At 42.4% G+C, this 144,179-nt stretch overlaps 2 protein-coding genes and 1 pseudogene across 2 annotated transcripts; all 3 read left to right on the top strand.

Moving 5' to 3' along the window:
• The first annotated feature begins 22,547 nt into the window (after positions 1–22,547).
• Positions 22,548–23,785, top strand: LOC102280083 (tubulin alpha-1B chain pseudogene; annotated as a pseudogene).
• Positions 23,786–76,596: 52,811 nt separating this feature from the next.
• TTL (tubulin tyrosine ligase) lies at positions 76,597–113,081 on the top strand. The gene is made up of 7 exons (XM_005889979.3): positions 76,597–76,964; positions 80,959–81,037; positions 88,154–88,386; positions 95,036–95,171; positions 96,811–97,080; positions 102,225–102,368; positions 109,410–113,081. The coding sequence occupies exons 1-7, from the start codon at positions 76,808–76,810 to the stop codon at positions 109,522–109,524; spliced, it is 1,134 nt and encodes a 377-aa protein (XP_005890041.3). The 5' UTR covers positions 76,597–76,807; the 3' UTR covers positions 109,525–113,081.
• A 6,775-nt stretch (positions 113,082–119,856) lies between these two features.
• Positions 119,857–141,901, top strand: POLR1B (RNA polymerase I subunit B). Its single transcript, XM_005889980.2, has 15 exons — positions 119,857–120,098; positions 121,746–121,913; positions 122,358–122,504; positions 124,140–124,272; positions 125,104–125,240; positions 126,409–126,632; positions 127,319–127,490; positions 129,389–129,560; positions 130,675–130,956; positions 131,989–132,122; positions 134,627–134,797; positions 135,351–135,507; positions 138,528–138,724; positions 139,325–139,578; positions 140,479–141,901. Exons 1-15 carry the CDS (start codon positions 119,922–119,924, stop codon positions 141,359–141,361), a joined length of 3,408 nt encoding a protein of 1,135 aa, XP_005890042.2. The 5' UTR covers positions 119,857–119,921; the 3' UTR covers positions 141,362–141,901.
• Positions 141,902–144,179: the final 2,278 nt, after the last annotated feature.

Raw genomic sequence — 144,179 nt, 5'->3', positions numbered from 1 at the left:
GGTCCAGGCCCCAGCACAAGGCCGGCCCCACCTACAGGGGTGGCAGGAGGAGGGCTGAATTCCACATCGCACCTATGGGCTGTCAGGCTGTCATCTCCTGGGGGCAGCGCTGAAGGAGTCCTGCCACGTTCTTGTATGATGTGAGTGGCTGGGATTATCTGAATTTAAGTGGGAAAATGGGCTTCAGCTTTTATAGTGTGATGGCTTCATGGGGCTCATTAGTTGGGCAAATGTACTCTAAAGAAGCCCCACTGAAGAGGGAAGCCAAGATGGTGGACATAGAGTACATCTCTCTCCACAGATACATCAGGAACACACTTTCAGACACAGAAGTGCTTGCAGATCACCAACTGAGACTGGGCAGGAGTACCTGACCACAGGAAAAGAATATGTAGAACCATGCAAAATTGGATAGGGCAAAGGAACTAGGGGGGAAAACAGGAGTGTTAGTAGGACTGGATCTGCCCTCGGCAGGTGGGGGAACTGAAGCAGGGGTTCAATCCCTGCATCGGGGCAATTGTCTGAGTCAGAGGAGAAACATTTGAGCCTGAGAGTGAAGCAGTTGTTCTGTGGCAGCCTAAATGGAATGAGAATCAGACAATCCTTGCCACAGCTTTCATATGCCAGACAGGAATGCAGGTCCCCAAGAAGGTGCAGCATCTGAGGGGTGGAGTGTAAGGATTGTGGAGCAATCCCACTGTTCACTGTGAAGAGATGGACTGAGGGGCCATGAGGGAGGAGATTGTGGTGGGAAATGCCAGTGGAAGAAAGCCAGGCAGCCATGGAAGAAAGGCAATACTGCTAAGTCATGCGTAAGGGTGGAGCCATCACCGTAGGCTCTCTCTCTCCCCACATCAGCAGCTGAACAATAAAAATGCTGGCTCATCAAGCACCTGACGCCCAGAACAACAGAGTAGGACCCCACCCAGGGTGATGCTTCAAACGCCAGAGGCACCAAACAACAGAGGAGAACCCCAGGGAAGGGAGCCCTCTAAGTGCCTGAACGAGTGGAGCTAATGGAGAAAGACTAGCCAAAGAGGCCTTCTGATCGCCAGCTGCTAGAGGCTTGAAAACAGACTGATAGAGCCATAACTCCTGCAGCTGAGGCAGTGGATGTCCCCGTACACTTGGCACCACCAGGGTCCCCGAGACCCAAGGGGCTTCACTCTCAATGCTCACTGAAGCAGAGATGCCACAGGCAAAAGAAAGTCTTGCATCTATGCACGCGGGGTCACTTCAATTGTTTCCAACTCTTTGTGACCCTGTGGGCTGTGGCCTGCCAGGTTTCTCTGTAAGGGGGGCTTTTCCAGGCAAGAATACTGGAGTGGGTTGCCATACCCTTCTAGAGCACTATATTTCATTTCCTGCTGCCCTAGGTGCCAGTTCCACTGAATACCTGGTACTGCCAGGGGCCCTGTGACCCAAGAAGCCGCACCACCTCCACACCTGGCACTCACTGAGGCAGACCCAAGTCCTCTAGGGCCAGCCTCAGGAGCAAATCCCAGTGGATGACCCACATGCAGAGGTGGAGATAAAACCACAACTGAAACTCAGGGGCAGTGTAGCTGAGGAAGAGGACCCAAAACCTTCCCACCAGCTGTACAAAGAGCAGGACCAGCAGTGTTGGAGGGCTTTCTAGGCAGCTGAGGTGGACTGTGACTCCCAGCAAAGGAAAGGATGCTGACAGCCGAGACTCAAGAAAAACATTTATTATTCTTATATTTTGACTTGTTCTGTAGTTTCTTTGGGATTTTTTTTTTTTTTCTTTTTCTTCACCGCCCCCCGACCACCTGTGTAGTTGCCAATTTTATTAGCACTATGAAATCTATTTAAGCTTTTGAGATTTTTTTTCAGTCAGACTTTTTATTTCTGTTATAAACTTCTGCCTCTTTGTTAGCTTTGTGCAGTTCTATAGAGTTTTCTTTTTTCTTTTTAATTTTAATTTTTAATTATTTAAACATTATTTTCTACATTTACTCCTTTGTTTGCTTTTCCTAATGTTATTTTCCCCTGGCAGTTAATTTTAATATATATAAATCTTCTTATCTACCTTTATTTAACTTTGCATTTCTAGTCTTTCTTTCTTTTTCTCACCATATTTGTTATTTTTGTTTTCATTGCTTTATTCCCCAGTTGATACCTTTGTTTAGTTTTGCTTTCCAGTTTGTGCTTTAGTTAGTTTTATTCTTAATTGGTGAATACCATTTTTGGCTTCCTTTGTTCACTGGGTCAATCTACTGTACTTTATTGTCATTGGACTGTTTTGATTTTGCTTATGGCTATACATACGCATGTATATTCCATTATTTTAATTATTATTTACCTGATTTTGTAATTGCCATTTGTGTGGGGTCATCTTTGGTTTCTCATTTTTGGGTATTTGTCTTAATCCCATTTAATGCCATAACAAACCACCTGTGGAATCTCTGTTCCTGGTCAGAGATCAAGCCCTGAACCTTTGGAATGGGAGCACTGTCTCCAAGACCCTAGACTACCAGAAAACTCCTAACCCTAGGGAGTATCAAATAGTGAGAACTCCCATAAAGGCAACCACTTGTCTACAAGATCCAGCATCACCCAACTACCAGTAGCACCCTGTGCAGGACGCCTCATCCAAACAACAAACAAGACAAAAATACAAACCAAATCATCAGTAGACAGGATTACCATTTCACTCAGTCCTGCCCATCAGAGGAAAATAAAAACTCACCTCCTCCCACCAGAACCCAAGCACAAGTTACAGTCTACATGAAGCTTACACAAACCACTGGACCAAACTTATGAGGGTAGAAACCAAAAGAAAGAAAGAATTAAACCTTGAAGCCTGGAAAAAGGAGACCTCAAACACAATAAGTTTTTTAAAAGATAATGAAAAGACAGAGAAATACAGCACAAATGAAGGAAAAAACTAGAAACACACAAGTCCAAATAAATGAAGAGGAAATAGGAAAACTACCTGAAAAAGAATTCAGAATAATGATAGTAAAGATGATCCAAAACCTTGAAAATAAAATGCAGAAAATGCAAGAATCAATTAACAAAGACCTAGAAGAATTAAAGAATACAAAGACAAACAACACAATTACTGAAATTAAAAATACTCTAGAAGAAATCAATAGCAGAATATCTGAAGCAGAAGAATGGATCAGTGAGCTGGAAAATAAAATGGTGAGAATAACTGCTGAAAAGCAAAATAAAGTAAAAAGAATGAAAAGAACTGAGGATAGTCTCAGAGCTCTCTGGGACAATATTAAACACACCAACATTTGAATTATAAGGTTCCCAGAAGAAGAAGAGAAAAAGAAAGGTTAAGAGAAAATTTTTGAGGAGATTATAATTGAAGATTTCCCCAACATGGGAGAGGAAATAGTCAAGTCCAAGAGGCACCAAGAGTCCCATACAGGATAAACCCAAGGAGAAACACACCAAGACACATACTAATCAAACTAACAAAGATTAAACACAAAGAAAGAATATTAAAAGGAGCAAAGGAAAAGCAACATGTAACATCCAAGGGAAATCCTTAACAGCTGATCTTTCAGCAGAAACTCTGCAGGCCAGAAGGGAATGGCAGGATATATTTAAAGTACTGAAAGGGAAAAATCTACAACCAAGATTACTACCCAGGAAGGCTCTCATTCAAAATTGATAGAGAAATCAAAAGCTTTACAACAAGCAGTTAAGAGAATTCAGTACGAGCAAACCAGCTTTATAACGACAGTTAAAGGGATGTATATAGTCAGGAAGTACAAGAGAAGTTAAAGTTCTACAAAAACAAATCCCAAACAATTAAGAAAATAGCAACAGGAACATATATGCCAAAATTACTTTAAATGTAATTTTTTTGGACTGATGCTAAAGCTGAAACTCCAATACTTTGGCCACCTCATACGAAGAGTTGACTCATTGGAAAAGACTCAACTGGGAGGGGTTGGGGGCAGGAGGAGAAGGGACGACAGAGGATGAGATGGCTGGATGGCATCACTGACTCAATGGACATGAGTTTGGGTGAACTCCGGGAGTTGGTGATGGACAGGGAGGCCTGACGTGCTATGGTTCATGGGATCGCAAAGAGTCGGACACGACTGAGTGACTGAACTGAACTGAACTGAACTGAATGTAGCTAAGTTGGTAAAGAATCTGCCTGCAGTGCAAGAGACCTGGGTTTGATCCCTGGAGTGAGAAGATCCTCTGGAGAAGAAAATGGCAACCCACTCCAGTATTCTTGCCTGGAGAATCCCATGGACAGAGGAGCCTGGCAGGCTACAGTCCATGGGGTCACAAGAGTAGGACATGGCTTAGTGACTAAACCAACACCAACCAGCCACCAATGGAGAAACAGACATGGAGAACAGACTTATGGAGATGGGGAGAGGGGAGGAGAGGGTTAAATGTATGGAGAGAGTAACATGAAAACTTACGTTACCATAAGTAAAATAGATAGCCAATGAGAATTTGCTGTATGTCTCAGGGAACTGAAACAGGAGCTCGGTATCAACCTAGAGGGATGGAATGGGGAGGGAGATGGGAAGAAGATTTGAGAGGGAGGGGACATATGTACACCTATGGGTGATTCATGTTGACATTCCTAAGTCTGACAGAAAGCAATGAAATTCTATAAAGCAATTATCCTTCAATTAAATATAAATAAGCAAAAAAGAAACCCCGCTGCCAACCTTCCCTACATCTCAGCACAGTGGGAAGTGAGCAGAGCATTGAAGTCCTTGATATTTAGAGTTTGGACTCTATAAAATGACCATTCCAATTGGGTCTGCTTTGCAAAAGGTCCAAAGGAAGAGATGTTTATCTTTATCTGACTATTCCTCACAGAGACTACTTGACATAAGAAGTACCTTAAAGATTCACATTAGATAATGCGAGATGTGGTAAGGAAATGGGGGGAAAGTTGCAGAGGTTTTCATTTAGTTCAGGCACCATCCTTCCAGACCCACGTGCTCTAGTGTTTAGGTCAAATTTTACTTGTCTTACTCATGTGTCACAGCAGTTCAACAGACGATGACTGAATGGGACCAGCTGTGCGGTGATCATGTCACTGAATTGCTGAAATATGTCAAGGAAACCACAGCCTTGTTTGCCCAACAGCAAAAATCTCTTGAGACAAGGCACAGTGTATGTGTTTGAATCCCAGAAAGTATGCCTCAGGACTCCTCTGGTGGCGCAGTGGATAAGACTCTGCCTCCCAATGCAGGAGACAAGAGTTCAATCCCTGGTCTGGGAAGATTTCACATGTGGTATGCAGAGCAACTAAGTCCATGTGCTGTGACTACTGAACCCACCTGCTACAGCTACTGAAGCCCACACTCCCATGCCCATGTGCCACAACAGGAAAAGCCACGGCAATGAGAAGCCGGAGCACCACAACTAGAGAGTAGCCCTTGCTTGCCACAGCTAGAGAAAGCCTGCACAGCAGCAAAGACCCAGCACAGCCAAAAATAAATAAATAAAAATTTTAAAAATAGATTAAAACAAAGAAAGTATATCTCCTGGAAAGTGTTCCATGACCAGGGTCCCATGTACCACAGGATGAAGATAAAGATGTATGTGTGTCAGGAAGCAAGCATTTAAAGATGCACAAAGCAGTAGATAATCTTGGAGGCCTGCAACTGGAGGAGAGGAGAGGAGGGGTCCTTTGGCTTGACAGGTGAGATCCTGGAGAAAGGTGGATCTCCATGACCTCTTGCTTCTTCCTCTCATTTCTCTCCTCTCTTCCTTATCATTGTTTTGTCATGATGCTCTCCTTCTCAGCATGTGAGGTATGTACTCCACTAACTAGAGTCATCACTGAATTAGCATCATGATTCTAGATGCTAACATAAGTACTGGGACTATTATCAGATCAGATCAGTCGCTCAGTCGTGTCCGACTCTTTATGACCCCATGAATCGCAGCACGCCAGGCCTCCCTGTCCATCACCAACTCCCGGAGTTCACTCAGACTCACGTCCATCGAGTCAGTGATGCCATCCAGCCATCTCATCTTCTGTCGTCCCCTTCTCCTCCTGCCCCCAATCCCTCCCAGCATCAGAGTCTTTTCCAATGAGTCAACTCTTCGCATGAGGTGGCAAAAGTTACTGGAGTTTCAGCTTTAGCATCATTCCTTCCAAAGAAATCCCAGGGCTGATCTCCTTCAGAATGGACTGGTTGGATCTCCTTGCAGTCCAAGGGACTCTCAAGAGTCTTCTCCAACACCACACTTCAAAAGCATTAATTCTTCGGTGCTCAGCCTTCTTCACAGTCCAACTCTCACATCCATACATGACCACTGGAAAAACCATAGCCTTGACTAGATGGACCTATGTTGGCAAAGTAATGTCTCTGCTTTTGAATATGCTATCTAAGTTGGTCATAACTTTCCTTCCAAGGAGTAAGCGTCTTTTAATTTCATGGCTGCAGTCACCAACTGCAGTGATTTTGGAGCCCATGAAAATAAAGTCTGTCACTGTTTCCACTGTTTCCCCATCTATTTCCCATGGAGTGATGGGACCAGATGCCATGATCTTCATTTTCTGAATGTTGAGCTTTAAGCCAACTTTTTCACTCTCCACTTTCACTTTCATCAAGAGGCTTTTTAGTTCCTCTTCACTTTCTGCCATAAGGGAGGTGTCATCTGCATATCTGAGGTTATTGATATTTCTCCCGACAATCTTGATTCCAGCTTGTGTTTCTTCTATTACAGGAACATTCATATACAACTTGTAAAAGAAACAAAGCCTTCCTTTCTCTATGGATATGGTCTTTCTTTTCTCAACCTTATGAAAAAACAAAAATATTATAAACATTCTACTGCTTTTACACAATAAAGTGAAAATCGTTCAGTTGTGTCTGGCTCTTTGTGACCCAATGGACTATACAGTCCAGTGGAATTCTCCAGGCAATTCTACTGGAGTGGATAACCATTCCCTTTTCCAGGGGATCTTCCCAACCCAGGAGTTGAACCAGATTGCAGGCACATTCTTTACCAGCTGAGCTACCAGGGAAGCCCAATAAGAAATAAAGTTTTTGTTGCTGTTGTTTGTTTTTCTAAACACCTGTATCACAATTATTTCAAGGAGATTCATTAAAGATTAATGGAGAAACAGACTCATCAAGAAAAGAGGCTCTCACAGAAGTGGGGAATCTGACCTCAGTGTACCAGCAAGAGACTGGTTCAGACTGTTTTATTTTGTTAGAATGCATGTCAGGTTGTCATCATCTGAAAGTGCTAATTGGTTCAGTTTCAATGCTCTTACATGGCGCTTTCATCCAACACCCAGACAAGGACAATTATTTAGAATTTTGTTAGTGCATTTTCCTTACAAAGAATCCACGTGGTTGTGCTTTTTTGCTCTCCACCTTTAAGCACAAATGCTTTGTCAGGAGCCTCACCAACTTGATCACATAAAATTCAAATCAGAATTTGAGCAGGAAGAAGAACATGCCTAAAGGAAGTCTTAACGTGTTGCTTTCTGGAGAATAGAGGCTGTGAGAGATCCCACATCACAAGAAGGGGTAGACCTCCCTAAGGAGCATACACTGGGGCAAGAAGTGGATGTAATTCTTAGAGCTTTGCATGTGCATACACATGTGATTGATAAATATGCCCTGAGATTCCATACTCGAAATAGATACAGCTCCACAGACACACCAAAACTACACCGAAAATTATCACAGGAAGGTCAATTAAGAGAAAGATGGAATTATTAACGGAACCAATCTGACAGCACAAGAAAATCTCTGCATAGATTGTTTTTAAAATATAAATAAAGTAAGTAGGGACCAACAGAAAATTAGCATGAATCTTTTCAAGTAGGCAGACTGAAGTCCAGTATGAAATGACTTGGAAAAATGTTGAGAGCAGTGAAAATATTGCTTGATGTTGTTATAACATCTGTGCTCCTTTCACTTACTTAACTTCTCAGAGCTTTGGTTTTCCTTCCAAAAAAAATAATGCTAATAATAATAACAACCTACCCCATATAATTTCCCAGAGGGTTAAATAAATAGTACAGATACAACACTAAGAACTAAGCTTGACATATATTGGGTTGGTCAAAATGTTCTCCTGTGGTTTAACACAACATCTTATGAAAAAAAAATTGCCAACACATTATAAGGATTCTGCCACTGGCAGATATTACTGGCATTCTAAGGCAAAAGGAGAAGGGGTGGCAGAGGATGAGATGGTTAGCTAGTTTGAGCAAACTACGTGAGATGGTGGAGAGTTCTGACAAAAGGAGGTCCCCTTGAGAAGGGAATGGCAAACCACTCCAGTATTCTTGCTTTGAGAACCCCATGAACAGTATGAAAAAGCAAAAAGATAGGACACTGAAAGATGAACTCTCCAGGCTGGTAGGTGCCCAATATGCTACCTGAGAAGAGTGGAGAAATTACTCCAGAAAGAATGAGATGAAGCCAAAGCGAAAACAACACCCAGTTGTGTATGTGACTAGTGATGAAAATAAAGTCCAATGCTGTAAAGAGCAATATTGCATAGGAACCTGGAGTGTTAGGTCCATGAATCAAGGTAAATTAGAAGTGGTCAAACAGGAGATTGCAAGAGTGAACATCGACATTTTAGGATTCAGTGAACTAAAATGGACTGGAATGGGCAAAATTAACTCAGGAGACCATTGTATATACTATGGTGGGCAAGAATCCCTTAGAAGAAATGGAGTAGCCATCATAGTCAACAAAAGAGTCCTAAATGCAGTATTTGGATACAATCTCAGAAACGACAGAATGATCTCTGTTCCTTTCCAAGGCAAACCATTCAATATCACAGTAATCCAAGTCTATGCCCCAACCACTAAAGCCAAAGAAGCTGAAGTTGAGTGGTTCTATGAAGACCTACAGCACCTTCCAGAACTAACACCCAAAAAAGATGGCCTTTTCATCTTAGGGGACTGGAATGCAAAAGAAGGAGTCAAGAGATACCTAGAGTAACAGGCAAATTTGACCTTGGAGTACAAAATGAAGCAGGGCAAAGGGTAACAGTTTTGCCAAGATAATGCACTGGTCATAGCAAACAACCTCTTCCAACAACACAAGAGAAGACTCTACACATGGACATCACCAGATGGTCAACACCGAAATCAAATTAATCATATTCTTTGCAACCGAATGGAGAAGTTCTGTATAGTCAGCAAAAACAAGACTGGGAGTTGACTATGGCTCAGATCATAAATTCCTTATTGCCAAATTCAGACTTAAATTGAAGAAAGTAGGGAAAACCACTAGACCATTCAGTTATGACCTAAATCAAATCTCTTACGATTATATAGTGGAAATGACAAATAGATTCAAGGCATTCGATCTGATAGAGTGCTTGAAGAACTATGGACAGAGGTTTGTGACATTGTACAGGAGGCGGGGATCAAGACCATCCCCAAGAGAAAGAAATGCAAAAAGGCAAAATGTCTGAGAAAGACTTACAAATAGCTGAGAAAAGAAGACAAACTAAAGGCAAAGGAGAAAAGGAAAGATATACACATCTGAATGCAGAGTTCCAAAGAATAGCAAGGAGAGATAAGAAAGCCTTCCTCAGTGATCAGTGCAAAGAAATAGAGGAATACAATAGAATGAGAAAGACTAGGAATCTCTTCAAGAAAATTAGAGATACCAAGGGAACATTTCTTGCACAAATGGGCACAATAAAGGACAGAAATGGTATGGACCTAACAAAAGCAGAAGATATTAAGAAGAGATGGCAAGAATACACCCAGAAACTATATAAAAAAAATCTTCATGACCCAGATAACTATGATGGTGTGATCACTCACCTAGAGCATGACAGCCTGGAATGCAAAGTCAAACGGGCCTTAGGAAGCATCACTACGAACAAAGCTAGTGGAGGTGATGGAATTCCAGTTGAGCTATTTCAAATCCTAAAAGATAATGCTGTGAAAGTCCTACACTCAGAATGCCAGCAAATTTGGAAAACTCAGCAGTGGCCACAGGACTGAAAAATGTCAGTTTTCATTCTAGTCCCAAAGAATGGCAATGCTAAAAAATGTTCAAACTACCACACAAGTGTACTCATCTCACACACTAGCAAAGTAGTGGTCAAAATTCTCCAAGCAAGGCTTCAACAGCACATGAACTGTGAACTTCCAGATGTTCAATCTGGATTTAGAAAAGGCAGAGGAGCCAGAGATCAAATTGCCAGCAACAGCTGGATCATCAAAAAAGCAAGAGAATTCCAGAAAAACATCTACTTCTGCATTATTGACTATGCCAAAGCCTTTGACTGTGTGGATCACAAGAAACTGTGGAAAATTCTTCAAGAGATGGGAATACAGACCACTTAACCTGCCTCTTGAGAAATCTGTATGCAGGTCAAGAAGGAATAGTTAGAACCAGGCATAGAACAACAGACTGGTTCCAAATTGGGAAAGGAGTATGCCAAGGCTGTATATTGTCACCCTGCTTATTTAACATCTAGCAGAGTACACCATGTGAAATGCCAGGCTAGATGAACCACAAGCTGGAATCAAGATTTCCAGGAGGAATATCAATAACCTTAGATATGCAGATGACACCACCCTTATGGCAGAAAGTGAAGAAGAACTACAGAGCCTCTTGATGAAAGTGAAAGAGGAGAGTGAAAAAGCTGGTTTAAAACTCAACATTCAGAAAACTGAGATGATGGCATCCGGTTCCATCACTTCGTGGCAAATAGATGGGGGAACAATGGAAGCAGTGACAGACTATTTTTCGGCTCCAAAATCACTGCAGATGGTGAGTGCAGCCATGAAATTAAAAGATACTTGCTCCTTGGAAGAAAAGTTATCAACCTAGACAGCATATTAAAAAGCAGGGACATTATTTTGCCAACAAAGTTCTGTCTAGTCAAAGCTATGGTTTTTCCAGTAGTCATGTATGGATGTGAGAGCTGGACTATAAAGAAAGCTGAGTGCCAAAGAATTGATGTTTTGAACTGTGGTGTTGGAGAAAACTCTTGAGAGTCCCTCAGAGAGAAAGGATTTCAAATCAGTCAATCCCAAAGGAAATCAGTCCTGAATATTCATCGGAAGAACTGATGCTGAAGCTCCAATACTTTGGCCACCTGATGTGAAGAACTGACTCATTTGAAAAGACTGTGATGCTGGGAAAGATTGAAGACAGGAGGAGAAGGGGACGACAGAGGATGAGATAGTTGGATGGCATCACCGACTCAATGGACATGAGTTTGAGTAAATTCCAGGAACTGGCAATGAAAAGGGAAGCCTGGCATGCTGTAGTCCATGGGGTCACAAAGATTCAGACACAACTGAACTGAACTGTACTGAACAAGGCCCCAGTTCCCAGGTTCACAGACACATGTTTCCTGGCTGTTTCAGAGTTATGTAAAGACACTGCTAGGACACATTGTACCATTCCATGAAAAAAAGATGTCATTGTAGAGTGTTCTGTGAGTGTTGGCTGCCATACTGGCTTTTACTCTGATTAGATGAAACTACTGTCAAATGACTTCCCAGCAAGAAGAGGCAAGCAGCCTGTTGCTTACAGAAACATGAAAAACTTGACCAAATCTGTTGTTATAATGAAGAGAAACATGAACGAGTATGCTTTCCTGGCAGGTTTGTGGCTGTGATTATACAGGTTTCACAGGGGAAAAATCCTCCTTTTGCCATCAGGCCCCAATTCCCAAGTTCACAAAAACATGTTTCCCAGCAGCTTCAGAGCTGTGTGAAGACACCACTAGGACACAGTGTGACATTCCATCAGAAAAGAGGTTAGGGGAGAGTGTTCTGTGAGTGCTGACCGCCATACCTGCTGTTACACTGATGAGGTGAAAATGTACCACACATGACTTCCAAGGAAGAAGTGTCAAGCAGCTTGTTTCTTTCAGAAAACTCAAAATCCTGACCAAAGCTGTTGTTGTAATGAAAAGCAAAGTGAACCAGTGTGTTTTTCTGGCATGTTTAGGCTGCAATTACCCAGCTTTCATAGGTGGAAAATACAGATTTTTTAGCATAATGGCCCAATGCCCAGGTTCACAAAAGTGTTTCCTGGCTGTTTCAGAGTTTTGTAAAGACAAACCTAGGACACAGTGTACCAATCCACGAGAAAAGATGTTCAGGGAGAGTGTTCTGTGAGTTTTCATTGCCATACCTATTGTTACCCTGATTAGTGGAAACAGTTTTGTCAGATGAGTTCCCAGCAGGATTGGCAAGTAGCCAATTTTCAGTTCAGTTGCTCAGTCATGTCTGACTCTCTGAGACCCCATGGACTGTAGCACATCAGGCTTCTCTGTCCATCACCAACTCCTGGAGCCTGCTCAAACTCATGGTGATGTCATACGATCATCTCATCCTCTGTCGACCCCTTCTCCTGCCTTCAATCTTTCCCAGCATCAGGGTCTTTTCAAATGAGTCAGCTCTTAGTATCAGGTGGCCAAAGTATTGGAGTTTCAGCTTCAACATCAGTCCTTCCAATGAACACCCAGGACCGATCTTCTTTAGGATGGACTGGTTGGGTCTCCTTGCAGTCCAAAAGACTCTCAAGAGTCTTCTCCAACACCACAGTTCAAAAGCATCAATTCTTCTGCGCTCAGCTTTCTTCCCAGTCCAACTCTCACATCCATACATGACTACTGGAAAAACCATAGCCTTGATGAGATGGACCTTTGTTGGTAAAGTAATGTCTCTGCTTTTTAATACACCATCTAGGTTGGTCATAACTTTCCTTCCAAGGAGTGTCTTTTAATTTCATGGCTGCAGTCACCATCTGCAATGATTTTTGAGCCCCCAAAAATAAAGTCTGCCACTGTTTCCCTATCCATTTGCCATGAAGTGATGGGACAGGATGCCATGATCTTAGTTTTTTTTAAGACACTCCTAGGACACAATATACTAATCCATGAGAAAGGAGGGTAGGGATGAGTGTTCTTGAATGTTGACTGCCATACATGTTGCTACCCTGATTAGGTGAAATGGTATGTCATATGACTTTCAGCAAGATATGACAAGCAGTCTTTCAGAAAATCCAAAAACTAGACCACAACTATTGTAATAAAGAGAAAAGTGATCTAGTGTGCTTTTCTGGCAGATTTGAGGCTGTAATTATCCAGCTTCCCTGGGTGAAAATACAGCTTTTATCATAAGGGCCTATTCCCATCTTCAAAAAGCAAGTTTCCTGGCTATTTCAGAGTTGTCTAAAGACACACCTAGAACACACTCTGCCATTCCCTGAGAACAGATGTCATTGGAGACTGTTCTGTGAGTGTTGACTGCCATACATGTTGTTACTCTGATGACAAGAAACTGTTTTGTCGGATAACTTCCCTGCAAGAAGTTGGAAGCATCCTTTCTATTTTAGAAAACTCAAAATCATGAAAACTGTTGTAATTACAGATGCAGCTTTCACTGGGTGAAACACTTCTTTGCCATTAGTCCCATTCCCAGGTTCAGAAAATCATATTTCCTGCAGTTTCAGAGCTGTATAAAGACATTCCTATGACGCATTGAATCATTCCATGAAAACAGATGTCAGGGGAGAGTGTTTTGTGAATCTTGTTTACCACACCAGTTGTTTCTCTGATTATGTGAAACTGTATGTCAGATGACTTCCCAGTAAAACATGCCAAGCAGATTGTTGAGCTTGTTGCTTTAAGAAAACTTAAGACTTGACCAGAGCTGTTCTTGCAATGAAGAGAAAAATTAACCAGTGTGTTTTTCAGGCAAGTTTGAGGCTCCAATATTCCAGCTTCCACAGGTGCAAAATAAAGCTTTCACCATAAGGGCCAATACCCATAACAGCTACTTCTTTTAATTCGTTTTTCTTTTATCCTCTCTGATTCATCTATTTCTACCATTCTATCTTCTAATTCACTAATCCTATCTTCTGCCTCTGTTATTCTACTATTTGTTGCCTCCAGAGTGTTTTTAATTTCATTTATTGCATTATTCATTATATATTGACTCTTTTTTATTTCTTCTAGGTCCTTGTTAAACCTTTCTTGCATCTTCTCAATCCTTGTCTCCAGGCTATTTATCTGTGATTCCATTTTAATTTCAAGATTTTGGATCAATTTCACTATCATTATTCGGAATTCTTTATCAGGTAGATTCCCAATCTCTTCCTCTTTTGTTTGGTTTGGTGGGCATTTATCCTGTTCCTTTATCTGCTGGGTATTCCTCTGTCTCTTCATCTTGTTTAAATTGCTGAGTTTGGGAGTCCTTTCTGTATTCTGGCAGTTTGTGGAGTTCTCTTTATTGTGGCGTTTCCTCGCTGTGTGTGGGTATGTAGAGGTGGCTTGTCAAGGTTTCCTGGTTAGGGAAGCTTGTGTCGGTGTTCTGGTGGGTGGAGCTGTATTTCTTCTCTTTGTTCAGTCGCGCTGTGGGGAGGGAGGGAGGGATGCTGCAAACAAATGACACTGGCGTGCGCTCGCAGTGCCTCAGCCACACTGGGTCTGCCCCCGCTCACGGCGCATGTAGCCTCCCTGCCCACACTGCTCAGGCTCTAGGTTGTTCCGCCGGGAACAATCCGAGGCTGACCCTGGGTTGCATGCACCTCCCAGGTCAAAGCCTCTCAGGTTCAGGCACTCAGGTAGTCCTCAGAGGCGGAGACTCAGTTGGGCCTGCGTTTTGTGCTCTTCCCAGGTCCGAGCAGCTCAGGTGATGAGGTGTTTGGCGAGCGCCAATGCTGCGACTTATCGCCTCCCCGCCACTCGGTTATCTGGGTGTAAAACCGGCGCACCTTCTCAGGCAGATGTTGACCGTCCAGACCCCCAATAAGTTTTAGTTAGCAAAGAAGCCAGTTTTATAGATAATGTCTCTCTGGGGCTGCGATTGCCCCCTTCCGGCTCTGGCTGCCTGTCACCGGAGGGGGAAGGTCTGCAGCCGGCTATCTCTGTTTAGTCCTTTGTTCCGTGCGCGGGCTGGCGGTGTCTTAGGTTAGGGCTGGCTTTTCGCATGGTAGATATCCCACAGTCTGGTTTAAGGCGCGGCGCGGGCTGCATCGCTGAGAGTAAGAATCTGGCCTGAATACCCTGAGCACTATCTGAGCGAACAGCTACTTCTTTAGGACAAAATACAGCAGTCAAAAGTCTCTCACTCTCTGTGTTGCTGTAATGAAGAAATAAAAGAACCAGACTGTTTTTCAAGGTAGGCCTCAACTATCCAGCTTTCACAGGTAAAATACTGCTTTTGCTATCTGACCCCACGATCTAGGCTCACTGAAGCAACTTTCTCTGCAGTTTCTTAGCAGTGTGAAAAGACACACCTAGAACACAGTGCACCCTTTCATGAGTGAAAATGTCTAGGGAGAGTGTTTTGTGAGTGTTGACTGCCATATCTGTTATTATCCTTATTAGGCAAAGCTGTACTACCTGATAACTTCCCAAGAAAATAGTGGAAAGCAGCCTGTTTCAGAAAACTCACTTAATTGACTAAATTTTTAGCTTTAATGAAGAGATAAATGAAACAGAGTGTTCTTCGGGGAGTCTGAGGTTGCAAATTTCTTGCTTTCCCAGGGGGAAAAAAAAACTGCTTTTGCCATCAAGCACAGTACCCAGGATCACAAAAGCAGCTTTACTGAAGTTTCCAAGCAGTGTCAAAGACACGCTTAGGACACACTGCACGCTTCCATGAGAAGAGATGTTTCAGGAGAGTGTTCTTTGAGTGTTGACTGCCATATCTGTTGTTACCCTGATTAGGCCAAAAAACTGTGAAGTCTGATAAATTCTCAGCAAAGGGTAGCAAGCAGCCTGTTTCTTTCAAAAAACTCAGAAGCTCAACCAAAGTTTTTGCTATAATGAAAATGATCCAGAGTGTTTTTCTGGCAGTTTTGAGGTTGGAACGCTTTAGTTTTCACAGGGAGGAAAACACTGCTTTTGTCATCTGGCCCAAATATACAGGCTCAGCAATGCAACTTTGCCTGCAGATTCTGAGCAGTGTAAAAGACACACCAAGACACACTGCCCCTCTCATGAGTAAAGATGTCTGAGTAGAGTTTTCTGTGAGTGGGGAGTGTCATATCTGTTATTACCCTAATTAGGCAAATTATACTGTCTGATGACGTCCTAGCAAGTAGTGGCTCGCATCCTGTTTCTTTCAGAATACTCATATGCTTGACTAAATTTTTTGCTTCAGTGAAGAGATAAATGATCCAGAGTGTATTTCTGACAGGTTTGAGGCTGACCTTTCTAGCTCTCATAGGGTAAAGTATGGCTTTTGCCATCAGGCCCCAATATTCAGGCTCAAAAAAAGCATCTTTCCCTGAAGTTTCTGAGCCGTGTACAAAACACACTTAGGACATATTGCACCCTTCCATGAGAAAAGATGTCTGGGGAGAATGTTTAGTATATGTTGATGCCAAACACGTCATTACCCTAATTAAGCCAAACTGTACTGTGTGACGACTTCTCAGCAAGGAGTGGCAAGAAGCTTGTTTCTTTCATAAAACAAATTTGCTTGACCAAAGGTTTTGCTGTAATGAAGAGAAATGATCCAGAGTGTTGTTCTGGCAGGTTTGAGACTGAAACTCTCTTGTTTTCAAAGGGGGAAAATACTGCATTTGCCATCAGGCCCCAATGTCCAGGCTAACAAAAGCAGCTTTCCCTGCAGTTTCCGAGCAGTGGAAAAGACACAGCTAGGGCACACTGCACTCTTTCATGAGTTAAGATGTCTTAGGAGAGTGTTCTGTGTGTGTTGACTTCCATACCTGTTGTTACCCTGATTAGGTGAAACTGCATTGCCTGATGACTTACGAGCATATAGTAGCAAGTAGCCTGTTTCTTTCAGAATAGTCAGATGCTTGACCAAATTTTTTGCTCCAATGAAGAGACAAATGATCCAGAGTGTATTTCTGGCGGTCTTGTGGCCTGCCCTCTCTAGCTCTCACAGGGGTAAAATAATGCTTTTGCTGTAAAGAAGAGATAAATGATCTTGAGTGTTTTCCTGTCAGGTTTCAGGCTGCAACTCTAGCTTTTACAGGAGAAAAGTACTGCTTTTGCCATCAGGTCCCACTATCCAGGCTTACAAAATCAGCTTTCCCTGCAGCTTCTGAGCAATGTAAAAGACACAATGAGGACACACTGCACCCTTTCATGAGTAAAGATGTCTGGAAAGAATGTTCTGTAAGTGTTGACTGTCATACAATTTATTACCATATTATGCAAAATTGAACTTTCTGAAGACTTCCCAGCAACTACTGGCAAGCAGCCTGTTTCTTTCAGAAAACTCAAATGACTGACCAGAGTTTTTGTTGAAATAAAGGGATAAGTGAAGCAGAGTGCTTTTCTTCTGGGTTTGAGGCTGGAACTCTCAGACTTTCACAGGGAAATATACTGCTTTTGCCATCAGACTCCCATAACCAAGCTCACAAAGGCAGCTTTCCCTGCAGTTTCTGAGCAGCATAAAAGACACAACGAGGACACACTGCACCCTTCCATGAGAACAGGTGTCTGAGCCAAGAGTTCTGTGAGTTTTGACTGCCATACTCTCTGTTAACCTGATTAAGTCAACTGTACTGTGTGAAGACTTCACAGCAAGGAATGGCAAGCAGTCTGTTTCACTCAAAAAATTCAAATGCTGACCAAAGTTGTCACTGCAATGAAGAAATAAAGGAACCAGAGGTTTTTTCCAAGGCAGATTTGAGGCCGCAACTATCTAGCTCTCACAAGTGGAAAATACTGAATTTACCATCAGTCCCTAAGATCCAGGCTCACAAAAACAGCTTTCCCTGCAGTTTCTGAGCAGTGTATAAGATACACCCAGGACACACCGCACCATTTTATGAGTAAAGATATCTGGGGGGAGTGTTCTTTCAATGTTGACTGCCATACCTATTGTTACCCTGATTAGGCAAAACTGTACTATCTATGTCTTCCCAGCAAGCAGTGACAAGCAGCTTGTTACTTTCATAAAACTCAAATGCTTGACCAAAGATTTTGCTGTAATTAAGATATAAATGATCAAGACTGCTTTTCTGGCAGGTTTGAAACTGCAACTCTCTAGCTCTCACAGGGAGAAAATACTGTTTTTACCATCAGGGCCCCGTACCCAGGCTCTCAAAAACAACTTACCTTACTTACCTCACAGTTTCCAAGCAGTGTAAATCACACACCTAGGACACACTACACACTTTCATGAATAAAGGTGTATGGAGAGAGTATTCTGTGAGTGTTGACTGTCACACCTGTTGTTACCCTGATTAGGCCAAACTCTACTATGTGAAGACCCAAGCAAGGAGTGGCAAGCAGCCTGTTTCATTCAGAAAACTCAGGTGCAGACAAAAGTTGTTGCTGACATCAAGAGATAAAAGAACCAGAGTATTTTTCAAACAGGTTTGAGTCTGCAACCTTCTAGCCTCAAGGTGGGAAAACACCGCTTTTGCCATCTGGCCCTGCAGTTTCTGAGCAGTGTAAAAGACACGCATAGAACACGCTGCACCTGTTCACGAGGAAACATGTCTTGGGAAAGAGTTCTGCGAGTGTTGACCTCCACATCAGTTGTTTCCCTGATTAGCTGGAACTGTACTGTCAGTTGACTTCCCAACAAGTAGGGACAAGCAGACTGTTTCTTTCAGAAAACTCAAATGCTTGACCAAACTTTTTGTTGTAATGAAAAGATAAATGAATCAGAGGCAGGTTTGAGGCTGCAACTCTCTAGCTGTCACAAGGGGAAAATAATGTTTTTGCCACCAGGGCCCAATACCCAAGCTCCAAAAGCAGCTTTACTGCGTGTTCAGCTGAATATTAAAACCACAAACAACTCAGTCAAAAATGGGCAGATGGCCTGAAAAGACATTTATCTAAAGAAGACATACAAATGGCCAAAGAACACATGAAGACATGTATGACATCACTAATTAGTTTTAAATAAATGCAAATGAAACCCACAATGAGGTGTCATATCACATGGGTCAGAATGGCCATCATCAAAAAATTTACAAACATTAAAAGGATGTAGAGGAAAGGGAATCCTCCTACTTTGTTGGTGGGAATGTAAATTGGTAGAGCCATTATAGAGAACAGTATGGAGGCTCCTTAAAAAACTAAAAATAGACCTACCATATAATATAGCAATCCCATTCCTGGGTATATACCCAGATAAAAACCAAAATTTGAAAAGATATATGCACTGTTTACAATAGCCAGACATGGAAGCAACCTAAATGTCCATCAGGGAGTGATGAATAAAAAAAGATGTAGTATATATCCTAAAGGCAATCAGTCCTGAGTGTTCATTGGAAGGGCTGATGTTGAAGCTGAAACTCCAATACTTTGGCCACCTGATGCAAATAGTTGACTCATTTGAAAAGACTCTGATCCTGGGAAAGATTGAAGGCAGGAGAAGGGGACGACAGAGGATAAGATGGTTGGATGGCATCACCGACTCAATGGACATGAGTCTGTGTAAACTCCTGGAGTTGGTGATGAACAGGGAGGCCTGGTGTTTTGCGGTCCATGGGGTCACAAAGAGTCAGACACAACTGAGTAACTGAACTGATATATATATATATATATATATATATAAATATATAATATATATTTATATTTTATATATATATATAAATGGAATATTACTCAGCCATAAAAAATTAGATAATGCCATTTTCAGCAATATGGGTGGACCTAGAGATTATCATACTGGGTGAAATAAGTGAGACAAAGACAAATATGATATTGCCTATATGTGAAATCTAAAAATAAAGTCACAACTGAACTTACAAACAGAAATAGAGTCACAGGTGTAGAAAAAAATGTATGGTTACCAAAGAGGAAATGGAGGGAGAAATAAATTGGATGACTGGTATTGAAATATATACACTACTATATATAAAATACATAACTAATCTGGACCTACTGTATAATACAGGTAACTCCAGTCAATACTCTGTAATAACTTACATGGGAAAATAAAAAAAGAGTGCAACATGTATAACTGATTTACTTTGCTGTATAACAGATAATAAAACATTATAAATCAACTATACTCCAATAAAAATTAATTTAAAAACCTCAAGTGAAATTGAAAGAAGAATAGGAGGAAAGCAGACATTAATCCAGGTATATCAAAGCTTTACAAGCATTTTAGCAACAGAATTGTGTGCTGGGTTCTCAAATTTGACTTTAGTTCTGAGATAACTTCTGGAGGACCTCTCAAAAAGTCAATATTTTCATATGCACACTTGTCTTTTTTGTTAAACTTCTATTAATAGCCTTTTCTGGACAAACTGTGAGTTTTACTGGTTGATAATGTCAATATAAGAACTTAGAGGCCTAGGGTAGCTTAGGGTGGACTATGATTCACGTTCTTAGTTCGGGGATTTCTGTAAATGATCACTCATTCATAAATACAAAGGCACACATGCCTTGTGTTTATTTGCTTGCTTGTTTTCCATCCTTGTTCTTACTGATTTAATCCTTGTTCAAAGAAATAACAATATGGGTTTAACTAACATCAGTTGTCAACGGCTTATTAATATTATCAGTTCTCAAATGGGATTTCCAGTTGAAATTAGTCAATTGAAAAAATCTTTTAAATTATCCAGATTTAAAATTGCTATTTCAGTTCAGTTCATTCACTCAGTCGTGTCCATCTCTTTGCAGCCCTATGGACTGCAGCATGCCAGGCTTCCCTGTCCATCACCAACTCCCAGAGCTTGCTCAACCTCAAGTGCATCAAATCAGTGATGCCATCCAACCATCTCACCCTCTGTCACCCCCTTCTTCTCCTGCCTTCAGTCTTGTCCTGGATCAGTGTCTTTTCCAATGAGTCGGTTCTTTGCATCAGGTGGCCAAAGTATTGGAGCTTCAGCTTCAGTATCAGTCCTTCCAATGAATATTCAGGACTGATTTTCTTTAGGATGGACTGGTTTCATTTCCTTGCAGTCCAAGGGACTCTCAAAAGTCTTCTCTAACACCACACTTCAAAAGCATCACTTCTTCAGGGCTCAGCTTTCTTTATGGTCCAATTCTCACTTTCATACATGACTACTGGGAAAGCCATAGCTTTGAATAGACAGATAGCAAATAATGCCTCTGCTTTTTAATATGCTGTCTAGGTTGGTCATAGCTTTTCTTCCAATGAGGAAGTGTCTTTTAATTTCATGGCTGCAGTCACCATCTGCAGTGATTTTGGAGCCCAAAAAATAAAGTCACTGTTTCCATTGTTTCCCCATCTATTTGCCATGAAGTGATGGGACCAAATGCCATGATCTTTGTTTTTTGAATGTTGAGTTTTAAGCCAGCTTTTCACCACTTCAGTATTCTTGCCTTGGGAACCTGATGAACAGTATGAAAAGGCAAAATTGTTATTTGGATATATGTAGAGATGTGGATGCATTTAATCATAAGCTGATTATTATTTTTATGGACAACCAGGCATCTTTTACAGGTAGAAACCAGAAGAAAGGACTGTTGTTTGCATGTTACTTGATGAACTCTTAATGACTGAATCCCCACCATCTTCCAGTCTGAGCCTATATGAGGATGGAGTACTGGCCAATGTGAGTAAGTTAATAAAGAAAGTAACATCAAATGATTTGTTCTTCTGTAGATATCAATGCTGTTAGCAGAGTTATGTTTCTGTATTTTTTTAAGCATTTCTGCTTTCCTGTGTGCAGAACAGAAGGATCACAGTGACAGGTATACTTTCCATTCTAATGTTAGAACTACTGAGTCTCAGATTGTCTATCAAATCCAGAATGATATCCATCCCAGAAACAACAGCCTTCCCTTGTTTCTGAAAGTTTAAAAATACTTGAGTTAGTAGTAATATTAGAATTTATTTCCCTTTTATTATTTTATCAAAAAAATGTCATTTCTCTTGAGGTCTTTTTCATTTTACTCCTTCTTTTTTCCTATTTTGTACCCTCTCCAGCATGTACTCTAATATTTTCCACAAAACAAACTCCTATCCATCTTTCAATAAACTTGTCCTTCCCAGATGGCTCACAGATAAAGAATCTGCCTGCAATGCAGGAGACATGGGTTCTATCCCTGGATTGGGAAGATCCTCTGGAGAAGGAAATGGCAATCCACTTGAGTATTCTGGCCTAGAAAGTCCCATGGACAAAAGAGCCTGGCAGTCCACGGGGCTGCAAAAGAATCAGACGTGACTTTGTGACTAAACAACAAGGATCTTAAGCGGTATCTGGGAGCCTGTCAACTCCTCTGGCTTTTACTTACTTACAAAAGAATTTTTTCAAAAGTTGAGCATCTGTATACCTTTATTAACATTCATAAGAGATTGTCTTGATTCTTATTTTGTCCTGATAATGTGCCTGACTAGCCTATTCTTTTATACATCAAAAGGTGGAAAAAATCAAGTTCAGAATTTCCATCAGACTTCTGGAGAATTAGCTAAATAGTGAATACATAGCTAAAGAGTGAAGACAGGGTGCATTACTTACCTTGACTCTTAGCTTGTCGGGGGTGGTAACCGGGACCTGGTGTCTACTCGTATTGCCTGCACCTGCTGACCTATAGCCACCATATGTTAGAGCATCTCCTTCCACGTTGGCCAGGCTGGTGTCCAGATAGGCAGTGCCTGCTGGGAGCTCTACTGCCTAGAACACAGCATCCAGCCTGATGGCCAGATGCCAAGTGACAAGACTGTTGGGGGAGAAGATGACACCTTCAACACCTTCTTCAGTGAGACAGGTGCTGGCAAGCGTGTGCCCAGGGCAGTGTCTGCAGACCTGGAACCCACAGTTATTGATGAGGTTCGCACTGGCACCTACTTCCAGCTCCTCCACCCTGAGCAGCTTATCACAGATAAAGAAGATGCTGCCAGTAACTGTGCCTGAGGTCACTATACCATTGGAAAGGAGATCATTGATCTTGTCTTGGACCGAATTTGGAAATCGGCTGACCAGTGCACAGGTCTCCAGGGCTTCTTGGTTTTCACAGCTTTGGTGGGGGAACTGGTTCTGAGTTTGCCTCCCTGCTGATGGAACATCTCTCTGTTGATTATAGCAAAAAGTCCAAGCTGGAATTATTTATTTACCCAGCCCTCCAGGTTTCCACAACTGTAGTTTAGCCCTACAACACCATCCTCACCACCACACCATCCTGGAGCATCTGATTTTGCCTTCATGATAGACAATGAGGCCATCTATGACACCTGCTGTAGAAACCTTGATATTGAGCACCCAACCTACATGAATCTTAACTGCCTATTAGCCAGATAGTGTCCCCAATCACTGCTTCCCTGAGGTCTGATGGAGCCCTGACTGTGGATCTGACAGAGTTCCAGACCAACCTGGTGCTCTATCCCCACATTCACTTCCCTCTGGCCACATACACCCCTGTCATCTCTGCAGAGAAAGCCTACCATGAACAGCTTTCTGTAGCAGAGATCACCAATGCTTGCTTTGAGCCATCCAACCAGATGGAGAAATGTGACCCTCGTGATGGTAAATACATGGCCTGCTGCCTGTTGTACTATGGTGACATGGTTCCCAAAGATGTTGTACCACCATTATCACCATCAAGACCAAGTGCATCATCCAGTTCGTGGCCTGGTGCCCCACTTCAAGGTTGGCATTAATTACTAGCTTCCCACTGTGGTACCTGCTGGAGATTTGACCAAAGTCCAGTGAACTGTGTGCATGCTGAACAACACCACAGCCATCACCGAGGTCTGGGCTTGCCTAGACCACAAGTTGACCTGATGTATACCAAGCATGCCCTTGTTCACTGGTATGTGGGTGAGGGCATGGAGGAAGGAGATTTTTCTGAGACCTGTGAGGACATGGTTGCCCTTGAGAAGGATTATGAGGAGGTTGGTGTGGATTCTGTTGAAGGAAAGGGAGAGAAAGGAGAGGAATACTAATTACCATTTCTTTGAGCCCTGCAGCATATCGTAATCAGAGCTTCAGCGTTAGCTGACAGGTGTAAAAACTTTCTGACTAGATTGTCTTCACTTTCAACTGTGATCATGTATTGCTTTCCCATGTGTACCTATAACACTTCTGTCTCAAACGTAAAGATTTTAAAGAAAAAAAAAAAGGAATGAAGACAATCTGATGATTAGAATGATGATAATGACAATGAAGCTGATCATAAGTAGAATTTAGAAGGTAAAAAAATTCTGGCATCAATTTAAAATAAATCTATTCTGTACTTTCTGCTCAGTTTTTGTAAACCCAAAATGTTTCTAAAAATAAAAATGTTTTAATTTCAAAAATTACAGTAGTATTAGACTTGCCATTAGAGATTGTCACTTAATGATTCAATAAATATTATGATTAATTTAAGAAAATTTAATCCAAAGGATTTAATGCTTTAAGCTTAATGCTTAAAGTTGCTAATGTACAAAACTGCAAAATGAATTGTAGACTTACAGGAAAATTTTAAGAAAATCTTTTTAAAATGACACATGTAAGCAGATTGATATATATTTATCATAGTTCAATAAGGGATGTTAACAAACTAATATATTACATTGGCAACTTGCACTAGTGAAGATTTTTCTTCCTAAGAATGTTTTTAAGCTTATGAACTATATCTGCCTAGAGCAATCCTAGCAAGCTTTTTAGAAAACTGAAGCAACTGCCAATCAAGGAGACACATGAGAATGTTCTGGTATAAGTTTTCAAAATATTCTTGTCTAAGAAATCAAAGATGACATTAAAAGATGGAGAGTATACCACGTTTCAGGACTGGAAGAATGAATATTGTGAAAATGACTATACCACACAAAGTAATCTACAGATTAAATGCTGCTGCTGCTGCTGCTAAGTCGCTTCAGTTGTGTCCAACTCTGTGAGACCCCATAGACAGCAGCCCACGAGGCTCCCCCGTCCCTGGGATTCCCCAGGCAAGAACACTGGAGTGGGTTGCCATTTCCTTCTCCAATGCATGAAAGTGAAAAGTGAAAGTGAAGTCACTCAGTCATGTCTGACTCTGTGCAACCCCATGGACTACAGCCTACCAGGCTCCTCCATCCATGGAATTTTCCAGGGCAAGAGTACTGGAGTGGGTTGCCATTGCCTTCTCCTGATTAAATGCAATCCCTATCAAACTACCAATTGCATTTTTCACAGAACTAGAACAAAAACTTTCACAATTCATATGGAAACACAAAAGATCCCAAATAGCCAAAGCAATCATGAGAAAGAAGAATGGAGCAGGAGGAATCAAGCTTCTTGACTCAAGACTATATTACAAAGTTATAGTCATCAAAACAGTATGGTGCTGGCACAAAAGAGAAATATAGATCAATGGAACAAGAGAGAGATGCCAGAGATAAACCCGTGCATTATATCTGGACACTTTACTTTCAACAAAGAAGGCATGAATATACCATGGGGAAAAGACAACCTCTTCAATACATGGTTCTGGGAAAACTGGACAGCTATGTGCAAAAGGATGAAATTAGAATACCATACATGAAAACAAACGTGATAACCAAACATGAAACCACCATACATGAAAATAAACTCAAAATGGATTAAAGACCTAAATGTTAGACCAGAAACTATGAAACTCTTAGAGGAAAACATAGGCAGAACACTGTATGACATAAATCACAAGATACTCAATGATCCATCTTCTAGAGTAGTGGCAATAAAAACAAAAATAAATACACAGGATCTAATAAAACTTAAAGCTTTTGCAGAGCAAAGGAAAACATAAACAAGGTGAAAAGACAAGATCAGAATGGGAGAAATAATAGCAACTGAAACAACTGACAAAGGCTTGATCTCCAAAATATACAAGCAGCTCCACACCAGAAAAATAAACAATCCAATCAAAAAGTGAGCATAAGACCTAAACAGACGTTTCTCCAAGGAAGACATACAGATGGTTAATAAATACATGAAAAGATGCTCAACATTGCTCATTATTAGAGAAATGCAAATCAAAACTGCAATGATGTATCACCTCACACTGGTCAGAAAGGCCATCCTCAAAAAATCTAAAAGCTATAAATGCTGGAGACAGTGGGGAGAAAAGGGAACCCTCTTGCACTGCTGGTGGGAATGTAAATAGATACAGCCACCATGGAGAACAGTACTGTTTGTTGTTCAGTCACTAAATTGTGTCTTATTCTTTGCAAACCCAAGGACTTCAGCATGCCAGGTTTCCCTGTCCTTCACTATTTCCCAGAGTTTGCTCAAACTCATATCCATTGAGTCAGTGATGCCATCCAGCCTTCCCATTCTCTGACATCCCCTTCTCATCTTGCCTTCAATCTTTCCCAGCATCAGGGTCTTTTCCAGTGAGTCAGCTCTTTATATCAAGTGGTCAAAGTATTAGAGGACAGTATGAAGATTCTTTTAAAAACCTAGGAATAAAATGACCAAATGACCCAACAGTCCTACTAGTGGGCATATTCCCTGAGAAAACCATGATTGAAAAAAACACATGTACTCCAATGTTAATTGCAGCACTGTTAACAAAAGCTAGGACATAGAAGCAACCCAGATGTCCTTTGACAGATGAATGCATAACCAAGCTGTGGTATATATATACAATGGAATATTTCTCAGCCATGAAAAGGAATACACTTGAGTCAATTCTAATGAGGTGGCTAAACCTAGAGCCTATTATACAGAATGAAGTAAATCAGAAAAAGAAAAGCAAATATATTAATGCACATATATGGAATCTAGAAAGATGGTACTGATGAACCTTTTAAAGGGCAGCAGTGGAGATGCAGGCACAGAAAACAGACTTGTGGACATGATGGGGGAAGGAGAGGGTGGGATGACTTGAGAGAGTAACGTGGAAACATGCACATCACCATATGTAAAACAGACAGTGGGAATTTGCTGTATGATGCAGGAAACTCAAACCGTGCTTTGTGACAAACTAGAGAGTTGGGATGGGGTGGGAGATGGGAAGAAGTTTCAAGAGGGAGGGGACATATATATACATATGGCTAATTAATGTTGATGAATGGCAGAAATCAACACAATATTGTAAGACAATTATCCTTCAATTAAAAATAAATAAAAATTTTAAATGCGTTTGTTTACCCTTTAGCTTCTTTCTTATCTGCTTTTGTCAAATTTTTCTACACAGTTGATAAAGCTTTTGTACAAGACAATGTAAATAAGAGGCAACAGAAAAGGCTCTTATAATAATTTACTCCATTTGCTGAAGTTGCGTCCTTTGGATCCTTCACCTTGGGGAGGGAGTTCTGAAGGAGGAAAAGTTTCTGCACACTTAGAAACCTTCTCACAGGCAAGGACCAGGGGAAATTTCAGAACTTCAGGGGGGAAGTGCAGCTACAAGTGTGTGGAAGACAAAGAGGAGAGACTTTGACAGACAGATCAGTGCTGACTAGCAACTCACAACCAAGAAGCTGTGTGTAGGTCCATTGCTGTAAAACTGGCCCTGGGTGCTGAGGCTCAGGCTTTGGGGGTTGGACCCCAGGGAGAAGCCTGAGGTTGACTGCTGTGAAGAAACTCCGAGGGACTAATATGACAAAGCTGAGGGGTTCCAGGGAAAATTCTGGGCCTGCAGAGAGGCAAGAGATTATTGTTATGGGGACTAACTCCTTGGATCCTGTAACTCTAAGTGTTCCCAGATTGTAGGATCCTGCCTTCACAAGTGCCATAGGTGGGATGAGCTGGCTGTGGTCTCCAAACCCAGAGGCTGGCACACCTGTCGACCTGCTATTGCCAAGGCTGTCATGAGTGCCAGAAGTGTGGATGAGACAAGGCTGGGGTCTGTGACCCCAGAGGTGGGTGTGACGGTGGCTTCAGTGACTGCCAACCTGTGAGCAGGTACATATCACTAAACACAACTTCCTGTGAGCCTATGCAGCTTGCCTCTTTCTAGGGATCGTGACCTAGGGCTAATTCCTCTGGGAGAGCTCATGACCTGCCTCAGACCTTAGCAACATGTGGCAGGTCTCTACTCCTCCAGGCACTCCTTGCACATTCCAATTGTGGCTGCCATACCCCTCCCTCTCCCGAGTCTGACTGAACAGATAAGCCTTAATAAGCCTGGACCTTCACTCCCTCTTGGGCGCCCAAGGTAAGAGAAACCCAAGTAAGACGGTAGGTGTTGCAAGAGGGGATCAGAGGGCAAACACACTGAAACCATACTCACAGAAAACTAGTCAATCTAATCACACTAGGACCACAGCCTTGTCTAACTCAATGAAACTAAGCCATGCCCGTGGGGCAACCCAAGACGGGTGGGTCATGGTGGAGAGATCTGACAGAATGTGGTCCACTGGAGAAGGGAATGGCAAACCACTTCAGTATTCTTGCTTTGAGAACCCCATGAACAGTATGAAAAGGCAAAATGATAGGATACTGAAAGAGAAACTCCCGAGGTCAGTAGGTACCCAATATGCTACTGGAGATCAGTGGAGAAATAACTCCAGAAAGAATGAAGGGATGGAGCCAAAGCAAAAAGAATACCCAGCTGTGGGTGTGACTGGAGATAGAAGCAAGGTCCGATGCTGTAAAGAGCAATATTGCATAGGAACCTGGAATGTCAGGTCCATGAATCAAGGCAAATTGGAAGCGGTCAAACAAGAGATGGCAAGAGTGGATGTTGACATTCTAGGAATCAGCGAACTGAAATGGACTGGAATGGGTGAATTTAACTCAGATGACCATTATATCTACTACTGTGGGCACGAATCCCTCAGAAGAAATGGAGTGGCCATCATGGTCAACAAAAGAGTCTGAAATGCAGTACTTGGATGCAATCTCAAAAACGACAGAATGATCTCTGTTCGTTTCCAAGGCAAACCATTCAATATCACAGTAATCCAAGTCTATGCCCCAACCAGTAATGCTGAAGAAGCTGAAGTTGAACGGTTCTATGAAGACCTACAAGACCTTTTAGAGCTAACACCCAAAAAAGATGTCCTTTTCATTACAGGGGACTGGAATGCAAAAGTAGGAAGTCAAGAAACACCTGGAGTAACAGGCAAATTTGGCCTTGGAGTACAGAATGAAGCAGGGCAAAGGCTAATAGAGTTTTGCCAAGAAAATGCACTGGTCATAACTAACACCCTTCTCCAACAACACAAGAGAAGACTCTACACATGGACATCACCAGATGGTCAACACCGAAATCAGATTGATTATATTCTTTGCAGCCAAAGATGGAGAAGCTCTATACAGTCAGCAAAAACAAGACCAGGAGCTGACTGTGGCTCAGACCATGAACCCCTTATTGCCAAATTCAGACTTAAATTGAAGAAAGTAGGGAAAACCACTAGACCATTCAGGTATGACCTAAATCAAATCCCTTATGATTATACAGTGGAAGTGAGAAATAGATTTAAGGGCCTAGATCTGATAGATAGAGCGCCTGATGAACTATGGAATGAGGTTCGTGACATTGTACAGGAGACAGGGATCAAGACCATCCCCATGGAAAAGAAATGCAAAAAAGCAAAATGGCTGTCTGGGGAGGCCTTACAAGTAGCTGTGAAAAGAAGAGAAGCGAAAAGCAAAGGAGAAAAGGAAAGATATAAACATCTGAATGCAGAGTTCCAAAGAATAGCAAGAAGAGATAAGAAAACCTTCTTTAGCGATCAATGCAAAGAAATAGAGGAAAACAACAGAATGGGAAAGACTAGAGATCTCTTCAAGAAAATCAGAGATACCAAAGGAACATTTCATGCAAAGATGGGCTCAATAAAGGACAGAAATGGTATGGACCTAACAGAAGCAGAAGATATTAAGAAGAGATGGCAAGAATACACAGAAGAACTATACAAAAAAGATCTTCACGACCCAGATAATCACGATGGTGTGATCACTGACCTAGAGCCAGACATCCTGGAATGTGAAGTCAAGAGGGCTTTAGAAAGCATCACTACGAACAAAGCTAGTGGAGGTGTGATGGAATTCCAGTTGAGCTATTTCAAATCCTGAAAGATGATGCTGTGAAAGTGCTGCACTCAATATGCCAGCAAATTTGGAAAACTCAGCAGTGGCCACAGGACTGGAAACGGTCAGTTTTCATTCCAATCCCAAAGAAAGGCAGTGCCAAAGAATGCTCAAACTACCGCACAATTGCACTCATCTCACACGCTAGTAAAGTAATACTCAAAATTCTCCAAGCCAGGCTTCAGCAATACGTGAACCGTGAACTTCGTGATATTCAAGCTGGTTTTAGAAAAGGCAGAGGAACCAGAGATCAAATTGTTAACATCTGCTGGATCATGGAAAAAGCAAGAGAGTTCCAGAAAAACATCTATTTCTGCTTTATTGACTATGCCAAAGCGTTTGACTGTGTGGATCACAATAAACTGTGGAAAATTCTGAAAGAGATGGGAATACTAGACCACCTGACCTGCCTCTTGAGAAATTTGTATGCGGGTCAGGAAGCAACAGTTAGAACTGGACATGGAACAACAGACTGGTTCCAAATAGGAAAAGGAGTTCGCCAAGGCTGTATATTGTCACCCTGTTTATTTAACTTCTATGCAGAGTACGTCATGAGAAACGCTGGACTGGAAGAAACACAAGCTGGAATCAAGATTGCCAGGAGAAATATCAATAACCTCAGATATGCAGATGACACCACCCTTATGGCAGAAAGTGAAGAGGAACTCAAAAGCCCCTTGATGAAAGTGAAAATGGAGAGTGAAAAAGTTGGCTTAAAGCTCAACATTCAGAAAATGAAGATCATGGCATCCAGTCCCATCACTTCATGGCAAATAGATGGGGAAACAGTGGAAACAGTGTCAGACTTTATTTGTTTGGGCTCCAAAATCACTGCAGATGGTGACTGCAGCCATGAAATTAAAAGACGCTTAGTCCTTGGAAGGAAAGTTATGACCAACCTAGATAACATATTCAACAGCAGAGACATTACTTTGCCAACAAAGGTTCATCTAGTCAAGGCTATGGTTTTTCCTGTGGCCATGTATGGATGTGAGAGTTGGACTGTGAAGAAGGCTGAGCACCGAAGAACTGATGCTTTTGAACTGTGGTGTTGGAGAAGACTCTTGAGAGTCCCTTGGACTGCAAGGAGATCCAACCAGTCCATTCTGAAGGAGATCAGCCCTGGGATTTCTTTGGAAGGAATGACACTAAAGCTGAAACTCCAGTACTTTGGCCACCTCATGCGAAGAGCTGACTCATTGGAAAAGACTCTGATGCTGGGAGGGATTGGGGGCAGGAGGAGAAGGGGACAACAGAGGATGAGATGGCTGGATGGCATCACTGACTCGATGGACGTGAGTCTGAGTGAACTCCGGGAGTTGGTGATGGACAGGGAGGCCTGGCGTGCTGCGATTCATGGGGTCACAAAGAGTTGGACATGACTGAGCGACTGATCTGATCACTCCCTCTTTTCTGGGCAGAGAACAGATGCTGGAGAGCAGCCTGCAAGCAGAGGCAGGACCAGTACCAAAGAAGAACACGGGAGCCGTGTGAATAAAGGAAACGAAAGAATTCACTCCTGCAGAAGCAGGTGCTTTGGATTTAAACCTTACAATTAGCTTGAGATTGTGGACCCTGGGGGCAATTGTGGACTTTGGAAGCAAGAACAAGCTTCAGTTAGGGCATATCTGAGTAGGAGCTGACTCCACAGTGCCCAGAGCAGGCCCAGAGACCTTCTGAGAAATATTGGAGGACTTTCTGAGTAGGCGCTTTGACTGGAGCAAAATGTGTGGTAAGGACAACTAATGTCACAGGATAATATTCTTCTTAGTACCTCTCTGTTTATCTATATATAGTTTTTTCTGTTTTTGTTTTGTTCTATTTTTATTCCTTTTTAATAATCATTTAATTTTTATCTTTTTGCTTGCCTTTTCTTCTTTTTATGTTTTATTTTTAAATACATTTATTTTATTTCCTTCCTATTTTTACAAAACATTTTCATTATAATGTATTTTCCCATGTTTTGGCTTTGTATTTTTGCTACTCAAGTTTTTAGTGCTTGTTTTCATTTATGAATTTGTTTATTGATTTGATTGTTCTCTTCTTTTTTTGGTTCTTCTCTTTATTCTTTCTTTCTTTCTTTCTTTTCTGAGTGTGAGTTTGAGTTTCTTTGTGTGTTCCTGTCTAATTAATATTGTTTTATGGTTTAACTTGGGGGTTTGTCTGCCTGTTAATTTTTTTCAAGGTTGGTTTTCATTTTTTTCTCTCTCTCTCTCTCTTTTACAATTCTGTACCATGTGACTTGTGGAGGTTTGGTGCTCAGCAAGGGGTTGGGCCTGAACCTCCAAAGTGAGAGACCTGAATCCAATATGTTGGATCATCAGTGAACCCCTAAACCAAAGGAATATTAACCAGTGAGAGCTCTCCCAAAGGCCTCCATCTTAACACTAAGACCTGGCAGCATATAAAGGCCGGCAAGCTTCAATGCTGGACATCACACAACAAACAACTAGCAGAAACAGGAACACAATCCTACCCATTAACAGTCAGGCTGCCCAAAGTCATACCAAGCTCACAGACACCCCATAACACACCACTGGGCATGGTACTGCCCCTTAGAGAGACAAGATCCAGTTCCATCCACCAGAACACAGGAACCAGTCCCCTCATGAAGAAACTTTCACAAAGCATTGGTCCAACTGCACACACTAGGGGGAGACTCCACACGTAAGATGAACTGGGACCTTGCAGTCTGCAGAAAGGAGACTCCAAACATAGTAATTAAACAAAATGAAAAGACAAAGAAACATGCAGCACATGAAGAAGCATGGTAAAAATTCACTAGACACTGAAAGCAACTAGAAAAAGAGGAATAAAAAACCCAAATTTAGTAGAAGGAAAGAAATCATAACAATCAGAGCAGAAATACATATAAAAGAGATGAAGGAAAAAATAGCAAAGATCAATGAAACTCAAAGCTTGTTCTTTGAGGAGATAAAATAGACAAACCATTAGCCAGACTCATTAAAAGAAAAAGGGAGAAAACTGAAAGCAATAAAATTAGAAATGAAAAAGAAACTACAACAGACAATGCAGAAATACAAATGATCATAAGAGAGTACTATGAGCTATATGCCAATAAAATGGACAACCTTGAAGAAACAGACAAATTCTTAGAAAAGCACAACCTTCCAAAACTGAACCAGGAAGAAATAGAAAATATGAACAGATCAATCACAAGCACTGAAATAGAAGCTGATCAAAATCTCCCAACAAAAAAAAGCCCAGGGCCAGATGGCTTCACAGTCGAATTTTATCAAAACCCAGAGAAGAGCTCACGCCTATCCTGCTTAAATTGTTTCAAAAATTTGCAGAGGAAGGAAAACTCCCAAACCTGTTCTACGAGGCCACCATCATCACCCTGATACCAAAACCAGACAAAGATATCACCAAAAAAAGAAAACTATAGGCCATATCACTGATGAATATGGGTGCAAAAATCCTCAACAAAATTCTAATGAACAGAATCCACCAACACATTAGAAGAATCATATACCATGGTCAAGTGGGGTTCAGCCCAGGATCCAAGATTCTTCAATATAAGCAAATCAATCAACATGATAGACCAAATTAAAAAATTGAAAGATAACACAGTGGAATATTACCAGTCATAAAAAGGAACACATTTGGGTCAGTTCTAATGAGGTGGATGAACCAAGAACCTAGAATTATACAGAGTGAAGTAAGTCAGAAAGCGAAAGACAAATATCATATTCTAACACGTATATACAGAATCTAGAAAAATGGTACTGAAGAATTTATTTACAGGGCAGCATTGGAGAAACAGACACAGAGAATGGACTTACGGACATGGGGAGAGGGGAGGAGAGGGTGAGATGTATGTTGTGAGTAACATGGAAATTTACATTACTGTATGTAAAATAGATAGCCTAGGGAATTTGCTGTATGGCTCAGGAAACTCAAACAGGGGCTCTGTATCAACCTGGAGGGGTGGGATGGGGAGGGAGATGGGAGGGAGGTTCAAAAGGAAGGGGGTGTATGTATACCTATGGCTGATTCATGTTGGGGTTTGACAGAAAACAACAAAATTCTGTAAAGCAATTATTCTTCAATAAAATTGAAATAATTTTATTCAATTAATAAATAAATAATTTAATTTAAAAAATTTTTAATTGAAAGTTAAAAACCATATGATCAAGAGGACCTTCAAGATTGCAGAAGAATAGGATGGGGAGAATATCTTCTCCCTCACAAATATATCGAAAAATAACCTGCATGTAGAGCAACTCCCACAGAACATCTGAACACTGGCAGAGGACCCCAGACTTCCAGAAAGGCAAACCAATCTCATTGGAATGAAGTAGGGCAAAAGATAGAGACTAAAAGGGATACAAAGGATTTCAGAATATGGACCTGTGCCCTGGGAAAGGGAGTCCTGAAGGAGAGGAGGTTTCTGCACACTAGGAAACCCCTCACAGGCGGGATCAGGGGGAGCTTTGGAACCTCAGAGGGGAGTGCAGTGCAGCAAGCCAGGTGCTCCAAAGGCAAAATGGAGAAAATTCACCACAGAGATTGAGCCAAACAGCACTTCCCAATTGAGGAGTGGCTCAAGTGCTCTCATCAGCCCACATTGAGCAGAGGCTAGCTGCCAAAACCCAGGCTTCAGGAATCAGACCTTAGAGAGGGGGCCAGTGCCGACTGCCACAAAGATACTTTAAGGGGCCTGGCACAGCACAGCAGAGGCAAACCAGGAAAACTCTCAATCTGCCAGAGAAACAAAGGATCATTCCTCCCAGAAGGCTCTAACGCTACACTTTGATTCTGCACACTCACAGAACAAAGGACCCCTCCCAAGCAGATGCTGAAAGACGGTGAGCTGCTTGAGGTCTGCAGCCCCAGAGACAAAGAGACGGGCATGGTGCCAGAGGTGGAAGGCAGGAGACCACTATGAACTCAGCCCCAGAGATCACAACTACTGCCAAGCTGTGAGTGTCACCACCCACAGCTTCCTGAGAACCTTAGTGGCTTGGCTCTGCAAAGGGTCCCACAACCTGGGACCAACTCCCCTGGGGAAGCACACGACCTTCTTCAGGCTGGGGTGACCCCTGCACAGCCAAGCTGCAGTGATCACTCCCTACACACCTCTTTCCTCAGCACAGCTGAGCAAGTAAACCCGAATAAACTGCTGCTTACATGCCCTCGTGTCTGGGCAGTGAACAGACATGGGAGAGAGACTTAAAAGCAAAGGCGGCCCCAAACCAAAGCAGAACACCAGGGGCTGTGTGAGCAAAGGAAAGATGGGGAAACTGTCCTAAAAGTTACAGCTGCAGTGACTTAAATTAAATTCTAGGATTTAGCCTGAGACTGTATGTTAGGGACAACTGTAGATTTTGAGAGCAAATACAAACTGGAGAAAGACCTGAGTCTGAGCAGAGCCCACACTGCCCACAATATGTCTAGAGACCTTCTCAGATATATTGAAAGACTTTCTGAGTAGGCAAGTCAACTGGAACAGAAAATGGAGAAATTTACTTGGACATTCTTCTCGCTTCTACTCTCTACATATTTACCTGCTTCCCCCCTTTATATTTTTTTTTCTCATACTGCCCTAATGTGGCTCTTTATCACTTCTTTAATTTTTATTTTTTATAACCCAATTTTTCCTCTTTTAAAAAACCTTATTTTTAAGTAAATTCCATGTTTTTGGTTTTTGTTTTAGATTTTTTACTTTGTATTTTTGAGGTTTAATTATTTCTGTGCTTTTGATTTTTGTTTTATCTTTTGATTTTGTGTCTTTGAGAATCTATTTAAAAATTTTAGTATCTATATTCATTAGGGGTTTGAGTATTGGCTTGATTGCTCTCTTCTCTTTTGACTCTTTTTTTCTTTTTCGTCTTTTCCACTCTTTCTTCCTCTGTACAAGTGTGTGAATCTTTTGGGATGATCTTGGCTGTAGAGATTGATTTCACCATTAGTCTAGGGATTTTGTCTTCTGTGCTGTGTGGCCTGTGAAATCTTGATGCTATGGTAAGAAGTCAGGCCTGAACCCCTGAGGGAGGAGGCTCAACTCTAAGACTTCAGACCACTAGAGAGCTCCTGATCCCACAGATCATTAACAGGCGAGAAGTGACACAGATTGGCTGAATGCATACAAAAGAAAAAAAAGATCTCTGTATACACTGTCTGTAAGAAACCCATCTCTGACCTAGGGATGAATATATATATATATATCTCCATTGTTTCCCCATCTATTTGCCATGAAGTGATGGGACCAGATGCCATGATCTAGTTTTTTGAGTTGAGTTTTAAGCCAGCTTTTTCACTCTCTTCTTTCATTTTCATTAAGAGGCTCTGCAGTTTCTCTTTGCTTTCTGCCGTAAGAGTGGTGTCATCTGCATGTCTGAGGTTATTGATAATTCTCCCAGCAATCTTGATTCCAGTTTGTGCTTCATCCAGCCCACATTTTGCATGATGTACTCTGCATAGAAGTTAAATAAACAGGGTGACAATATACAGCCTGGACATACAGACAATTTGGAAACAGTCTGTTGTTCCATGTCTGGTTCTAACTGTTACTTCTTGATCTGCATACAGATTTCTCTGGAGGCAGGTAAGGTGGTCTGGTGTTCCCATCTCTTTCAGAATTTTCCACAGTTTGTGGTGATCCACACAGTCAAAGTAGTCAATAAAGTAGTAAATGTTTTTCTGGAACTCTCTTGCTTTTTTGATGATCTAACGGATGTTGGCAATTTGATCTCTGGTCCTCTGCCTTTTCTAAATCTAGTTTGAACATCTGGAAGTTCTCAGTTCATGCACTGTTGAAGTATTGCTTGGAGAATTTTGAGCAATACTTTGAAAGCATGTGAGATGAGTGCAATTGTGTGATAGTTTTAATATTCTTTGGCATTGCCCTTCTTTGAGATTAGAATGAAAACTGACCTTTTCCAGTCCTGTAACCACTGCTGAGTTTTCCAAATTTGCTGGCATATTGAGTACAGCATTTTAATAGCATCATCTTTAGGACTTGAAATAGCTCAGCTGGAATTCCATTACCTCTACTAGCTTTGTTCGTAGTGATGCTTCCTAAGGCCCACTTGACTTCAGACTCCAGAATGTCTGGCTCTAGGTGAGCGATCACACCATTGTTGTTATTTTGGTCATTAGGATCTTTTTGTTCTTCTGTGTATTCTTGCCACGTCTTCTTAATATCTTCTGTTTCTGTTAGGTACATACCATTTCTGTCCTTTATTGTGCCCATCTTTGCATGAAATGTTCCCTTACTATCTCTAATTTTCTTAAGAAATATCCAGTCTTTCCCATTCTATTGTTTTCCTCTATTTCTTTGCACTGATCACTGAGGAAAGCTTTCTTATCTCTCCTTGCTATTCTTTGGAACTCTGCATTCAGATGTTTATATCTTTCCTTTTCTCCTTTGCCTTTAGCTTCTCTTTTTTCCTCAGGTATTTGTAAGGCCTCCTCAGACAACTATTTTGCCTTTTTGCATTTCTTTTTCTTGGGCATGGTCTTGATCCCTGCTTCCTGTACAATGTCACAAACCTCCATCCATAGTTCTTCAGGTACTCTGTCTATAAGATCTAATCCCTTGAATCTATTTCTCACTTCCACTGTATAAACATAAGGTATTTGATTTTGGTCATATCTGAATGGTCTAGTGGTTTTCCCTACTTTCTTCAATTTAAGTCTGAATTTTGCAATAAGGTATTCATGATCTGAGCCACAGTCAGCTCCCGGTCTTGTTTTTGCTGACTGTATAGAGCTTCTCCATCTTCAGTTGCAAAGAATATAATCAATCTGGTTTTGGTATTAACATCTGGTCATGTCCACATGTAGAGTTATCTCTTGTGTTGTTGGAAGTGGTGTTTTCTATAACCAGTGCATTTTGGCAAAATTCTGTTAGCCTTTGCCCTGCTCCATTTTGCTCTCCAGGGCCAAATTTGCCTGTTACTCCAGGTATCTTGACTTCCTACTTTTGCATTCTAGTCCCCTATGATGAAAAGAGCATCATTTTTTGGTATTAGTTCTAGAAGGTCTTAGAGGTCATTATAGAACTGTTCAACTTCAGCTTCTTCAGCATTAGTGGTTGGGGCATAGATTTGGATTACTGTGATATTGAATGGTTTGCCTTGGAAACAAACAGAGATCATTCTGTCATTTTTGAAATTGTACAATATACCACATTTTGACTCTTGTTGATTATGAGGGCTACTCCATATCTTCTAAGGGATTCTTGCCCACAGTAGTAGATATAATGGTCTTCAGAATTAATTTCACCCATTCCAGTCCATTTTAGTTCACTGATTCCTAAAATGTCAGTGTTCACTCTTGCCATCTCCTATTTACCACTCCCAATTTACCTTGATTCAGAGACCTAACATTCCAGGTTCCTTTGTGATATTGTTCTTTACAGCATCGGACTTTACTTCCACCACCAGGCACGTTCACAACTGGGCCTTGTTTTCACCATGATCTTAGTTTTTTTAATAATTAGTTTTAGGCTGGCTCTTTCACTCTCCTCCTTCACGCTCATCAAGAGCCTCTTTAGTTCCTCTTCAGTTTCTACCATTAGGGTCGTGTCATCCACATATCTGAAGCTGTTGAAGTTTCTCCCACCTATCTTGATTCCAGCTTGTAACTCATCCAGCCCAGCATTTCTCACGATGTGCTCAGTGTATAGATTGAACAAACAGGGTGACAGCAGACAGCCCTGTTGTACTCCTTTCTCAATCCTGAACTAATCAGTTGTTCCATCACAGTTCTAACTGTGGCTTCTTGACCCCCATAGAGGTTTCTCAAGAGACGTTAAGATGGTCTGGTACTCCCATCTCTTCAAGAGCTTTCCATAGTTTATTATGGTCCACATAGTCAAAGGCTTTGGTGTAGTCAATGAAACAGAGGTAAATGTTCTTCTGGAATTTCCTAGCTTTCTCTATAATCCAGTGAATGTTGGCAATTTGATCTCTGGTCCCTCTCCCTTTTCTAAATCCAGCTTGGACATCTGGAAGTTCTTGGTTTGCATAATGCTGAAGCCTAGCATGCAAGATTTTAAGCATGACCATACTAGCATGAGCTATTTCAAATCCTGAAAGATGATGCTGTGAAAGTGCTGCACTCAATATGCCAGCAAATTTGGAAAACTCAGCAGTGGCCACAGGACTGGAAAAGGTCAGTTTTCATTCCAATCCCAAAGAAAGGCAGTGCCAAAGAATGCTCAAACTACCACACAATTTCACTCATCTCACATGCTAGTAAAGTAATGCTCAAAATTCTCCAAGCCAGGCTTCAGCAATATGTGAACCGTGAACTTCGTGATGTTCAAGCTGGTTTCAGAAAAGGCAGAGAAACCAGAGATCAAATTGCCAACATCTGCTGGATCATGGAAAAAGCAAGAGAGTTCCAGAAAAACATCTATTTCTGCTTTATTGACTATGCCAAAGCGTTTGACTATGTGGATCACAATAAACTGTGGAAAATTCTGAAAGAGATGGGAATACTAGACCACCTGAACTGCCTCTTGAGAAATTTGTATGCAGGTCAGGAAGCAACAGTTAGAACTGGACATGGAACAACAGACTGGTTCCAAATAGGAAAAGGAGTATGTCAAGGTTGTATATTGTCACCCTGCTTATTTAACTTCTATGCAGAGTACATCATGAGAAACGCTGGACTGGAAGAAACACAAGCTGGAATCAAGATTGCCGGGAGAAATATCAATAACCTCAGATATGCAGATGACACCACCCTTATGGCAGAAAGTGAAGAGGAACTAAAAAGCCTCTTGATGAAAGTGAAAATGGAGAGTAAAAAAGTTGGCTTAAAGCTCAACATTCAGAAAATGAAGATCCTAGCATCCGGTCCCACCACTTCATGGCAAATAGATGGGGAAACAGTGGAAACAGTGTCAGACTTGATTTTTCTGGGCTCCAAAATCACTGCAGATGGTGACTGCAGCCATGAAATTAAAAGATGCTTACTCCTTGGAAGGAAAGTTATTACCAACCTAGATAACATATTCAACAGCAGAGACATTACTTTGCCAACAGAGGTCCATCTAGTCAAGGCTATGGTTTTTCCTGTGGTCATGTATGGATGTGAGAGTTGGACTGTGAAGAAGGCTGAGCGCCGAAGAATTGATGCTTTTGAAGTGTGGTGTTGGAGAAGACTCTTGCAAGTCCCTTGGACTGCAAGGAGATCCAACCAGTGCATTCTAAAGGAGATCAGCCCTGGGATTTCTTTGGAAGGAATGACGCTAAAGCTCAAACGCCAGTACTTTGGCCACCTCATGTGAAGAGCTGACTCATTGGAAAAGACTCTGATGCTGGGAGGGATTGGGGGCAGGAGGAGAAGGGGACGACAGAGGATGAGATGGCTGGATGGCATCACTGACTCGATCCGGGAGTTGGTGATGGACAGGGAGGCCTGGCGTGCTGCAATTCATGGGGTTGCAAAGAGTCGGACATGACTGAGTGACTGAACTGAACTGAACTGATACTAGCATGGGAGATGAGTGCAATTGTCAGATGGTTAGCACATTCTTTAGTACTACCCTTCTTGGCAACTGGGCTGAGGATTCACCTTTTCTAGTTCATTGCTGGGTCTTCCAGATTTGCTGACATATTGAATGCGACACCTTGATAGCATCATTCTTTAGGGCTTTGAACAGTTCTACTGGAATTTCATCACATCCACTAGCTTTATTAGCAGCAGTGCTTCCTAAGGCCCACATGACTTCACTCTCCAGAATGTCTGGCTCTGTGTGGCTTAGCACATCATGTGGTTCATTTGGATCTTTTTTATACAGTTTTTCTGTGTATTCTTTTCATTTATTCTTGGTATATAATCTTTTATTATTTTATTATCTTTATATTTTATATTATATATATTATATTATATACATAATATATATATTATATTATATTTTATCTTTTATTAAATGTGTATTAGAAGACACATTTATTCTTCTGTGTCTACTAGGTCTCCACCATTTATGTCCTTTATTGTGCCCATCTTTGGGCAAAATGTTCCCTTGATATCTCCAATTTTCCTGAAGAGATCTCTGGTCTTTCCACTTCTGTTATTTTCTGCTAGTTTTATACGCTGTTCATTGAAGAAGGCCTTCCTGCCTCTCCGTGCTGATCTTTGGAAATCTGCGTTTAGTTGGATACACTTTTCCCCTTCTCCCTTGCTTTTCACTTCTCTTCCATCTTTAGCTATTTGTAAGTCCTCCTCAAATAACTACTTTGCCTTCTTGCTTTTCTTTTTCTTTGGGATGGTTTTGTTTGCTGCCTCCATAATATTGGAGGTACAATATTACGGACCTCCATTCATAGTTCTTCAGGCACACTGTTAATTAGATCTAATCCCTTGAACCTCTACCACATAGTCCTAGGGGATTTGATTTCAGTCATACCTGGCTGGTCTAGTGGTTTTGCCCACTCTCTTTAGTTCAAGCCTGAATTTTGGTATGAGAAGCTGATGATCTGAGTTACAGTCCGCTCCAGGTCTTGTTTTTCCCAACTGTGTACAGCTTCTCCATCTCCAGCTATAAAGAATGTAATCAGTTTGATTTTGGTATTGGCCATTTGGTGATGTTCCCTGTGTCTGGTGGTAGAAGTAAAGTATGGTTCTGTAAGGAACAATATTGCATAGGAACCTGGAATGTAAGTTCCATGAATCAAGGTAAACTGTGTCAACTACAAACTGGCACTTACCAAGAGCATTGCCAACCAGTGAACAACAAAGGCATTTGCCATCTGCCTCTAGGGAGATTAGACACCATGCTGCTATAGCATTTGACCTTCAACAGCCCTGGAGAAAGTTCAGGTGGACGGAGGCACTCTGTGCTCCAGGGAATCTGGTGGGACAGGTCTTTAGATAGTTAGATGTTTCAGGGGCAGATTTTATGGTCTCCATCCTTGCATTTCCTCATATCTAGAGAACCACTAAATCCTTTCATGGTGACATCAGATCCTCATGACTAACACAAACCTTCTGGAAAATGAATACTTCATGGTATTGAACTCCCCCTTCACCAAAACCTTGGATGTTGACCTTCCCCCACTGCCACTTTAGAGCAGTCTCTCAGAGCTATCTGAGACGCTGCCTGCTGCACTGTAGTCTTCATTTTACCCCCAAATAAAACTTAACTCACAATTCTCAAGTTGTACATCTTTTTTAGTCAGCAACTGGAAGTGGTCAAACAGGAGATGGCAAGAGTGAACATTGACATTTTAGGAATCAGTGAACTAAAATGGGCCAGAATAGGTGAATTTAATTCAGAAGATGATTAAATCTACTACTATGGGCAAGAATCCTTAGAAGAAATGGAGTAGCCCTCATAGTTAACAAGAGTCTGAAATGCCACATTACCTGCCTCCTGAGAAACCTGTATGCAGGTCGAGAAGCAACAGTTATAACTGGACATGGAACAACAGACTGGTTCCAAATTGGGAAAGGAGTACATCAAGGCTGTATATATTGTCACCCTGATTATCTAACTTCTACACAGAGTACATCATACAAAATGCCGGGCTGGATGAAGCACAAGCTGGAATCAAGATTGCCAGGAGAAATATCTGTAAGCTCAGATATGCAGATGACACCACCCTTGAGGCAGAAAATGAAGAGGAACTAAAGAGCTTCTTGATAAAGGTGAAACAGAGGAGTGAAAAAGCTGGCTTAAAACTCAACATTAAAAAAACTAAGATCATGGCATCTGGTCCCATTACTTCATTGCAAATAGATGGAGAAATAATAGAAATAGTGAGAGACTTTATTTTCTTAGGTTCTGAAATCACTGCAGATGATGACAGCAGCCATAAAATTAAAAGATGCTTCTTGGAAGAAAAGTTATGACCAACCTAGACAGCATATTAATAAGCAGAGACATTACTTTGCCAACAAAGGTCTGTCTAGTCAAAGCTATGGTTTTTCCAGTAGTCGTGTATGGATGTAAGAGTTGGATGATAAAGAGAGCTGAGCGCCAAAGAATTGATGCTTTTGAACTGTGGTGTTGAAGAATACTCTTGAGAGTCCCTTGGACTGCAAGGAGATCCAACCAGTCAATCCCAAAGGAAATCAGTCCTGAATATTCATTGGAAGAACTGGCTGAAGCTGAAGCTCCAGTACTTTGACCACCTAATGTGAAGAACGGACTCATTGGAAAAAGACCCTGATCCTGGGAAAGATTGAAGGCAGGAAGAGAAGGGGATGACAGAGGATGAGATGGTTATATGTCATCACTGACTGGATGGATGTGAATTTGAGCAAGCTCTGGGAGTTGGTGAGGGACAGGGAAGCCTGGTGTGCTGCAGTCCATGGGGTCGCAAAGAGTACGACATTACTGAGTGACTGAACTGAGGGTGGGCTTGCTCCATGAGAACTCATTCCCAATGAACCACTTCAGGATAGAGTCCAACAATAACCCACCTCTGCAAATGGGTACCCCAACCAAATTGGCTTGTCCTGTAAAGGAAAAGCCCAGATTTAGGGGGGAAAAATGTTCCTGGTGTGCACACCTGAGTGACTTACCCTCCAGAATCAAGCCCATAGGCTCTTAACACAGAAGGACACACAAAACAAACGAACTGGCTGAACACGCTGTAGAATTGGATAGACTTCTCTTACAAACCGAGTTTGACTCTAGAAGTTTGTCCGTTCCTTGTCTCAGCTGCCAAGCCCTGGGGGCAGCTGGCGCTGCTTCAGGGAATCTTGAAGGAAAGAACCTCGGACAACAAATTGTCCCAGCAGCTTCTAGGGTCTTGCCCTTATATTCCCTGATTGGGGCCAGCTAGCCACGAGTAGGAAGGCTTCTGGCAGGCTAAGCCAAATTTTTACCGATTGCCGCACAACAGGCCAATGAATTCATTGAGAGCTGAGGTGTTGAGGCAAGGAAGAGACTTTAATCGGGGAGCCAGCTGACTGAGAAGAAAGCAGGCTAGCACCCCAAAATAATCATCTTGTCAGGGCCTGGTTGCCAGGTCCTTTTGTGGAGGGAGGTGAGATAATAAAGAAAAAAAGACTATTCAATCCTTGCAAATGTCCCCTAGAATGGCAAGCCTCAGGCAGGGGAATGTGTTAGTTTCACTTCCTGCAGTCCTTCACAGGTGGGCGGCTCAGGTGGCAGGCCGTTTTGTTTGCTTACTGTCACAAAAAGGGCTAAAGTCACAGAAGCAGACCCAGTGTACATTTAAAATTAACCCTTCCGGGTTACACTTCCAATAACAAAGACGCACAACCAGAAAAATCTCCAACAAGGGGGTTAAAGCTGGAACAAGATGTGGTACATATATACAGTAGACTATTTCTCACTCATTAAAAACACTTACATTAAGGAATAAGGACACTGTTAGCCACAGATGGACCCTGAAGGATCATAGGCACAGGGAAGTCAGTCAGGCAGAGGAAGACTATGGTATAGGATATACCTTCCCAGCAGAAGAAAAATAGGCATACAAGGCAAAAAATTTACAATCCACAAAGAGACTCAGAGAATTCAAAGACAAACAAAGGCTTCCAGGAAAAAAAGAATGTGTGATGAAGGGCCTTGAATGAGTTAGGAAGTCCTTATCCTCATAGACAAGAAATGTGAATCTTTAATAGAAAATCCACAAGGTATATTCTTTTCTCTCCTTCGATCTCTACCTTCCTTGCACAGATATGCAGAAATCTGTAACTCTGAGAGATGATCCACAATAATTATCTCCTAAGTTTTTTCTATGTATACACAGAAAAGTATAACTGAGATAGATAATTCAGAAGGACCTGATGTTCGGGACTCTTCTCATCCTTATATGGCAAAAAAAAAAAAAGAAAAGAGAGATATCCCACTGCATAAATACGTATGCCTGAGTCAGGAGGCTGTACGCGGGCAAAAACCAGGAGATTGCAAATCGAGTGTACTGCACGGCAGCATCGACAAGATGGTAAAAAGGAGAGGAAAGCTGTGCGCACTCTCTTATCTCCGACCTCCCTGACGTGGGATGCTATCACGTTCCCTGGAGCCTGGACAGGCTTCTGTCCCACTGGTGAACAGGGGGTGGTTGACACAGCCTGGCAAGGTGCCCTTGGTTGACCCTTTAAAAGGTCTACTGTCTCCTATGTTCTGGCTGGGACCAGAGTCCAGTGTGGTATCAAGGCCTCAAGGGATTTGAAGGCAAGGTTCAGCTAGCCTCGACCTCTCCTGGTGCTGGGGATCCCAGCTCAAGCCTCATTCCTGAGAGTGCAGCCTCCTAGCACTAGCACCTAAGCACCTCGGCAGTGTACTGCGGTCCTGGGAAGATTAGCCCGGACAGGCTGTTTGTGTGATGCTTTAGGGAGAAAGATTACTGAGACTCAAGCCCTTTCAGGTTAGCTCAGGCACATTTCACTGCCCAAGAAGCGAACTTTCCCTAAGGTTTTGGTTACCCCAGGGATCAAATGTAGGCCTGAATAATGCTGCCGCCTTGTGGACATTTTCTGTAACTACAACATTTTCTCCAGTGTTCACTGGCAACTCACATCACGAGGGCTGGATTTCTGTTAATGACAGAAATCAACATTACCTGCCTCGGGAAATGTCATGGGGCAGGTAATGGAGAAATAAATTCCAACCACAGACGACTTTCAGTAACCCAATTGTCAAAGGCAAATTCTCCTGACAACCTTTTAGGGGGAAAAAAAAAAAGCCTGACAAAATCAAACCTCCCCAACAGGACAAGATACTAAGGAACCCTAGTTTCTGGAGGACTGCCATTCAAAACGACAATGGGAATCAAACCCCATCAGTCACAGTGGTCATCATCGCCAATCTACAACTGATAAATGCTGGAGAGCGCCTGGAGGAGAAAGAATCCCCCTAAACTGTCTCTGGGACAGTTTCTGAATGCCTGAAAATATGCTGTCAGAGAGATTAAAACAAGGATCTGACATTCCCACACCTTGGTCTGTATCCTGAGAAAGCCATTGATCAAAAGGCACGGACACCCCAACAAAGCTTCAGCACGGCTTCCGAGAGCCAAGACATACTACCAGCAAATCTCCAACGAGGGATTAAAGCTGAAACAAGGTGTGGTACATATATACAGTAGACTATTTCTCACTCATAAAAACCATCACTGAAATTAGGTAATTATGACAGTAGTAGCCACAGGGATGGTCCTTGAAGGATCATACTAAGGGAAGTCTGTCAGGCAGAGGAAGACCCAGTATATGAGGTGCCTTCCAGGCAAAATAAATGTAGACATACAAGGTGACAAGCTTACAACCCAAAACAAGACTGAAAATTCAAAGTCAAACGAAGGGTTCCAGAGAAACGTAAGTGATGGCCCAGGAATGAATTAGGATGTCCGTGCCTACGTACACAAGAAATCTGTCTTGTAATAGATAATGTACAGTGATTATCCCCTTCCTTCCTTTCTATTTTCCTTCCATATATAGACAGCAATCTGTATCTCTAAAGACAGAAATCTGTATCTCTAAGAGATAATCCACAAAAACTATCTCCTAACTTCCTTCTTTATGTACACAGAAAAGTGTATCTGAGATACAGAATTCACAAGGACCTGATACTTGGCACTCTTTTCGACCTTCTACGGTTAAAAGTCCAAAAACAAACAAACAAAAAAAGTCCAAAAACACAATAGATATACACCATGGATACCTTATACCTGAATCCAGCGGCTATACACTGAGGACAAGCACAATACTGCAAATCGACTATCCTCCAACATAGCATCAGCATAATGTCAAAGAAAAAGAAAGAGAAACAATGCCTGCTTTATTCCCTCTGACCTCCTTGACTTGGGGTGTGATCCATTCTGGAGCCTGTGCAGGCTTGCGTCTCCAGGCTAGACTGCTGTGTTTTTGTGACAGCCTGGCAGGGTGTTCATTGAGCCCTTTTTAAGCCTATAGAGTCTGCTGTGCTCTGGTTGGCACCAGAGACCCGAGTGGGATCGAGTCCTTGAAGACCTTGGGGCAATAGTCACCTAACCTCCACGTCTCCTGGTGCTGGAGCTCCCAGCTCAAGCCTCCTTCCTGAGAGTGCAGACTCCTAGGCACTGAAGCATAGTCAGCAAGGTGCTGTGGCTCCCACTGGGATGAGTTTGGAAGCCATGGGTGTGTGTGTGTGTGTGTGATGCTTTATGGTGAAAAAGTAGAGACAGAAGGCCTTAAATTTTCATTCAGGCACATTCTACTCTGTTCTCACAACCCTGGAAGCCAACTTTCCCTAAGGTCCTGTTTGCCCCGGAGTGAGCTATGGTTTTTCCAGTGGTCATGTATGGATGTGAGAGTTGGACTGTGAAGAAGGCTGAGCGCCGAAGAATTGATGCTTTTGAACTGTGGTGTTGGAGAAGACTCTTGAGAGTCCCTTGGACTGCAAGGAGATCCAACCAGTCCATTCTGAAGGAGATCAGCCCTGGGATTTCTTTGGAAGGAATGATGCTAAAGCTGAAACTCCAGTACTTCGGCCACCTCATGCGAAGAGTTGACTCATTGGAAAAGACTCTGATGCTGGGAGGGATTGGGGGCAGGAGGAGAAGGGAACGATAGAGGATGAGACAGCTGGATGGCATCACCAACTCGATGGACGTGAGTTTGAGTAAACTCCGGGAGTTGGTGATGGACAGGGAGGCCTGGAGTTCTGCAATTCATGGGGTCGCAAAGAGTTGGACACAAGCGAGCGACTGAACTGAATTGACGGAACTGAGCATCAAAAAAGTGCTGCCGACTTGTGGACATTTTCTGTAACTACAACTTGACCAAAGGCGGTTACCAGCACCTCCAGTTCACAAGGGGGCAGGGGTGCTGTCATTGACAGCTTGCCTCCAGCAAGGTCCTGGGGTAAATATTAGAGAAATAAATTGTAAACACACCCAACTTGCAAGATTCCAATTGAAACGTAAACTTTCCACACATTCCTAAAATAAAAAATAAAATAAATGAAAGAAAAAAAACCCTAACCACCACAAAACAAGATGCTCAGCACCCCTAATTATTGCAGGAGGAATGCTCATCAAAACGACAACAAGAAATCAAATCCCACCAGTCAGAATGGCCATTCTCACAAGTCTAAAACCATATATGCGAGAGAGAACAGAGAGGAATGGGAAACCCCTCACATGGTCGGCGGAAGGAACACTAGCAATAGCCACTAGAACTGACAGCTTCTGCACGGCGGAAAAAAAAATTCTCAAGAGAGCTAACCCTAGGATCTGACACTCCCACACCTGGGCCTATATCCTGAGAAAACCATTATTCAAAAAGTCACATGCACCCCGACATTCACTTGAGCATTACTTATAAGAGTTAAGACAGAGCCAGCAAAATGTCCACAGTTAGATTAAAGCTTTAAAAAGACCTGGTACTTATAGGCAATGGACTAGTCTTCAGCGATGAAAAATGGCCCTGAAATTATGCAAGTATTCCACTTGTAGCCAGAGAAATGGACGCTGGAGGATCACATACTAAGAGAAATCAGCCGGACAGGGGAAGACAACAGCATATGATGTGCCTTCTAGGCAAAATTTAAAAAGAGATACAAAGGAATTAAATTACAACACAAAAATTGGCTAAAAATTCAAACACAAGAATTTTTAAAAAATAAATAAGGAAAGGCCAAGGAATTAATTAGGAGGTTGAGGAAAAGCAGTACATCAAGGCTGTATATTGTCACCCTGCTTATTTAACTTCTATGCGGAGTACATCATGAGAAACGCTGGGCTGGAGGAAGCACAAGCTGGAATCAAGATTGCTGGGAGAAATATCAATAACCTGAGATATGTAGATAATACCACCCTTATGGCAAAAAGTGAAGAAGAACTGAAGAGCCTCTTAATGAAAGTGAAAGAGGAGAGTGAAAAAGTTGGCTTAAAGCTCAACATTCAGAAAACTAAGATCATGGCATCTGGTTTCATCACTTCATGGCAAATAGATGGGGAAATGGTGGAAACAGTGTCAGACTTGATTTTTGGGGGCTCCAAAATCACTGCAGATGGTGACTGCAGCCATGAAATTAAAAGACACTTATTCCTTGGAAGAAAAGTTATGACCAACCTAGATAGCATATTCAAAAGCAGAGACATTACGTTGCCAACAAAGGTCTGTCTAGTCAAGGCTATGGTTTTTCCAGTGGTCGTGTATGGATGTGAGAGTTGGACTATAAAGAAAGCTGAGCACCAAAGAATTTATGCTTTTGATCTGTGGTGTTGGAGAAGACTCTTGAGGGTCCCTTGGACTGCAAGGAGATCCTACCAGTCCATCCTAGAGGAGATCAGTCCTGAATATTCATTGGAAGGACTGATGCTGAAGCTGAAACTCCAATACTTTTGCCACCTCACGCGAAGAGTTGACTCATTGAAAAAGACCCTGATGCTGGGAAAGATTGAGGGCAAGAGGAGAAGGGGACGATAGAGCATATGATGGTTGGATGGCATCACCAACTCAATGGACATGGGTTTGGGTGGACTCCGGGAGTTGGTGGTGGACAGGGAGGCCTGGTGTGCTGCGGTTCATGGGTTGCAAAGAGTCGGACATGACTGAGTGACTGAACTGAATTGGGAATAACACATACACAGAAATTTGTGTCTATACTGGATACTCCACAAGGACCTGATGATCAGCACAGGGAACTATGCTGACCTTCTGCAAAAACCTCTATGGCAAAAGCATACAAATAGAACAGATATGCTGTATGTATATGTCATAAATGAATCAGGCAGCTGTACACTGACGGCAAACAGAAAACTGCAAAATTATATACTTCAACATAGCATAGGCATGAAATTAAAGAAAATAAAAGCATTGCCTTGTTTATTCCCTCCAACCTTCCTGACTTGCACTGCTGCTCCATCCCTGGAGCCTGAGCAGACTGGAGTCCCATCCCTGAACTGGGGTGGAGTCGAGACAGCCAAGAAACAAGACCTTAATTGAGACCCTTCTTAAACTTCTTTTGTCTGGTTTCCCTGACTAAGACCAGAGTTTCTAGTGCACCCAAAGGATGGGGGACCCAACCCTCTGTCTTCCAGGACCTTGGAAATGTCACCTAGTCCCCAGGACCTCGGGTGCTGGAGTCCCCAACTCAAGCTTCCTTCCTGAGAGTGCAGCCTCCTAGGCCCCTCAGCAGGGTGCTGTGGCCTCGGCTGGAATGAGTCTGGAGGGGAGGGGTGAAGCTTTAGGAGGAGGAAGTGAGACACAACCCCTTAAGTTATTGCTCAGGCACGTTCCACTCCAATTCACAGCCCAGGAAGCCAAGTTGCTTTAAGGCTCTGGTTGCCCAAGGAACCAGAGATGGCCTGGGGGACGTGCTGACACCTTGTGGACACTTTCTGTAACTACAACTGTATCTCTGGAGCTTACTGGCACCTCTATTTCTCAAGCGTTGGAATCTGTTAATGACAGCTGTCCTCAGCTGTCCTGGGGGCAGGAATTGCAGAAATAAATTCCAAATACAACCAGCTTTCAGGAAGCCAACTGTCACAGGTAAATTTTCCTCACACCGCTTATGGAAAAAAAACAAAGACCCAAACGTCCAACACAGGACAAGATGCTCAGCATCCCTAATGCAGGAATGGCAATTAAAGTGAAAACAAGAAATCAAGTCCCATCAGAGCATCCTCAGAAGGCCACAAACACTAAAGGCAGGAGAGCCTGAGGAAAGGGGACACCCCTATACAATAGGTGGGAAGGCACAGTGACAACATGCAGTATAAAGGACAGTCTCTGAATGCCTGAAAATACACTATCCAGAGAGGCTAAGCCTAGGATCTGACATTCCCACGTCTGGGCCTAGATCCCGAGAAACCCGCCATTCAAAAATCCACATGCACCCGACCTAGCCCTGCAGCACGACTCACAACAGCAGACACAGAGAGAGAGCAAAATCTGTACCAGCACATTAAACTTAAACAAGACGCTACGTATACACAATGGACTATTAGCCATAAAAACCAAAACCAAAGTAAGGAAATTATGCCACTGGTAACCACAGGGATAGCTCTAGAAGGACCATACCCTAAAAGAACTCAGCCAAAGGAAGGCAGTAACACAAGATGTCCCTTCTAGGCAAAAATTTTTTTTTTAAAAAGTGAAACAAAAGAAAGAATTTACAACCCAAAGACAAACTCTGAGAATTCTAATTAAAACCAAGAGTTAAAAAAAAAAAAATGAAGGCCCTGGGATGAATTAGGAGGTTGGGACTAATATAGACCCAGAAATCTGTATCTGTAATAATAATCCACAAGGATTATCAGCTTCCTTCCTTCCTCTCTCCCTTCCACATGCACACAGAAATCTCTCTCTCTCACCTATACACAGAAATGTGCATCTCTAAGAGATATTCCACATAGACTATTTTCTTCCTTCCTTCCTCATATACACAGAACACTGTATTGAGAAAGATGACCCACAAGGACCAGATGCTCAGCAGGTTGCTTGACCTTCTGCGATAAGCTCTATGGCAAAAGAACCCAAAAAAGGCTAAATATGCTCCATAGATACACCATACCTGAATCACACGACTGTATACTGACAACAAGCACAGGGTGGCAGATTGACTGTACTCCCACATACAATCGGGATGAAGTCAAAGGAAAGGAGAGAAAAACCAATGCCAACTTTATTCTTTCCAAGCTCCCTCATCTGGGCTTCGATGGCATCCCAGGAGCCTGAGTAGGTTTGAGTCCCAAGGCTGGACTGGGGTAGGGTCCAGACAGCCTGGCAGGGTGCCGTTCATTGAGCCCCTTTTTAGTTATTATTATTATTATTTCTGAGTCCCTTTTAAAATCACAAATGTCTGCTTGTCTTGACTGGGACCAGATTCCTGAGTGGGATCGAAGCCGGGAGGATTGTGGAGGCAATAGTGACCTCGCCTGCGCATCGCCTGGTGCTGGGGTTCCCAACTCAAGCCTCCGTCCTTAGAGTGCAGCCTCCTAGCACCCAAGTACCCTCAGTTGGGTGCTGTGGTTTCTGTTGGGATTAGCCTGGGGGTCGGGTATGTGAAGCTTTAGGGGGAAGAAACCGAGAGACACAAGCCTGCAGGCATTTGTTCTGGCATGTTCCACTCCAATTCACAGCCCAGGAAGACACTTTCCCTAAGGCTCTGGTTGTCTGAGGAACTAGAGGCGGGCAGGCAAAAGTGCTGCCGCCTTGTGGAGACTTCCTGTAATGACAGTCACACCATGTGTGCTTACCCGAACTTCTACTTCAAAGGTCCTTGTTGTTCAGTCACTCAGTCATGTCTGACTCCTTGCAACCTCATGGTCTGCAGCACACCAGGATTCTCTGTCCTTCACCATCTCCCAGAGCTTGCTCAAACTCATGTCCATTAAGTCAGTGATGCCATCCAACCATCTCATCCTCTGTTGGCCTTTTTTCCTCCTGCCTTCAATCTTTCTCAGCATCAGAGTCTTTCCCAATGAACCTGCTCTTCGAATCAGGTGGCCAAAGTATTGGAGCTTCAGCTTCAGCATCAGTCCTTCCAAAGAATATTCAGGACTGATTTCCTTTAGGATTAACTGGTTTCATCTTGCAGTCCAAGGGACTCTCAAGAGTCTTCTCCAACACCACACTTCAAAAGCATCAATTCTTGGGCGCTCAGCTCTCTTTATGGTCCAAATTTCACATCCATACATGACTACCAGAAAAACCATGGCTTTGACTAGACGGGCCTTTATCGTCAAAGTAACGTCTCTGCTTTTTAATATGCTGACTAGGTTGGTCATAGCTTTTCTTCCAAGGAGCAAACATCTTTTAATTTCATGACTGCAGTCACCATCTGCAGTGATTTTTGAGCCCAAGAAAATAAAGCCTGTCACTGTTGTTCCATTATTTCCCCATCTGTTTGCCATCAAGTCATGGAACCAGATGCCATGATCTTGGTTTTGTGAATGTTGAGTTTTAAGCCAAATTTTTCACTCTCCTCTTTCACTTTCATCAAGAGGCTCTTTAGTTCCTCTTCACTTTCTGCAAGTAAGAGTGGCTTATCTTTAGGAATGCAACAAGTGCGATTTATCACATAAAAGATGAGAGGGGAAAACCGCGGTAATTTCTATTAAGAATTATACTTGAACCAGTGCAGTTAGACTACAAAGAAGAGATGAAAGACACGGGAATTGGAAAGTAAGAAATACAAAACCATCATTTACTGTATACCATGTGATTGTGTCAAAAATCCAAACAATTTTTAAAATAAATTTGAATTTAAGATGATCACTGCCCAGTGATTCATTCGTCAGTGATCCATTGCATTCCTTTATAAAAATAAAAGGAAATTGAAAACAAAAGAATTTTAAATATGATTTACTAAAATGCCTAAAAGACCAAATACCAGAGAAGGCATAGGCTCCCCACTCCAGTATTCTTGGGCTTCTCTTGTGGATCAGCTGATAAAGAATCCACCTGCAATGAGGGAGACCTGGGTTCAACTCCTGTGTTGGAAAGATCCCCTGGAGAAGGGAAAGGCTACCCACTCCAGTACTCTGGCCTGAAGAATTCCATGGACTGTATAGTCCATGGGGTTGCAAAGAGTCAGACACGACTGAGTGAATTTCACTTTCACCAAAAATATGTAAAAGACCAAATACCTAGGAATAAATCTAGTACAAGTTAGACTGCAAACTGCAAAATATTATTGAAGAAAATTAAAGGGGAAACACTTAAAGGCCTGAATAGAGGATATATCAGATTTTTGGATTAAAAATTTCAATATTGTAAAGCTATCAGTTCTCCCCAGATTGATCCATAGATTTATTAATTAAAATCCCTGTGGGAGAAGGAGAGGGTGGGAAGATTTGGGAGAATGACATTGAAACATGTAAAATATCATGTAAGAAACGAGTTGCCAGTCCTGGTTCGATACACGATACTGGATGCTTGGGGCTAGTGCACTGGGACAACCCAGAGGGATGGTATGGGGAGGGAGGAGGGAGGAGGGTTCAGGATGGGAAACACATGTATACCTGTGGTGGATTCATTTTGATATTTGGCAAAACTAATACAATTATGTAAAGTTTAAAAATAAAATAAAATTTAAAAAATAAATAAATAAACTAAACCCATAAACGCCTGTTCCCTGCTGATAGGGTGGCCACACTCATTAAAAAAATAAATAAAGAAAATAAAATCCCAGTAGAATTCTCCAATATATATATTTTTTAATCCCAGTAGAAGTTGTTGTGGAAATTATCAAGATGGCTGTAAAACCATATGGCAATTCAAAGGATTTAGCATGTCCAAGCAAGAAGAACAAACCTGGAGAATTTACATCATCATCTGTGGAGAATTTTTATTATAAAGTAATTAACACAATAGGAAATTGATCCATGGAGAGAAAACCCAACCAAGGGAACAGAATTGAGAATTTAGAAGGACATACACACACACAGAGAATTATCTGATTTATGATACTGCTGCTGCTAAGTCACTTCAGTCATGTCTGACTCTGTGCGACCCCATAGACGAAGCCCACCAGGCTCCCCCGTCCCTGGGATTCTCCAGGCAAGAACACTGGAGTGGGTTGCCATTTCTTTCTCCAATGCATGAAAGTGAAAAGTCAAAGTGAAGTCGCTCAGTCGTGTCCGACTCTTCACAACCCCATGGACTGCAGCCTACCAGGCTCCTCCGTCCATGGGATTTTCCAGGCAAGAGTACTGGAGTGGGCTGCCATCGCCTTCTCCAGATTTATGATAATAGGGACAGTGTAATGGAAAGAGTGACTTTTTAGTGATGGTTCTGGGTTGATTGGCTCGCTAGAGGGGAACAAAATGCCTTGAAACTCAGCATAAAAAAAAAAAATTCAATGTCCAATGTATTCCAGGTGCAAAAGTGAAACATAGAATCATGTGAATAACCTCCTGGGAGTATTAAATATGCCATAAACATTGTTGCATTACATTGCTTCTCCATTTCTGTTTATGAGGTGTGCAGGGGAGCTCAGTCATGTCTGACTCTTTGAGATACTTACTACTTGTTAACTCAATGAAGCAGTGGTTTAACTCAAAATATGAACTGGAGTATCACATTCTTTTTTTTGTATAAAATATCTATAACTCCAACTATAACATTATTAATCTTTTTGCTGTAGACATCTTGACTGTGTGATTTTTAATGAGGTAAACTATTCATTGATGTAACACTTGCAAAAGATAGGTATTCTACCTTAAATTATATACTAATCGCATTAGAATGGTTTAAGAAAAAAAGTCAATGCCTTTACAAATGTTGCCACTTTTATGCATTTCTGTACACCTAAAACGAATTCAGGAATGTTGTATTTTCTCCATCCATCTAGAAAGTTCTGCATTCTCTTATCTCCCTATGGTATCCAAGAAATCTATCATGGTTATCCTTTCCTGAATAACATCAAGGATATTATTTTTGCTTCCTTCCTGAATCCCTGTACTCACTGTCCTTGTTGGTCACTTATCAAACACTGCTTTTCTTTGTCAGAAAATTAAAGTGTTAGCTCCTCAGTTGTATCCAACTTTTTGCAACCCCATGGACTGTAGCCCACCAGGCTCCTCTGTCCATGGGATTCTCCAGGCAAGAATATTGGAGTGGGTTGCCATTCCCTTCTTCAGGGGATCTTCCCAACCCAGGGATCAAATCTGGATCTCCCACACTGCTGGCAGATTCTTTACCAACTGAGACATCAAGTATAGAATAAAGCTGTGTGGCTCCAGATGAATTTTAAACTCCTTTGCTAGAGGTAGAAATCATGCCTATTTACCAATAATCTAACATTATATTTTGGACATAGCATAATTTAATTGACTTGTTACAAAGACTGATCAAGTTTGAGCTAAGATCTAATATATGAAACAAATCTTCAAATATTAGGAATAATATCTCTTGAAGATATAGTAAAAGTTATAATTGACTTCCAAGTAATGGAAGTCACAAGACTGAAGAACAAAAATAAAACCCATTCAAGGAAGTCTGGGTTTAAAGAACAAAAATAAGACCTATTCAAAAACAAATAAATAAAACTGTTTATAAACCTTCAGAGATGGTAGAATGCTAAAATATTGTGCAAAATCAAACCTACTCCATTTAGTTCCTGACATATTCCAAAAAGACAGAGAGAAGATCCAATAGGTTTCATCAGGTCAGTTGCTAAGCAACTCATTGCTAAGACAAATGTAAAGTGCCTTGATAACGATAATGGGCATCAGGGGATGTCCTTGCATTGGTCCAGTGACACGACTGTAGAGAAATACAAAAGAAGGATAAAATCCAGGTGGTCCTCAGATGCTAACCTCAAACGACTGACCTTTGAAAAGGTCTTATGTCTTTAGCAGAAACATGGCAATGGCACCCCACTCCAGTACTCTTGCCTGGAAAATCCCATGGACGGAGGAGCCTGGTAGGCTGCAGTCCATGGGGTCGCTAAGAGTCCAAAACGACTGAGCGACTTCACTTTCACTTTTCACTTTCATGCTTTGGAGAAGGAAATGGCAACCCACTCCAGTGTTCTTGCCTGGAGAATCCCAGGGACGGGGGAGTCTGGTGGGCTGCCGTCTATGGGGTCGCACAGAGTTGGACACGACTAAAGCAACTTAGCAGCAGCAGCAGCAGCAGCAGAAACGTAAGTACTGAACACTTGACCATTTCACAGCAGATATTCTTCATTACAGAAGTGCTTCACGAGTCACAAGAGTACTAGGAAAGCAATCTGAGTAATGACATGCTTAAAATAAAACAAAAATTTCATTTCCATCTCCATTTCCATATTTTCCATTTATGTTAAAAAGTAGTATGCTTAAAATTAAATTCTAAGCTCTTATTATTACTGTCATTTTCACTGCTAATGAGTAAAAACTTCATTTATGATTTTAAAAAGTTCTAACAAGTGTACTAGTAGCATGTGAAGGTTTTTGAAAACGCACCAGGTACCTTTTACTAACTAGTGGCAATTACATTTTTTATAATTTTACAGTCATACAGAGAAATAAGAGCATACTCAAAGAGAATAATAAAAGAACAGAGGTAAAATAAAGTCCTAATTGTCGAAATGTAAAGACAGATTCTACACTACAAGGATATCTGTACTGGTTTCTCGTAACAACTGACGTGCATGGAAGACAAATCATGAACGCAAGTCTCTGGTCCCAGCGCAAGACAGAGGATTTAAACCCACGGGGGAGCAGCAAGAAGCGGTGAGCCACATGCGCCTTTCCCCATGATCATAAATTCTCAGGAGACACAGATGCGGACCCTCTACAAACTGGCGACAGTCTGAGACAATCTTGTGGCTTCCCTGGTGGCTCAGAGGGAAAAGAATCTGCTGCAATGCAGGAGGCCGGGGTTCGATCCCTGGGCTGGGGAGATCCCCTGGAGGAAGGCATGATAACCCACTCCAGTAATCTTGTCTGGAGAATCTCATGGACAGAGGAGCCTGCTGGAGGCTACAGTCCATAATCTGGCTGTGTGAGCACATGGTCATTAACGTCATGAGTTGTTTCTGCTTTGGGGATCACCTCAGAGCGTTCTACAGGCAAATATCTTATATATAGCAGAGCAGACTTCAAAGGAAAATGAATGGTACTCTTCGATTTTCTTCCTCTCAGGGTAATTTTAAAATTGTTTTCACTCTGATTCATTGATGGGCTCAAAAGTAAGTTAAACCGTCCTACTACTGACAAGAGTTGCCGACAGCTACACAGAACAAGGTTGAAAAAAGGTGGGACTCAAAGAAAGTGTAATTTTTTTATAATAAATAATCTTTCATGGAAAGTTTTCTAAAAGTTACATTTGTGTCTCAATTTTTAAAGGTAAACTTTTATAATTTAACAAAAAACTAAATTAAAAATGAAATGTCTTTGATAAATTAACTATGGGAACACTTGAAATACTTAAAAATGATAAGCTAGTGTTCATAGTGCTGATTGAATTCACATGTCAGCTGTCAGGTACAGTGTGAGTGCCTCTGAGCTGAGACCTCTCTATTGTTCAGTCCTTCAGTCGTGCCCAGCTGTTTGCGACCCCATGGACTGTAGCCCACCAGGTCCTCTGTCCATGGGGTTCTCCAGGCAAGAATACTGGAGTGGGGTGCCATTTCCTTCTCCAGGGGATCTTCCCAACCCCGGGATTGAACTCAGTTCTCCTACATTGGCAGGCAGATTCTTTACCACTGAGCCACCAGAGAAGTCCCCCAACTCCTTTGAGCCAAGGTTGCTGGCCTGCCTCTGTTTATTCTGTGGAAGCTGAGATGGAAACCACAGCCAGCTCCCTGCCCCTCCTCAGCTCGAAGGCCAAGTGGGCAGCTCCCCTCTCCCCCGCACCCCATCATGCCTCACCGAGCATCCTCTGGCCAGCATTTTTCCATTGGAACCACTGAACAGGCCATTTTCATATGTTCTGTGTGGATTAAGTACAAAGAGCACTGTGCACCTCCATTAAAATAGAAAGCTAATTGTTCCAATGTTAACAAGCATAGATCAAGTGTTATTATTAACAAATAAAAAGACCAACACCTTTGGGAGCTGCCAAGGGTTTTCACAGATTTCTACCTTCAAAGAGTCAGTTTTAATAGAGTCAGTTCTTTTTTCTGCCTTCCCACTCCATTTAATCAATTAGAAAAGGCAGGTCTGCTTATTTTCAAAACCCACATTTCCCAATAGGAAATCAACAGCCCAGAAAACAATTATGGAAAACGGGGCAGAGCAAAATGCAAGTCATTCATTCTGTTTAAAATTTTCCTGAACATCCATTTTCTGTTGCTTCTTTCTCACCTAAATGGGTTATACCTATGCCCTCAAAAGCTAAAGTCTGGAATATGAAGAATTGTTTTGGCTAATACAGAAAGCACTTCCTTACAATATCAGAACTAAAGGCCAGAGTCTTAGAGAGTAGGTAAAAACATCCTTTCTCTTTCGGTCTACTAATTTCTTCAATCTGATGAAGAATGATCTGATTTCTTCAAGTTAATTTGATCCAAATCAGAAATAGAGTTAATGTACATAGTTTTGAATTTGAAGTATTAATAAACCAGTTTTAGCTCATAGTTACTGTTTTATGTATCTCACAAGAACTTTCTCCAACTAATCCATAAACAGGATGACTAAATACAGTTTTGTAATGTATGTTTTTGAAAAAAAGTTCATCATCTTCAGGTAAGAGAAAGGCCGTAATAATGCCTTTCAGAAAAGTAAGAAGAATATGAGCTCTCCTGCTGCTGTCTGCCCAGCACCGGGGAGGCAGAGCTCAGCACATTAAAAACACTGTCTGGTGAAGGGCTGGATCTTATCTGTGCTCAGCGTTCTCAAGAGCCCCAAGGCGACAACGAAGATGTTGTCAAAGTGTAGCTGGAAATTTGTTAGTGATTCTCACGACGTTGATGGCGGTTTTACAGTCATCACTTTGAAACTTGTAAGCCAGAGTTTTGGTAAGAGTGCACGCTTTCTGCAGATGTATGAAGAAATGCTTTGTGCTGTGGCTGTGTGTGTCTAAGACTTGAAATAACTGTGTGACTTGGCACTCAACTGTACATTTAGGTAACGCCACAAATCAAACTGGTTATCTCAGTTTATAAAAGTGAAATTTTCAGGGATGTCCCTGGTGGTCCAGTGGTTAAGAATCCACCTTAACCAAAGTCAGACACAACCGAGCGACTGAACAACAAATCTATGGAAAACTCTACAAGTCTATATTCATTGTGAGTTGCTCTTATGTCTGAATTAAAATGTTCCTACTGGGATAGCAATGCATTTTCACTTGAATAATGCTTGTCCACCGCCTCCCACTGATAATGGCAAAGGTGAGCAATGAGCAGAGAAAAGAGAAAGAGGTGAAAAGGCAGGACTGGAAAAGGAAGAGAAGAGTCCATAGTTGGTTATTGGATCAGACCTTCTGCTCTGTGGAGTGTTGTCACCATCAGTCAACGGGGAGGAAGGGAAAGGGGACAGAATTCATTAAATAAGGAGCTCAGAATCTGCCTGCAATGCAGGAGACCCCAGTTCGATTCCTAGGTCAGGAAGATGCTTTGGAGAAGGGATAGGCTACCCACTCCAGTATTCTTGGGCTTCCCTGGTGGCTCAGCTGGTAAAGAGTCTGCCCACAATGCGGGAGACCTGGGTTCGATCCCTGGGTTTGGAAAATCCTCAGTATTCTGCAGTATACTCCAGTATTCTACCCTGGAGACTTCCATGGACTGTATAGTCAGTGGGGTTGCAAAGAGTCAGACAGGACTGAGTGACTTTCACTTTCAAGGAGCTCAGGAAGTCACAGAGATTCAGAGTCAGCAGGAGGTGAGAGCTTCCTGTCATAGTTCCTGAAACCCTTGGTCTCTGGTTGATAGAAGATAATGCTCAATGACATGTATGTACATCAGTGACCCTTCTATGCTTCTGAGGTGTATTATGCATCAGCAGCAGTGAACTCAAGGCTCGCAGTTTCTTGAGAGACAAATCACTTACCAAACTGTCTTAGGACATCTGAACTGTCTTGTTTTTTTTTCATTCTCTTTTATCAAACTGCCTGAGCCTAATGGGCAAAGGTGCTGTGTGGTTTAATTTCTCAGTGAAGGGTTCAAAATAAATGGAAAGAATATTTCAAATACCTCTGCTATTTTAACACAGAAATTAAATGCAAGATCGACCAAAGTCTGGGTTATTTCAAAATCATTCCTTTCAAAAAGAAAGACCTAACTACTTCCAAGTAATTTGGAACAAGTTATTTCATAATCAGATTTTTAACTTTGATGGTATTATTTTTGTTCTGCTAATGCAGATGAGGGGTTTCCCCAGTGGCTTAGGTGGTAAATTAAAAAGAAACAGAAGTTACATCTCTAGAATTTAATCAGGGTACAACGGTGAGAAAGCAGAAATAACAGCAAAATCGAAAATATATTCCGTTCACATGCCACCGACAACATGTTGGGTATCAACGTTACTATAATATGGAATAAAGGTTAATTTAAAAAAGAATACTCAGGAAAAACACAAAAGCTTTTGGGTGTTCGTTCAGGTACATTACAGCCCTGAATTAAAACTCTCAAAAGCTCATTTCCCGGGTAATCACAATCGGGCTTGAGAAAAGCCCGCCTCCTTGTGGCCATTCCCTGCAATAGCAACCGTAAAAGATTTGCTTGGGAGTCCTTGTTCAGTCGCTCAGCGGTGTCCGACATTATGATATAAATTATTCAGGGCACATACAGCTCACTGTGGGGCTTCAGCGTAGTGGGTCGCCAGGCTGAGTTAGGCTCCAGGGCAGGGAAAGCTGGTTCAGGGTCCAGAAGAAAGTCTTTCAGGGGAGGTGCTCAAGTGCACTCCCTGAATAGAATTCAATTAAGAGAAGTTAACACTCAGGTTATCTCTTAGAGGATATTGGGAGTTTTCCAGGCAGTCAGGAAGGACAACGCGTGCAGAGGTGATGAACAGAAATAATCACAAATGACTCTGCATATCTAAGACGAAGAGGTGTTTGGATATAAGAGAAGGTGAGGGCGATTTACAAGGTTCAGATTCGGAGCACTTCTGTGTACCATGTCAGAGGCTTTGAATTTTGCACACAGGAACTGAGGAAACATTCAAACTTCAGAAAGGGAGGTTGGTGTTTGAAGGAAGACCCCGTGAGGACAGAAGGCTTCTCATGGGGCTGATCTAAATGACACCAATAAGACCTATTTTTTTGTTTTATGATTTTAAAATTTAAAAGCTGTATTAGGAAATAATTGACATACATCACTGTATAAGTTTAAGACATACAGCATGACAGTTTTGATTGCTATGTACTGTGAAATGATTACCTCAGTAGGCTCAGCTAACATCCATCTTCTCATTCATCATTTTCTTATCTCATGAATTATGCCTCGAGTACTTCATAAGGCTTTAGATTTATGTATCACCAGCTGAGCTGTGCTCATTCTAATGCCTTTAAACAGAAATGTAACAGTCTCATTATTTTTCTTTACTTTTTTTTATTGGCATATAGTTAGTTACTTTACACTGTTGTGTTAATTTCTGCTGTACAGCAAAGTGAATCAGCCACATGTATACACATATCCCCTCTTTTTTAAATTTCTTTCCCATTTAAGTAACCATGGAGTACTGAGGAGAGTCCTGTGCTGCATAGTAGGCTCTCATTAATTATTTATTTTAGACATCACAGCATTGTCCTGGCAAAGGGGTTTGCATAACTCAATGAAGCTCTGAGCCATGCCAAGCAGGACCACCCAAGACAGACAGGTCAAGGTGAAGAGTTCTAACAAAATGTGGTCCACTGGAGAAGAAAATGGCAACCCACTCCAATATTCTTGCCTGGAAAACCCCATGAACAGTATGAAAAGACAGCAGTCCATGGGATCACAAAGAGTTGGCCACAATTTAGCAACTGCACGACAAAGTGAATATAAGATCCAATTTTTTAAAAAAGTATTTCCTGTTAGTTTTATAGAAGTACAATGGAAATATCTAGATTACTGGTAGTTACTGTTTCTTAAACTGTTTCACTGAAGTGTAATCATCATATGCGTGGGTGTGTGCTTCACTCATGTCCTACTCTTTGTGATCCCATGGACTGTAGCCTGCCAGGCTCCTCAATCCATGGGATTCTCCAAGCGAGAACACTGGAGTGGGTTGCCATTTCCTCCTCCAGGGGATCTTCCCGATGCAGGGATCAAACCTGTATCTCCTGTGGCTCCTGCATTGCAGGCGGATTTTTACCCACTGAGCCACTGGGGCAGGCCTGTAACTGGCATGTAAACAGTGATGTGCTGTGCTGTGCTTAGTTGCTCAGTTGTGTCTGACTCTGTGATCCCATGACTATAGCCTGCCAGGCTCCTCTGTCCATGGGGATTCTCCAGGAAAGAATATTGGAGTGGGTTACCATGCCCTCCTCCAGGGGATCTTCCTAACCCAGGGATCAAACTCAGGTCTCCTGCATTGCAGGTGGATTCTTTACCATCTGAGCCACCAGGGAAGCCCATAAACAATGACAGATTGAAGGACAACAGTAAAGCTCTACTTGACTGCCTGTGCTTGGTGTGTCCCACAGAACAGAATGACCCAGAACCTACCTGGTCCCTCACACAATATTTCCTCATTAAATACTGGAGTGGCCTTTTCCATCACGTTTCTTGTTTTTGAACTTGCACTTGCCTCACATTTAAAGCAAAGTGTTACTTGCCCTTTCCCCTCTTTTGTTTTATTTACCACAACAAAACTCCTCTCTAAGTCTTCTATTCTTAAATTCTTCATCATATCTGTATGTTCCTATACAGAGCCTTAGTTGCCATATTCAGAGCTAACAACCAAATAAAAATTAGGGGAAAAAATATTTCTTTTCCCAGTGCAAGGGGTGCAGATTCAATCCCTGGTCAGGGAACTAGATCCCACATGTCACAAACAAGACCAGGTGCAGAAAAACAAATACTTAAAAAATAAATAAAAGTTTCTATTTTTTATGAGATTGTTTCAGAAACATTTCAGATCCACGATACTGTACTTCCATACATACCTAAAACGGGTTTTACAATAATCGATGCTATAGCTTCATAGAGTGTGACGTTGAGAATAATCTTCACCTAAGACCAGATAGGTCTTAAGTAATATGACATTGCTGAATTTTTCAGTCCAATACTGGTCTTCCATTTTGCCTGTATTACAGTAGTAAAATGTACAAATAAAAGCATAAAGATACAACAGTAAAAATAAATAAGTACTGTGGTCAAGAAACCGCAGTCAAAGTCCCTCCATAGTTTCTCTGTACCTAGAGCTCCTCCATCCCCCCCTAGAGCTGTGCCCCATCCCCACTCCAGCTTCTCGGGATGCCCATGCTTCCTCACCCCATTGCCAGCTTTTCAGATGAATTCAGGAACCCTCCTGCAGACTAACAGTCGTGAGCAAAAGTGCAAGTGAGGTGAGTGTATGATGTGTTTACATTTTTAAAGACAAAAATGCCAATAAACTATCAAATAACATGTGAATCTTCAAGACAAGACTTAAAAATATGTGAAATTATGAGTGTTATGTGGCTGAAATTTGACAAAATATACAAGACTGCTGACTATCACTGCATAGCCTTCGTGTTCTGTTGAAGGGAAAGGATATTTATATAAATAACTGAAAACAGTGACTTTGTTAAAATGAAGGTAATAAAAGTTTACAAAATATGACTCAATTTTTTTCATCTAAACATTACTTTCCCTTCAATAGATCACCTTGATTTGTTCAATGAAAATTATACTACTTCTACATTATCTTTAAAATTAAAAGATAAATTAAAATGAAAAATATTAAAAAATCAGAATGACTTAAATTAAGTTTAATTTAAATGCTGCTAGAAGAAGCACAAGCTGGAATCAAGATTGCCGGGAGAAATATCAATAACCTCAGATATGCAGATGACACCACCCTTACGGCAGAAAGTGAAGAGGAACTCAAAAGCCTCTTGATGAAAGTGAAAGAGGAGAGTGAAAACGTTGGCTTAAAGCTCAACATTCAAAAAACTAAGATCATGGCATCCGGTCCCATCACTTCATGGCAAACAGATGGGGAACCAGTGGAAACAGTGTCAGACTTGATTTTTGGGGGCTCCAAAATCACTGCAGATGATGATTGCAGCCATGAAATTAAAAGACGCTTACTCTTTGGAAAGAAAGTTATGACCAACCTAGATAGCATATTCAAAAGCAGAGACATTACTTTGCCAACAAAAGTCCATCTAGTCAAGGCTATGGTTTTTCCTGTGGTCATGTATGGATGTGAGAGTTGGACTGTGAAGAAGGCTAAGCGCCGAAGAATTGATGCTTTTGAAGTGTGGTGTTGGAGAAGACTCTTGCAAGTCCCTTGGACTGCAAGGAGATCCAACCAGTCCATTCTAAAGGAGATCAGTCCTGGGTGTTCTTTGGAAGGACTGATGCTAAAGCTGAAACTCTGATACTTTGGCCACCTCATGCGAAGAGCTGACTCCTTGGAAAAGACTCTAATGTTGGGAGGGATTGGGGGCAGGAGGAGAAGGGGATGACAGAGGATGAGATGGCTGGATGGCATCACCGACTCGATGGACGTGAGTTTGGGTGAACTGCGGGGGTTGGTGATGGACAGGGAGGCCTGGCGTGCTGCGATTCATGGGGTCACAAAGAGTCGGACATGACTGAGCGACTTAACTGAACTGAACTTAACAATGAGAAAACAGAAAGAGAAATTAAGGAAACAATCCCATTTACCTTTGCAATGAAAAGAATAAAATACTTAGGAATAAATTTACCTAAAGAAACAAAAGACCTATATATAGAAAACTATAAAACACTGATGAAAGAAATCAAAGATGACACAAATAGATGGAGATATACACCGTGTTCATGGATCAGAAGAATAAATATAGTGAAAATGAGTACACTACCCAAAGCAATCTATAGATTCAATGCAATCCCTATCAAGCTACCAATGGCATTTTTCATAGAACTAGAACAAATAATTTCACAATTTGTATGGAAACACAAAAAACCTCAAATAGCCAAAGTAATCTTGGGAAAGAAGAATGGAACTGGACAAATCAACCTGCCTGACTTCAGACTGTACTACAAAGCTACAGTCATCAAGACAGTATGGTACAGGCACAAAGACAGAAATATAGATCAATGGAACAAAATAGAAAGCCCAGAGATGAATCCACACAGCTATGGACACCTTATCTTTGACAAAGGAATCAAAAATATACAGTGGAGAAAAGACAACCTCTTCAACAAGTTGTTCAGGGAAAACCGGTCAACCACCTGTAAAAGAATGAAACTAGAACATTTTCTAACACCATACACAAAAATAAACTCAAAATGGATTAAAGATCTAAACGTAAGACCAGAAACTATAAAACTCCTAGAGGAAAACAGGCATAACACTCTCTGACATAAATCACAGCAAGATCCTCTATGACCCACCTCCCAGAGTAATGGAAATAAAAGCAAAAATAAGCAAATGGGACCTAATTAAACTTAAAAGCTTTTGCACAGTGAAGGAAACTATAAGCAGTGTGAAAAGATAGCCTTCAGAATGGGAGAAAATAATAACAAATGAAGCAACTGACAAAGAATTAATCTTAAAAATACAAGCAGCTCATGCAGCTCAATACCAGAAAAATAAACGACCCAATCAAAAAATGGGCCAAAGAACTAAACAGACATTTTTCCAAAGAAGACACACAGATGGCTAACAAACACATGAAAAGATGCTCAACAGCACTTATTATCAGAGAAATGCAAATCAAAACCACAGTGAGGTATAATCTCATGCCAGTCAGAATGGCTGCTATCAAAATGTCTGCAGACAATAAATGCTGGAGAGGATATGGATAAAAGGGAACCCTCTTACACTGTTGGTGGGAATAATGCAAACTAGTGCAACCACTGTGGAGAACGGTATGGAGATTCCTTAAAAAACTGGAAATAGAACTGCCATACGACCAAGCAATCCCACTGCTGGGCATACACACCAGGAAACCAGAATTGAAAGAGACACATGTACCTCAATGTCCATCCATTCAGCAGATGAATGGATAAGAAAGTTGTGGTACATATACACAATGGAATATTACTCAGCTAGTAAAAAGAATGCATTTGAGTCAGTTCTCATGAGGTGGATGAAACTGGAACCTATTATACAGAAAGAAGTAAGTCAGAAAGAGAAACACTAATACAGCATATTAACATGTGTGTATGGAATTTAGAAAGATGATAATGACGACACTATATACAAGACAGCAAAAGAGACACAGATATAAAGAACAGACTTTTGGACTCTGTGGGAGAAGGCAAGGATGGGATGATTTGAGAGAATAGCACTGAAGCATGTATATTACCATGTGTGAAATAGATGACCAGGCCAAGTTCGATGCATGAAACAGGGCACTCAAAGCCAGTGCACTGGGACAACCCAGAGGAATGGGATGGGGAGGGAGATGGGAGGGAGTTAAGGAATGGGAGACATGTGTACACCCATGGCTGATTCATGTCGATGTGTGGCAGAAACCACCACAATGTTGTAAACTAATTAGCTTCCAATTAAAATAAATAAGTTAATTTTTAGAAAAAGAAGTGCAAAAAAAATGATAATAATCTGTGAAATAAGAATGACTCTAGAAACCGTTTGATGGGACATATGATGGCTTCTTAGTGGAAAGCTCAGCTAATTCTGAAATGTTTGCGTATTGAAATTACATCCCAACTAATAAATAACAACATATTAAGTAAGTTTGCTTTGTGTTTTTGTCAATTTATTTGTCACCTCTGACTTCTTCCCAACGTATCTGAAACTATAATAAGAATGTGTTTATACTCTTCAGCCAACTGATCAAAATAAAGGGATCTTTGAAATTATTACCTTTGGGCAACTTGCACAAACCCTTCACTAGCTTGAACCAGCTCCTCTGCCATCTTCTCCAAAGAGGCAAACACTTCATTCTCCATGCCTTTTTTCTCCATTGAGAGGATCAGATGACAAAGCTGAACAGTCATCGCTGAGATGATTCTCTCGATGGCTTTGTTGCATGTCATGGAGCCGATGTCATTCAAGAGGAAAGACTCCATCTGTGGACAGAAGTGTGACACGAATGAGATGGAAAGAGGAAGGCTCGGACTTAACCATCTAGTTAGGATGTAATAGATTACAACAGGTCCAAGTCCCTGCTATGACAGAAGTCAAAGAAATTGTAAAAATTACATTTCAAGCACATCAGAGAGCTGAGGCAGCAAGGATTAAGAGACATTAAAATTCCAGAGATGGGAGAATCTTTTGGAGACAAGTTAGTATAGATGATTGTTCTCCTGGGGGAATTTGTTAATTCTGGGCACAGTTTGAGGAACAGGGCCTGCATTTAGAAGTCCAGTGCTGGGCTGTCCCAGTGGTACAGTGGATAGGAATCACCTGCCAATGCAGTGGACACGAGTTCAATCCCTGGTCCAGGAAGATGCCACACACCAAGGAGCAATGCCCATGCCACAACTCCTGAAGCCTTCGAGCCCTAGAGTCTGTGCTCTGCAACAAAGAGCAGTCCCTGCTCGCTGCAACTAGAGGAAGCCCACACACAGCAACGAAGACCCAGTGCAATCAAAAATGTTAATAAATAAATAAAAAAGAATTAGGACCAAGTTAAAAAAAAAAAGAAGTGCTAGAGGAAACAAAAAGAAAATTTTTATAATAAAAACACCCTCCCAAACTGTAGGAACATTACATAGTCCAATTGCTGAAAACTAAATATAAAGAGAAAAAAAATGATAAGCATCCAGAGAAAAAGTTATGCTATCTCTAAAGGAATACTATTAAATTTGACAGGTGACTTCCCCATAGAAAGAAAAGAATCCAGAAGATGATAGAATGACACCTCTAAAGCAATAAAAGAAAATAAATAAATATTTTTAACTTATTTCTTCTGTGTCTCAATGGTTAAAAAATTAAAATATAAAATTTGTTTTTATTTAGTATTTTTAAACTTTATTATTTTAATGGATCATTTTTAATTGGATACCCATACAATATTTTTAGTATGAAGTCTGTTCATAAAACATTTTAATGCACCAAAAATGTATTATAAAATAAATTATTTCAGATAAGAAGAGTTTATTCTAGATTAAAAAAAATTACTCCTTCTAAGAGGAGAATATGATTATTCCTGCTTCTGAGTATGCTTAGAGATCAGCCAACACCATCTTACACCAAGAGCATGAGTCATAAAAACCATTTGATTCATCTTTAACTGACAATCATGAAAGTGTAGCCACCCATAGAGAACCAACAAGGGGGAAAACATGGACATTTTTGCTTACCTTGATGGGAAGATGCTTTCCACACTCTAAGCCAAAGAGCAGAAGACTGGATTCACTGTATATGTAAGAAATCCAGTTTTTTAAAACCAGCCACAGGAATCGATTCACATCCACGCTGCAATTCGAGACTGTGGTATCTCCCGACTGTTAGCTGACTCTGTCACTGACGTCACTGACAGTATTGCTGACAAGCAAACATCATAATTTATGCATAGAACTATTGAAGGTCTATTGTCTCTGCAGTATTGAAAGTCCTGCTTATTTACAGAAACAGGAATCAGATACAGTCGGAGAAAGAATCTAAATGTTTTAATCAATTCAGTCATAAAAATAAGACTCAACTGTGTGTCTTTGAAAAGTTTTGTTGAGGGCAACTGAAAGGAAATTAGGCTTCTACAAGTAAGATCGCTAAGCAGTTTAATTAACCTGGCTCCTTTCCAGCTCCCTCGTGTGTAGATTTTTGCAAGAATCTGGTTTGTGAGTGAATATTCAGGCTGGTGTTTCCTGGGGAACAATAAAAGAAATGGAGTCTTAAAGTGGAGAGGAAATAGAATTAAATATGTATTTAATGTGTGTATTGAGTCCCAAGGGCGTCCCTGGTACCTCAGATGGTAAAGAATCTGACTGCAATGCAGGAGACCAGGGTTTGATACCTGGGTTGGGAAGATCCCCGGGAGAAGGAAATGGCAGCCCACTCCAGTATTCTTGCCTGGAGAATTCCACGGACAGAGGAGCCTGGCACGCTACAGTCTATGGGGTCAGTGTGTGTGTGTGAGTGACTCACACACACACACACACACACACTGAGTCCCAGATGTTTTCCATATATTATCTTCCTTATTTCCTAAAGCAATTTAATTAGATAAGTGTTATGAATTTCACTTTGAATTTCTCTTTACAAGTGAGGAAACAAAAGACTGGGGGACATGAATGGTGCCAAACCTTTGAGAATTATTTCCTATTCAAATTATCACGCATTCCTCGATTTGCAATAAGTTCCTAAAGACTGCATGGTGTCTGAGTTGTGTCTAATCAGGAAAACAGAAATCAGTTTAGATACTTAAAACAGAGAGAATTTGATTCAAAGAGTTCAATATGAAAGCTTTGGGAAGGATAGTTGATTTCAGGCAGTACTTCTGGATATGGTTGAGTGAGGAGACTGTCAAATGCTTTCCCCTAAAAACAACCATAAAGATGGACAAAATTGCCCCCAATCATTTCTGCACTCTGGAAATTGGCCAGAGGCATTTAATAATCGGAGAAGTTTACACTTGAACAAATGCTGGACTTGGTGGAAATCAATGGCATTCTGGTCTGTGTCTAATCCCATCTCTCCCTTCAACATGGAGTTCTACCAGGGAGGGAAAAGCCATGAGAACTAGCAACTTTTCTTTTGCAACTAAAGGGGACTCACTCAATTTGGAGCTGCAGACAATGGCCACACTCAGGATCCTTGTCAGGATCCCACTCAGTGAAAGTTGTTTCCCAGAGCCGGGAGAGTCTAAGAGAGTCAAGAACTCGTTTCTACTGGCCAGAGGTTGAGGTTGTGATTGGGGCAAGCACATTCCCAGCTAACACTTTGCATATATGTAAGAGAGATCAAGAATCCTCAAGCTATTTATGGACTCCTGACTGTCGCTAAGGTCTTGGACATAAGCATAGAAAACCCAAAAGTACCCATCAGAAACGAAACCACTTGCACAGACCTGAGAACAGCCTACATCATGAATGTGCTCTTCTGTCTACATACAAATGCATCAGCATAAGATGAAGCCTAACTGGTTTGAGGTGTTTGAGTACAATCTCTGTCCAATCACTGGCTGATCACTGAGCTGTGCAGACACAGGGAAACCATAAAAAAACAAGGCTAAAAAATAAAAACAAAAATATATTCTTGAGTAAAGCCATCTATGTGTATGTGGTCACACACCACAGAAGAGATAGGCAGATTTCGCAGATATAGTCCAAGCAGACTAGTAAATGTTGTTGTTCAGTCACTCAGTCATGTTTGACTCTTTGCAACCCCTTAGACTGCAGCATGCAAGGCTTCCATCTCCTTCACTATCTCCCAGAGTTTGCTCAAACTCATGTCCATTGAGTTGGTGATGCTATCTAACCATCTTATCCTCTGTCACCCCCTTCTCCTCTTGCCCTCAATCTTTCCCAACATCCCAACTTTTCTAATGAGTCAGCTCTTCCCATCAGGTGGCCAAAGTTTTGGAGATTCAGCATCAGTCCTTCCAATGAATATTCAGGATTGATTTCCTTTTGGATTGACTAGTTTGATTTCCTTGTTGTCCAAGGGGCTCTCAAGAGTTTTCTCCAGCATCACCGTTTGAAAACATCAGTTCTTCTGTGCTCAGCCTTCTTTATGGTCCAACTTTTACATTCGTTCATGACTACTGGAAAAACCTTAGCTTTGACTATACAGACCTCTGTTGGCAAACTGATCTCTCTGCTTTTTAATACACTTGTCACAACTTTAGGAGAAAAAAGAAATCCAGAGTCACTAAAATGACCAATTTCTAACAAAAATTATGAGACATGTAAGAAAAAGGAAAATGTTACCGGTATTTAAGAAAAAAAGGCAGTCAATAGAAACTGTCTCTAAGTGACTAAAAATGTTAAGTTTATTCACAAAAAAGTTATATTTATCAATGTTTTCTAAGCAGATATAGTATGTTCAAAGAAAACTATGTGCAAAGACTTGAAAGAAATTAAGATAACAATGAATTAACAAACAGTGCTTCTCAAGGATGGTCCTTGTCAGGGAACAAAGGTTCCACGTGCCACGGGACAAATAAGTCCAAGAGCCACAACTAGACAAAGCTCGCAAGCAGCAATGAAGACCCAGTGAAGCCAAAAGTAAATAAGTAATTTTTAAATTAATGCTAAATGGTGACTTCCTGGATGTCTTAGTTTGAAAAGATGCCACCAATATCTAGTTAAGTTGGTTATTCACAGGTCTGTCACCCTGTGCGTAAACTCTGAGCAGGGATCACATTGCAGCAACATGATCCAGGCAGAAGGTGGGTGTGGGCTCCACTGAATAGGAGGCATGGGTGTCACCTCAGTCACTGGTACCCTGTAACTCTAGATTTCACAATGTCCTCTGACTGCAGCTCACTGAGTTATTTTTCTATTTTCCTGTGTCTCTGCATGGGAGTCATTGCATTCATCCCTGAATGAACACGAAGACAGAGGAAAAATGGTGAGGTGTGAGGTTTCCTGAAGGTATTCTTGTCCCTCATGACTGTCACCCCCACCCAGAACTGCAGCTGCGAAGTAGTGGAAATAAGTGCTTTTCCAGTTAAAATTCCTCTCAGTAGCATCCAGGAAAATCCAGATTTCCCCAGGAACAGAAGCTCTGTGCAGGCAGCATCTTGTGTCCTCTGTGCCTTGGGGAGCGAAGTCTGGAACAAGGATTTGTTAAATATTGAATGAGCAGTTCCTTCCTTGAGAATAAGGCATTTCCTGTGTTCCAAAGCCTCTGTTTCAACCACCCATGCTGCTAGAAATACCAACACAGTCATTGCAATCTCAGCATTAAGAAGTTCAATTGAAGTGGAAAATATTCTCGTTGTGGTATGAGAGGTGCTTGGATGGATCTAAAGATGAAAAGGTCAAGGTGCCATCCTCCAAGGACTTTACAACCTAGTGCGTCAATTTGGTGTCCATTAGCTGCGTGGATGGGCTGGATGAGGATAGAGGAGTGCAACACTCTCCGGACAGAGTGGCTCCGAAAATGTCGAAGCTGTTAATTAGCAAATTAACATTTTTTTAAACTTATTTATTTTTAATTTTAAGGTAATTGCTTTACAATTGTGTTGGTTTCTACCGTACATCAATATGAATCAGTCATAGGTATACATATGTGCCCTCCCTATTGCACCTGCCTCCCACTTCCCTCCCCATCCCACTCCTCTAGGTCGTCACAGAGCACCAGGTTTGAGCTCCCTGTGTCACACAGCAAATTCCCACTGGCCATCTGTTTTACATACGGTAATGTATATGTTTCAGTAATACTCTGTCAATTTTGTTTCAGTGCTACTCTGTCAATTTGTCCCACCCTCTCCCTCCCGCACTGTGTTCCCAAGTCTGTTCTCTATGTCTCCGCAGATGCCTCTTGACATAAAATGTAGTACAAAAAAAAAACAATTCTCAGGACTTCCCTGGCTGTCCAGTGGTTAAGACTCTACACTTCCAATGTAGGGAACTAGGGTTCAATCCCTGGCCAGGGACTAAGATCCCACATGCTGTGCGGTATAGCTGAAAGATAAAAATAAAGCAAAAACAAACTAAAAAAACCCCATCGATTCTGGTATTACCCACCATTGACAAACTTCTAAGCTTCCTCCAGTCCTTCTGTTCCAAAGTCATAATTGTGGGTACATTCTGGTCTCTATTGGTCCTATTTCCATGGCTCTTTTCCATGGTTGGATGTGTTGTCGTTCAGTCGCTAAGTCATGTCCAGTTGTTTGTGATCCCATGAACTGTGTGGAGGTAGGTCTCCTCTTCGTCTGTGTTCATGGGCTGCAAACCCATCCCACTCTCAAGGTCCAGCAGGAATCTGATGGGAAAGGAGTAATCTGGTCAGAGCTTACCTCACTGCCTTAAAAGAACAGCACCAGGATGTGCAGCAGGGGCCCTGGCTGGTGTGGGGTGTGGGCTGAGCTGGGGTAGGGTCAGGGAATGAGTTCCCACATGCTGCAACTAAGCATTCACACGCTGAAACCACAAGATCCCACTTGTCACACTAAGAAGGGGTGCAGCCAAATAAATTTTTTAACTCTTTTATTGAACGTTACAATATTGCTTCTGTTTTATGCTTCTAGGTATCTTTTCTTTTCTTTTCTTTTCTTTTTGCCCAAGGCATGTGGGATCTTAACTCCCTAATGAGGGATCAAACCCACACCGCCTGTTTCAGAAGTCTTGCCCACATACCACTCGGGAATTCCCAATAAAAAATTATTTAAAAAAAAAAGACCTATGTGGTTCATGGACTTTTGTATACAGCATAATATCCAGGAAGAGTTTGCTGAAATCAGTCTGTCAAAGGCAGAAGGAGTGATTCCAATTAAACTTTTCCTGTATGTGAAAGCTTTTCATTTTATAGTTTCATGTCCTGATTGGAAAAACAAACAAAACTCTCCCATCATGTGTTCACAACAGTTAGGACTATTTTTTTTTCTTCCTTCAGAAAGTATTAAATACCTGCCATGGAAAAGCCCGACAAGAAATGCCAAAATGTAAAGCTGAACAACATGGTCCTTGAGCTTATGATCCAGTGAACGTAACATCACGCGCTTAGCATCATGAGAACAGCAATGTAGGTTCTCTAGGGGCAGAAGGACATTGTGGGCATTCTTCCTCAGGAAAGGGGTCAACAGCTCCATTGAAGGATATCTCCAAAATGCTTAGGAGAAACTTAGACCTCAAGCTAAAGAAATAGTAAGTCTTATTTTACTTAGCATAATTATGAGAAAGAAAATGCTGGCTCATTAAAGATTTTGATTAATAAGTATTTACAATTCATATGGTATTTGGTTCATCTATTTGGGCAGGTTCAATACACACTCAGCATTAAAACACAGTTTCATTTGACCTTGATGATGATCAGGGCACTTTAGAAACTGGCTGAAGGAGTGTGGGAGACACTGTAGGGAATTTCCAATGGGAAGACTTAATGAAAGGCTATGAACTTGAAACTGAGGATGCTGGCTTCAATGAACCATTGCCATTTCTGATGGGTGGATAGACATGATGAATGCTGTGTTTTAGAAAGATTAACCCAGTAATGATGTTCAGGGAAGAGGGAAGGTAAAGGAGCTAAAACAAGAAGAACAGCCAGGAGGCACATGCAGTACGGAAGCATGGAATGATTGTGGTGATGTTACAGATGGTAACATCTGTAGATGTCCATGGGGTCGCTAAGAGTCGGATACGACTGAGCGACTTCACTTTCACTTTTCACTTTCATGCATTGGAGAAGGAAATGGCAACCCACTCCAGTGTTCTTGCCTGGAGAATCCCAGGGACTGGGGAGCCTGGTGGGCTGCCGTCTATGGGGTCACACAGAGTCGGACACAACTGAAGTGACTTAGCAGCAGCAGCAGCAGCAGCAGAGTCCTAATGAAATTCATGGCTGTGGAGAAGTAGAGAGAGAAGCCAGCTTGCAGGGGTGAGTGGGTGGTGCAGGAGGAGTGAGTGAGGAAGAAGGCTGAAAGTGGGTGTCACTGTCAATATGACTGGCTGTGAATGGCACTTCCCTGGGTGATCCAGTGGCTAAGACTCCATGCTCCCAATACAGGGGGCCTGGGTTCCAGCACTGGTCAAGGAACTAAGGGTTTGAATGCCACAACTGAAAATCTTGCATGCCACACCCAAATAAATAAATATTTAAGATGACTGGCTGTTAAGAGAAGCAGTTACAATGTTTTCACCTGAATTCCCCCAAAAGGTGGCCCTGATAAAGGGATTGAGAGCAAGGAGTTTATTTGGTAAGTGATCCCAAGAGAGGTGGGACAGTAAACCAGAAGAAGGAAGGAATCCAACAAGAGAAGATGCATGAATGAACAGGTTACAGCTGTGGACAACTGGAATGCTTCTGCCGATGACCTTGAATTAAAGTGTAGAAGGATGCCTCCCCTCAGATTCATTCACTGGAGGGGTGAGGAAGCTGGGGGACTATCTACCAACTCTCATTCCTCAGGGATGTCGGACTGCTGGGGGTGGGGCTTGCGGGTGAGGAAATGTAATCACTCCCGCCCTCCTGGGCCTGCTCCGTTTCCCCGCTGAGCCAGCTTCTCACAGCCAGTGATGCCTCCAGATAGTGGCCCAACTGGAAGCTTGTGCGCAAAACAGGCAAGTACTCACCCCTGGGAATAAAGGCAAAATGCGAAGGAGGAGAGCACTCTTAATATCCTAAGAAAATACCGTGAGCACTGGGAGAGCAGGTCCAGGATGCTCTTTCGCTAAAGAAGAGTAAGAGATGTGAGGGGCCTGGCTGATGTGGGTAATTTATAAGGAAGTCTAGGAACGTCTGCGAGAAATCCTCTCTCCTTCCCTCAAATGCATCAAAAATTGTTTCCTAAAAGGAATTTAGAGTGAGATCAGGACTGAACGGACTTCAAAGTACCACCCTCCCCTCACTCATAAGGAGAAATCGGTCTCAAGAAGGGAAAACGAGTGACCCATTGCTGGTAAGAGCAGAGCAGATTCAGGGCTCCCCAGGGCCTGTATGCAGGGGACCAACAACCTTAGTCGCTCAATTGTGACCCACTCTTTGCGACCCTATAGACTGTAGATCGCCAAGCTCTTCTGTCCATGGGATTTCCCAGGCAAGCCTATTGGAGTAGGTTGCCATTTCCTTCTCCAGAGGATCTTGCCCACTCAGGAATTGAGCCCCAGTCTCCTGTGTCTCCTGCATTGGCAGGTGGATTCTTTACCACTAAGCCACCAGGGAAGCCCCATGCCAGTGACCTAAGGAATCTAAAGTCACCTCCAACCCCCGGCTGTGCGCCACCCAGGAGGTCTCAGAAGGTGAAAGGAGCATTCACTCCAAAGGAAACCAGCAGCCACCGGAATGCTTCTGATTCTCTGCGGTCTTTAAGCAGGAGAGTAAAAGAGCATCGTAGACACAGAATGAAGCCTTAGAACTTGCTTTTAATCCATAAAATGTCCCCTTGAAATAGCAGGTGGAAAGCTACTGGAGCAAACCCCCTGAAAAGTGATCCTCCGACACCGCCCAGTCCCCGCCCCTCGACAGTGACCCTGGGCTCGGGAGGACCGCCCCAGTTTCCGGTCCTCTCCAGGGCCCGCTCCCGCCGCCGCGCTCCCCCTCCTCCAGCCAGCCCCCACACCCTCAGGCTCAGGGAGCCGGCCCGAGGAGGGTGCCGGGCGAGCCTATGGGTACAATCCTCCACCGCGTAGCCAGCCGCAGGGCCGGCCGCACGGAATCACGGGGCGGAGGCGGGGCCACGCCGGTGGTGGGAGTGGCCGCACCAAGGATGGGCGGGGCCGCGCCGGAGGTGGGCGCGGGGTCCCGGCTGCGCTCGCGGCTCCAGCAGAGGCCCAGGCCCTCAACCTCGGGCATTCCTCCCGGACCCGGGAGTCGCTGGGGGAGGGCGTGGGGGCGCGGTCGGAGCGTGCGGGGCGGGGCCGGAGCGGGGCTGGCGAGCGGCTGGCGCCCGGGCTGGTCCCTAGTTGAGCAGCCGCCCGGCCGGCTGGTCCCTGCGGCGGCTGCCGGGGCGGCCCGGGCGCGCGGCCTTTCGCCATGTACACCTTCGTGGTGCGCGACGAGAACAGCAGCGTCTACGCCGAGGTGTCCCGGCTGCTGCTCGCCACCGGCCACTGGAAGCGGCTGCGGCGGGACAACCCCAGGTTCAATCTGATGCTGGGAGAAAGGAACCGGCTGCCCTTCGGGAGACTGGGTGAGCGTCCCCGTTTTGCGCCCTCCTGCTCCTTCCCTCCACCCGTAGGACGAGAGCTTTTGTTTAAGGTCGGAAACCTTTTCCCCTCCTCTCGTTCCTCGGTCATATCGAAAACTGCATCTGTAGAGGGCCAGGCGCAGCGTTTATCTTGTCTTCTCGTGCCCTCGATCGAATTTGGGGCGGGAGTGGCTGTGCGGGCCCCCGGGACGGCAGCTGCCTCCTGACAATGACCGGTCCCCGCAGCCCCCTCCCCGCGGGGGCGTCGGTCTCTCCGGGGGTGGGGAGCCGAGAACGCTTGTTCCCCGGATTCCCCAGGGCCCGACACCCCCAAAACGGGCAGGTCGGCTGGGCGGATCGCCGGGCGGTGCGAGGCTCCGCGAGCCGGGGACGGCTGTGTGGCTGGAGTCCACTTGCATATTTCCTCCTCCGAGGATTCCGCCCTGCCTGTGTGGGCTCGGGAGGGGTGCTTGCGTGTGTTGAAAGCCCTGAGGATTGAGCTCCCCAAGACTCAAATAAACTGTCAGGGGATTTGGAAAAGACCTCTGAATTCCCAAACTAGTGAACCCAGCCCGGCGAAGGGCGGAAGGGTGTCTGATTTTGGACCATTTCTTAGACCACCAAAGAACACGTTTCCACAGTTGCGTGTTGAATGCAGATTTTTCGTGACACTGGATTCTCTGCCCTGCTCTCTCCGAGGGAGTTCCCTTAGCGCCCATGGTTGCTGCAGGCAGCACCACATCTCCATATCCGCCTGTAGGAAGGGGCTGGGGAAGGAGAGGACCAGCGGCTCCTTTTTAGATGACGTAATCCAGAAGTTGTGCGGATCACTTCCTTTCACATCTCATTAACCTGAGCATAGTCTCACGGCCACTCCTCACTGCACAGTCATCCGGGAATTGCAGCCTCACTCGAGGTCGCCAGTGCGCCCTGCCAAAATTCCCCTGGGTTTGGGACCCCAACATATTGCCAAAGAATGGAAGGGGAGGACTGATAATGAGAAAAAGTCATCTGTGCCTTGGAGGGCGTCCCAAAGAGGGCACTGTCCTACCTCCAGTAGAGGAGACCGTTTTTTAGAAATAGGTGTGGTCAGAGGGTGGAGAGATGGAAGAGGCAAAGAATGAAAATAGCCATTTGAAACTGACTTGTCCTTGCTAAGGGCTTCCCTGGTGGCTCAGCAGTGAAGAATCCACCTGCCAATGCAGGAGACATGGGTTCAGTCCCAAGATGGAGAAGATCCCCTGGAGAAGGAAATGGCAACCCTCTCCAGCATTCTTGCCTGGAGGATCCCATAGACAGAGAAGCCTGGCGGCCTAGAATCCATGGGATTGCAAAGAATCAGACACAACTTATCGACCAAACAATAAGCCCTTGATGAGCTTACAGAGAGCGCACAGTTGGGTGGGGGCCTGTAGAATTGTAATGATCTGAGCAATGAAGGGGGTTCACCCTATCCTTACTGAAATTTCATTAAAATGGGACCACGAACAACTTTTTATTCTTACACAAATTTCTAATGTATGATGGGGACTCCATGGAAGAGCTGATTCCAACCCCCAGAAATTCTGGAATATAGAGAATGTGCCTGGAGATGGCCTTTTGTTAAACTGTCTCCCCAGGAAGCCCTCAGCAAGAAGAATGCCTTCCTTGAAAGAAAAAGACCTGCTTGTTGTTGAGAATGTTTAATTTCCTCCTTACTCTCTCTGCTTCCCTGCCTGACAGACTTTCTTCTTTGGACTGGATGGTGTCTAGCTGATGAAATCGGAATCCTAAAATTAAAAACTGACAACAATCCTTCAATAAAAAATAAATAAATTAGAAAAAAGCAACCGATAACAGTGGCTCAGCGGTGGTGGAAGCAGGGGCCATCAGCACTGCTGTGGGGCTCAGCACTAGGCTGTTGAAGCAGAATTCTAAAAGGTCCAAAACCTACACTGATACCGTGAAGTCAGCAGTTGCTCAGTAAACATTTGGTTTTTATGAGAAAGCTGAGGACTTCCTGGGGAGATAAAAGGCAATCTCTGGGCACATTCTCTTATTCTAAGATTTCTGGGGGTTGGAATCAGTCCTTCGATGGAGTTCCCATGATACATCAGAAACTTGTATAACTTTAACTCCCAAGTATCCTGATTGGGAGTTTGATATTAGCAGGTGCAAACTATTCTATATATGTATAACTGAATCACTTCGCTGTATAACCGGAAATAACAACTGTGTGCACGCGCGCTAAGTCTCTTCAGTTATGTCCAGCTCTTTGCAACCCTATGGACTGTAGCCCACCCAGGCTCCTCTGTCCGTGAGATTCTCCAGGCAAGAATACTGGACTGGGCTGCAATGCCCTCCTCTAGGGGATCATCCCTACCAAGGGATTGAACCTGCAACTCCTGCATTGTAGGTGGATTCTTTACCACTGAGCCACCAGGGAAGCCCCAATTCAACTCTAGTCCAATATAGAATAAAAATTAAAAAAAGAAATTCTAAAAAAGTGTCAGCCAAAAAATAAAACAAACCCTTATACTTCAATAAAAAAATTTTTTTAAAGGTTAGCTTCTTAAAAGCAAGCCAAAAAAAAAAAGCAAAACAGCATCCCACAGCCAGGTCATTATATGACTTCAGTGTTAGGGGTATTTATCTTTTGTACACAGTGCGAAACCCAAGGAGATGGCCCAGCCGGATAAAGGCCCAAGAATGCTGGTGCCATGGAGATGAGAAGGTGGGCAGTTTAGGTGTGAACCAGTCCACCTGTCTTAGGGAGATAATAAGAGCTAGTTAGTGCCTGAAACTTATTTGATTATATGCTGTCGTCAGATGAATTATTCTTACATCTGGCATCTTCAATTCAAACTCCCTTTGTTTCATTCTACTTTTGTGTGGCTGAAAACTCAGTGCATTTTGTTAGGATGTTAAATATACATTGAGGCTTTTGTAGAGATTATCATATTGCGTGAAATAAGTCACACAGAGAAAGACAAATATGTATCACCTATATGTGGAATCTAAAAAAATAGTACAAATAAATTTATTTACAAAACAGAAACTGACTCACAGACATAGAAAAGAAACTTATGGTTACCAAAGGGGAGGGAGGGGAAGGGAAAAATTAGGCCTATGAGATTAACCAATCCACACTACTATTTATAAAATAGATGAAAAAGAAGAATTTATTGTATAGCACAGGGAATTATATTCAATATCTTATAATGGGTATGATTATTAAATACTTATAGTGGAAAAGAATCTGAAATATATATAGAGATATGTATAACTGAATCACTGCTGTACATCTGAAACTAACACAATATTGTAAATCAACTACTTCAATAAAAAATTTTTAATTGAGGCTTTTGTTTTTATTTGTATCCTTCTGCTTTAGTTTTATAGAGGAGGGGACATGCAGTGCAACCTACTGAAAATGAGTTTCCCTGTGGGAGTATGCACAGAAGAATATTCTCAGGTCTTCTGAATTTATAGACATGACCTCTCCACCGTCCCCCCTAAGCTAGCTAGTGGCTCTCCTAGAAGCTTGCAGAGGTAGGCATGCTTGCGAATAGCAGGACCTTAGCTCTACTGCCTTCCTCGATGGCTGTCGAGAGCAAGGGTAGCAACATCAGAAGTCTGACCATTTGAGTCTTTACTGTATAGAGATTATTAAATCCATGTGTTAAGCCACGAGTGGGGTACAGTGGGAATCCAGGAGAGGCAAAATAGAAAATACTTGTCCACCCTAGGAACAAAGGCAGCAGTGGTCCTTGGCAGACCTATGATACTGGTATATTCTCCACTCTGGGAAGGGGGAGAATTGCCAGCCGAAAACTGAGCAAAGGGGCATTGAGGCGCAGGGCAACAGAATCCCTGTCTTTCCAACACCCAGTCTGATAACGGGGGAAAGACGAGCTAGGCATGACACGCTGCTCTCTGTCCTGTATGCGGGTGCTGACATTGTTTTCCATTGGAGAAACGGTCTGTTTCCTTTCTGAACCTCCTCTCTGCTTCACAGGTCATGAGCCTGGGCTGATGCAGTTGGTGAATTACTACAGAGGGGCCGACAAACTGTGTCGCAAAGCATCTTTAGTGAAGTAAGTGTTCTTTAAGACCCAGTGTTTTCCATTGTCACCTAAATGTGAGCTTTCATCCTGAAGCACTTAAGCAGAATGTGGAATTGTCTTTTAAGAGTGAAAATACTTTCATTTAGAAAGCAATCAAAGATCAGTTTTGGTGTGTGTGTTGTGTGTGTGTGTGTGTGTGTGTGTTGCCACATTGCTGGAATCTTAGTTCCCTGACCAGGGATCAAACCTGTGCCTCCTGCATTGGAAACTAGGAGTCTTAACCACTGGACTGCCAGGGAAGTCCCCAAATATTAGTTTTGATTGTTATCCAAACTTTGCTGTTTGTGTCTGGTAAAGCCTGTCTGTCTCTTACATGAGGAGCTTCCCTGGTGGCTCAGTGGTAAAAAATCTGTCTGCTAATCCACAGGTTCAATCCCTGGGTCGGGACTATTCCCCAGGAATGGCAACCACTCCAGTATGAGAATCCCATGGACAGAGGAGCCTGGCGGGCTATAGTCCATGGGGTTGCAAAGAGTCAGACAGGACTTAGCGACTCAACAACAGTAACAACTCTTAGGTGAGGATCCCTTGAAGCAGAGTCTGAGACAGGGCTTCTCATGGCAGTGATTAATGAGGAGCGGGCTCGCAGGAGAAACTCACTGAGAACCAGGGAAGCCCGGGAAGCAGCCAAGCAAAGAGGTGGTTTCAGCTGAAATCTCAGCTCAGCCTGATTCCATGGAAATTGGGAGCAAACTGCCCCTTGATAGTCTAGACTCTGATGTCGGTCAACCACGGGCTATGGGAGGACGCACCTTCCCAGCATTTCTAGGCAGCAGCTGGTCCCTAGAGAAGGGGTACACATATGCTTATAGCAGTCAACTCTCAGCAGCCAGGGGCCCCTCAGAAGGGACACCTGGGGAGAATATACTGGTATCTACCACACTGCCCATCTCTGAGCAGTTCGCTCATGGCTTGCTGCCAAAAGAACAGCATCATGGGACTTCCCTGATGGTCCAGTGGTTAAGACTCAAAGTGATTAAGTCAGTCCAGTGTCCGACTCTTTGTGACCTATGTACTGTAGCCCGCCAGGCTCCTCTGTCCATGGGAATCTCCAGGCAAGAATACTGGAATGGGTTGCCATTTCCTCCTCAATGCAGGGAGCATGAGTTCCATCCCTGGTCAGGGAATAAGATCTCATATGCCTTGCTGTGTGACAGAACAAAACAAAAAAAGAAGAGTGGTATCATAAGGTGGAAGGGAGCAGCCTGAGTCAGTGATTAAGATCTAGGATCAGCAGCTTGGGTTTTAATTTCAACTCTTCTTAACAGCTTGGGCAAAGTTTCTAACCCCTCTAGGCCTCAGTGCATCCTTCACAAAGAGGTTGTAATGTACGTAATGTCTGTAACAGTGGCACACACTGAGCATTTGATCCTATGCCTTAGTTTCCTTTTCTGGAAAATGAGGGTAATAATAGCAACTACCTCAGGGTTGTTGTAAGGATTAGTTGAATTAATTTATGTCAAGTCTTGGACTCATTCGAGGGTCAGAGTCCATACTGTATAAATGAAAGAGGGGTGGGGCCCCTAAAACCAGGTCTCCAGAATTCCCTCTACAGTGACTAGTGTGAATGCGTATGTAGCCAAACACATCACTTACATAAGACAACACTAGAAGGCGTAACTCAATGAAAATACTCTTTTCCCCAGTCATCCTGCTTTGCAGGCTCTAGATATTTACTAACTTGTGTTGATAGGAATATTTCCACCTTTTGGCTCAGACTCACTGCCCCTCAGTAACTTACGTATCATCCTCTCCCTGTGATGGATTTTCGTGATTTGTCAGCTACTTCTAAAGAACAAAGCTTCATAAAGTCTTCTTTTTACATATATTCATATTTATTTGTTTTTTAACATTTATTTACTTGACTACATCAGATCTTAGTTGTGACATGGAATCTTTGTTGCATCATTCAAGATCTTTAGTTGTAGCGCATGGATTCTCTAGTTATGGCTTAGCTATTCCACAGCCTTTGGAATCTTAGTTCCCTGACCAGGGATCAAACCCACGTCCCCTGCATTGCAAGGTGGATTCTTAACCACTGGACCACCAGAGATGTCCCCTTATTTACATATTTAGAACTCAGAAGTTTGTTTCACAAGAGCTAGGAGTAGAAGTGGGATTGTTTATTGAGGTTATTCATTTAGAAATTTTGATAAAATGCTTGTTCATTCTATGATTTTTTTCCTAAAGATAAAGGTAGGATTTTTTTTAAAAAAAACAGAGGATACTGTGAAAAGTAATGTTCTCTATGTTTGCATACTTGGTAGCTAAGATAAGATGGAGAGAGTTCAGAGCTAGAGGCATGAGTAGATCTGAGTAAGTGTCTGGATCTCTGTGGCCTTGGACAGTGTGACTCAGAATCCCCGTGTCCCATCTGTGGGGATGTCGGGGATCATGCCCGCTTTTTGCCTCCCCATGGCATGTGACATGGTCTGTTGCGGCACGCTATACATGGCAACCTGACTTACTCAGGCTGGGGGTTATCGTCATCCTCTAAACTTCCTTCATTCTCTCAGGCGTCCTGTGCAGGACTGCGGTCATTCCCTTTGTCCCAAAGTGAAAGTAAAAGTGTTAGTTGCTCAGTCGTGTCCAACTCTTTGCGACTCCATGGACTGTAGCCCACCAGGGTCCTCTCCATGGGATTTTCCAGGCAGGATACTAGAGTGGATTGCCATGCCTTTCTCCAGGGGTTCTTTCTGACCCAGGGGTTGAACCCAGGTTCCCTGCGTTGCTAGCAGATTCAAAATAAAGTAAATGGAGTGCTAGCTGCATGTATCATTTAAATTGCCTAGTAGCCCCGTTAAAATGAGTACAAAGATGGCTTCCCTGGTGGCTCAGTGGTAAAGAATCTGCCTGCCAGTGCAGGAGACTCGGTTTCCGTTCCTGATGCAAGATCCCATGGGCCTCAGAACAATTAAGCCCATGTACCGCAAGTACTGAGCCTATGCTCTAGAGCGTGGGAGCCACAACTACTGAGCCCACAGGCCCTATAGCCCTTGCCCTGCAACAAGAGAAGCCACCACAACGAGAAGCCTGCGCTCCACCACTAGAGAGTAGCCTCCACTCACCACAACTAGGGAAAAGCCCGCGCAGTAATGAAGGCCCAGACAGCCCCCCAAACTGGTTATTTTTTTAAATGAGTACAAAGACATTGTACAATTTATTTTAGTAATATATTTTATTTAACCAAATAATTCTAAAATGTCAGTTTGACATGTAATTAATATAAAAAACAACTAATGAGATATATCATTTCTGTATTCAAGTCTTCAGAATCTGGTGTGTATTTTATATTTATAGTACATCTAGACTCAAACATTAAATTTTCATTGGTGTACTTCCCAGGAGGTGTAGTGGTTAAGACTCTGCTCTCCCACTGCAAGGGGGCACAGGTTCGATCCCTGGTTGGGAATTAGGATCCTGCATGCCTTGGGGTGTGGGGAAAAAAAGAAGAAAGACATATGCAGCATGGATACAGGTGAAAAAGTATACATCACAAGGCCATTTTTTATCTTTGATTATTGAGTGAAATAATAATTGAAAAGAATGATTTGGTAAGCGTTCCTCTTAAGAAAATGTGAATTGGAGTTAACAGTACAAGAATCCTGGTAAAATTCGCCTATCTCTCACTCAGGGGCATTGGTAAAGAACATAGTATCATTACACTCATCATCTTGTGTTTCTTCCATTCTTCATTGTATCATTTGCAAGTATGTACTGAACCATTTTAACAATTTATCCATACTGAGTACAAATGTTTTTAGTATGTGTCTATATGTATCATGCAATAGAATGTAGCAATAAAGCAAAAAAACACAAAAACAAAAAAACCAAGCAAACATCAGTCTATTAAATCCCAGTAAATCCAGACTTTAACGCAGGTTAGCTGAAGTAATGTCTGTTATGATAGAAACTATTTTTTCACATATAGATGAAATTCATCTGACAAATATAAAAGATTAGAAAATATCTTTACCATGAGTTTCTATTTTAGGCTGCAATTTGACAATATTTTTTCATATATTTGGAAATCTTGAGGCAAAACATACAAATTATTAATTGGGCAGCTTCTAGCACCCAACTCATCTAAAGCTAAGGAAAAATATTTCAAAATTTTCAAATTTTGATTCAATCTTTGATATTGTTAGAAATGCTTTGTACTCTCTGGGCAGTTATTGATGGCTTAACTAAAGACCATTCACTTTTTGTAAAATATTTTTTTAGGCTTTCCTCAAAATTCTTTTACTACATTTCCATCTAAAATGACACTGTTTTTTTTGTGTAAGAATCCAAGCCATTTCATAGCTGAACAAAATTACAAACTCAGATCGTATTAAAAATGTTCAAAGTTTTTTTTCTGTTGAATTTTTAATTCTGATTTTAGCCACTAATTTCATTGTTTGTTTTTTGACTGTTGAAAGGTAAACACTTATCGAATTCCTTATGTTTCTTGAAAATGTCCCCTTTATACAACAAACTTCATTTTTCCTTCCACTGCTGCTGCTGCTAAGTTGCTTCAGTCATGTCCGACTCTGTGCAACCCCATAGACGGCAGCCCACCAGGCTCCGCCGTCCCTGGGATTCTCCAGGCAAGAATACTGGAGTGGGTTGCCATTTCCTTCTCCGATGCATGAAAGTGAAAAGTGACAGTGAAGTCGCTCAGCCATGTCGGACTCTTAGCGACCCCATGGACTGCAGCCCACCAGGCTCCTCCATCCATGGGATTTTCCAGGCAAGAGTACTGGAGTGGGTTGCCATTGCTTTCTCCTAAACACAGCAGATTTTAATTGCCGTCCATGGTGAAATTTGTGACACACATTTGAATGTCTTCTAGTGCTTATTTTTCCTTTATTGTGTGGTTATGGCTCTAGCTTCTGCATCTCCACTCAATTTTATATCCGTAGTATACCTTTGTTTTAAATTGAAGAACTTGTCTGTACACATTTTTTTTTAATTAAAAAAACAATTATGCTTGTTTACCAATTATGATTACCTAGCTATTACTAGGGCTTCCCAGGTGGCTTAGTGGCAAAGAATCACCTACAGAAAATACAGGTTCAATCCCTGGTTCGGGAAAATCCCCTGAAGAAGGAAATGGCAACCCACTTCAGTATTCTTGCCTGGGAAATTTCATGAACAGAGGAACCTGGAGGGCCACAGTCCATGGGGTCATAAAGAGTTGGACACAACTTACTGAGTAAGCAACAACAACAAGGCTACTACTATAACTTGTGCTATGAGCATAATAAGCATGTTATAATGTTTCATCAGTGCCTGGAAAACAATTCACATGAATCCATCTATTGTCCACAAGTAGAACAGTGACGCTTTTATGTTTAATACCAGAAGCAGCATGTGCCCCCGACACACAGGCCACCCTCCAACAACAGCGTCTTAGGTCATCCAGTGATCAAAGGGAAACATCGTCTTGCCAAAGCAGTACTGTTGTGCTTCATGAAAACATATCTTACTATGCTTCAACTTTTAAATTAAAACTAGACACAATTGGAAATTCAGTTCCTGAGTTGCATTGGCCACTTTTCAAGTGCTGCGAAGCACTTGAAAGTTCCATGTGGCTCATGGCCACCATATTGGACAGTGCAGATAGAGCCAAATGGTCTGTGAGTAGAGATGTATGGTGGGTTTTGTTTGTTTGTTTGTTTGTTTTGAGTTCTTTAAATTCCATTGCCTCTGACTTAAAAAGAAAGTGAAAGTGAAAGTCACTCAGTCGTTCTTTGTGACCCCTATAGTCCATGCAATTTTCCAGGCCAGAATACTGGAGTGGGTAGCCTTTCCCTTTCTCCAGGGGATTTTCCCAACCTAGGGATCGAACCCAAGTCTCCCACATTGCAGGCAGATGCTTTACCAGCTGAGCCACAAGGGAAGCCCAAGAATACTGGAGTGGGTAGCCTGTCCCTTCTCCAGCGGATCTTCCTGACCCAGGAATTGAACCGGGGTCTCCTGCATTGCAGGTGGATTCCTTACTGAGCTACCAGAGAAGAGCTTTATTTAAAAATCTCAATTTATAGTTTCTTTTCATTATTTCTGCTGTTGGCTCACCAGCTGAGTTTTGCTGATTACAGACCAGGCTCTGGCATTTCTATTTTAGAGAGACCAGGAAGTGCAGCTCAGGGGACACTTGTGAGTGTCTTTGGGTAGGTTCTTCCCTCCTCTGATTCCTGGGGACCAAGGATGGTTTTAGAGTTAGGACTTGGCAACAATTCAGGGCTTTCATCCTGCCTGTTCCTCTCTACCTTTATGATGTTGGGAAATTCACTTCTCTGTGACCCAGTACCTCATCCATGAAAGGTGATGCTGGTGCCTCCCCTTAGGGATCTCACTGGGAAGGAGATGCCGAGGGAAGCCCTTGTGTTTATTAAGTGCCTGACATTATATCCCCCTTGTTATGTTATTTGGGAGGCAGGAGATGTGTTTAGTTATGACCACCAGAGTCCTGTGTTTCATTAGAAAGACTCTTCCTAGGAATTCCCTGGCAGTCCAGTGACACAGGTCGATCCCCTGGTCTGGGAACTAAGATCCTGCAAGCTATATGGGGCTGCCTCTCCCCCCACCAAAAAAAGATTCCTACTCTGCCACTGAAACCAGGCTGAGCTAAAAGTATTTTAATACTTTTAAATTAAATTCCAAAGTATTAAGCTTTTCTCTCCAGAGTTGGGGCAAGGTAGTATTTTGCTAGTAATCCAGATAGTTTCCTCAGTTCTCCACTTGGTTTTGTTAGTGCAGGTCTAGCTTGGCTATGGCATATTTGTTGGAAATATGTTGTTTTGGGATCACTGCAGATTAAGTTTCCTTGGTGATGCATTTTAAGAGGAGTTAAAGTTCTGGACATTAAGCCCCTTTGGAATTCCATGGAGTGTGCTTGTAAGGTCGTGTGTAACAGCTGTGTGCTGCTCTGTGGTCCATTGGAGGTCTGCCCAGTGAGGCCAAGAGTGAGGTGTGGGATAAGGAGACCAGCTCCGTGCCCTGGCCATGCCTCCTTGGAGAGCTGTGGGCGAAGCACTGGCTTTTCTGAATAGAGGGAGAGACTGTCCTCAGAAGAGAGACTGACCTTCTATCGTCTGCCAGGCTCATCAAAACCAGCCCAGAACTGGCTGAGTCCTGCACATGGTTCCCCGAGTCGTACGTGATTTACCCAACCAACCTTAAGACCCCAGTTGCTCCAGCTCAGAATGGAATCCATCCACCATTCCATAGTTCAAGGACAGACGAGAGAGAATTTTTCCTGGCTTCATATAACAGAAAGAAAGAGGAGGGAGAGGGCAACGTTTGGATTGCAAAGTCATCAGCCGGAGCCAAAGGTGAGTTGGCATCACTGCCCCTTCTCCTTTCCCTGCGGGTGCTTGATATGCTTTGTTAGATTCAACTGATGTCTTTAGGTGAGTGACTATACTAATCTGAATCCTCAAGGATAGAGACCACATCTAGTTACACAATTTAAAATATCTAGGTTCTGATGACCTAGAAATGTGTATCTCCAAATCACTTACAGTAAATCCTCCATGTTCGAATTAGTTCCATTCTGAGAGCACATTCATAAGCCCAATTTGTTTGTGTGTGTGCTTAGTCACTCAATCGTGTCCAACTATCAGCAGCCCCATGGAAAGGCTCCTCTGTCCATGGGATTCTCCAGGCAAGAATACTGGAGTGAATAGCCATTCCTTTCTCCAGGGGATCTTCCCATAGGTACCCAACTAACACAATCAGCCATATAGTACTGTACTGTAATAGATTTATAATACTTTCCACACAAATAAGACATAAAAAAAAATAAACACTTTTCATCTCACAGTACAGTACCTCGAAAAGTACAGTAGTATAGTGCAAGAGCTGGCACCAGGGGCTGGCATCGAGTAAACAGGCAAGAAGAGTTACTGATGGAGGAGGGAGAGGAGGTGGGAGATGGTACAGCTGAAGGGTCATCAGCAATAGGAGACGAAGGACAAGCTGCAGAGCCACCTGTAGGGGACGCAGCCTGTGACATTGTACTCCAGACACGTGAACTGCCTTGCATGATTTTGACATACAAACGCACGTTCTCATCTTTGAAAGTTTGCAACTTGAAGGTTTGTATGTAGGGGACTTACTGTATACTAAAGTAAAGTAAAATAAAATAAGCAAAAGTGTTTCTAGCTGAGGGCTTTCTCTTTAAGCCCAAACCCAATGGTAAGCATTTTCAACTTAATATGTCTGATGTAGAACCTTTCGTTTCCTTCCGAACTATACCCACCCCAGCTTGCTCCTCTTTCTGCCTGCTCATGGAGGACATGATCCCACTTTTCACCCAGCCTCTGAACCCCAAACCTGGGAGTCCTTCTTGCCTGCTCTTTGCTTTACAGTCAGTCTCTAACACATCAGCAAGTCTTGTTCACTCTACCTTTAAAATAAAGTCTCCAATAGAACTTTTCTTGCCATTTCCACTGCTCTCACTGGACATCAAAGCTCCTGTTCTCTCTAACCTGGGTAATTACAATGCCTTTTCATAGCAGTTCTCCTGCTTTCGGGCCCAGTGATGTTTTAAAAATGGAAACATGATCATATTACTCCCCACTCAAGATGTACCAGCTGCCTCCCCGAGGCAACTAGAATAAACTCAAGTCCTGCTGGAAGTCGACACCACTTCATATTTGCCCGTATCTCTGATCTCACCCCCTATCCTTGGCCTTGCTCCCTGTACTGTAGCCAGGAAGCCTGCCTAGAGTCCCTCAAATCCTTTAAATTCATCTCTGTACCTGGAACGCGCTTCCATGGGCTGTTTTTCGTTTCTCAGCTCAGATGGTGCCTTGTCAGAAAGGCTTTTCTAATCTAAAATAGCCTCTATGTCCATTGCTTTCTATCCTTTCCCCTGCTTTAATTTTCCATCCCTGCACTAACTTTTTCCAGCACTCTATTACTTGTTAGTTTATCTCTTCATCTCCTCCATAATCCTGCAAGCTCCATGTAAACACAGACTTTGTGTATTCTTCATCTCTGTACCTTCCCCTCAGGCACTTAATAAATGTGTGTGAGTGAATGCACTAAAGGCAGAAGGTATGTCATAACTCAGGCTTAAAGTAAGGCAGTTGCCAATGTAATCAGAGAAGGCAATGGCACCCCACTCCAGTACTCTTTCCTGGAAAATCCCATGGACGGAGGAGCCTGGTGGGCTGCAGTCCATGGGGTCGCTAGGAGTCCAGCACGACTGAGTGACTTCACTTTCACTTTTCACTTTCATGCACTGGAGAAGGAAATGGCAACCCACTCCAGTGTTCTTGCCTGGAGAATCCCAGGGACGGGGGAGCCTGGTGGGCTGCTGTCTATGGGGTGGCACAGAGTCAGACACGACTGAAGCGACTTAGCAGCAGCAGCCAATGTAATGATCACATAGACATGGTCCCTCTCTATAACTATTATTATATGCTATCTTAAAAACCATTCCATTTTGAACTTACACTTCTTTGATTGCCTTGAAAAACCATCTGGCCATTGGTACTCATTTTTTTTTTTTGAGTCAAAATCAACTTCATTATTATTTCCAACCTCATTTCTGATCTTATAAATAATAAGGGTTCATTATAGAAAGTTAGAATGTACAGATACTATTATTCCTCTATTACAAATTAAAACACCTATTACCATCATTTTGGTAATTATCTCTTTTTTAAAAAAACTTTTTATTCTGTATTGGGGTATAGCTGATTAACAGTGTTGTGATTTTCTAGTTTAGATAAACAACTAAAGGACTCAGCCATACAGACACATATATCCATTCTCCCCCAAACTCCCCTCCTGTCCAGGCTGCCACATAACATTGAATCAAGTTCCCTGTGCTGTACAGTAGGTCCTTGTTTGTTATCCATTTAAAATACAGCAGTGTGTACATGTCCATCCCAAATTCCCTAGCTGTCCCTTCCTCCCCCATCCTTTTCCCTGACACATTGGTACTTATTTTTATCCCAGGTCCAGTGGACCTCACCTTCTTTTTCACCACTTGTGAGACAGAAGGGCATCACCTAGAATCTTCATGTGCCTCACCTACCTCTCCCTCCCCTCCTGTGAATTCTTCTGCAGAACTGTCCCCTAGCTTTGTTCCAATAGTAAATGGGGGAATTGGAAGAGGAAATAATCGTCTACAGTATTCCAGATTCCTCCTGTGGGTGGAGACTGGAGTCAGGTGGCCACCAAGAGGACATCTTACATCCTTATGTCATGGACTTGACTGGCATGAAACGAGGAGTGAGGCAGGCCTTGGGCAGAAGGACACGTCAGGTCATGGTGGTGATCCCACCTGGGTGGTCCCTGGACCCTCCCCAACACAAGACAGAGAGTGATGCTCAGCAGCAGACAGAGGTACAGAGAGAATTAATGCCAAACAGAGAAGACATTTCGCTTTAGGAGCTGAGGAGATTAGTGGTGTGGATTTGTTTTATTGGAGAATTACAAAATGAAATGAATAGCTGAATGAATGAATTGTATTCTTGTTAAACAAACATGTAGTACCTAGCATTCTGGGTGTAGTTGGCGTAACTTCACACTATATTCAGAGCAAGCCACTGTTTATCGTCTCCACTGCCCATCTTGGATCTGAGTCTCCTTCACCGTCACCTGGAGCATTGCCCCCTGTCCTCCTATTCTTGGCCATTCTCCCGAGTCTCCACGCAGTACAGTAGACAGAGATCCTATTAGAGCAGGGTCAGACCATGTCATATTTGTACTCAGCACTGTCTCTGGGACCAGGATCAGATCAGATCAGTCGCTCAGTCGTGTCCGACTCTTTGTGACCCCATGAATCGCAGCACACCAGGCCTCCCTGTCTATCACCAACTCCCGGAGTTCACTCAGACTCATGTCCATCGAGTCAGTGATGCCATCCAGCCATCTCATCCTCTGTCGTCCCCTTCTCCTCCTGCCCCCAATCCCTCCCAACATCAGAGTCTTTTCCAGTGAGTCAACACTTCGCATGAGGTGGCCAAAGTACTGGAGTTTCAGCTTTAGCATCATTCCTTCCAAAGAAATCCCAGGGCTGATCTCCTTCAGAATGGACTGGTTGGATCTCCTTGCAGTCCAAGGGACTCTCAAGAGTCTTCTCCAACACCACAGTTCAAAAGCATCAGTTCTTCGGTGCTCAGCCTTCTTCACAGTCCAACTCTCACATCCATACATGACCACAGGAAAAACCATAGCCTTGACTTTGTTGGCAAAGTAATGTCTCTGCTTTTGAACATGCTATCTAGGTTGGTCATAACTTTCCTTCCAAGGAGTAAGCATCTTTTAATTTCATGGCTGCAGTCACCATCTGCAGTGATTTTGGAACCCCCCAAAATAAAGTCTGACACTGTTTCCACTGTTTCCCCATCTATTTCCCATGAAGTGGTGGGACCGGATGCCATGATCTTCGTTTTCTGAATGTTGAGCTTTAAGCCAACTTTTTCACTCTCCTCTTTCACTTTCATCAAGAGGCTTTTTAGTTCCTCTTCACTTTCTGCCATAAGGGTGGTGTCATCTGCATATCTGAGGTTATTGATATTTCTCCCGGCAATCTTGATTCCAGTTTGTGTTTCTTCCAGTCCAGCGTTTCTCATGATGTACTCTGCATATAAGTTAAATAAACAGGGTGACAATATACAGCCTTGATGAACTCCTTTTCCTATTTGGACCAGGATAGCACCTGACAATCAACAGAGGATCAGTATATATATTGAGTGAATGAATGAATGTATAGATGGATGGGTGAATAAGAGAAATAATGAACATTTGGAGACAGAGATAAATGAGACAGACATGGTTCTCTTGCGCTCATGGACCCACAGTCTAGTCAGAAAGAAGGCTAATGATGCTAATTTCCAAAAGAGATGGAAACATTTTTCAAAAGTTTTTGAAAACAAAAACTATGATTAAAATCTCCATAGCACCTTTATAAGACCCAAAGATATATGTATATGTATAACCGAATCAACTCTGCTATACCCCTGAAACTAACACAACATTGAAAATCAACTATACTTCAATACAAAATAGAAGTTTTTTAAAAAGCCAAACAACAGTGGATACAACCCAAATGTCCATTGATTGATCAATTGAAAAAAATGTGATGTAGCCATCCACACAGTGGAATATTTAGTCATAGAAAGGTGGAAAGGCATATTGACACATGCTGCAATATGGATGAAGCTTGAAAAAAACTATGTTAATGAAAGAAGCTAGACCAAAAAAGACCCCTTACTATTTATTTCCATTTATATGAAGTCTCTAGATTCAGCAAACCTATGGAGATAGATAGTAGGTTAGTGGTCATCAGAGGCTTGGGTGAGGAAGGAATGGGTATAAGTGCTTAGTGGGTATGAAGTTTGTAGGGAGGTGATGAAAACATTCTAAAATTAGATTGTAGTAATGGTTGCAAACCTCTCGAATATACTAAAGATCATGGCACCTGGTCCCATCACTTCATGGCAAATAGATGGGGAAATAATGGAAACAGTGAGAGATTTTACACTTTAAAAGGGTGAATTTTATAGTATGTAAAATATCTCAAAGCTCTTTTAAAATATTGCATCATTTATTTAATGTTGAGGGACACTTTTTATTGGAGTATAGTTGATTTACAATGTGTTAGTTTCAGGTGTACAGCAAAGTGAGTCACTTATACATAAACATATATCCACTCTTTTTAGATTGTTTTCCCATATAGGTTATTATCAAGTATTGAGTAGAGTTCCCTGTGCTATACAGTAAGTCCTTAGTATCTGTTTTATATGTAGGAGTTCAGTTCAGTTCAGTTCAGTTCAGTCGCTCAGTCATGTCCAACTCTTTGTGACCCCATGAATCGCAGCACACCAGGCCTCCCTGTTCATCACCAACTCCCGGAGTTTACTCAAACTCATATGCATTGAGTTGGTGATGCCATCCAGCCATCTCATCCTCTGTCATCCCCTTCTCCTGCCCCCAATCCCTCCCAGCATCAGGGTCTTTTCCAATGAGTCAACTCTTCGCATGAGGTGGCCAAAGTATTGGAGTTTCAGCTTTAGCATCAGTCCTTCCAATGAACACCCAGGACTGATCTCCTTTAGAATGGACCAGATGCCATGATCTTAGTTTTCTGAATGTTTAGCTTTAAGCCAACTTTTTCACTCTCCTCTTGCACTTTCATGAAGAGGCTCTTTAGTTCCTCTTCACTTTCTGCCATAAGGGCGGTGTCATCTGCATATCTGAGGTTATTGATATTTCTCCTGGCAGTCTTCATTCCAGCTTGTGCTTCTTCCAATATGTAGGAGTATGTACAGGTAAATCCCAATCTCCCAGTTTATCCCCCTCCCCTTTCACCCCTGGTAACCATAAGATTGTTTTCTACATCTGTGACTCTATTTCTGTTTTGCAAATAAGTTCATTTGCACCTTTTTTTTTTAATTTCACATATTAGTGGTATCCTATGATATTTGTCTTTTTCTGTCTGACTGACTTCACTCAGTATGATTATCTCTCAGTTGATGGACACTTTGAATGTATCCAGTGTTTTCTATTACAGTGCTGCAAGAATGTTCTATTACATTTGTCTTCATGCCGTAACCTTACTGATGTTTCTGTAAAATATAGTGTTTCCAGTGGGTTTATTGGTTATAAGCAACACACAACCTTTATCGTGACACCAGTGACCAAGAGTAGTGGCCTGTATTCAGAGCGCTCAGATTTTGAATATCCATCAAAATGAAATTTCATGGTTGTAGCCTGCCATGATGGTGTTTACAATCCTACGTAAATAGAGAGTGGGATTGGATAATGCAGGTGCTTTTGTAGGGAGACAGAAGAGTGAGAGATGGAAGGAGGGAAGGGATGGAGAAGAAAAGTGAGCTGGCCAATAGCAGCCTCCTGTCGGCTTTTTCCTGCTGTCAGCATTTCCCTTCTGGCTTTGCGGAGAGTTTTCTTTTTCCTCTTGGGATGAACTGGACTGATCTGGCTTTGCTTTTGCCCTGTTAGGTGAAGGCATCCTCATCTCCTCAGACGCTACAGAACTGTTGGATTTCATAGACAACCAAGGCCAGGTGCACGTGATCCAGAAATACCTGGAGCGCCCGCTGCTCCTGGAGCCTGGTCATCGCAAGTTTGACATCCGGTAACGCATCCACGTCTGGAGTTTTTGTTTTTCGAATCTGGGAAAAATGCAATCATGTGTGGTGAGCAGTGTGATCTGGAGTGTGAGAAAGTATTGGACTGCATTCAGTGTCACCCAAGTTGGGCTTCCCTGGTGGCTCAGACAGTGAAGAATCTTCCTGCAGTGCATTGATCCCTGGGTGGGGAAGATCCCCTGGAGAAGGGAATGGCAACCCACTCCACTATTCCGCCTGGAGAATTCCATGGACAGAGGAGTTTGGCAGGCTACAGTCCATGGGGTCGCACAGAGTTGGATACGACTGAGTGACTAGCACTTTCAATTTGAGTGGCTGAATGGGACTGAGTTTCTAACTTCATTTTCTGTTTTTCTTTCACTCTTTCTCTTGTCTCTCTATAAAATGTTACTAAGATGATGAATTTCCTCTCTCTCTTTTTCTTTTAGTATTCTCTCTTTTAAAAACTATCTATTTATGGCTGTACTGGGTCTTTGTTGCTGCACACAGCCTTTCTCTAGTTGTCTCGAGTTGTGGTGCGCAGGCTTCTCACTGCAGTGGCCTCTCTTGTGGAGCACAAGAGGCTCCAGTTCTAGGGCTTTTGGGCGTCAGTAGTTGTGGCACATGGGCTTAGTTGCCCCATGGCGTGTGAGATCTTCCCAGACCAGGGATTGAACCCATGTTCCTGCGTTGGTGGGATTCTAAACCACTGGTCCACCGGGGAAGTCCCTTTAATATTCTTTTTACTGGAAATGACTAGTGGATCCAAAAGGAAGGGCATCAGTGTGTGGGGCTTGCTTATGAAAGAAGCAAAGAGATATACACGGAACACATAGTCAGACACAGCAGATCACATGACCCTGCTAAAGGCTGTGTCCTCCCTCTGTTAACACACCTTAGGGTTTTGGACTTTATGTTTCCAAGAAAGGACATGGCAAGGAGAAAGAGGTTGTGGGTACTTTCAAAAGCTGAATGGCCCTGGCCCCAGCTTGCTCTGGGCCTTGCTGTCATCACCCAACCAGGACTCTCTCACCTTCATGCCTTCACTTTGACTTACTGCTTCTCAAACACCAGCCTGATCAGACCAGCTTCAGTGGGAACAGTCTTCTTAAGATTACTAAACGAGCAAACTTGGCAACTGGGGGTTTCATATTAACTGCAAAAACCAGCCCGCTCAGATCTCTTCAAAATACTGTATCTTTTGAATGGACCAAAGTCTCCTTGTCAGTTATGGTGAAATGTTTTCTTTGCCTCATCACGTGATAATTCGCTCTTTTGGCTAATTGTCATGGCTTGCCTCATATAATTTTATTTATTTATTTTAATGTTTGTTTATTTATTTTTGGATGCACTGGGTCTTCCTTGCAGCGCATGGGCTTCTCTCTAGTTGTGGTGTGCAGGCTCAGTTGCCCCACGGCATGTGAGATCTTAGCTCTCCGACCAGGGATCAAACCTGCGTCCCCTGCATTGCAAGGCGGCTTCTTAACCACTGGATCACCAGGGAAGTTTGTAACCTCGTATAATTTTAGAAACTACCTCCTTCCTCTGTTTCCTCCCAGAATAGTCAAGGTGTGGGGATGATAAATAGAACATGGAGAAGCTTTGGATAACTTGAATAAAATAGTGTTTTTTTTTTTGACTTTGCAGAAGCTGGGTCTTGGTGGATCATCAGTTTAATATCTACCTCTATAGAGAGGGTGTCCTTCGGACTGCTTCAGAACCATATCATATGGATAATTTCCAAGATAAAACCTGCCACTTGACCAATCACTGCATTCAGAAGGAGTACTCAAAGAACTATGGGAAGTATGAAGAAGGGAACGAAATGTTCTTTGAGGCGTTCAATCAGTACCTAACAAGTGCTTTGAACATCACCCTGGAAAGTAGTATCTTACTACAAATCAAACATATAATCAGGTAACTAATCCTTTCTCTTTTGGTTAAATGTGTCTTGAAGGAGCTTTGGGAGTTTGTGCCTTTCAAGGAATTGTTCCATTTCACTTGTCTAATTTAAGGACGAAAGTTATTTGTTATATCCCTTTATTATCCTTTTAATATCTATATGATCTGTGGTGATGAAGCTTTTTAAAATCCTTATGCTTAATCCTTCGATTACCTTATGTTGGTAATTTATATCTTCTCTCTTGCACTTGGGCAGATTGGGTAGAGGCTTATCAGTTTTATTAATCTCTTCTAAAAGTCAGCATTTGGCTTTAAGATTTTCTCTGTCATTTTTGTTTTCAGTTTCTTCATGTTCTTTATTATTTTTATTCTTCTGCTTTTGAGGGGTTTGCTTTTCTCTTCTTTTTCTAGTTTCCTTAAAGTATAAGGTCAGATCACTGATTTGAGATATTTCATTTTTTTAAAAATATAAGCAGTTAATGCCATCAGCTTTCCTATAAGAGCTCGTTAGCTGCATCCCACAGATTTTGCCATCATGTTTTTGTTTTCATTTTATTAAAATGCCTTCTAGTTTCCCTTGTGACTTCATCTTTGACTTGTGTGTTATTTAGCAATTTTTGCTGAATTCCCAAATATTTGGGATTCTCAAGGAATTTTCATTTCATTATGGTCAGAGAACATACTCTGTATGGTTTTAACTTTGTTAAAGTTTGTTTCATGGTCCAGGATATGGTCTATCTTTACTTATTTAAAATTTTTTCTTAATATGGTCCATCTTAGTGAATGTTCCACGTGTACTAAAAATAATGTTTATCCTGCTGTAGTTGAGTAGGGTGTTGTATAAATGCCCATTAGGGGAAGGCAGTTGGTAGGGTCATTCAAGTCTTTTGTATTCTTGCTGATTTTCTGTTCTACTTGTTCTGTCCATTATTGAGAGGTAAAACTTTGGAAGTCTCCAAGTATAATTATGGACCTGTCTATGTCTCCTTTTAGTTTTATTTGTTTTTTGCTTTGTATATTTTGAAGATCTGTTGTCAGGTGCATATACATTTAGAATTGTTATTTCTTTGGGAAGAATTGACCTCTTTATCATTATGTAGTTCCTGTCTTTATCTCTGGTAATATTTCTTATTTTGAAGTCTGTTTTGTCTGATATTAATATAGTCACTCCAGCTTTTGATTAATAATTTGTATCTTTTCATCCCTTTACTCTTCCTCTCTACTGTATAATTAAAATGGGCTTCTGATAGACATGTCATTGGATTTTGTTTTGTTTTGCTTTTAATCCAGTGAATCATCCGTTTTTCAATCGTTGTGTTTATACCATTCAAATTTTAAGTAACTACTGGCTTGATGCAATTTACATCTACCATGTTATCATTCATTGTCCATTTGTCCCCTCTTTTTTGTTTTTTTTTTTTCATTTCCTTGTTTCTTGCCTTCTTCTGAATTGTTTGAACTTTTTTAGAGTTCCGTTGAGTATCTGGCTGTATCTCTTTGTATCTTTGTTTGTTTGTTTTAATGGTTAACATCCAGGGGTTATGATGTACATAAACCTAATATGTAACAGATTATCTTGTTGGATTAAAAAAAGACCAAACTGTATCCTGTTTACAAGAAACCCACTTTAAATACAAAAGAGGGAAACATTCCTTTGCTCTTGCTTCAGCCCTAAAATTCCAAGTTTCATGTCCCTTCAGACTTCAGCATTTCTTTTAGAGCAGTTCTGCTAGTCATAAGTCCTCTTGCTTTTCCATCATCTTAGAATGTCTTGGTTTCTCCTTATTCCTGAAGGATTTTATCACTAGAGTTACCCAAATATAATGTCAAGCAAAAAATTATGAACTGGCCCTGTTCATATAAATTGAAAAACAAGCAAAGCTAAGTAATACATTATTTGGAAAAATGTACATATATGGTAAAAATCTAGTGAATTTTAAATTATGCATACATTCATCTAGTCATAATGCAAGTCAGGATATAAAACATTTAAGGCATCCTAAAAGATACCCTTGAACTCCCTCAAAATATATACTCTCTGCCAGAGATAGCCACTCTCTGACTTTTATCACCATAGATTCCTGTTGCTTGTTCTTAAACTTTATATAAGTGGAATTATACTGTAATTCTTGCTTTGTGTTCCGATTTTTTCAATATTGTTTCTGTGTCATATTCCATTGTGTGAATGCTCCATGGTTTATCCTTTCTGGATTTGATGGACCTCTGGGTTTTCTCTCATATATTAGACCTGTAATCTCTCTGAATTGTTTTATGTTAAGTGTCGTGTTTTTCTAGAAATATATCCTGTTGACCCAGGCTCACCTGTACATATGACTGTCCCTTCCGCAGCACGTTTTGGTGTCCCTTTCTGTTATAAATCAGGTGGCCATCTATGCGAGAATCTATTCGTGGGATCTCTATTCTGTTCTGTGGTCTGTTTTATCCGCCCTGTTGCTGCCACCCTGTCATGATGACTGAACCTTTTTCCTTAATGTGTTCTTACACTGGGCTTCCCTGATGGCTCAGTGGTAAAGAATCTGCCTGCCAACGCAGGGGATGCATGGGGTTTAATCCCTGGGTTGGGAATATCCCCTGGAGAAGAAAATGGCAACCCACTCCATTATTCTTACCTGGAGAATCCCCATGGACAGAGGAACCTGGCGGGCTACAGTCCATGGGGTCACAAAGAGTCAGACACAACTGAGCAACTAAACAATAAAAATAACAATAATAATTCTTACATAGAGTCCAGCAGAATAATTACAAGGCTGAGAGTTCCATTTCTTCAGGGATTATATGTGCTTAGAATTCTGACACCAGATAAATCAAATATACTGAAGAAAGAATTCCTATTTTAGGCAAAAGATGTATTTGATGTTTGCTATCCCCCTCCTTCCCATTGTTCTGTGCCACTCAGACAGTGCTCCTACTCAAGTGCTATAAATGCTCCTCCTGGATCTCATGTTCTTTTTTTTTTTCCCCCAGCTAACATCCCCCAGACTTCCTACTCCAGCTAAAAAAAAAATTAGAAACACTATATTTTTAAAAAATTCTTCTAAAGTGATTTATTAACTTGAACTTCCAACAAATAAAAAATATTTTGTTTTGATTTGGTTCTGACTTCTGATTTTTCCTATAAGTGCTGGAGTGTAATGTTTCTTTCACTTTTTATCCTTTATCCTTTAGTATTGTTTTTTTATTTAAGAAAAATTTTTAAATGTAATAAACTTTTTATCATGAGAATCCATTAAATTTTAAATTTTTTCTTAATTATAATATTGTAAAGGGCATTTTAATTACAGAAGTCAAGAGTATTCTCTCATAAAGATGAAATACAGAAAATGCAGAATACAGAAGCCCCAGTTCTTCTTTAAAGTCATAAGCCAAAACCTACTTATAAGACACATCTTTTTCCTTCTACATATACAGCTGAGCAGAAGGACAGCTGTCTCTGATATCCTTAGAGTCATCCTGACATACTGTGTTTACTAAGATAAATATTTTGCCCCAACATCTAGTTGAGAGAAAAATCAGGGCAGAGTTTTATAAAATAAAAGCAACTTGGAGGTTAGAGGTGAATGGGAGAAGAAATTTTATTCCAACTGGTTCTTAAATAACTGTCAAAATGATTTTTAAAGGTTTGAACACATCTATAGAAAGCTTTTCCCCTTCGTAGAAAAAAAGAAGGAAACTGATGATTTAGGGTAGGGGACTGGTGGAGGGAGGCTGGGGAAGCAAGACCGTGATTCCAAGTTCACAAACGCCTCAATTCTTTTGTTGTTTATTATTTATTTTAAGATTTATTTATTTATTTTTGGCTGTGCTGAATCTTCATTGTTATGTGGACTTTTCTCTAGTTGGGGTGAGCAGGGGCTACTCTTCTTTGAAGTGCCAGGCCTCTCATTGTGGTGGCTTCTCTTGTTGCAGAGCGTGCTCAGTGGTTGTGGTACACCGGCATGGTTGCCCTGCAGCATGTGGCATCTTCCCAGCCCAGGGGTTGAACCCGTGTCCATTGCATTGGCGAGCAGATTCTTAACTCCTGCCTGGACCATCAGGGAAGCCCCAGTTCTTCTTTAAAGTCATAAGCCAAAACCTCCTTATAAGACACATCTTTTTCCTTCTAAATATACAGCTTGAGTAGAAGAAGAGATGTCCCTGATATTCTTAGAGTCATCCTGACATACTGTGTTTACTAAAATAAATATTTTGCCCCAACATCCAGTTGAGGGAAAAACCAGGGAAGAGTTTTATAAAATAGAAATGGCATAGACTTTCTGGGATGTACTGGATAAGATGTACTGGATGTACTGGATAAGAGTTCTTTTTCATTCATAAGTAATAGATTCATGACTATCCAAAATTAATGATAAATTAATAAAATATACTTGTTCACTAGTAACAACATTCATTAGATGCCTCCCAGCTTCCAGGAGCTATGACAAGTTCCTTAGGTAATTATATCATTGAACCATCTCAGCACTGGGAATATGTGTTATTTTTACCCCAGTTTCACAGACAGTGATGTCAACACTTGGTTTAAAGAGGTTAAAAAATTTGTCTGAGATTTTGGCTTCGGCAGCATGACCTCAGGCTTCATGTACTGTTTCATCATGGTTTCTAAGATTCACTTTCAACTCTTCCTTGTCACTAAAATCTTCTAATTTTTGCAAACAGTCGTTGATCCTAATAACAGTCCCATATTTCAATATCTTGTTTCAGCATATAAGGCTTTTAACTAAAAGCAGCAAACTGGAGCTTGTGAAAGAAATGAATGAGATCAGCCTTCTCCTTGCAAATTCTGTGTCACAAAATGGTGGGCCATTTTTTTTAATATGGCAAATATATATAGAAGTGTTTTGTTTATTATCAGCAAATGTGGTAGCAGCCCACCCGTTGGGGGAATCCACATTTAAAGGGACCGTGATGACTCAGCGCTTGCTGGGAAAGCAGCCACTACTTGTCAGAATAAGGGTGATGGCAGAGTTTTCTAACAAGTTGCATCGCCTTGAATAATCTATTGGTAATACATTTAAAAGAGAGAATTAAGCCAAAGCCAGTTTTCATCGGCACATTGGATGTAAAATCATCCAAGCACCGCTCCCCTGGTCTTGCCGCCCAGACCACCCCATCCTCAGCAAGCTCTTCCCTGTGCCCCGCAGGAGCTGCCTCATGAGCGTGGAGCCCGCCATCAGCACCAAGCACCTCCCTTACCAGAGCTTTCAGCTCTTCGGCTTTGACTTCATGGTGGACGAGGAGCTGAAGGTCTGGCTTATCGAAGTCAACGGCGCCCCTGCTTGTGCTCAGTAAGTCTGAACACCACTGGGGGGTTTTTTGTGTGTGCGTGTTTTTATTGGGGTATAGTTACTTTACAATGTTGTGTTAGTTTCTGCTGTACAACGAAGTGAATCAGCTACATGTATAATATATCCCCGCCCTCTTGAACCTCCCTCCTACCCCCTCATCCCACCCCTCTAGGTCATCACAGAGCACCCAGCTGAGCTCACTGTGCTATATAGCAGCTTCCTGCTAGCTAGCTGTTTTACACTTGATAGTGTATATGTGTATCAGTGCTAATCTTCCCGTGTGTCTCACCCTCCCCTTCCCTCATGTGTCCACAGGTTCATTCTCTACATCTGCATTTGTCCTACCCTACAAATAGATTCGTCTGTTCCACTTTTCTAGATTCCACATATATGCCTTAATGTGTGGTATTTGTTTTTCTCTTTCTGACTTCACTCTGTATGACAGACTCTAGGTCCATCCATGTCTCTACAAGTGAACCAATTTCATTCCTTTTTATGGCTGAGTAATACAGTCTACTGTATATATGCCACACCTTCTTTATCCATTTATCTGTCGATAGACATCTAGGTTGCTTTCATGTCCTGGCTATTGTAAATAGTGGTGCAGTGAACACTGGGATGCCTGTGTCTTTTTGAATGAGGTATCACCTCACACGGGTTAGAATGGCCATCATCAAAAAGTGTATAAACAATAAGTGCTGGAGAGGGTGTGGAGGAAAGGGAATCCTGTAGCACTGTTGTTTGGAATGTAAATTACTGCAGCCAGCATGGAGAACAGTATGAAGGTTCCTTAAAAAACTAAAAATGCAACTACCCCCACTGGATTTTAACAAGTGGGAATTTGGTTCCACGGGTGGGGTAGTCTGTCTTGACACAGTGTGAGCTCCCATTTCAGGGGTGTCCAAGAATATGCATGTGTGCTTGATAAGTCCTTCAGCATGTCCAACAGCCCACTAGGTTCCTCTGCCCATGGGATTCTCCAGGGGATCTTCCCAGACCAGGAATCGAACCCATGTCTCTTGGGTCTCCTGCATTGGCAGGTGGGTTCTTTACCACTAGCACCCACCTGGGAAGCCCATTACTGGGTGTTCTAGTGTAGACCCTTTGAATGATGTCAAGGAGGATGTTCCAGTGATGGTAGTGCTTTGGTTGGACCCTGGCCAGCAGGGGGCCTTGTTGAGTCATTCCCTTTTCCATCTCCTTCCCATATGAGCTGAGCATTTAGCCTGTGCTGAGGTGGGTGGGGGATACGGTCAAAATTCCAAACAAAGCCAGTAGTAGCAGCCGAGACCCTCTTGTGTGGCAAGGTGATGGGGTCAGCAGGTCCCGTGAGCTGGGGAGATAGTGATGAGCAAGCATTTCAGGGGCTCCCTGGACAGGAGGTGGTCTGAGAAGGTGCCATGGACATGGTGGAGCTGAAGCTGGGTTGGAAAAGGAGAGAGTCACCTGTGCCAAGGGGAAAGGGACCCAGCCTCCAGCCGCACCTTGCTCTGGGCCAGGCTCTAGGGGAGATGTACAAATGAACAGACCCTGCCCTCAGGGAGCTTCCAGTCCTCCTGGGAGGAGTCTGGCTACAGCATGGTGTGAGTGTTGTGGGGTAAGAAAAGGTGAGGGTATAGGTGAGTTGGGGTCTACCTATGGGAAACCTTCCATGTAAAGGAGTCATTCGCACTTCATCCTCAAAGGTTGCAGCTTCATCCGTGCCGGCAGCTAACCGTACTTGTTAGGTCCCTGTCACCTGCCAGGCCCCAGACTGGGCTCTGGGTCTCAGCCTTTGTACCAAGAGACCTAGGCCCCACCCTTTGTAGAGGGGGACTGGGAAGGATCAAGGACAAGACAAATATAGATGACAGACTGGACACACGCTATCATAGAGTGAAAGATGTTAGAAGATAATAATATTGAGCACAAGATCCCCTTGGGAGGTGATGCTTGGGACTGAGATCTGGAGGAGGAGGAGAGTGAAGGGGGCTGGGGTGGAGGGGTATGGAACGTTTCACATTCCCCCTTCATCACATCCTTAGGGGTGCCCGCCTTCTCCGTCCTTCCTGTCAGCAGTACGTCCCTCCTTGTGCTCTGATGCAGTTCCCTCCCTCCAGGCAGGAGGGCAGGATGAGGATGCTGTGCTCAGCTACCTCTTTGCTGAATACTTCCCACCAGCATGTGGTACCCAGCAGATTTCCCCAGTGATTACAAAGAGCCCTCTTGGACTTCCCTGGTGGTCCAGTGGTTAAGACTCCATGCCTCTTATACAGAGGGCACAAGCTCAGTCCCGAGCCAGGGAACTAAGATCCCACACGCCCGCTGTGCAGTGAGGCCAAAAGGAAAAAAACAGGCCCTCCTCTGATGCCCTGTCCTGCTCCCCTGACCACTCCCTCCCTGCCCCCTTCACAGCCACACTTGCTTTTTTTTTTTGGCCACTCTGCATGGCGTGTAGGATCTTATTAGTTTCCCGACTCAGGATCGAACCTGCACCCCTTGCAATGGAAGCACAGTCTTAAACCCTGGACCACCAGGGAAATGCCCACAGCCACACATCTGGAGAAGCCACATCTGCACACACTATCTCCTCTTCCTCAGTCCCCATCCACACTGTGGTCCACTCCAGGCTGACTTCCATCCACCCTCACAGAAACTGCTCTTTCCAGGTCTCCAGCCAAGTCCATCTTGCACTCCTGGATTTTAAAGCCAGCCAATTACATTGTATCCCTGAGTCCCAGGCCAGTGTCTGCACCTGTCTTCCTGGCATCCTGCGAGGAGCTGTGTGGATGTCCATTGGGCGTCCCACCCCAGAGCTGCCCATCTCAGTGAATGTCCAACTCCCCTCTTTTGGGATCCTGAGCCAGAAACCCAACTAAGACCCAGCCTCCCCCTTTCCAGGACCGCCAAGGTTCTGTCCATCAGGCCTGGTCAATTCTGCCTCCAGCTTTGGCTCAAGGGTTGACCTCTAGTCTCTGGATAGGAAAAGGTGGATCTGCCTCTTTTATTCATGTAAGGATTGAAGGCTAGAGAGGGCAGAGAAACAGCAATTTCTCAGTTCACTTGGAGTGATGAGTAATATCCTTGACCTCTTTTTCCATCAGTGGCATCCACACACTGGCGAAGGCTCACTTGCTTGCTGAGATGCTCTGCAGGATCTGGTCATGCTGGAGCCTGACAGAGGCCTCTAGTGATAAGCCACTGGGCATCAGGGTTTGCTGTCTTCTCTGACTCCATCTCACTAGCGCCTCCAAGCTACTTCCCATCTGCTGGATCCCCTTTGCTCAGAGTCCTGATGAGAGCAGTGGAGTCTAACAGAAGAGTGGGGTTTTGAGAAACATGTAAAAATGAGCATCCTTAAAGAGTCCACTGGAGGAGTGAGCCAGACACTGCCCAGTTAATTATTGTATGAATTATTTTGAGTTATAGTTGCTGTCATAGAAAAGAAACAGATTCTATCTTCTAGAAGAACTGAAGTGAAAGTGTTAGTTACTCAGTCGTATCCGACTCTGCAACCCCATGTACTGTAGCTCTCCAGGCTCCTCTGTCCATGGGATTCTCCAGGGAAGAATACTAGAGTGGGTAGCCAACCACTTCTCCAGGGGACCTTCCTGGCCCAGCAATCGAACCCAGGTCTTCTGCATTGCAGGTGGATTCTATACCACCGAGCCACAAGGGAAGCTCTTCTATCTTTTAGGTGTATAATTTTGAGTAGGGAGAGCTCTTGGAATGGGGGGCTTACTATGAGGTGGCTTGGAAAGCCCCAAGGGACCGAGGCCACACCATGAGGTGTATGGGTTCTGTTCTTATGCTGAAGGAAGTAAACTTTTTTTTTAATACAACAATGATATATGATTTTTCCTGATTTTTTATTTTGGCGGGGGCGGGGGGGGGGTGGCGGGGCGCAGAATCTTAGTTCCCCGACCATGGATCAAACCTGTGCCCTCTGCATTGGAAGGCAAAGTCTTAACCACTGGACCACCAGGGAAGTCCTTGAAGGAAATAAACTTTCAAATGCCTTTATCCTTGCTTCCTAAAGGACAAATGGGGAAGACAGTTGATAGAGATGATGATACAATGGCGTAGTCAAAGGAAAGTCTTTATTCAGGAAGCTCAGTTTCCATTGTTGTGCAGGTGTTAAAACAGGACTTACTTGTCTTGCTGTATGAACACAGCAGGATGTTCAAAAACCCACACTTGCTTGTATATTGGGCACCTCCTATGCCGGAAATACCGAAGTCGTTAGTTGACTTGACGAGGTTGAAGCTGTGTCCTCTCCCCCAGCTCCCAACATCCCCTTCAGAAAATCTTTCCCAAGGTGGCTAATGACACGCTTCATGGAACACCAAACACTGTCTGTTTCAATGGTTTTGGCTCTTGGTGACTTGCCAAGACCCAAGACTACTAAGACCCAAGCTACCATCCCTCCCGTGCAGGCCTCCTGATCATTGTCCCTTCAGAAGGGGAAGGTTGAGTGGTGTAGCCTTGACCATGGGGCTTGATCCATGTAGACAGAAGAAGCAGGGGCTGGGGGATGGGGGGAGGGGAGATGGGAAAGAGCAGACATCTCACAGGAGAAACGAAGGTCAGCCGGCAGTTAGGGCTTACCAAGACAGACAACAGAAGCATGGCTTTGCACGAGCTCTTTTCCCAGAGGGCCTTACAAAAGGTTAGGACATAGCAATTCCAGCCTCTAGGGCAGTAGAAGGGGATGAGGGGTGGGAGAAAGTTTCTATGATGAGGATAATAGCAGAGATTTGCCACTGGATCAGGAGGGACCGGAATTTGGTTGTGAAGATTTCCCACCTGGTGGAGATTGGGAGATAGCATCTTCAGGAAGTCAGGACAGTGAAGATCTCTGTTCCTCCAGGTTGGGCTGGCCTAGACTCGTGTCACCTGTATCCCAGCAGTCCTGAGCAAGTTAGGCACATATCAAATAGGCACATCTGGCCCAGAGCATCGTCTCAGATGTGGGTTTTCTCTTTGAACCATATGTCTCTGGTTTTTCCCTGTGTTGACATGAGTTTGTGCTAAGTTGCTTCAGTCATGTCCAACTCTTTGCAACCCCATGGACTGTAGCCCAACAGGCTCCTCTGTCCATGGGGTTCTCCAGGCAAAAATACTGGAGTGGGTTGCCATGTCCTCCTCCAGGAGATCTTCCTGACCCAGGGATCAAACCTGAATCTCTTATATCTCCTACATTGGCAGGTAGGTTCTTTACCACTAGCACCACCTGGGAAGCCCTCCCTGTGTTGGAGCCAGTCCCAAAAGAGCTCGCCTCATACACTCTATGTGAAGCAGACAAAAATCCTGTAGGGAACAAGAGGGTGTGGAATTTGAGGGCCTCCTTATAGCTCTGGATGGGAGGTTTTCCTCCTTGGCTTTGGTGGTTCCTTGGCCTCTGGCTGAAGTCCAGGTGCCAGCACGTGATGTCAGGCCCCACCTTGTCCCCTGCCTCACACTGCGATGGTCCCCTTTCCCAGGTTTCCTGAGTTCTGTCTCCTTGGTGGGTGCCCCTCCCTATATTTGCATGGCCCTTCCTCTCTCTCACCCTCCTCTCTCTTTCTCCCTCCCCTCCTTTGTCTCTGTATCTCACCCTCGTTCTTTTTTATTATCTTTAATTTTTATTGGAGTATAGTTGCTCTACAACAAAGTGAATCAGCTGTACAACAAAGTGAATTAGCTATGGAAGTGTTTGTCACTTGGTCCTGTCCGACTCTTTGTGACCCCATGGACTGTAGTCCGTCAGGCTCCTTTGTCCATGGGATTCTTCAGGCAAGAATACGGGAGAGGGTAGCCATTCCCTTCTTCAGGGGATCTTTCCAACCCAGGGATCAAACCTGAGTCTCCTGCAATGCAGGCAGATTCTTTACTATCTGAGCCACCAGGGAAGTCCACGAATCAACTATACTTATACATATATGCCATCTTTTTTAGAGTTCCTTCCCATTTAGCTCACCACAGAGCATTGAGTAGCGTTCCTTGTGCTATGCAGTAAGTTCTCATTAGTTATCTATTTTATATTAATGCATAGTATATATGTATCAATCCCAGTCTCTCAGTTCATCCCACTATCCCTTCCCGCTTTGATGTCCATACATTTGTTTCTACATCTGTCTCTCTATTTCTGCTTTCCAAATGAGAGGACTAGACAAAGAAGGTGTGGTGTGTGTATACAGTGGAATATTACTCAGCCCTAAAAAGGAACAGAATTTTATCATTTGTAGAGACATGGATGGAACTAGAGAATGTCATACAGAGTGAAGTCAGTCAGAAACAGACAGAAATATTGTATATTAACACATATTTGTGGCCTCTAGAAAAATGGTACTGATGATCTTATCACTCTCGTTCTCTGTGTCTGACTCCCCTCTCCTTCCTCCTCTTTTCTGCCCTGTCATCCATTCTCTGTCCGATGTCACTCATTCTTCAGGTCTCAGCTGAGCTATTACTCTGAGGAGTCTTCCTTAAAGGCCCCTCAACCACACCACGTGGGTGCTTTCCTTGGGGAGAGCCTGTGTCTGCATGTGTACCCCTCCACAGACAGGCAAGATGGCCCTGTTCTCTTTGGAATTGCCTGTCTTCCCTGCAGTTAGTTAGAGTAGATGTTGCCTTGTCTCTTCACCTGCAAGACCTTCCAGAAATATCCATTGAGTGGATGCTTTATCTTCATGCAGTAGTACTTCCTGCAGTATTTGTATGGACAGCTGACACGTGTCTTATAAATACCAGGTGGAATTTTGGGGCAGATTCTGGTAAAAGAGCTTCCCAGGTGGTGCAGTGGTAAAGAATCCAGCTGCCAATGCAGGAGACACCAGAGACTCGGGTTCAATCCCTGGGTCAGGAAGATCCCCTGGAGAATGAAATAGCAACCCACTCCAGTATTCTTGCCTGGGAAATCCCATGGACAGAGGAGCCTGGCTGGCTATAGTCCATGGAGTTGGAAGAGAATTGGATAGGACCTAGCAACTAAACAATCCTAATTTTTTAAAAACCACCTTTGATTTTCTCACCTGCACTTTGATATGCATCCTCAATAATAGATCTCCGAACCCATTTCAGGAAGCTTTATGCAGAGCTGTGCCAGGGCATCGTGGACATAGCCATTGCCAGCGTCTTCCCACCCCCGGACGCGGAACAGCAGCCCCCCCAGCCGGCCACCTTCATCAAGCTGTGACCCAGGGAGGTGCGCAGAGATGCCTCAGAAGAAGCACGCGGGGGGCCCTGCCCCAGGGGAAGGAGATGTGTCTGAATTGCTGTCAAGCCAAAAGGGAAGAAGAGAGGCAACTCGGAGATATGTGCTGGGAGAAAACAAAGGAGCTTCCCCCAGGGGTGATTGGTTGCCCAGAGGTCCCCGGGTGGAGCTCTCAGCCCTGCTACGGAGATTTGAAAACTGCAGCACATTTCTCAGACGGGAGAGCCAGATATTCTTTTAAGGGGCAAAAACAGGGATGTACTTACTTTACGCTCTCATTCTTTGAAAAGATCTGAATTATATCCTAAGGCAGCGCTCTGAGCAGCAGCGCCTCTCCCGCCCAGGGGTGGCAGCCGTCAGACCTGGTTGGTGACTGTCCACTGCTGCGTTAGTGCCTTAGCTCTGTGCCCAGGTGCAGCCTCCGGTCTGGGGTGGGGACGGGATGTGAGACCACTCAGGAGGTGGGCGATGGGTCCCCCCAGCTCGTCCCAGTCATTCCCCCAACCGTCTGCTCACCGTCTGTCCCTGGGGCCTGGCTGTGCGGGCGCCGCCTCGCCGCCAGGGGGCGTGCTCACCCCGATCCTGATGGTGTCTGGCCGGTCACCGGTCCGGGCTGGCGTGGACTGGACGCCGAACGCTGCTCTCAGTCTGCTCTCTGCATGTTTTAGAAACCAAGCAGCAAAGTTTGCTGTGAACCCATAAGCATTCAATAAGCATGAGAGAGAAAAAACACGATGTCTTGCTTTACATAATAGCTGGGTGTGTGTGGGTGGTGGGGTGGGTCTTTGAAATATGACGATTATGGTGATTCTCAAATCTCCTTGTTTTAACCAGAATTCTACATGCCCTTTGGACAGGTTCCCTTTTGTTCATTTTTTGGAGGATTTAACTTTTGTTAGAATGCTCTCCAGGAGAGGAGAATTCCCCTCCCCCCACCCCACCCCAGGGGGCTCTTCCCCATTTTGTTTTTCTTGCTCCTTCAACACCTTCTTCAGGAGTTGGAAGGTTAGGTTTTGTTCCAGGGAAGATTTTTCGTCTCCTTGTTCCTCTCAACGTCCGGGAGAGGCTGTGGATCAGTGTGTGTCTCACCCGAATGAGGGAATCTCTTGAAATGGAAAAGGTGTAGTTTCAGAGCGGCACATGGCACCCTGTCAATCAGCAAATGTTAGCAGTGTCCCCTTAGGTGTAGTTTCTACTACCCACGGCTTGGATGAATATTCTACAGACTTTCCGGGAGGCCACGTCGCTAGCAAGAAGGAGCCCCCACATGCCACTTGTGTCCAGTGTGAGCTGAGTGCACAGTGCATGGGGATCCCCGCAGACCCGCTGAACAGGCATGCACCCTCCACCCCAGGACCTTGGGCCGGGTTGGGGGATGGGGAGATGGGGGGTGGGGGAGATGCGGTGCGAGCCTACTCTCTAGCACATGTGCCCTCCCTCATTCATCTCCACTTGTCATCAGAAAAGAGTTCTGCTGCCAGGGGAGACTTTTTTTACAAAGCAAAGAAAAAGCAACCTCAAATATGATGAGATGTGGGAGCTGATGGTAAAAAAAGGTATGATGGCAATGATTTCATGGATGCAGCAGTGGGTGTGGGATGTGAACGTACTGTGTCTCAGTGAAGTGGAGGAAGGCCCAGCCGGCTGGGCTCACCCTGCAGTTTGGAATTAAAAAATAAACATGCCAGTGGTTACCCAGAATATATAGATGATGAAGTTTTCATCCAGAGCAAAATAAAACAAGTGTTACTGGAATCCTAGAGGCCCAGAGCAGCTGATGGGTTAGTGTTTGGGGAGATTCTGAGTAGATTGTGGGCAGGTGCGCACCCATGGAGAAAGTATAGGGTTCTGGGGCTTGGGAAGTCTGTGTGGGCCTGTGATGGGACAAGTAGGGAGGTTTTTGGGACTTCCCTGGCCGTTCAGTGGTTAAGACCCCACACTTGCACTAGAGGGGGCTCAGGTTCAATCCCTGGTTGGGGAACTAAGATCCTGCATGCTGCCCAGTGCAGCCAAAAAACAAGAGGAAAAAAAAGCAGGGAGAATTTTGTAGTCCCGTCACAAGCAAATGCAGATTTGTAATGATCTTTTGGACCTAAATTACAGGGACATTTGGGAATTTTCCAGTGTCTCTTTCAGTGACAACTAAGAATCCAGGTGTTAGGAAGTCTGTGGATTTTGATGGATTTTCTAAGAAAACAGAATTGATAGCAATATATGTAAGGGAAGGCTTTAAAGAGGAAATTATGCTTCATTCCTCATGTGGTTTCAAATAAGTATCTGTTTTGTGCATTTATGTCTGATCAGGGAGAGCAGCTGGCACAGAAACTCTTCCATACCCTTCAGTGATATCCGTGGCACAGATGGTCATGCCTCGCCCCCAGTCAGTCTTCATCTGTGTAGTCTGTGTTCATGTCGCCAGTTGCTAGGGAAGGAGGTGGTGGTGTTATTTGGGAGATGTTAATTTCAGTCTTGACTCATTGGCTGCACATCATCAGAGAAACCCATGAACCTCTGTGCCTTAGTTTCTTATCTTGTGGAAGAACTTGTTGCCTGATCCAGGGACTACCTCAAGGGCATTCAGTGAGGACACATGAGATTAGGACAGCTGGAGAACCCTGAGAACCAAGGTTCTCGATGCCGATAATTTGCTGGAGTCACTGGGGAAGCTTTAAAGAATGTTGGTGTCCACACCTCCATCCTCCCTGACCCCTGGCCTGTTAGGTTTGAACCTCAGGCGTCAGATGGATTGAGATGCCTCGAACCACTGCTGGAGAAGGAAGGACAGATAACATTATTACCTTGGAAGAATCCAATAAGGGTTAGAGATTTTTTGAAAATTCCTTTTGGAAGGCCAGGCATTTAAGGATGACCAGATGCTGACGTGATATACAGCGTATTCCATCCAAACAAGTTCTCTCTCTCCGCTCCCCGTCATAGCCTTTGGAAACTCAGCCGTGCTTTCATCTACTTAAATCTGCTTTCATCTACTTAGTGAAGCCTTGTTGTCAAATGTAACCAGACATGAATTTATAAATCTGCTAAATATGTGTTAGGGTTACAAATGAATTATTGAGAGGAAAGCCCCTTCTGTCTCACTGGACTCCTATAATGACTGTAAACTCTGTTTCCCCAGGACATGAAAGTGCCTCAGTGTCTGTCTGTTATAGTGGAGCAGGTGCTGGTGGACTTAACCAGCTAATGTGGTGTTTCACGAGCGCCTCAGGGTGATGGTCCCAGACTTGGGATGTCTGGTTGTGCTGGAAGCGGACGGACCCACAAGCTGTGGTAACCCTACAAAGGGTGTTTCCTTAAGTGGAGGTTGTGTCAAGCAGGGGTGCATCCAGCCTTGCCATGGGTCGTGGGAACTCTACCAGAGAAGACAAAGTGCTGGAGTGGGTCCCCACAGCACTAGTGGGTGCCGTGGAGAAAACTGTCTCTGCTCCTGGACACAGAATCTGTACCTAAGAGGAAATGACTTCTGAAACAAGGCAATTCTATGAATGTTTGAATGCCTGGAGCATTAAAGGAATCGTATTCAAGTGTTTTTGTCCCCTTTGGTTCTCTCATCTTACTGTGGGTGTTGACTGTCCTCCGATATGCCTGGTTATTGGAATTCGTGATTCTGTTAAACTAGAGGCAGGCAGACTTTTTCTATAAAGGGCTGCTGCTGCTAAGTTGCTTCAGTCATGTCCGACTCTGTGCAACCCCATAGACGGCAGCCCATCAGGCTCCCCCGTCCCTGGGATTCTCCAGGCAAGAACACTGGAATGGGTTGCCATTTCCTTCTCCAATGCATGAAAGTGAAAAGTGAAAGTGAAGTTGCTCAGTCGTGCCCGACTCTTAGCGACCCCATGGACTGCAGCCTACCAGGCTCCTCCGTCCATGGGATTTTCCAGGCAAGAGTACTGGAGTGGGGTGCCATTGCCTTCGCCGATAAAGGGCTAGGTAGTAAATATTCTAAGCTTTGCAAGCCCAACTGGTTCTCTCTTGCATATTCTTTTTTTCCTTAACTCTTAAAAAATATTAAAAAAACAAAACTTAGCTCATGGGCCATGCAAAAATAAGCACATACATGGCCATTGTTTGTTGACCTAAGAATGTTGGTATGTAAGCCAATAGACTTGTCCTTTAAAACTGTGAGCTGCTCCAGGATGATGCACTGAAACAATTTCAGCTACCAAAATCTAGCCCATCATGTTTTACATGACGTGTATTATCTGAATCATGCTGCAGATTGTGTGCTTTAAAGTGAGGCTCCTTCTCCAATTAGCCAGAAGTCCAAGAAGTCCTTCTTAAGACTTTACTAAGGCCATATAAATACCAGCAGGCATATCCTAGGGGCTTCCCTTGTAGCTCAGTTAGTAAAGAATCTGCCTGCAATGCAAGAGACCTGGGTTTGATTCCTGGGTCAGGAAGATCCCCTGAAGAAGGGAATGGCAACCCACTCCAGTATTCTTACCTGAAGAATCCCATGGACAGAGGAGCCTGGCAGGCTAAGTCCAGGCTTAGCCTGGACTATTGTCGAGGCTTAGCCTGGACGATTGTGTCACAAGAATTGGACACAGTTTAGCAACTAAACCACCACCACCATATCAGTACCTACTGGTCTCACCTCAGACCCTTAGTCACATGCCTAGAAAGGGCTTCAGTTATGTAAACTGAAATTAAACTTGTAACTTGTGGACAAGTCATCCAACTGAGGCTGGATGCTTTGAACTCTAGCTTTCACACCAGAAACCTTGGCTTAAACACCCCACTCCAAACAAGTTTCTGATGTGACATGACACATACCCACTGGATTCAGTGGGGACTGCACGGGTAGGGTGCAGAGATCAGTAGACATGCATGGACCCAGGCAGGTGGCTACTTAGAATCCTGAAAGTGGACAGGTTCAAAGGACTTCTTTAAGAGTCTGGTCCCATTTGCTGTTAGTAGCTGCCCCTTCCCCTTAAACTGATACTCTCCCATGGCCTAAAAGTTCCAGTAATACTCTAAAGAGGTTTTCCCCAAAGCATCCCTAAAGACAAAGGAAAATGAGTCCCTGTCCATGGGATACTTGGTGGCACAACTTGAAGATTGCTACAATCAAAATTCCTTTTCAAAATTCACAGGTGAAGACATCAGGGGGAATAGTAGAGTAAGAGCCTCTGAAAATCCCATCTTGCATAAAAGCAATGAGAACAGTGGCAAATTAGCCAAAAGCTTGCAACAATCCAGGAAGCATTTATTAAAGAAAAATGTTTGCATATTGATAAGAACAGCAAGTTTGGTGATGTTTTAACTTGTCCCATTTTCATCTCCCTTATATCATCTCTGTGATATCATCTTTATATCACATCTTTATATCATCTCTGTGATAGCCTTGGAAACCAAGAGCCCCAGAGTCATGGTGAAACCCCAGCAGCCTAGCAGCCATTACAGGGTACAGAATGATGCTGAGCTCACCCAAAGCTCCATTCCTAATGAGGTGTTCTTATTTGGCCTGACTGGCAGTTTCCTATAAGTCCTCATCTTGGAGTTTATTTTATTTGATCTGTCTTAGAGTGTGCCCACTGTGAGCAGCCTATCCCTGGGTGCATTTGTTAAAAATAATCAGCACCAACTGTTTAACACCTCAACTTGCTGAGATGGTTTTAACAGCTGGAAGAACAACAAAAAACTTAGAAGGGAAAGATAGGGAATGAGATGTTCATAAGTTTTGAAAAATGTCAGTATATTCCTAAAAATACAAGTATAGGCTGTGTATGTGCCCAGAGGAGAATTGAATTCTCTCAGCCTTCACCTCTGTCTGACTAGAAGGATATTCACAAGCAGGAAGTGAAGACTAAGGCAGGGATGTAAACTGCCTGCCTGAGCATGAAGGCATACCTTTCATACACACACAAACATACACACACAGTCCTGTGCCAAAGACTGGGAGATGTACTTGTCCCGAGGGTCTAAGGAAATCTCTGTATAATCATTAGTTGACCACTAAGCTAATAGAGCAGACACTTCAGTGGCCATACATCAAAAAATACAGGCTTGACAGAATTAGTTCAGGAAAGTCACTAAAAAAAAAATGATAAACCCTGAGGAGGGAACAGTAGTTTTCCAAAATTGCCCCATAGTATTATCAACATTTTCATCACAAGTTATGGGACATGCAAAGAAAAAGAAAGCATGCCCCACAGAGGGAACAGTCAATAGGAATCATCCCTGAAGAAGTGCAGGCATTGAACTTAACTACATAAACACTTTAATTCAGCTATTTAAAATATGTTTAAAGAAATAAGAGAGAGAATGATGTGTCACCAAAGACACAATATCATTAAAGAAATAGAAATTGTTTTCTGAATAAAGCAAAGTAGAAATTTTGGCATTGGAAAGTATGATAAAGCAAATGAAAAATTTAATAGAGGTGTTCAAAAGCAGGTTTGAGCTGGCAAAAGAAGAAGAAATCAGTGAATCTGAATTCAGGTGAGGTCATCTAGTCTGAGGAATAGAAAGAAAAAAGAATGAGGAAAAAATGAACAGGCTCCAGAAGTATATATGTACACCAACATAGATATAACAGGAATCCTAGAAGAAAGGCGAGAGAGAGGGTGGCAGAAAACGTACTGGAAGAAGAAGTGGCCAAAAGCGTTCCCTCTTTGATGAAAACCATTAAAATGCATTCAAGAGGTTCAATGAACTCGAAATAGAATAGATTCAAAGAGATCCACCCCAAGACACATTAACCACTAAGAAAATGACTTTATATAGTAAAAAGGGACATGGGAACTAAAATATTACACTGTGCTGCTTAGTCACTCAGTCGTGTCCGCCCCTTTGTGACCCCATGGACTGTAGCCCACCAGGCTCCTCTGTCCATGGGGATTCTCCAGGCAAGAATACTAGAATGGGTCGCCATGCCCTCCTCCAGGGTATCTTCCCAACCCAGGGATCGAACCCAGGTCTCCCACACTGCAGACGGATTCCTTACCATCTGAGCCACCAGAGAAGCCCTAGTGGAAAATATTACACTAGAAAATATTTAACAAAAGAAAAGGCAGTAATGAAGGAATGGGGGGAGGTAGGAGGCATATACAAAGCAAATAGCAAAATGTAGACATAAATTCCTATCTTATCAGTAATTTCATTAAATGCAAATAGATTAAAGACTCCAATTAAAAGGCAGAGACTGGCAAAATGGGTAAAAAACCAAAACAACCACAATCCAGCTCTATGCTAGCTACAAGAGATGGTCTTTAGATTCAAACACACAAGAGGTGAAGGTATGAGAAAAAATATACCATGCAAACAGTAACTCAGAGACAGCTTAGATGGCCATACAAATATTAGACATAATAGGCTTTAAGAAAAAAATTGTCACTACAGGCAAAGAAGGAGATTTTATAATAATAAAAAGATCAGTCCATCAGGAGATACAACAATTATAAACACATGCACCTAACAAAAGTGTCCCAAGATACATGAGGCAAGAAATGGCAGGACTGAAGACAGAAATAGATATTCAATAACAAGAGTTGGAGTTTTCAATCTCCCATTTTCAATAATGTCTAGAAGATCAACAATGAAATGAAAAACAATATAAACTAGCCAGATCTAACAAGTATTATAGAACACTCTACCCAACTATATAGTTAATATATTTGTATAGCAAATATACATTTTTTTCAAGTACACATGGAACATTCTCAGGAATAAACCATATGGTACACCATAAAGCCTCATTGAATTATTGAAATAATACTACATATGTTCTCTGACCACAATGAAATAAAACTAGAAACCATTAACAAATCTGGGAAAATCACAAATCTATGAATATTATAAAGCAGAGTCCTAAATAGCCAATGGATTGAAGAAAGAAGGGAAAATAGAAAGAACTTTGAGATAAATGAAAATGAAAACACAACATATCAAAACTTCTGAGGTGCAGTTAAAGCCATGCCTAAAGGAAATTTTATATCTTTAAATGACTATTTTTAAGAAAGATCTCAAATCAATAACCTAACCTCCCATCTTAGGAAATTAGAAGAATAATCTAAATTCAAAGGGAGTAGAAAGAAACAATAAAGGTGTGTGGAAATAAATGAATTAGAGAATAGAAAAACAATAGATAAAATCAATGAGTCCAAAAGTTGGCGCTTCAAAAAAGATCAACAAAATTGAGAAATCTTTAGCTAGACTGGTGAAGAAAAAATATAAAGAACTCAGATTACTAAAATAAGGAGTGAAAGAGGGATATTACTACAAATAAAAGGATTATAGGGGAATCCTATGAACAACTGTAGGCCAGCAAATTAGATACCATGGGTATATTCCTAGAAAGACATTTAAACTAATGAAACTAACTTAAGAAGATAAATGCTGAATAGACCTAAAAAGAGACTGAAAAATGGACCAAGTATCTAAACAGACATTTCTCCAAAGAAAATATGCAAGTGGTCAGTAACACATGAAAATGTGCTCAATATCACTAGTCATTAGAGAAATACAGAAATCACGGATACTACCTCACATGTACTTAGGTGGATATAATTTTTAAAACACAGAGGGTAAATACTGGTGAAGACAGGAGAAAGTGAAACCCTCATACATTGCTAGTGGGAATGTAAAATTGTACAGCTGCTTTTGGAAAAAAATTGGCAGTACCTCAAAAAGTTAGTTACCATATGTCCCATAAACAGCTGTAGTACCCAAGAGAATTGAAAACATATGTCTGTACAAAAACTTGCGCATGGATGTTTCTAGCAGCATTACTCCAAATAGTCAAAGGCGGAAACAATCCAAATGTCCATCAACAGGTGAACAGATTAACAAAATGGGTCTCCATACAATGAGTTCTTAATCAGCTGTGAAAAGAATGAAGAATTAAATATGCTGAGACATGGATGAAACTTGAAAGCAGTAGAGAGACAGGAATGATGATCAACCTTTTTAAGATCTGTGTTCTAGAGGGGACAAGAAAGAGATCAGTGAGTTGTTTTTTGTCTAACAGCTTTTCCAGCAAGTTTGTATGTTGATGGAAATGATTGCACCTGTCATAATCCCCTCATTCTCCTGCCTTCCTGAACAAGGGAGAGGGAATAGAGGAAGACAGTTTTTCTTAAAAGGAGCAGTCGCTGTAAAGGAAAAGAAGGCAGAATTTAGGTCACAACTGCACACATCTTTGGAGATTTGATGGTGTAAACATAAAGAAACAGAAGATTTTTTTTTAATTGATATAGGAATGAGAATTACCACCTGACCTAGGTAAAGGTGGAATTGGGTCAGGTGGACATTTCTCTAAGTGGTGAATGAATTCATTATCTTAATTGTGATGATAGCTTCATCACGGAAGCCCAGGGTGTATACACCTAGGTCAAGACTTACCAACGCGTACCCTTTAAATGGGTGTAGTTTATTGTGTGTTATAACGCAGTACACAATAGAGCTGTTAAACGCACATACACAGGAAAGATTACGCTGAAAGACAGCTGCAGACAGTCTCCGATAAACTGTTTTCTGGGGAGGTGAATGGAGTATAGGATTTAGAGACTCAAAGGATCCCTGGAGGTCCAGTGGTTAAGAGTCTGCATTTCCACTGCAGGGGGCACAGGTTTGATCCCTGGTCAGGGAACTAAGATCCCCGGATCCCTGGGTTGGGGAAGATCCCCTGGAGAAGGGAATGGCAACCCACTCCAGTGTTCTTGCCCGGGCAATCCCATGGACAGAGGAGCCTAGCGGGCTAGAGTTCATGGGGTCGCAAGGAGTTGAACATGACTTAGCGACTAAATAACTAAAGGATCTTAGGGCTAGGACGCCCGCCTGCACACAAGTCGCCGGCTCCTGCTCAAGACTCGAGTCTAGACGACGCGGGGAGGGGCTAATGCGGGGAGGACCACCGCTAGACAGTCCCAGTGATGAACCTTCCCGACTTCACAGTTGGGCAGAGAGCAGTCGGTTTGGTGCCCAACTGCTTTTTCCTTGAAGCCAGAACCCTGATTGGCTGTCATCCCGAGAATATTGAATCGCAAAGTGGTCAAGGAAAGAGAAGAAAATCATTGAACACCACTCTCCGCCGGTCCTAAACCGCAAATGAAAAATGGAGATTTCACACGCCGAATTGGCCCTGGAGCGGATTTCCGCTTTCTGAGTGGAGAGCGGAGATCTACAGGGGTGGATGCCGGAAGAGAGGAGACGGGGCCGATCCGCCGCTCTCCGACTCTGCAGGATTTTGAGCCGGCCCATTTGCTCCACAGTATTAATTTCTAGTCGACCCTGTAAAATCGGAGGACCCAGGGCAGGCAGACCAAGAGGAACTACACTTCCCAGCAGGTTGTGGGTGCTGGGCGCCGGGCGGTGTTTCCGGCGCGTGTGCAGTCGCTGGCGCCCGGTGTGCAGGCAAACTCATGGATCCCGGCGGCCGGTGGCGAAACCTGCCCAGTGGGCCCAGCCTAAAGCACTTGACCGACCCCTCTTACGGGATCCCGCGGGAACAGCAAAAGCCAGCGTTGCAGGAGCTGACGCGGGCGCATGTCGAGTCTTTCAACTACGCTGTGCGCGAAGGGCTCAGCCACGCGGTGCAGGTGAGCTTGGCGTCCTCCCAGGCGCTCCTCAATTCTGGGTTCTCTGGCGCCGCTAGCCCCTGCTACAGGCGGATGGAGCAAAGGGACCTGGCGGCGGATGGGGTGCGGGTTGTGTGAGGCGCTGGAGAAGGAAGAGGGAGAGGTGAGTGAGGCTGGGGGCCTGGAAGAGGGAGCGGGAGATCCAGGAGACGGGGGAGTGGGGCACAGGCCCAGCGCCGGGCTATGTCGAAGAAGGGGCCAGTGAGGCATTAAAGCGAGATTCAGTGGGAAACCTTTGGCCCTCCTTAAGAGACTGGTAACATTATTAGGTAACATTTACTCCAAACTAAAGTGATTGGTCTAGAGGGTGATGGTAGCAGGCTTCAGGTGAAAATAATGGGGTAGGGTCTCATTTAGTAAGCATCCTGATGTCTCCGGGCACTTGACTCTGACAGTGAGGGAGAAGCAGACCTGTGTAAGAGACAGTTCTTGCTTGCGATCTTGTTTTGGGTGGAGGTAGTGGAGCTGTGATGGAGAAGGAAATGGCAACCCACTCCAGTATTCTTGCCTGGAGAATCCCAGGGACGGAGGAGCCTGGTGGGCTGCCGTCTATGGGATCGCGCAGAGTCGGACACGACTGAAGCGACTTAGCAGCAGCAGCACCAGGTGGAGCTGTGAAAGCAGGGGGGCACAGAGGAGGGAGGTGCAGCTAACCCAGGGCAGGACCTCATGAATCCAGAAGAGTGTGTTCCCTCCAGGGGAAGTGCAAGAGCAGAGGTCAGGGGTCTCCACCCTATGCTTTTGTTGGATAGGACTTGTTCTGCAGGAGGGGTGGAGAGAATGTTGAAAGTTGAGCCAGTCTCTGATGCTTGAACTCTCTTCTGCAAATAATGGGGGAACCATCGAGGCTTCTTCGAAGATTAATCCTGCTGCTTCACCCATTTGCAAAAGATGAGATATTTTTGTCTGATGGGCAATAATTTCTATCATGCCTGGACTCATTGTATCATGTCTATGAGAAAAATTGTAAATCTGCATATAAGTTAATTGACCCTGGGATTTATTAAAACAATGAAAAAGAGTCCAGCGTTGAGATGATCAAGGAACGTTTGCGCTAAAATGGGTTCTCTGGTAGCTATATGGTAAAGAATCTGCCTGCAATGCAGGAGACCCAGGTTCAATCCCTGGGACAGGAAGATCCCCTGGAGGAGGGAATGGCAACCCACTCCAGTATTCTTGAGGAAGAGCTTGATGGGACTACAATCCATGGGGTCGCAAAGAGTTGGACACTGCTTAGCAACTGAATAACAACATACGCGCACAGAGGGTACAAAGTAAAAATGTGGAGCAGAGATAAGTTAGGAGTTTGGGATTAACATATACACACTACTGAAGTCAGGTACTTGGTTCAGAGGACAGCTTTGTCCCGTAAACAGCTGTATCCCTAGAACCTATTATAGAATCCAACAGTCAGTAGACCAAAAAAATCTGCTTAATGCTGTTTTAGGTACTTAGGATATGAGTAGACCAGATGTCGTGTTAGCTCTTTTTAGATGTGTTGCATTGGCATGATAGCCATCAGTGCTTGTAGAACGCTTGAGATTTGAAAGAGTCTTAGAGAGAGTGCCTTAAAAGTGCAAGTGGTTGACTGTCTCAACTGTATTTCAGGCCGTCCCTCCCTTTGAATTTGCTTTCAAAGATGAGCGGATCTGTCTCACCATTGTGGATGCCGTCATCAGCCCTCCAGCCGTTCCCAAAGGGAGCATCTGCAAAGAGCTCAATGTTTATCCAGCAGAGTGCCGAGGCCGGAGGAGCACCTACCGGGGAAAGCTGACAGTGAGTATGAGTGACAGCATGCAACTCACACACTGTACATTTTTTTGAATAAGCTCAGTGCCTAATACGGTTTATACCAGAGTTTGGCTTTCTCAGTGCTGTCATCTGAGCGATCCCATCTTTTAAACCTAAAGCATAGAATCATTTAGTTTATGGTCCTCTGCCTTAATCTTTTAAAATACTCATCTATTATTTTTTTATATACATTTTTTTTTCAGTATTCTATTGTGCTTTATCACAGGATATCGAATATAGTTCCCTGTGCTATGGAGTAGGACCTTGTTGTTTATCCATTCTAAATGTAATAGTTTGCATCTACCAACCCCAAAGTCCCAGTCCATCCCTCTGTCTCCCTCCCCTAGAATACTCATTTATTCCTACAGATCTAGATAGTCCCCCCTTTTTTCTTTTTTTTTTTAACTTTTCTCTCTCATTTTCACTTAGGCCGATATCAGCTGGTCAGTGAATGGAATCTCAAAAGGAGTCATTAAGCAGTTTCTGGGCTACGTTCCCATCATGGTGAAATCCAAGCTTTGCAACTTATACAACCTTCCTCCAAAAGCCCTCATTGAGCACCATGAGGAAGCAGAGGTACCTGCAGGGGAAGCCGTGCCCTGAAAGACCCAGTGACAGTAGAAAGGGCCAGAACTGGGAGTGCGAGAACAGAAAGCTTGTCAGGGAGTTCAGTTTTCTTTCTCTGCTTTAATTTCTAGATAACAGGGGCCTTGATGTCTTATCTGTGCTCTGTGTAGGCTTCATAAGGAGTCTCAGATGAGACAGTGTATGAAAAAGAACACTCTAGGGGCTTCCCTGGTGGTCCAGTGGTTAAGACTTCATGCTTCCACTGCAAGGGGTGCAGATTCAATCCCTGGTGGGAGAAGTAAGTCCCACATGCTGTGTGGCATCAGCAGAAAAAGGAAAAAGAGGAGGAGCAAATGGCAACCCACTCCAGTATTCTTGCCTGGGAAATCCCATGGCCAGGGGAGCCTGGCTGGCTACAATCCATGGGGTCACAGAGTTGGACATGTCTTAACGTTTAAACAACAACAAGATAGATTTGTCAGTTTCTGTTATGTGAGTACTATAAGAAGCTAAATACTTAAAAGCATTATTTGTGATTAAAAAAAAAAAAAAACTCTCCAGTTAGAGAATATTACTATTTGTGGGGGATAATTGGTAGGTTTTTCCTTAATTTTCTGAATGATACATATTTAGAGATGTATTTGAATTTTTACAGCTCTCTCAACATTTTAACCCACAAAATGTGTCTAATATGTCTGCTTTACCTACGGTCGAACTCTGTGGATGTATTAAATGCTTCATATACCCTCCCTTCAGCATTTCCTTCAGCTCTGTTAGGTGGCTTGGGTTGAAGTAATCAAGATGTGCAGACTCTGCCTACAACAGGGAGACTGTATGTGGTGGGAAGAGGCCTTTGGTGGCAGATCTGGGTTTGACAGCCAGCTGTTCAACTTTCCCCTTGTGCATCTTTGCAAAGTTTAATCTCCCTGAGGCTCAGTTTTCTCTTTTGAAAATGGCATGTAGTTGTCCCACTTGTGCTGACATAGAGCACCCAGCATGATATACCTGCTGTGTGTGTGTGTGTGTGTGCACACGCGCGCAGGCTCAGTTGTGTCTGACTCTTGCAACCGTATGAACTGTAGCCCACCAGGCTCCTCTGTCCATGGGATTTTCCAGGCAAAAATACTGGAGCCGGTTGCCATTTCCTCCTCTAGGGGATATTCCCAACCCAGGGATCAAACCCACGTCGTCTTGTGTCTCCTGCATTGGCAGGTGGTTTCTTTACCACTGAGCCACCAGGGAAGCCCATGCTGGGTTCACGAGAAACCATACTTGTGTGGAAGCAAAACCATTACTGTTTTCAACTTTAGACTTGAGTAAATTGTTTTTGGTTTTTAATGTCATTGAAAAGTGCAGTCATTTTAGGGATAAGAATGTGGCAGGTTATGTCCAACTTGTCTGGTCAAAGGAAGTACCATGATTTCCTTCCATACATTTCTCCCAAGTCTCTACAGCCTTTTTAATGTGCTTGAGAAGATTTAATTAAGTCAGCAGTTTCCCAGGGACCCGCAGGTCCTCTTGCTTAAGGGCACTTCTTGTGCACATCTGGTTAGGAATGAGGGTGATACTGGCCCTTAGTCAGTATCATGTTTGCAGGTACTTATGTGTCTTTGTTTAAAAATTTTTAATTCATCTCTTTGGCAGGAAATGGGAGGCTATTTTATCATCAATGGCATTGAAAAAGTCATCCGAATGTTGATTATGCCTCGCAGAAATTTCCCCATTGCAATGGTAAGACCAAAGTGGAAAAGCAGAGGGCCTGGCTACACTCAGTATGGTAAGTTGCAGGGATGTTTGGAATGTTCTTTCAGAAATATTTAAGCTGTTTTATTAAAAGTAGATGTATGCACGTAGAGTCTGATATTTTTCTCTCATATATATAATTTTTGGTTTGTTTTTCTGTTAAGCAATTCTGTGCTATAAATTCATAGTGGAACACCTAGTTTCTACTGTGTTCAATTTTTTTTTCAAACTGAATGAACTTTTTTTTTTTTAAGAAATAATTTTATTTATTTATTATTGTTCTGGGTCTTCGTTGCTGCACAGGCTTTTCTCTAGTTGCAGCGAGTGGGGGATACTCTCTAGTTGCAGTGCATGGGGTTCTTGTTTCAGTGACTCTGCATGGGCTCTTAGGGTGCGTGGCTTCAATAGTTACTGCATGTGGGCTCAATAGCTGTGGCTCATGGGCTTAGTTACTCTATGGCATGTGGGATCTTTCCAGATCTCAGGGGTCAAACCCATCTCCTCCATTGGCAGGTGGATTCTTCACCACCATCAGGGAAGCCCCTGAACATGGGTTTTTATGTTATTGCTTATGATACTGAAGGCTGGCTGACTTGGCCAGAGGTGGGTCTGGGCCTCTGAATTCTTCCAGTTCAGGGGGCACGGCATTCGCCTTGTCTCTGACTGATAGCAACCTGACCTCTGTTTGATCACTGTCCATGACAGGGCCTGGCTGCTCAAGATAGCATTTTGCAGTCTGGAATCCTATAGTTAAACAGTTCATTCTTACAATTGAGCTAAAAATCTGTCTCTAATTATACCCATGGATACTGCTTAATGGTAGTGTTGCTGAGTTTCTGATTATTTGCTCTGTTTGTTTCAATAGGAGTTTCAATGCACTGTGTGAGAGAGGAACATTCCGCTGTCAATATGAACCTTCACTACTTGGAAAATGGCACGGTTATGTTGAACTTTATTTACCGGAAAGAACTGTTTTTCCTTCCTTTGGGATTTGCACTTAAGGTGTGACTTACTGAATATACTTCTTTTGTTAGGAAGCGAATCGTTGGAAGTGCAAAATGGATAGGTCGTCCTCATCAGCGTTCATGCTATGCTAATATCCACTGCTCCATAACAAGTTACCTCAAAATGCAGTGGTTAAAACATGACTAAATATTTCTCTCTCTATTTTTGTGGTCAGAAATATGGAAGTAGCTCCTGATGTGGGCAATTCTGGCCAGGGTCTTAGGAGGTTGCCATGAGATGTCAGTGGGGGCTGCTGTTGTGTAGAAGGGTTGCCCAGGGCTGGCGAATCCCCTTCTGAGGTCGACTGAGCTTGGCTGCCAAGTCAGTGCAGGCTCTTGGCAGGAGGTCTCAGTTCCTCTTCACAGGCCTTTCCACAGGTTTCTTGAGGCACCTGTCTTCCCCAGAGAGTTCACCAGGAGAATGAGGCTGCAGCTGCAGTGCCCGTCACAACCCAGCCTTGAGAGTCACACTTCAGCTTCTCTGCCATACTCCCTTGGTCACACAGGCCAGCCCTGTTCAAGGCAGAGGAGACCAAGATTGTGGGTACCAAGTGGGAAGGGTCATTGGGACATCTTGGTGTCTCCCATACAAGTGTGACCCTTATTTTGAAGAGCTTGCTTAGATTCAGCAGTAGTAGAGGCCTGATTTTTCTTGGGTTTTAAAAAGAAGTAGGAGAGAACTATTACTAAATGATGGTTAACAATTTTGAAAAAAAAATTCTGGTAAACATCAGATTATAGATAAAAAAAAAAACCTGTTTTTTGCATATATATGGAATTTTAAAAGATGGTAATGATGACCCTATATGTGAGACAACAAAAGAGACACAGATATAAAAAACAGACTTTTGGATTCTCTGGGAGACGACGAGGGTAGGATGATTTGAGACAATAGCATTGAAATATGAATATTACCATATATGAAATAGATGACCAGTCCAAGTTTGATGTGTGAAACAAGGCACTCAGAGCCAGTGCACTGGGACAACCCAGAGGGTTGGGATGGGGAGGGAGGTAGGAGGGGGGTTTGGAATGGGGGGACACATGTACACCCGTGACTGATTCATGTCAATGTATGGCAAAAACCACCACAATATTGTAAATTAATTAACCTCCAATTAAAATTAATTAATTAAATAATCTTTTTTTCTTTCTTTCTTTTCTAGGCACTCGTCAGCTTTTCCGATTATCAGATTTTTCAGGAGCTCATCAAAGGAAAGGAGGATGACTCTTTCTTTAGGAACTCGGTTTCTCAGATGTTAAGGATCGTAATGGAAGAGGGATGTTCCACACAAAAACAGGTCCTTAACTATCTGGGGGAGCGCTTCAGAGTGAAACTCAGCCTTCCTGACTGGTACCCGAACGAACAAGCTGCAGAGTTTCTGTTCAAGTACGTGAAACTGTTTCTTAGGGTTGGGCAGTGTCTGTGGTTACCAGTAAGGATATACATGGGGCTGGTGAGTCATCTGGAAATCAGAATAGCCCTGGGGGTGGGATTCTGGTGTAGGGAGATAGGGGCTAACTTTGTTCCTGCAGCCATCCTCACCTTTCTCTTCCTGCTAGCTTCCTATTTTATATTGTACTTTTAAGGTTTTATGTTGAAATAACTTCAGACTTCCAACTCACCAGTTTATTAACATCTTTCTTACTTTCTCTGCATATACATTGTTTTTCTTTCTGCATTATCTGAAAGCTGCAGGTATCATGTCCCTTTATTTCCCTAAGGCTGGGACTCTGTCTTCTGTATCCACTGTGTAATTGTTAAGGGAGCCCTGCTGTAGTCCTCCACTGAGCAATCTGTAGCCACAAGCCACATTCAGGGCCATTTCAACTGAGAAAACGAGTTGTTTTTTTTTTTAATTGATTTAAATTTAAATATCCACTTATGGCCTGTCCCTACAGTCCTAGATTTTGTGAGTCTGTTCTGTTCTTTTGCTAATGTTGCCAGCAAAAGTGAAAAGCAGTTTTTGGAAAATGACTGAAGACGTCTAGGGTAAATGTGGATTGGGGACCTTGGTTAGCAGGACATGGGATAGTATCAGTAGCTGGATTGTTTTAAGCTTTCTCTTTTGGCAGCCAGTGTATCTGTATCCACCTGAAATCCAACACTGAGAAGTTCTATATGCTTTGTCTCATGACCCGGAAGCTCTTTGCTTTAGCCAAAGGAGAGTGCATGGAGGAGAATCCTGACAGTTTAATGAACCAAGAGGTTCTAACTCCTGGTCAGCTCTTCCTCATGTTTTTGAAGGTAGGTGCAGGCTGTTTCACCCTGGAGCATCGTTACCTCTTGTGGGATGGTGTGGCCATATTCAGCAGTATTGTTTCTTGCATGCTTATAATTTCTAGTTTGAGCATTTTTTTTGTAGGTTTGTGTTTTTTTTTTCCCTTCTATTTTTTGTTTGTTTAGCAGTAAGGGACTTAATCAGAGGCATTAGCTTATGGCAGGTTCAGGACTTTAGTATCTTCATAGACGCTAAATAAAAACTGTCAAATCTTGGTCATAACATTAATGATGAAGTGTAAATGGCCAATATACTCACTTATAGTCAGTCCCCATTATTTACAGATTCTGTACTATTAAATTCAACTACTCATTAACATTTATTTTTAACTCAGCAATATCAGTACTTGCGGCACACTCCTGGTCATTTGCAGACATGTACAGAGTGCTGAAAAGTTATTCTTCTGAGGCACAAGGCCCAGCTCAGTTCTGATGAGCAGTAAACGAGTGTCTCCTCAATGCCGTGTTTTTCACATTTTTCTGCTTTTTCTTGGTGATTTTGCTGTTTAAAATGACCCCCATGCTCAGTGCTGAAGTTCCTTTCCGTGGTCCTAGCTCAAGAAGGCTGCATTGTGCCTGCCTTATAGAGGAAACACTTAACGTTAGACACATTTTGTGCAGGCGTTGAGTTATGATGCTGTTTGCTCTGAGCTCAGTGGTAAAGAATCAACAGTGTAAACTAAGTGTTCACAAACACAGAAAACAAGGTCATGTGTTGATCAGTTGACAAAGATGTCAGTAAATAAAAACTCACTGACATCTGACCCTGCATTTCCTCTGGGAGCAGGGGTTTTGTGCAGTGTTCACACAGATGTTGTAGGACATGATTATTGTAAATAATGAGAACTCTGTGTGTCTGTGTGTGTCTAGGGAGAGAATGTTATAATAATTTTATAAGAAAGTTGATTGGATGGCATTTTATATTTTTAATATTATCCCTAAAAAGAATTTAAGATGGAGAAGGAAATGGCAACCCACTCTAGTGTTCTTGCCTGGAGAATCCCAGGGATGGGGGAGCCTGGTGGGCTGCCATCTCTGGGATCGCACAGAATCAGACACAACTGAAGTGACTTAGCAGCAGCAGCAGCAGCAGGCATAACAAGCCCTCAATCAAAGTTAGGTATTTCTCTCCATAGCTTTTCCATGGGATGAGGAAAGCTTTCCTAGGAGCATTCTGAACAGACTTGCCCACATTCCTCATTGGCCAGACCTGGGTGTGCCTTCTCCTGACCAATCACCAGCAAAGGAAATGCAGTTATGTTAATTATCATGTCAATTCTCCAGCTGAGGTTTCCCTGAGGATGGTGGGGAAAGATACCTGCACAAAATCAAATTCTGAGAGGGAGGAGTAGTGGGAAAAAGTGCAGAGGAAGAGAACTGCAGAAACTCCCTCAATAGCTTGCTAACTGCAGACAGGTGAGGGTGGCTATCCTAGATTGCCCAGCCATCAGTTGACCCTCCAGCTGACTGAAAATGCAGAGTTCAGTTAGGTTGACCCAGACCAGAAAATTTCCCCAACTGACCCACAGGATCAGGGGCTAAATAAAATGATGATTGTTTAAAAAAAAAAAAAAGAATTTAAGAGATAACATAATGACAGGAAAGATGGAGAGGACTGAAGTAAAAATCTCCAAATTCATTATCAATAATTAGGGCTTCCCAGGTGATGCAGTGGTAAAGAATGCGCCTGCCAATGCAGGAGGTACACGAGACAGAGGTTCAATCTCTGGGTAGGGAAGATCCCCTGGAGAAGGAAGTGGCAACCCACTCTAGTATTCTTGCCTGGAAAATTCCATAGACTGAGTAAATATGAAATTTGTGGTTAATTAAAACACCTAAAAATTAAACTGTTTTTCTTACTTCAGGAAAAATTGGAAGCTTGGTTAGTGTCTATTAAAATAGCTATAGACAAGAAGTCTCAGAAGACCAATGTGTCCTTAAACAGTGAAAATTTGATGAAGATTTTTAGTCTGGGAATAGACCTTACAAAACCATTTGAATACCTTCTTGCTACTGGAAATCTACGTTCTAAAACAGGTGAAATTAAATAAATGGGCTTCTTTTTGTTACAATTTTCAGATTATTTGCTTAATGTCAGTTTGCATATTGCTATGAGAGATGTTTTTTTGTTTTGTTTTGGTTTGGTTTTTTGGCCACACCACATGACACATCAGTTCTTAGTTCCCTGACCAGGTGTCAAACCTGTGCCCTCTGCAGTGGAAGCTTGGAGTCTTAACCCCTGGACTGCCAGGGAAGTCCCGGGAGAGGTTCTTTTTAAAAGTGAGCTGCTCACTCATTAAAGACCGATTTCAGGTTGTGAATTTTGACAGGTGTATATTGGGCTGAAGGGCTTTAGACAGGTTGTCTGTATAGTTTAAATCTGATTTTAATGAACAAATGCATTTCCCATACCTCCTTCTAGAAAACCGGAAACTGCTTAGATTTCTGAGGATAGGTTAACTAGGTGGTAGTCTGAGAGGGTTTTTAGACATACCCATCCCTAAACCAGTCATATCAGAACACCTGGAAAAAGTTTACTAAGTGGTTATTGAAGGGCCAGAAGTCTTTTTTTTTTTTAAAGGAGATGGTACTGATGCAAATTCCTTAAGGGCTAACAAGTGCTTGTGTGTTATACAACTCTCTCTCGGGTGAATCCCGTTTAATTATTTGCTGTTTTGTAACTCACTTATGTTTCTCCATAGAGATCATGTGGAAGAGATGGGGAAACAATTAAGGCTAATAGTTTGTGAAATCTGGGGATTTTTACTGTATTTTTTTCCTTTGTAAACTCTTCCCCTCCCCACAGCTGAATAAACTTTGTGATAACCCACTCTGTGATCGCTAGTGTGGGCTTCCCAGGTGGCTCAGTGATGAAGAACCTGCCTGCTGATGCCTGAGTCGGGAAGATCCCCTGACAAAGAAATGGCAACCCACTCCAGTATTCTTACCTGGGAAATCCTATGGACAGAGGAGCTTGGCAGGCTACTGTCCACAGGGTCCCAAAGAGTTAGGCACAATTTAGCAACTGAGCATGCATGATCTCAAATGTGTTCTGAGGTTTTATTATCTTTTCAGAGCCTCAAATAAAAAGAGGCTTTTTCTTTTTTTTTTTCAGTTTATTCTATTTTTCAATGATGTCTGTTTTATTAAGGTCTTGGCTTCCTGCAAGATTCTGGACTTTGTGTCGTGGCTGACAAGCTGAACTTCATACGCTATCTCTCCCATTTCCGCTGTGTGCACAGAGGGGCTGATTTTGCTAAAATGCGGACCACCACTGTGCGCAGGCTGCTGCCGGAGTCCTGGGGCTTCCTTTGTCCCGTGCACACCCCTGACGGGGAGCCCTGTGGACTGATGAACCACTTAACCGCCATCTGTGAGGTCGTCACACAGTCTGTGTACACAGCATCTATTCCGGCTCTACTCTGCAACTTGGGTAGGTGGTTCGCAGCAGTCTGTCTTGTTTGCTTGTGTGGGTTTTACAGGTGCAAAGCTATTCAGTTGTGCTCTGGGGTTTGAGCAGAGAATTCATATAAGGGTGATGGTGTCACACTGTGGATAACCTGTGCCATTTTGTAAAGCACCTTTACAGAGGTTGTTGACAGCTCATGGATGAGTGTTCTTACTTAGCTAGAGTAGATTCTTGTTATTTGCAGTACTTCTCTAAGTCACCACTGGCACTGAATTAGCAGACACTGAGTCATTGGTCCTAGGGAAGAAAAGGTTAGGTTCCTGCATACCTCTCGTGACAGCATTTTCATCGGCTGCTGGGTCCATGGCCTTGCTTTATGCATGCTTCTGTTTAAAGATGCCTTATTTAATATATATTGTTGATTCATTAATACTGAGCTTTCAGCTAACTACACTGTAACTATAAGCTCATCAGAGCCCTGTGCTTAGGGGCCAGCACCTTGGCACTGTGCTTGAAGGCCATTTTAAACAGCAAAAGCACATACAGCACTGAACAGTGCAGAAAGGACCCTTATTTGCAGTATGAGCTGAAACTGCATCCCCTTGTGTGACCTCAGCCGGAAACATGCTTCTGGTGACTCAAAATTTTCACTAGATGTCCTCAAATGATGCGAGAGGAGCCACTAGTATTGATGCTGGGGTTAACATTTTAGCAAGTTGGCAAATTTGTAATGTGTGAATAATGAGCAAATGTAATTAGATTTTGGAGGGGGAAAATATGTTTACCTGGCTCAGAAACAAAAATATAAAAGGTATACAAAAAAAAAGCCTCCTTTATACCCCTGTCCACCTGCTACTCTGCTCAAAGCCAGAGACCCTAGACCTGGGGGTCCTTGCTGAAAGACTTAAATGTTTCCTCAAGCCATATAAAAACATTCTGGTCTAGAGACAAGGTGACTAGATGTCTGGAAAGGTAAAGCCGTTGTTGAGTCTGGAGGGAAATTTAAATGTTGGGAAAGCATCCTGATGAGATCATTCCATTTGTTCATTTCACCAGGGGTCACTCCAGTTGACGGAACTCCACATCGGCCGTACAGTGAGTGCTACCCTGTCCTGCTGGACGGTGTCATGATTGGCTGGGCCGATAAAGAGATTGCCCCTGGCATTGCCGATTCTCTCCGACATTTTAAGGTGATCTTGAGTCTCTGTGAATTGTTTTGTCCCTCCATCTTAGGTTTTCATGTCTTTTCTAATTGTTGAGGTAGCCCTAGGGTATTATTGAGTGTGAAGGGGTTGGAGGTCAGAAGCTAATTCTGGAATTGTCCATATGGTCCTTCTGGTGGCAGCATCTTGCCTTACACTGACCTCATTGGTTAGGGTCAGTGACAGGTATTTGAGCTACATGCTTTTTTTTTTTTTTTTGGTTTGTTTCATTGAGGCCCTAGTCTACTATTTTAACACATTTTTAACTTTTTTTTTTCCCTTTGTAAATACTAATGGCAGATAGGGGATCTCAAAATATGGCCTTATATTTCAAGTAATACTGAAGCTAATCAAGATAGCAGTCATAACTGGTTGCCTTCTGTTTCTTGAAATACTTTTTTAAAAAGTCAAATAGAATAACATTCTTTGAATAACTAAACTTTAGAATTCTCTCTGGGAAAGAGTCTTTGTTGCTTAGATAATGGCCAGGAGTTTGGCAGTAGGATGAATTTGTAGTTTATGCTCTGTCCTGTTTAGTTGGGTTTTTTGTTTGTTTTTCAGCTTTTTCATTGCTTTACTTTGATAGTTTTACACTGAAAGCATGTTTGAGCAGCATAGAGAGCTCTCATATGCCCATTACCGAGATATACCAGTTGTTATGTTTTCCCCCACGTGCTTTCTCATTTGTATGCTCTATAAATACTGTGTACATTTTACTTCCAAACCATTTGAAGACAGTGTACAGACATGTCCCCTTATCCATGAAGATTTCAGTGTATATTTTCTAAGAACAAGGATTTTCTCTTTATTAACCACAGTGCACTTAAAAAATCTCAGGTGGGTGAAGTCTATAGCTGATATTCAGATTTTTTTGTCTGGGACCCAGTCCAGAATCCCATGTTACGTGTGGTTGGTGTGTTTCTTCAGTCTGCCTTAATCTGGGACAGTTCCTCAGCCTTTAATGTCTCACTTTTTTGTTTTTAAAGAGTATAGACCAAATTGTGTACATTGTCTCTTGATATATGTAGCTTTCTTATGATGAGACTCAGAATATCATTTCAGGAGGAACTTAATGTAGGCTGGTCTCCTGGCTGCTGACGTTAACTGTGATCACTTTAAGATTGTGTTCTTTAGTCCCCACACACAATTCTTTTGCTTGTATACTTCACCTATGGAGAAAAAAGTTGTGAGATTTTCTCCTTAGACATATTAAAAGTATTATATTCATTCCCTGACAAAGATCAGTCTTTATTAATAAAGATGAATAACAAATCTTCCATTCCTGGAATAAATCCCACTTGGTTATTATTTTAATACCTAATAAATACGGATACTTTCTCAATTTTATTGAAGATTTTTTAAAAATCGACAGTCACAAATTTCTGCTTGATAAAAAGCATTAGAAAGTTTTCCTTGGTGTTCAGTGCTCTGGAGCAGTCTGCGCAGCAGTGAGTCCTCTAGTCTTAGGTCTTCTAGAATTCACCTGTGAGGCCGTCCGGCTCTAGTGCTGTCTTTGGGGCAGCTCCTTGATACCTTTATGTCTAATACAGAAGTTGGTCTTGAAGCTTTTTACCTCTGCTGAGGTCTGTTCTGGTCACCAGCATTTTATCCATTTCATCTTGGTTTCAGGGATATGCAAAGCAGCCTCATGGTTTTAAAATTTTGTTTCCATGCTCTTCCCCCCTTTGCCTTTTTTTACTCAGTATATTCATACCCTTGGTTTCCCCACAAGGAAAAAGAATACCCATCCCTTTCTCAATTACATCAAAAGAACTAAAAATGTTTTATTAGTTTGAACCTTTTTCTGTTCTCTGCTTCTTTAATTTCAGATTTTATCTTTGATTTCTTATACTTTGTTGTTTTACCTTTTGGGCTAAGAATTAATTCATTTATTTTTATTCTTTCATTTTACTAATAATATATTTAACTGTAAATCTGTAAGTTCTACTTATATATTATATATTCAAGTATTATATATACTTAAATATATGTTATACTTATTGCCATAAGTTCTACCATACAGATTTCATTTTTTTTTTTTCACATTTCTGTAATTTTAGTATCTCTCCTTTCACCCAAGTGTTCATAGATTTTTTTGTTTGTTTTTTTAATTGCCAAGTGGAAGGGCTTTTTCATTGAATCTATTTTAAAATAACACCAGTAATCTTATATTTTAGACATCAGCCAACAGAATTGCATATACTGTGTTTACCCACACATTCTTGGTTTACCTTTTGCTCAGTCTCAGTTGTTACTAGTTTGCCTCATAGTGAGATTGAGTCCCCAAGAAAGTAGGGCTTTTGCCAGCTCTCAGTTTGGGGTGAATAGCCACCTGTGGGGGGCTGAGGCTGGCAGGGTACTAGATGTGTTACCTGCGAAACTTTCAAGGTGTTGCTTTTCATGTTAGATCTCCTCCTCCATACCCACCTCCTAGGTGGCAGAGGGATAGACGTCACTTATTCTTCACGGAACTCTCTTTTTATTGAAAACAGGTGTTGAGAGAAAAAAGAATTCCTCCCTGGATGGAGGTGGCCCTGATCCCCATGACAGGAAAACCAAGTCTGTACCCAGGATTGTACCTTTTTACCACTCCTTGTCGACTGGTGCGGCCTGTGCAGAACTTGGAACTAGGCAAAGAAGAACTGATTGGAACTATGGAACAGGTACATAGACCCCTGTGATGATATAATATACAGCTTTCAGAGACTCAGTTAACTGTTAAAGTGTTACAGTTATCATGACAGTCAGGCATTTGAAAGAAAGTCACAACTTATTTTCTGCCTCCTCTGTGATCAGCATGAAGCAGTTTTCATGCTTATCAAACCTGAGAGGGTTGGTGTTTACCTTAGCTGCCTTTCCCATCCCACTCAGCTCCCCAAGTTTCTTTGCACCCAGCTCTGCCTTGGGTGGTGAGACTGGAACATTCTGCTAAAATCACTCACAATCTTTGCTTACATCTCTGTAGTTGCAAAACTCTAGGCTTTGTGCTACTGATAAAAATTTTTCCTCCTTCCTATCCCCCTTCATAGTTGGACCAGGGTAGATCTAGAATGAAATGTTTAAGACGTGCTATTTCTTACTGTGCATCCCTGCAGTGTTCATGATACTGGGTGGGTGGGAAGGTTTTCTTAAACTCTGATCAATAGTAAGAGCTAATATGTGTTAGCAGTCACAGTTACATTGTGCCTTGAACTTCCTGGTCCTTCCTCTTTCCAGATCTTCATGAATGTTGCCATCTTCGAGGATGAGGTTCTGGCTGGGGTCACCACGCACCAGGAGCTCTTCCCTCACAGCCTGCTGAGTGTGATCGCCAACTTCATCCCTTTCTCAGATCACAACCAGAGTCCGAGAAATATGTACCAGTGCCAAATGGGTAAGACAGAGCATAGAGTGGTGGTGGTCACAAAAGAAAACGGACTGCAATTTTTAACTCTGAGATAACTTCAAACTCAAGAGAAAAGCTAAAAGTTATAAGAATAGTACAAAGAACTTCCATAGACCCTTTACCTAGATTTTGCCTCATTTGCAGTTTCCTCTTGGAAAGTGAGCTGCTCCTTTACCCCCTGAACATCCTGCTATGTATTTCCTAACAACAGGGCGGTCTACTTACATAATCAAGGACAATTACTAAAATCGGGAAATTTAAGAATACATTATTTTATAGCATAATAAAGTTTGTGGAAGTTTTTCCCTGGGTAGCACCTAGTCCAAGACCATATGTTGTATTCAGTTCTCTTGTCTCTTTAGTTCTTTAAGTTAGATCTTTAGCCTTAAATGTGTGTCTTACCTTATTTTTAAGAAAAAGATAAATTTATTTTGTAGAATGTCCATCAGCTTGGTTTTGCCTAAGGTCCTGTGATTAGATTTGTTAACAGTACAAGCCATGTGGTCACCCGTCATTATCATCTCTAGTGCTTTCTTTCATTCGTGCCTGGTGATTCAAGTTTTCATGGAGGGTCATTTCAGCCTGAAATTTTCAGCCTGAACAGCTTCTCTTTAACATTTTTTTATAACTAGCTGCAGGTTGCTGGCTGCAAATTCTCTTAGTTTTCATTTATCTGAGGATGTCTTTATTTCATCTTCACTTGCAGAAACTGGATATATAATTCTGATTTGACAGGACTTTCGGGTTCCCCCCTCCCTGAGCACTTAAAAGATGTTGTTATGCTCTGTTTTTGATCTTTGTCATTTCTAATTAGAAGTCAGTGGTTATGTGTATTATTGTTTGCTTGATTATAGTGTTATTTATTTTTCTTCTGTCCTTAAGATTTTCCCATTATGTTTGGTATGTAAGCTGATTGACTGTGATATGCCTAAATATGTTGCTGTTTGTATTTATCTTGCTTGGATATTCCTAAACCTGTTATTTTGCTGATATTCCTAAACCTGTTTTAAAAAATTAAGTCAAATCTATAAGATATTCTGTCATTATTTCTAGAAATAATGAGACTATTCTGTCTCATGTCCTGAGATGTCTGTTATGCATCATATATGTTAAGCCTTTTAACACGTTATTGACCGGAGGACTTTTGCAGAAACTAAGGCTTGTGGCCGATGATTTGTTATGTAAGTTAATGTTGAAATGTCTCTGGTAAATAACATTTGGGTAACAAAAGACATACTAATACATCTCCAGTCAATAAGTTGTTAATATTGTCCCATAAGCCATTGAATTTTCTGTTCTCTTTTTTTTTCTTTCTTTCTCCTTCAGATTGGGACATTTTATTGATCTGTCATATTCACTGACTTTTCTGTCATTACTGAATTTTTATTTCAGATACTTAATTTTTTAGCCTAGAGCTTCCATTTGTTTCATTTTTATAGTTCCTGTTTTATCTGAGATTCTGATCTCCATTCATGGTGGACGTATTTTCCATTACATTTTGAGCACAGTTGTAACAGGTATTTTAAAGTCATTACCTCCCAATTCCAACATTTGGATCGTCTCAGGATCAGTCTCCACTGATTGCATCTTTCTTGAGTCTAGGTCACATTTTCCTGTTTCTCTGTATGTCTAGTAATACTGGATTGTATTGTAGATGGAAAACATGTGGTAAAGACTGGAATTTCATGGTGGTCCAATGGTTAGGACCCAGTGCCTTCACTTCTGGGGCCCAGGTTCAATCCCTAGTTGAAGAGCTAAGACCCTGCAAGCTGTGTAGTCAAAAAAAAAAAAAAAAAATGGATTCTATTCTGTTCCTCTGGCGAGGGCTGGTTTTCAGATTTCTGGAAGCAAGCTTCCAGTGGTTGATATGTGCTCTTTAGCCTTAGCTGGACTGCTTATGTCTGTCCCACCGTGCATAGTTCTAGAGTCCACCAAAGATTTGGACTGCTGTTCTGACTGGGCCATCAGACAAAACATAAAAAACAAAACATCCAAAACTGAGAAAACTGGAAATTCATTCAGCGCAGTTCCTTTTGTCCAAGTGTTAATCCCTCTCTAGTTTGTAACTTCCTGTGGTTACATTCCAGTGCTTTCAGCTAGTATGTGTATGTATGTAATTGGCTTTTGTTTTTCTTCTGGATCTTTTACTTATACATGTTGAGAGTGATATTGTAGGAGTGGCCCTCTCTTACTGGAAGCTGCAAATCTCCCTTTCTGTTTTTTAAAAGTTCCCCTATGTATATATTTATCTATTTTAGTTTTTAAAATCATTTTGTTTTGAATTGATTCTCTGTACTGTAGGGAAGTACAAAAAAGAAACTTATCTATCCTGTACCTGACTACCCAGAGTTAACAAATACTGACATTTTGTTCTGTATGTGTGTGTGGGTAGGTGGATGTCTGTGTAAGAAAGTAGTCTAGGGACTTCCCTGATGGCCCCGTGGCTAAAGCGGCATGCTCCTAGTGCTGGGGGCCCAGGTTTGATCCCTGGTCAGGGAACTAGATCCCACATGCAGCAACAAAGATCAAAGATCCTGCGTGCCTCAACTAAGACCCAGTGCAGCCAAATAAATAAAATTAAAAAAAAAAAAAAGAAAGTAGTCTAATTAGACAATAGTTACTATCACTCCTCTCCCACCAGTAATAGTAATATCCCGTAGTTTTGTATGTATCCTTTAAATCCTCTTTTTATGCTTTTTTTACATTACACATTTCCATAAACTAGGTCTAGAACTATTCGGATTGTGTGGCAAATCTACACAAATATATCCTAGTAAATGTCATTCCCTACTTTTTCTCACACAGCATTGTTTTCATGGTTGGGTCATGTTCATACACATTTGTCTACTTCGTTTTCACACCAGGTATTAGTCTGTAGTAAATGTAACCAGCATGACTTACTCATTTATTCATCCCCTTATGATGAATATTTGGTTTCCAATTTTATATGTTATCTTTGACATCAAGAGGGAAAAAAACAAAATGTTAATTTTTTTTTCCCTTTGTAGGTAAGCAGACCATGGGCTTTCCACTTCTCACTTTTCAAGATCGATCAGATAATAAACTGTATCGTCTTCAGACTCCACAGAGCCCTTTAGTAAGACCGTACATGTATGATTATTATGACATGGATAACTACCCAATTGGGACAAATGCCATTGTTGCTGTTATCTCTTACACTGGCTACGACATGGAAGATGCCATGGTAAGTGCTGCTAAGAGGTGTACTTCCACCCTTTCTCATTTTTAACTTTTCTGTTTACCATCAGATCACTGAAGGAGTATTTCTTATGTGCCCGAGTACCTAATATTTGATGCATGAATGTTCTATTAATTAATTCCTGGTCTAAGTTAAAAGTGACAAGGGGACTTCCCTGGCAGTTCATTGGTTAAGACTCCGTCCTCCCAGTGTTGGGGGCACAGGTTCCGTCCCTGGTTGGGGACCTAAGATCCTATATGCTGCTCAGCAAGGCCTCCCACCCTGCAAAAAAGTGTCAAACTTTGAGGGATATCACTAGATATTTCATATGCATATAGCCTGCATATTTGAGTGCACAGTACAAGTAGATGTCAAATGAATGTAAAGTAATATTAGAAATATCTGCTTTTTATATTTATGCATGATTGGGTTCTCAGCCATCTATATGTGTCTGGATTTTAATAGTTAGCATAGGTGATTTGGGAGATGTGGAGTTTTAAAATCAAATGCCAGTTATCCTAAACCAGTTATAATGCTAACCAGCTTTATTTTGAAAACCCTTATTTGGCCTCAATCTGTTAAATTAATGATCCTCTGACTTCACAGATTGTGAATAAGGCCTCTTGGGAACGAGGCTTTGCCCATGGGAGTGTCTACAAGTCTGAATTCATAGATCTGTCTGAAAGAATTAAACAAGGAGATGATAGTCTGGTCTTTGGAGTCAAACCTGGAGACCCACGGGTTCTGCAGAAGTTGGACGATGATGGATTGCCATTTATTGGAGCACAACTGAAGTATGGAGATCCATATTACAGCTACCTAAACCTCAACACCGGGGAAGGCTTTGTGATGTACTATAAGTAAGTTTGCATACCCGGAGCTATTTCTTGTGGGCTATTTCTCAGTGAAATCTCTGGAAGTCAGTGAATGTTATTTTTCAACAGGAGAATTTTTGGAGTAATACTAGGGGTAGCTTAGTCATTAACTGAATGGACATTTCTTATATGAGATGAAGTTCTGTGGTCTGTTGTACTGTTTTGTTTTCCTACTTTTCTTGTCAGTCTGTTAAATCTGATGAGTTATCTGGGATTTATTTTACAACTGTTATTATTCAGACTTGATCATCTCTCTCAGACATGTTAATAATGTGTCTTAGCTAAAAAGTGGAATTCATTATCCCTGTTACTAAAACTGGATTTTTTAGGTCTTAGCTGCCTTTCTTGCTACTGTTCTTCCAATCACAGTTCTGTAGTGAATGTAATCAATACCCCTGTCCATAAGTATTTTTAGGGATACCAGCTCTATTTGTAGTGAAGAATAGAGATAAGAATAATTTTTGCAAATATCCATTATGAAACACTAAATATTAATATATCAATAAAAGTATCTCTAGACATTTATTTATTAAACAACAAAAATTTATTTTTTCACAGTTTGGAGGGTCAGAGTCCTAGATCAAGGTGAAGGCAGGTTTGGTTTCCCGAGGCCTCTTGGCTTGCAGGTGGCCACCTTCTCCTTGTCGCACATGGTATTTTTTCCTGTGCACGTGTGCCTCTCTTGTCTCTCCTTGTATCCAAATTTCCTCTTCTTATGGTGATGCCAGTTATTAGATTGCATTCAGGAGGGACCGGCCTAATGGTCTCGTTATTAACTTCTATTACCTTTTTAAAGCTCCGATGTCCAAATACAGTCACATTCTAAGGCACCCTCTATTCATTTTAACAAATATTTGACATTCTATCCTGTTTACTTTTTCCTAGGAGTAAAGAAAACTGTATTGTGGATAACATTAAAGTGTGCAGTAATGATACCGGCAATGGCAAGTTCAAGTGTGTGTGCATCACGATGCGAGTGCCCCGGAACCCAACAATTGGAGATAAGTTCGCCAGTCGTCACGGGCAGAAGGGCATCTTGAGCAGGCTGTGGCCAGTGGAGGACATGCCATTCACCGAGAGCGGGATGGTCCCTGACATTCTGTTCAACCCCCATGGTTTTCCATCCCGCATGACCATAGGCATGCTGATCGAGAGCATGGCCGGCAAGTCTGCAGCTCTGCACGGGCTCTGCCACGACGCGACCCCCTTCATCTTCTCAGAGGAGAACTCAGCCCTGGAATACTTTGGCGAGATGCTGAAGGCCGCTGGCTACAACTACTATGGCACTGAGAGGTTGTACAGTGGAATTAGTGGGCTGGAGCTAGAAGCAGACATCTTCATAGGCGTGGTGTACTACCAGCGTTTACGCCACATGGTCTCCGACAAATTCCAAGTGAGGACCACAGGAGCCCGAGACAAAGTCACTAACCAGCCTATAGGGGGGAGAAACGTCCAGGGTGGAATCCGTTTTGGGGAGATGGAGCGGGATGCCCTTTTAGCTCACGGTACATCTTTTCTCCTCCATGACCGCCTCTTCAACTGCTCGGATCGGTCAGTGGCCCACGTGTGTGTGAAGTGTGGCAGTCTGCTTTCCCCTCTGTTGGAGAAGCCGCCCCCATCGTGGTCTGCCTTGCGCAACAGGAAGTACAACTGTGCCCTCTGTAACCGCAGTGACACCATTGACACCATCTCCTTGCCTTATGTCTTTCGGTATTTTGTAGCTGAACTGGCAGCTATGAACATCAAAGTGAAGCTGGACATCGTTTAACCTGATGCAGGTCTTTTGGGTCAAGACTGCTATCAGATTAAAACAAGATGTTGTTCTGGTGAGGCTATTAATAGTTATTACTCTGGAGTGTTTCATGGTTGTCAGAGCTCTCAACCAAGACCTGGCAACTCAGAAGGCAGACTTTCTCAGTTGCTCTAGTATAACTATTGAAGGTGACTTTCAGTATATTTGTTCTTTAAAATTCATACATTGACAAATAGAAGGATATTCAGGGAAAAGTCTGTCTAACCCCAGGTTCTCTGCATCCTGCTTTCAGCAGGCAGTGACTGTCAAACATTTATCTGTCCATGTGGAGCAGAGCAGTTCAAAATAAACACAGTGTAAGCGTATATGTAATTTTATATTTTCTTACATTAAAAAATAAAAGGTAGAAATTTTAAACAGCTTTATTGAAGTGTATGTTTACACAAAAAGTGCACATATTTAATGTATATAATTAGGTGGGTTTGAACATATGCATATACCTGTGAATGATCACCACAGTCATGGTAATAAACATCACCTCCAAGTTTCCTTGTGTCCCTTTGGGTTGTTTTTTGGTGTTTTTATGGTAAGAACACTGAACTTGACATCTATGCTATGGACTATGGATAGAACACAAATTAATATATCACTCCATAAAAAGTTATTCAAAAGATTGATATGTGTCTCCAGAAACTGGGTCTTTGTATAACAAAAAAACAATGTCTTTATTGAAAGTGAAAGTTGCTCAGTCATGTCTGACTCTTTGTGACCCCATGGACTATACAGTCCATGGAATTCTCCAGGCCATAATACTGGAATGGGTAATCTTTCCCTTCCCCAGGGAATCTTCCCAACCCAGGTCTCCAGCATTGCAGGCGGATTCTTTACCAACTGAGTTATCAGGGAAGCCAATCTTTACTGAAGAAGTGATAAAATTGAATCTGTATATAACATGTCTATAAGTGAATGGTTGCTAAAACACATAAAAAGATATAACTCAGAATTGAATTTTATACTTACGTGACTATAACAAAAATGTATCTAAAAGAGCTATATTCAACATGGAATGATATATATTAATATCTATGAATGGACAGTTTGTATAAAACAATTTACTCAGGAAATATCTGAATACAAGAATGATTGGTATCATTGAGAATAAACTACTGTAGAGTGGGAACAACTATACACACCCAACTCAGCTATATGCTACGTATCTATAATAGGAAAATAGAATATAGAAGAAAATATTTCAACATAAGAAATTTCTATATACATAATTGAATATATCTTTTATATCTCCATGAATGAAGAGTTTGTGAATCTAAATGAGTGTATCTACTAAAAGGAAGGATTTATATACAAAAGTGAGCAATAGAAAATATGTATAAATGGCATATTGGTAGAAAACAAAAAAGGTGTCAGGAATTCCCTAGTGGTTCATGTGTTAGGACCCTGTGCTTTCACTGCAAGAAGCCTGGCTTCAATCCCTGGTCATGGAACTAAGGTCCCACAAAAAGTGCAGCCAAAAAGAAGGGGGGAAAAAAAGCTGTCTACTGAAAGGAAACATCTATATAACACATACTATGAATCTGGAATAAAATGTGGCTAAAATGGAAATGAATATATCTACTCAAGAGTATAGCTGAATGATTGCTTACTTATCTCTGAATTGAATGTTGGTGTAATGACGAGTGTATCTAATCAGAATGAGTGACGTGTTTGTATCCATGAATGAAGTGTTTGCGAACACAAGTGATGTATATGGAGTATTAGAATACAAGTAACTGTCCCTGTTAATAGGATTTAGAAACAAGACTGAAAGGTTTCTTCCCTATGAATGGGTTGCTGGGTGTCTATGGAAACAAGCTGCCATGTTGAATGATGTTTTATGTCTCTATGAATGGAGTGTTGGTGAACCCAAATGAATATATCTACTCAGATAAGAAGGTATATACAAGGTCTATGTGTGTGTGAGAAACTCATGTGTAAATATATAATATATATATATATATATATATATATAAATACATAATCTCAATTAATGAACAAGCAAAAAATTACTTAGGAGAAGGAAATGGCAACCCACTCCATGTTCTTGCCTGGAGAATCCCAGGGACGGGGGAGCCTGGTGGGCTGCCGTCTATGGGGTCGCACAGAGTTGGACACAACTGAAGTGACTTAGCAGCAGTAACTGTATGTTTGTGTAAAATGGCATGACCATGTTGAATGTATAAGTTTGTTAATTAAATTTTCTTCTAATAAAAATTTATTATGAAAAAATTACTTAAAGGAAAAATACATTCAAAAGATTTAATTATATGTTATGCAATTTGCAGAAAAATATCTTCAGTGAGAGGATAGGGCTAAACTTAAAACTGAGTAAGTAACTTATATCCATGAATGGAGTGGTAAATAATGAAAGAATTTGAGTATCTCAAAGAAGTAAATACCCAATTGAATGGCAGATTTTGGTTCCTGGTGATACCCATCCCTGGGTGCTGCTAGAAGCCAGACCTCCGGATCTAGTCCACTTGGAGACAAATCCACGGGATAGGTTCAGCCTTCAATCCATCGGGCGGTCAAAATACTTTCACCTAAGTTCCTAATGAGAAGCCACTTTTTATTCCATCTGTCTTGTGATACAAAAGGCTGTATCACAGGGCAGCGCCACAGCCCCACTTGTCTGGGCAACTGGAGGACATCCAGCCTTAGACTTCTCACCCTCACCCAGATTTGTTAGGGGTCCTGCATCACTCTTTTTATCAAGCTGTGCAGCATGTGGATTTTAGTTCCCCGACCTGGGATGGGATCCATGCCCCCTGCATTGGGA

The sequence above is a fragment of the Bos mutus genome, chromosome 11, assembly GCF_027580195.1.
Source record: "Bos mutus isolate GX-2022 chromosome 11, NWIPB_WYAK_1.1, whole genome shotgun sequence".
NCBI lineage: Eukaryota > Metazoa > Chordata > Mammalia > Artiodactyla > Bovidae > Bos > Bos mutus.
Note: the sequence above shows the minus strand (reverse complement) of the source record. Positions and strands in the feature narration are given on the sequence as shown.

Coding starts and splice junctions, on each gene's coding strand:
- POLR1B (XM_005889980.2), top strand. CDS start 119,922: ATGGATCCCGGCGGCCGGTGGCGAAACCTGCCCAGTGGGCCCAGCCTA. Junction 130,957..131,988: donor GGCTCTACTCTGCAACTTGG/GTAGGTGGTTCG, acceptor TCATTTCACCAG/GGGTCACTCCAGTTGACGGA. Junction 134,798..135,350: donor TGATTGGAACTATGGAACAG/GTACATAGACCC, acceptor TCCTCTTTCCAG/ATCTTCATGAATGTTGCCAT.
- TTL (XM_005889979.3), top strand. CDS start 76,808: ATGTACACCTTCGTGGTGCGCGACGAGAACAGCAGCGTCTACGCCGAG. Junction 95,172..96,810: donor CATCGCAAGTTTGACATCCG/GTAACGCATCCA, acceptor TTGACTTTGCAG/AAGCTGGGTCTTGGTGGATC. Junction 102,369..109,409: donor GGCGCCCCTGCTTGTGCTCA/GTAAGTCTGAAC, acceptor AACCCATTTCAG/GAAGCTTTATGCAGAGCTGT.